This window comes from Bombina bombina, chromosome 1 (assembly GCF_027579735.1).
Source record: "Bombina bombina isolate aBomBom1 chromosome 1, aBomBom1.pri, whole genome shotgun sequence".
In the NCBI taxonomy this organism is placed as follows: domain Eukaryota; kingdom Metazoa; phylum Chordata; class Amphibia; order Anura; family Bombinatoridae; genus Bombina; species Bombina bombina.
The window spans coordinates 981202336-981346514 of NC_069499.1; the positions used below are offsets into that span (position 1 = coordinate 981202336).

General features: G+C 40.9%; 1 protein-coding gene across 1 annotated transcript; it reads left to right on the plus strand.

Moving 5' to 3' along the window:
* The first annotated feature begins 22750 nt into the window (after window positions 1-22750).
* Window positions 22751-111105, plus strand: OGFR (opioid growth factor receptor). The gene is made up of 7 exons (XM_053707841.1): window positions 22751-23007; window positions 27553-27612; window positions 49884-49956; window positions 88343-88421; window positions 88877-88943; window positions 109601-109749; window positions 109859-111105. The coding sequence occupies exons 1-7, from the start codon at window positions 22897-22899 to the stop codon at window positions 110697-110699; spliced, it is 1380 nt and encodes a 459-aa protein (XP_053563816.1). The 5' UTR covers window positions 22751-22896; the 3' UTR covers window positions 110700-111105.
* Window positions 111106-144179: the final 33074 nt, after the last annotated feature.

The following is a 144179-nucleotide window of genomic DNA, read 5'->3' on the forward strand; positions in this document are numbered from 1 at the left end:
ATGCATACCTTCATGTTCCAAACTTAAGGGAACATTTTCAGTTTCTGAAGTTTGCTTTCCTGGATCAGCACTTCCAGTTCATTGCACTTCCGTTTGGTCTAGCTACTGCTCCAAGAATCTTTACAAAGGTTCTGGGGGCACTTCTAGCCGTTGCCAGAACCCAAGGAATCACAGTAGCACCGTACTTGGATGATATTCTGGTGCAGACACCATCCTTTCATCTTTCGGAAGAACATTCAGAGTCTATTCTCATTCTTCTTCGATCACATGAATGCAAGATAAACTTGGAAAATAGTTCTCTTATCTCAAAAACCAGGGTGGAATTCCTGGGTACTATCATAGACTCCATATCCATGAGGATATTTCTAACAGACCAGAGACGTTGCAAGCTTACTTCGGCTTGCCTTGTCCTCTGTAGCTCCTTGTGTCCCTCTGTGGCTCAATGTATGGAGGCGATTGGTCTTATGGTGTCCTGCATGGACATCATTCCTCTCACCAGAATCCATCTCAGACCTCTACAGCTATGCATGTTGAGACAGTGGAACAGCGATCATTCAGAACTGTCTGAACAGATTGTTAAGACCATCCTGGGAGATTGTGATTATGGATGCAAGCCTATCCGGATGGGGAGCTGTTTGGGGTGCTAAGAAGGCCCAGGGGCTGTAGACTCAGGAAGAGTCCTCTCTTCCGATCAATATATTGGAACTACGGGCAATCTTCAACGCCTTGAAGGCGTGGCCCCTTCTGGGTTCATCCCAGTTTTACAGATTCTAATCAGACAACATAACCTCAGTTGCCTACATCAACCTTTAGGGAGGAACGAGAAGTTCCCTGGCGATGAAGGATGTATCTTGTATACTGGAGTGGGCAGAGGCCCACTGCTGTTCGCTGCTTGCAATCCAGATTCCGGGTGTGGACAACTGTGTGTGGATTTTCTCAACAGGCAATCCTTTCACCCAGGGGAATGGTCTCTCCATCCAGAAGTGTTTGCAGAGAGTGGGGGGCGCCAGAGATAGATCTCATGTCCTCCCATCTCAATGTCAAGTTGCCCAGGTACGGGTCTAGGTCAAGGGATCCTCAAGCAGATCTTATAGATGCACTAGCAGTGCCCTGGAGGTTTAAACTCTTATATCTCTTTCCTCCTTTACCGCTTCTTCCTCGTGTTTTGGCCCGCATCAATCAGGAGCAGGCATCAGTGATCCTGATTGCTCCTTCATGGCCATGAAGGACGTGTTTTGTGAATCTGGTGGGGATGTCCTCATATCTGCCATGGAAGTTACCTTGTTGCATGGAACTGCTGATACAGGGTCCATTTGTTCATCTAAATCTAGATTCTCTGAGGCTAACTGCGTGGAGATTGAACACTTAGTCTTAGCCAAGAGGGGTTTCTCTGAGAGTGTTATTGATACTCTACCATAAAGTGTGGAGGACCTACTTAGACTGGTGTGAAGAGCATGGTTTTTCCTGGCACAGGGTTAAGATTGCCAGAATACTATCTTTTCTCCAGGATGAACTGGAGAATGGTCTGTTGGCTAGTTCCCTGAGGGGACAGATTTCGGCCCTTTTGGTTTTACTGCACAAGAAACTGGCCGAGCTTCCAGATGTGCAGTCCTTTGTTAGGGCTCTGATTACGATCAGATCTGTGTTTAGATCTGGGGCTCCACCTTGGAGCCTGAATCTTGTTCTTCATGTTTTGCAACAGACTCCGTTTGAGCCTATACATTCTGTGGACATTAAATTGTTATCTTGGAAGGTTATCTTTTTGTTGGCTATAGCCTCTGTGCCCAGAGTTTCTGAGATTTCTGCTTTGCAATGTGAGCCCCCTTATCTGTTTTTTCATGCAGATAAGGCAGTTTGACACACTAAATTAGGTTTTCTACCTAAGGTTGTGTCAGACCATATCATCAATCAAGAGATTGTTGTGCCTTCCTTGTGTCCTAATCCTTCTTCTTCGAAGGAATGGTTGCTTCTCAATTTGGATATGGTTTGGGCTATGAAGTTTTATCTTCAGGCTACCAAGGAGTTTAAACAATCTTTCCCTTTATTTGTTGTCTATTCTGGGAAGTGTAAGGGGCAGTAGGCTACTACAACTTCCCTATCTTTCTGGTTGAGGAGTGTCATCCGCTTAGCTTACGAGACAGGGGGACATCAGCTTCCTGAGAGGATAATAGCTCATTCTACAAGAGCAGTGGATTCCTCCTGGGCCTTTAAGAACGAGGCTTCTATGGATCAGATTTGAAAGGCGGCAACCTGGTCCTCCTTACATACATTTTCTAAATTTTATAAGTTTTTGCTTTGGCTGAAGCAGCTTTCGGGAGAAAAGTTTTGCAGGCTGTGGTGCCCTCAGAATAGGGTCCGCCTCTTCTTTTTTTGTTCCCTCCCGTTAATCATTCAGTGTCCTCTAGAGCTTGGGTTTTCCCAACAGTAAGAAATGAAGCCGTGGACTCTCCCTATTTTAGGAAGTAAAACATAATTTATGCTTACCAGATAAATTCCTTTCCTTACGGATAGGGAGAGTCCACAGTCCCCACCTGTTTTTTCTTGTCTAAGGGGCGTCTCCCTAATATTTATCTTATTCTTCTGGCACCATTTATACCCTGATGTTTCTCCTACATTCCTTGTTCCCTTGGCAGAATGACTGGGGTAATGAGGAAGTGGGTGGGATATTGTCATATCACAGTAATTCTCAATCTTTATACTTCATGTTTTCCACGTTTCACTGTCCCTTTAAACATAATATCACATGACCGTTATGCCTTTATAAGCCCTCCTCTCTAATTCAACGATGCTTGGTAATTTGATTCGCATGAGGAGTGATCACAACTTTCAAGAAGCTCTCTCTATTTTTGTCAAGTTGGTTACTAACTTTATATCTGCAAAGTTCTTTTCAATCACAGGACAGCATACTTCATTCTGAAACGCTATCTGACATACAGCGTGTCTGCAGTAGTTCGGCGTCTGACGTCATCAGCACTCCGGGAGTCAGTGTCGCAGCTCCTCTCTGTTGTCGGATTCTACACTGCGTCTCAGGACAACTTATTGCTAGCTAGCAAAGTCTTCACAAGTACACGCTGGTCATGAAGTGTTGGGTATCGTACTAAACATAATGTTATTGCTGAAGTTATGCTAATTTCATATGTTCCAAAGACTGTATATACTAATAATTCAAGCTGATACATATACGTTTCTAATGGAAAGTTTGCATGTTTAACATCTGCGTATATCCTGGTTATTTCTGCATACAATACATTGCCATAACAATCCTGCTGCATTCATAAATAAGGTTGCATATGAACTTTACTAACCTGAACATTCAAGCATTGTACCTGAGTGATAAGCTACATTCTATTTAAAGAGATACTAACAGAGCTTCAATTACTTACTATATATCTAAAGAGATTATTTATTGTTTAGCAAATGCTATTATATTAATAAGGAGAGTATTAGCACATTCACATTGTTGTGCATATCTCCAGCAACTAAAGTTAGTTGTAATTTACTTTTGACCTAAACAGGTCACCCTCAGTCAATGAGCAGAATAAGGTTCCTAGTTTATCAAGGTACCTAGGTTTGGTGTGAGACTGAGTGGAGTAGATACAACTGGGTTCATATTAATCATACAATAAATCCTCACATATTACCAAGCCACCCTTAACCCACTTGTATCTATAATGGATGTTACTGAATTATCCAACCGTGTTGGTACCCTTTCTCAAAATATGGATATAATGATCCAGGGTCTTAGGGACCTCCAAGTTGAAAATCAGGAATTACGAAAATATATTAGGGATCATGTACCTGCTCAAACTTTACCATCACCTCTTGTTTCACCTGTGCCACAAATATGTCCACCTGAGAGATTTTCTGGAGACAGAACTCAATTTAGAGACTTCAAAAATTCATGTACTTTATTATTTTCATTGAAACCAAGAACCTATCCTACCGAAAGGGTTAAAGTTCTAACGGTAATTTCTTATCTCACTGGAGAAGCCAAGGCATGGGCTAATGCATACTATGAGAAAGAAGATCCTATCTTAAACTCATTAGAATCATTTTTTAATGCCATGTCCTTACTATATGAAGATCATGACAAACAAGCTTCAGCAGAAAATTCTATCAGACATTTGCGACAAGGTAAACGCCCTGTAGAAGAATATATAACTGATTTCAAAAGATGGGCACCTGACACACAGTGGAATAACCCAGCTTTGACAAATCAATTCCGTATTGGATTAGCGGATGCTCTAAAAGATGAATTGGCACGTGTGGTTATTCCTAAGGACTTAGAAAACCTTATGACCTTGTCTATATCTATTGATCGTCGTTTGAGGGAAAGGAAGATTGAAAGAGGGTCATCAGAATTATCTACCAAGAAAGTCTATAGCTCTCATTCAGTTTCCACTGTCCGTTCAACAGATGAGCCTATGGAGATAGGTTTTGTTAAAGGTCCTCTTAAACCTGAAGAAAAGGCTAGACGAAGACAACATAATCTTTGTTTATATTGTGCTGCTAAGGACCACGGAGTAAAGGAGTGTCCAATTCTGTTAAAATCAAAAAAGGGTAAGCAAGAGATAGCTCATTTAAATGAGACTGTTATAAAAAACTCATCTCACTTTACTCTTTCTGTTTGTCTACAGTGGGATCAACATCAACTTAAAGCCCAGGTGGTAATCGATTCAGGAGCAACTAATAATTTCATTCATTCATCTTTTGTTGAAAATCACAAGATTCCTATAATTAAAAAATTAATTGCATTACCTATTCGAGTCGTTGATGGTTCTTTTATCAATTCAGGTCCTGTTACCCATCATACAGATCCATTATCATTAACATTTTCATCAGGTCACTCTGAATTGTGTACCTTCGAGGTTATTCATTCTCCTTTGTACCCCATAATTCTAGGACTCTCATGGCTAAAGAAACATCAACCAACCATCTCATGGAATAGTGGTACTATTTCCTTTGACTCACCATATTGTAAAACACACTGTACACAATCACAAACTATATTACAGGTTGATATGACAAATATACCAACAGAGTACTCGGATTTTTATGATGTTTTTGATAAGGTTGAGGCTCAATCTCTACCTCCCCACAGACCTTACGACTGTCCTATTGATTTAAAACCAAACAGTAAAAATCCTTATGGTCGTATATATCCACTCTCTGAACCAGAACTGCTTCATCTCAAAGGATATCTTGAGGAAAATCTAAAGAAAGGTTTTATTCGGCCTTCTACATCTTCAGCTGGTGCCGGGATCTTTTTCGTGAAGAATAAAGATGACAGTCTCAGGCCTATAATTGACTACAGACAACTGAACAACTGTACAATAAAAAATAGATATCCTTTACCTCTTATTCCAGAACTCATAGAGAGGTTACAGGGTGCTACCATTTTCACCAAACTGGATTTAAGAGGTGCATATAATTTAATTAGAATTCGCAAAGGTGATGAATGGTTAACTGCCTTTCGTACTAGGTATGGTCTCTATGAGTATTGTGTCATGCCTTTTGGTTTGTGCAATGCACCTGCAACTTTTCAGTTTTTCATTAATGATGTTTTCAAAGATTTACTTGACACATACATTGTCATATATTTGGACGATATTCTCATTTATTCAAATTCCAAAGAGGATCACATACAACATGTCAGAACAGTTCTTTCAAGATTAAGACAGAACAACTTATATGTTAAGGCAGAAAAATGTATATTCAATTCTGATACTATTTCTTTCCTGGGGTATCATATTTCACCAAAAGGAATATCCATGGAGGACAACAAAGTACAAGCTATCACTAACTGGCCTATTCCAAAAAAATAAGAAAGAGCTCCAGAGATTCTTAGGATTCTCAAATTTTTATAGAAAATTTATTAAAGGTTTCTCTACTATCGCAAAACCTCTCACATTACTCACCCGAAAGAACCACAAGTACCACTGGAACCAACAGGCAGATGATTCTTTTAATGCTCTCAAACATAGTTTCATTACCGCTCCAATCCTACAATTCCCAGATCCATCGAAACAATATACATTAGAAGCAGATGCATCCAAATTTGCAATAGGAGCCATTCTGTCTCAAAGAGATTCTTCTACCAACATGCTTCATCCTGTCGCATATTATTCTCGGGTTATGAATTCGGCCGAAATTAATTACCCAATTGGGGAAAAAGAACTTCTAGCCATCAAGGCTGCATTCGAATTTTGGAGACATCTATTAGAAGGGGCAAGATTTCCAATCATCATATTTACAGATCATCGTAATCTACAATATCTAAAAACTAACAAAAGTCTTTCTTCCAGACAAGTCAGATGGAGTTTATTCTTTACTAGATTTGATTTTATAATCACTTATCGTCCAGGAGTAAGAAATACAAAGGCAGATGCTCTATCTAGATATTCAACTCCATTAACTGAGAGTTCTGAACTAAACTCAATAATACCACCAGAAAAATTCATTGGCCTCTTAATGGGGAAAACATCTATTCTCAAAGAACAACAACAGAATGATCCATTGATTAATGATTCTAGGATTCATAAAGGTAATGATGGATTCTTCTACCATGGTCATGCACTGTATGTTCCAGAATCTCTTAGGAATGACATTTTAGCTATGGCACATGATATTCCACTTTCAGGACATCCTGGTTTCAAGAAAACTCTTCATTTAATTCAAAGGGATTTCTGGTGGCCACATATGATTCAGTCTGTAAAACAGTACATACAAGGGTGTGCTGTATGTACCAAATGTAAATCTCAAAGAATTCACCCTTATGGTTTACTTTTATCACTTCCAGTCGCTGACAGACCTTGGCAAGATATTGCCCTAGACTTCATTGTCGATCTACCTCCCTCTTCTAACAACACAGTCATCCTGGTTGTTGTGGATCTATAAAATGGCACATTTTATACCTATTCACACTTTGCCAACAGCTTCAGAAACAGCAGATTTGTTCATCAAACATATTGTCAGATTGCATGGGTTACCTAAGTCTATTACGACTGACAGGGGTACACAATTTACCTCTCGATTTTGGACACAACTCTGTTCTAGTTTGCATATTGATCGCCGTTTGAGTTCAGCTTACCATCCTCAAACAAACGGTCAGACCGAAAGGACTAATCAGAGTTTAGAGCAATACCTAAGATGCTACTGTACATTTCAGCAAGACAACTGGTCTTCTCTTCTACCTACTGCTGAATTCTCTTATAATAACACCATTAATTCATCCACCAATACAACTCCATTTTTCATTAACTATGGGTTTCATCCCTCTTATCATCTTCTTCAAAGATCAGAAAGTTCTTGTCCCTTGGTAAATGACACTGTGAATACAATTGCTGAAGGATTCATTCAACTAAAACAGATTTTACTACAATCTCAAGAAAAGCAAAAACGTTATTATGACTTAAGGAGAACGAAACCTCCTGATTATAAGGTGGGAGATCTAGTTTGGTTGTCTTCTAAACACTTGAAGCTTCACATTCCCAGTAAAAAGCTTGGTACTCTGTTTATTGGTCCTTACAAAATTATTAGGATTGTTAATGCTAATGCTGTCACTTTACAACTACCAAATTCTTTTAAGATACATCCAACATTTCATGTATCCCTTTTGAAACCTTATGTTCCAGTCAGAGATCACGTCTTGACAACTCAAGTTCCGACACTCATTGAGGATGAAGTATCATATGAAGTTGATTCCATTTTGGATTCTAGATTCTATAAGAATTCTCTACAGTATTTAGTTCGGTGGAAAAATTATTCATCAGAAGAGGATTCTTGGGAACCATCCACTAACTTATCAGCCCCTAGATTGGTATCTCTGTTTCATCGCAGACATCCAGACCGTCCCAAACCCTGATCTGCAGAGCAGATCGTTAAGGGGGGTGTCCTGTCATATCACAGTAATTCTCAATCTTTATACTTCATGTTTTCCACGTTTCACTGTCCCTTTAAACATAATATCACATGACCGTTATGCCTTTATAAGCCCTCCTCTCTAATTCAACGATGCTTGGTAATTTGATTCGCATGAGGAGTGATCACAACTTTCAAGAAGCTCTCTCTATTTTTGTCAAGTTGGTTACTAACTTTATATCTGCAAAGTTCTTTTCAATCACAGGACAGCATACTTCATTCTGAAACGCTATCTGACATACAGCGTGTCTGCAGTAGTTCGGCGTCTGACGTCATCAGCACTCCGGGAGTCAGTGTCGCAGCTCCTCTCTGTTGCCGGATTCTACACTGCGTCTCAGGACAACTTATTGCTAGCTAGCAAAGTCTTCACAAGTACACGCTGGTCATGAAGTGTTGGGTATCGTACTAAACATAATGTTATTGCTGAAGTTATGCTAATTTCATATGTTCCAAAGACTGTATATACTAACAATTCAAGCTGATACATATACGTTTCTAATGGAAAGTTTGCATGTTTAACATCTTCTGCGTATATCCTGGTTATTTCTGCATACAATACATTGCCATAACAATCCTGCTGCATTCATAAATAAGGTTGCATATGAACTTTACTAACCTGAACATTCAAGCATTGTACCTGAGTGATAAGCTACATTCTATTTAAAGAGATACTAACAGAGCTTCAATTACTTACTATATATCTAAAGAGATTATTTATTGTTTAGCAAATGCTATTATATTAATAAGGAGAGTATTAGCACATTCACATTGTTGTGCATATCTCCAGCAACTAAAGTTAGTTGTAATTTACTTTTGACCTAAACAGGTCACCCTCAGTCAATGAGCAGAATAAGGTTCCTAGTTTATCAAGGTACCTAGGTTTGGTGTGAGACTGAGTGGAGTAGATACAACTGGGTTCATATTAATCATACAATAAATCCTCACAGATATTTAAGCCTTTGGCTGGGGTGTCTTTGCCTCCTCCTGGTGGGTATTTCCTAACAGTAAGGAATGAAGCAGTGGACTCTCCCTATCTGGAAGGAAAGGAATTTATCTGGTAAGCATAAATTATGTTTTTTATGTATGTAAAGCTCAGTTCCTTATGTATAATTTCATATTGATATGCATGGATGCTGTGGTTCCATGTTTTGTGTCACATTTTAATTGTTCAGTTCCATATTTAGCATTTCCCTTTGAAATGCATGGATGTTAGGGTGCCAGGTTTGGTGACATTTATTTTATAATTAATATGATTTAGCTCAGACAAGATTCAACTTTTTTATATAGAAGACAACCCAAATTTGGATAAGCCAAGTTGTTTTTTATAGAGAAAATGCTTGGTTTCTTCTTCAGAACTTCCCATTGAAATGCATGGATACTACAGTACAACGTATTATGTCAAATTTCATGATCAATATCATTTGGCTCAGTCTAGATTCAACTTTTTCCCATAGTGGGATGCTCAATTAGTAGAACAGAAGCAAATATGGAGGAGCCAAAAAGGTTTTCATAGAAGGAATGCTCCATTCCTTATTCAGAATTTCCTTTAAAATGAATATATTAGGGTACCTAGAATGGTGCCATATTTTATGATTAATATAATTTGGCTTAGGCTATATTTAACTTTTTTATATAGAGGAATGTTTAGTATAAAACAAGCCGAATGTGGGTAGGCCAAGAAGGTTCCCTTTTCGGATTTTCCAATTGAAATGCATGGATGCTAGGGTGCCATACTTTTTCGTATAGAGGTATATCCAATTAATGGAAAACAAACTAAATCTGGGGGGAGCCAATATTGTTTTAATAAAGGAAATGCTTGCTTCCTTATTCAGAATTGTTTCCATTGAAATGCATGGATGAAAGGATACCAAGTATGATGCCATATTACATGATCAATATCATTTGGCTCAGGCTAGATTGATTCTTTTTATATAGAGGAATGCCCAATTAGTATAAAACAAGTAAAATGTGAGTGAGCCAAGATGGTTTTAATAAAGTAAATACTTGGTTACTTATTCACAATTTCCGATTGAAATGCATGGATGCTAGGGTGCCAGCTTTGATGCCATATTATATGATCAATATGATTTGGCTCAGGCTACATTGCATTTTTTTACATAGAAGGATGCCCAATTAGCATAAAACAAGCCAAATGTGAGTGAGCCAAGATGGTTTTCATCGATTAAAAGCTTAGTTACTTATTCAGAATTGACCATTGAAATGCATTTGAATTAGGGTACCAGGTTTGGTGCCTTATTACATGATCAATATCATTTGGCTCAGGCTAGATTAATTCTTCTTATATAGAGGGATGCCCAATTAGTATAAAACAAGTAAAATGTGAGTGAGCCAAGATGGTTTTCATAGAGTAAATGCTTGGTTACTTATTCAAAATCTCCCTTTGAAATGCATTGAAATTAGGGTACCATGTTTATATAGAGGGATGTACAATTAGTACAAAACAAGTAAAATGTGGGTGAGCCAAGATGTTTTTAATAGATTAAAAGCTTAGTTACTTATTCAGAATCTCTCATTGAAATGCATTGAAATGAGGGTACCAGGTTTGGTGCCATATTACATGATCAATATCTTTGGCTCAGGCTAGATTGATTCTTTTTATATAGAGGGATGCCCAATTAGTATAAAACAAGTAAAATGTTAGTGAGCCAGGATAGTTTTAATAGAGTAAATGCTTGGTTACTTATTCACAATTTCCCATTGAAATGCATGGATGCTAGGGTGCCAGCTTTGATGCCATATTATATGATCAATATCATTTGGCTCAGGCTACATTGAATTTTTTTATAGAGAGGGATGCCCAATTAGCATAAAACAAGCCAAGTGTGAGTGAGCCAAGATGGTTTTCATAGATTAAAAGCTTGGTTACTTATTCAAAATCTCCCATTGAAATGCATTGAAATGAGCGTACCAGGTTTGGTGCCTTATTACATGATCAATATCATTTGGCTCAGGCTAGATTGATTCTTTTTATATAGAGGGATGTACAATTAGTATAAAACAAGTAAAATGTGGGTGAGCCAAGATGGTTTTCATAGATTAAAAGTTTAGTTACTTATTCATAATCTCCCATTGAAATGCATTGGAATCAGGGTACCAGGTTTGGTGCCATATTACATGATCAATATCATTTGGCTCAGGCTAGATTGATTATTTTTATATAAAGGGATGCCCAATTAGTATAAAACAAGTAAAATGTGAGTGAGCCAAGATGGTTTTCATAGAGTAAAAGCTTAGTTACTTATTCAATATCTCCCATTGAAATGCATTGAAATGAGGGTACCAGGTATGGTGCCGTATTACATAATCAATATCATTTGGCTCAGGCTAGATTGATTCTTTTTATATAGAGGGATGCCCAATTAGTATAAAACAAGTAAAATATGAGTGAGCCAAGATGGTTTTAATAGAGCAAATGCTTGGTTACTTATTCACAATATCCCATTGAAATACATGGATGCTAGGGTGCCAGCTTTGATGCCATATTATATGATCAATATCATTTGGCTCAGGCTACATTGAATTTTTTTATATAGAGGGATGCAAAATTGGCATAAAAGAAGCCAAATGTAAGTGAGCCAAGATGGTTTTCATAGATTAAAAGCTTGGTTACTTATTCAAAATCTCCCATTGAAATGCATTGAAATGAGGGTACCAGTTTTGGTGCCTTATTACATGATCAATATCATTTGGCTCAGGCTAGATTGATTCTTTTTAGATAGAGGGATGCCCAATTAGTATAAAACAAGCCAAATGTGAGTGAGCCAAGGTGGTTTTCATAGATTAAAACCTTGGTTACTTATTAAAAATCTACCATTGAAATGCATTGAAATGAGGGTACCAGGTTTGGTGCCATATTACATGATTAATATCATTTGGCTCAGGCTAGATTGATTCTATTTATATAGAGGGACACCCAATTAGTATAAAACAAGCCAAATGTGAGTGAGCCAAGATGGTTTTCATAGATTAAAAGCTTGGTTACTTTTACATTGAAATGCATTGAAATGAGGGTACTAAGTTTGGTGCCATATTAAATGATCAATATCATTTGGCTCAGGCTAGATTGATTCTTTTTAGATAGAGAGATGCCCAATTAGCATAAAACAAGCCAAATGTGAGTAAGCCAAGGTGGTTTTCATAGAGTAAATGCTTGGTTACTGATTCAAAATCTCCAATTGAAATGCATTGAAATTAGGGACCAGGTTTGGTGCCATATTACATGATCAATATAATGTGGCTCAGGCTAGATTGATTCTTTTTAGATAGAGGGATGCCAATTAGTATGAAACAAGCCAAATGTGAGTGAGCCAAGATGGTTTTCATAGATTAAAAGCTTGGTTACTTATTCAAAATCTCCCATTGAAATGAGGGTATCAGGTTTGGTGCCATATTACATGATCAATATCATTTGGCTCAGGCTAGATTGATTCTTTTTATATAGAGGGATGCCAAATTAGTATAAAACAAACCAAATGTGAGTGAGCCAAGATGGTTTTCATAGATTAAAAGCTTGGTTACTTATTCTAAATCTCCCATTGAAATGCATTGGAATTAGGGTACCAGGTTTGGTGCCATATTACATGATCAATATAATTTGGCTCAGGCTAGATTGATTCTTTTTATATAGAGGGTTGCCCAATAAGTATAAAACAGGCCAAATGTGAGTGAGCCAAGATGGTTTTCATAGATTAAAAGCTTGGTTACTTATTCAGAATTGCTCATTGAAATGCATTGGAATTAGGGTACCAGGTTTGGTGCCATATTACATGATCAATATCATTTGGCTCAGGCTAGATTCAATCTTTTTATATAGAGGAATGCCCAATTATTATAAAACAAGCCAAATCTGAGTGAGCCAAGATGGTTTTCATAGAGTAAATGCTTGGTTACTGATTCAAAATCTCCCATTGAAATGCATTGAGATTAGGGTACAAGGTTTGGTGCCATATTACCTAATCAATATAATGTTGCTCAGGCTACATTGATTCTTTTTATATAGAGGGATGCCCAATTAGTATAAAACAGGCCAAATGTGAGTGAGCCAAGATGGTTTTCATAGATTAAAAGCTTGGTTACTTATTCAAAATCACCCTTTGAAATGCATTGAAATGAGGGTATCAGGTTTGGTGCCATATTACATGATCAATATCACTTGGCTCAGGCTAGATTGATTCTAGCTGCCCTGGGCCCAGTCTCTGTTGAGGGGCCCAAATACCAGACTGCTGATGTGACATGGGGAACACACACATTTAGTCCTAATACTGTCACAGTCAAAAGTACTCTGCTTATATTTTTTTTAAAAACTGTGCCAGACCGTGCCGGTGTCATGTGACATGCCAAGCTAGTGCCATGTGCTGTTTTAGATGTGCACTGTGCAGCACTGAATGCAAAGCCCTAACTCGGCATCCAGCCATTTCCCACTGCATCAGAAAAGGTCCTACTGGGGTTACCACTGTTACCAGGTAACTGCTCTGGTGGTGGGGATTGTTTCTGGGTAGGGCTGACTGTAGGCGCATGCAGCTGGAGCGGCAGGCACGTGAGGATTTGAGCATCTGTGCAGCTGCATACACTGCTCTCTTCAGTCTTGAGGCTGTGTGACTCATCTCACACTGTATCCATGCAGCCTTGGACAGACAGCATCCAGTCTACTGGTCCCCTTAGCCCTGCTCTTTCTGCTGTGGCCCTAAGATCAACTAACTGAAGTTTGTTAGGGGAATAATGCTTTGTAGGAAGGTGTCAGTGGGAAGAATAAGTGAGTGCACACATGCCCCTCCCCATGCAGCATTGTCTAGTTCAGGGTGAGTGGGAACTTGTTCCTAGCAAAGAAGCGACATGTGCTGGTGTGGCTGATGTATAGCGTCATGCTGATACTTCACACATTAATTAGTTGTTTTTTATAGAGAAAATGCTTGGTTTCTTCTTCAGAACTTCCCATTGAAATGCATGGATACTACAGTACAACGTATTATGTCAAATTTCATGATCAATATCATTTGGCTCAGTCTAGATTCAACTTTTTCCCATAGTGGGATGCTCAATTAGTAGAACAGAAGCAAATATGGAGGAGCCAAAAAGGTTTTCATAGAAGGAATGCTCCATTCCTTATTCAGAATTTCCTTTAAAAATGAATATATTAGGGTACCTAGAATGGTGCCATATTTTATGATTAATATAATTTGGCTTAGGCTATATTTAACTTTTTTATATAGAGGAATGTTTAGTATAAAACAAGCCGAATGTGAGTAGGCCAAGAAGGTTCCCTTTTCGGATTTTCCAATTGAAATGCATGGATGCTAGGGTGCCATACTTTTTCGTATAGAGGTATATCCAATTAATGGAAAACAAACTAAATCTGGGGGGAGCCAATATTGTTTTAATAAAGGAAATGCTTGCTTCCTTATTCAGAATTGTTTCCATTGAAATGCATGGATGAAAGGATACCAAGTATGATGCCATATTACATGATCAATATCATTTGGCTCAGGCTAGATTGATTCTTTTTATATAGAGGAATGCCCAATTAGTATAAAACAAGTAAAATGTGAGTGAGCCAAGATGGTTTTAATAAAGTAAATACTTGGTTACTTATTCACAATTTCCGATTGAAATGCATGGATGCTAGGGTGCCAGCTTTGATGCCATATTATATGATCAATATGATTTGGCTCAGGCTACATTGCATTTTTTTACATAGAAGGATGCCCAATTAGCATAAAACAAGCCAAATGTGAGTGAGCCAAGATGGTTTTCATCGATTAAAAGCTTAGTTACTTATTCAGAATTGCCCATTGAAATGCATTTGAATTAGGGTACCAGGTTTGGTGCCTTATTACATGATCAATATCATTTGGCTCAGGCTAGATTAATTCTTCTTATATAGAGGGATGCCCAATTAGTATAAAACAAGTAAAATGTGAGTGAGCCAAGATGGTTTTCATAGAGTAAATGCTTGGTTACTTATTCAAAATCTCCCTTTGAAATGCATTGAAATTAGGGTACCATGTTTATATAGAGGGATGTACAATTAGTACAAAACAAGTAAAATGTGGGTGAGCCAAGATGTTTTTAATAGATTAAAAGCTTAGTTACTTATTCAGAATCTCTCATTGAAATGCATTGAAATGAGGGTACCAGGTTTGGTGCCATATTACATGATCAATATCTTTGGCTCAGGCTAGATTGATTCTTTTTATATAGAGGGATGCCCAATTAGTATAAAACAAGTAAAATGTTAGTGAGCCAGGATAGTTTTAATAGAGTAAATGCTTGGTTACTTATTCACAATTTCCCATTGAAATGCATGGATGCTAGGGTGCCAGCTTTGATGCCATATTATATGATCAATATCATTTGACTCAGGCTACATTGAATTTTTTTATAGAGAGGGATGCCCAATTAGCATAAAACAAGCCAAGTGTGAGTGAGCCAAGATGGTTTTCATAGATTAAAAGCTTGGTTACTTATTCAAAATCTCCCATTGAAATGCATTGAAATGAGCGTACCAGGTTTGGTGCCTTATTACATGATCAATATCATTTGGCTCAGGCTAGATTGATTCTTTTTATATAGAGGGATGTACAATTAGTATAAAACAAGTAAAATGTGGGTGAGCCAAGATGGTTTTCATAGATTAAAAGTTTAGTTACTTATTCATAATCTCCCATTGAAATGCATTGGAATCAGGGTACCAGGTTTGGTGCCATATTACATGATCAATATCATTTGGCTCAGGCTAGATTGATTATTTTTATATAAAGGGATGCCCAATTAGTATAAAACAAGTAAAATGTGAGTGAGCCAAGATGGTTTTCATAGAGTAAAAGCTTAGTTACTTATTCAATATCTCCCATTGAAATGCATTGAAATGAGGGTACCAGGTATGGTGCCGTATTACATAATCAATATCATTTGGCTCAGGCTAGATTGATTCTTTTTATATAGAGGGATGCCCAATTAGTATAAAACAAGTAAAATATGAGTGAGCCAAGATGGTTTTAATAGAGCAAATGCTTGGTTACTTATTCACAATATCCCATTGAAATACATGGATGCTAGGGTGCCAGCTTTGATGCCATATTATATGATCAATATCATTTGGCTCAGGCTACATTGAATTTTTTTATATAGAGGGATGCAAAATTGGCATAAAAGAAGCCAAATGTAAGTGAGCCAAGATGGTTTTCATAGATTAAAAGCTTGGTTACTTATTCAAAATCTCCCATTGAAATGCATTGAAATGAGGGTACCAGTTTTGGTGCCTTATTACATGATCAATATCATTTGGCTCAGGCTAGATTGATTCTTTTTAGATAGAGGGATGCCCAATTAGTATAAAACAAGCCAAATGTGAGTGAGCCAAGGTGGTTTTCATAGATTAAAACCTTGGTTACTTATTAAAAATCTACCATTGAAATGCATTGAAATGAGGGTACCAGGTTTGGTGCCATATTACATGATTAATATCATTTGGCTCAGGCTAGATTGATTCTATTTATATAGAGGGACACCCAATTAGTATAAAACAAGCCAAATGTGAGTGAGCCAAGATGGTTTTCATAGATTAAAAGCTTGGTTACTTTTACATTGAAATGCATTGAAATGAGGGTACTAAGTTTGGTGCCATATTAAATGATCAATATCATTTGGCTCAGGCTAGATTGATTCTTTTTAGATAGAGAGATGCCCAATTAGCATAAAACAAGCCAAATGTGAGTAAGCCAAGGTGGTTTTCATAGAGTAAATGCTTGGTTACTGATTCAAAATCTCCAATTGAAATGCATTGAAATTAGGGACCAGGTTTGGTGCCATATTACATGATCAATATAATGTGGCTCAGGCTAGATTGATTCTTTTTAGATAGAGGGATGCCAATTAGTATGAAACAAGCCAAATGTGAGTGAGCCAAGATGGTTTTCATAGATTAAAAGCTTGGTTACTTATTCAAAATCTCCCATTGAAATGAGGGTATCAGGTTTGGTGCCATATTACATGATCAATATCATTTGGCTCAGGCTAGATTGATTCTTTTTATATAGAGGGATGCCAAATTAGTATAAAACAAACCAAATGTGAGTGAGCCAAGATGGTTTTCATAGATTAAAAGCTTGGTTACTTATTCAAAATCTCCCATTGAAATGCATTGGAATTAGGGTACCAGTTGTGGTGCCATATTACATGATCAATATAATTTGGCTCAGGCTAGATTGATTCTTTTTATATAGAGGGTTGCCCAATAAGTATAAAACAGGCCAAATGTGAGTGAGCCAAGATGGTTTTCATAGATTAAAAGCTTGGTTACTTATTCAGAATTGCTCATTGAAATGCATTGGAATTAGGGTACCAGGTTTGGTGCCATATTACATGATCAATATCATTTGGCTCAGGCTAGATTCAATCTTTTTATATAGAGGAATGCCCAATTATTATAAAACAAGCCAAATCTGAGTGAGCCAAGATGGTTTTCATAGAGTAAATGCTTGGTTACTGATTCAAAATCTCCCATTGAAATGCATTGAGATTAGGGTACAAGGTTTGGTGCCATATTACCTAATCAATATAATGTTGCTCAGGCTACATTGATTCTTTTTATATAGAGGGATGCCCAATTAGTATAAAACAGGCCAAATGTGAGTGAGCCAAGATGGTTTTCATAGATTAAAAGCTTGGTTACTTATTCAAAATCACCCTTTGAAATGCATTGAAATGAGGGTATCAGGTTTGGTGCCATATTACATGATCAATATCACTTGGCTCAGGCTAGATTGATTCTTTTTATATAGAGGGATGCCCAATTAGTATAAAACAAACCAAATGTGAGTGAGCCAAGATGGTTTTCATAGATTAAAAGCTTGGTTACTTATTCAAAATCTCCCATTGAAATGCATTGGAATTAGGGTACCAGCTTTGGTGCCATATTACATGATCAATATAATTTGGCTCAGGCTAGATTGATTCTTTTTATATAGAGGGTTGCCCAAATAGTATAAAACAGGCCAAATGTGAGTGAGACAAGATGGTTTTCATAGATTAAAAGCTTGGTTACTTATTCAGAATTGCCCATTGAAAAGCATTGTAATTAGGGTACCAGGTTTGGTGCCATATTACATGATCAATATCATTTGGCTCAGGCTAGATTGATTTTTTTTGATAGAGGGATGCCCAATTAGTATAAAACAAGCCAAATGTGAGTGAGCCAAGATGGTTTTCATAGATTAAAAGCTTGGTTACTTCTTCAAAATCACCCATTGAAATGCATTGAACTGAGGGTACTAGGTTTGGGGCCATATTACATGATCAGTATAATTTTGGCTCAGGCTAGATTGATTCTTTTTAGATAGAGGGATGCCCAATTAGTATGAAACAAGCCAAATGTGAGTGAGCCAAGATGGTTTTCATAGATTAAAAGCTTGGTTACTTATTCAAAATCTCCCATTGAAATGCATTGAAATGAGGGTATCAGGTTTGGTGCAATATTACATGATCAATATCATTTGGCTCAGGCTAGATTGATTCTTTTTATATAGAGGGTTGCCCAAATAGTATAAAACAGGCCAAATGTGAGTGAGCCAAGATGGTTTTCATAGATTAAAAGCTTGGTTACTTATTCAGAATTGCCCTTTGAAATGCATTGGAATTAGGGTACCAGGTTTGAAGCCATATTACATGATCAATATCATTTGGCTCAGGCTAGATTCAATCTTTTTATATAGATGAATGCCCAATTAGTATAAAACAAGCCAAATCTGAGTGAGCCAAGATGGTTTTCATAGTTTAAAAGCTTGGTTACTTATTCAAAATCTCCAATTAAAATGCATTGAAATTAGGATACCAGGTTTGGTGCCATATTACATGAACAATATCATTTGGCTCAGGCTAGATTGATTCTTTTTATATAGAGGGATGCCCAATTAGTATAAAACAAGTAAAATGTGAGTGAGCCAAGATGGTTTTCATAGATTAAAAGCTTGGTTACTTATTCAGAATTGCTTATGGAAATGCATTGAAATTAGGATACCAGGTTTGGTGCCATATTACATGAACAATATAATTTGGCTCAGGCTAGATTGATTCTTTTTATATAGAGGGAGGCCTAATTAGTATAAAACAGGCCAAATGTGAGTGAGCCAAGATGGTTTTCATAGATTAAAAGCTTGGTTACTTATTCAGAATTGCCTATTGAAATGCATTGGAATTAGGGTACCAGCTTTGGTGCCATATTACATGATCAATATCATTTGGCAAAGGCTAGATTCAATCTTTTTATATAGAGGAATGCCCAATTAGTATAAAACAAGCCAAATGTGAGTGAGTCAAGATGTTTTTCATAGATTAAAAGTTTGGTTACTTATTCAAAATCTCCCATTGAAATGCATTGAAATGAGGGTACCAGGTTTAGTGCCATATTACATGATCAATATAATTAGGCTCAGGCTAGATTGATTCTTTTTAGATAGAGGGATGTCCAATTAGCATAAAACAAGCCAAATGTGAGTGAGCCAATATGTTTTTCATAGATTAAAAGCTTGGTTACTTATTCAGAATTGCCCTTTGAAATGCATTGGAATTAGGGTACCAGGTTTGATGCCATATTACATAATCAATATCATTTGGCTCAGGATAGATTGATTCTTTTTATATAGAAGGATGCCCAATTAGTATAAAACAAGTAAAATGTAAGTGAGCCAAGATGGTTTTCATAGATTAAAAGCTTGGTTACTTATTCAGAATTGCCTATTGAAATGCATTGATATTAGGATACCAGGTTTGGTGCCATATTACATGAACAATATAATTTGGCTCAGGCTAGATTGATTCTTTTTATATAGAGGGAGGCCTAATTAGTATAAAACAGGCCAAATGTGAGTGAGCCAAGATGGTTTTCATAGATTAAAAGCTTGGTTACTTATTCAGAATTGCCTATTGAAATGCATTGGAATTAGGGTACCAGGTTTGGTGCCATATTACATGATCAATATCATTTGGCTCAGGCTAGATTCAATCTTTTTATATAGAGGAATGCCCAATTAGTATAAAACAAGCCAAATGTGAGTGAGCCAGGATGTTTTTCATAGATTAAAAGCTTGGTTACTTATTCAAAATCTCCCATTGAAATGCATTGAAATTAGGTTACCAGGTTTGGTGCCATATTATATGATCAATATCATTTGGCTCATTCTAGATTGATTCTTTTTATATAGAGGGGTGCCCAATTAGTATAAAACAAGTAAAATGTAAGTGAGCCAAGATGGTTTTCATAGAGTAAATGCTTGGTTTCTTATTCAAAATCTCCCATTGAAATGCATTGAAATTAGGGTACCAGGTTTGATGCCATATTATATGATCAATATGATTTGGCTCAGGCTAGATTGATTCTTTTTAGATAGAGGGATGTCCAATTAGCATAAAACAAGCCAAATGTGAGTGAGCCAAGATGTTTTTCATAGATTAAAAGCTTGGTTACTTATTCAGAATTGCCCTTTGAAATGCATTGGAATTAGGGTACCAGGTTTGGTGCCATATTACTGATCAATATCATTTGGCTCAGGCTAGATTGATTCTTTTTATATAGAGGGATGCCCAATTAGTATAAAACAAGTAAAATGTAAGTGAGCCAAGATGGTTTTCATAGAGTAAATGCTTGGTTACTTATTCAAAATCTCCCATTGAAATGCATTGAAATTAGGGTACCAGGTTTGGTGCCATATTATATGATCAATATCATTTGGCTCAGGCTAGATTGATTCTTTTTAGATAGAGGGATGTCCAATTAGTATAAAACAAGCCAAATGTGAGTGAGCCAAGATGTTTTTCATAGATTAAAATCTTAGTTACTTATTCAGAATCTCCCATTGAAATGCATTAAAATGAGGGTACCAGGTTTGGTGCCATATTACATGATCAATATAATTTGGCTCAGGCTAGATTGATTATTTTTATATAGAGGGATGCCCAATTAGTATAAAACAAGTAAAATGTGAGTGAGCCAAGATGGTTTTAATAGAGGAAATGCTTGGTTACTTATTCACAATTTCCCATTGAAATGCATTGATGCTAGGGTGCCAGCTTTGATGCCATATTATTTGTTCAATATCATTTGGCTCAGGCTACATAGATTTTTTTTTATATAGAGGGATGCCAAATTAACATAAAACAAGCCAAATGTAAGTGAGCCAAGATGGTTTTCATAGATTAAAAGCTTGGTTACCTATTCAAAATCTCCCATTGAAATGCATTGAAATGAGGGTACCAGGTTTGGTGACATATTACAGGATCAATATCATTTGGCTCAGGCTAGATTGATTGTTTTTAGATAGAGGGATGTCTATCTATAAAATTGCATGCTCTATCCGAATCATGAAAGGAAAGAAAATGTGGGTTTAGTATCCCTTTACCACTGAGTTCCTGTAAATGCGGCAATTATATACTGATGTATGTGATTTGCACTGTTCCTGTCTATTGGACGAGTGGGCCCTTGTGTGCCTAGGACTGGGTATGCTTATAAGTAAGATGTTATAGTCAGGACCGTCTTTAACACAGGGCAAAAGGGGCAGCTGCCCTGGGCCCAGTCTCTGTTGAGGGGCCCAAATACCAGACTGCTGATGTGACATGGGGAACACACACATTTAGTCCTAATACTGTCACAGTCAAAAGTACTCTGCTTATATTTTTTTTAAAAACTGTGCCAGACCGTGCCGGTGTCATGTGACATGCCAAGCTAGTGCCATGTGCTGTTTTAGATGTGCACTGTGCAGCACTGAATGCAAAGCCCTAACTCGGCATCCAGCCATTTCCCACTGCATCAGAAAAGGTCCTACTGGGGTTACCACTGTTACCAGGTAACTGCTCTGGTGGTGGGGATTGTTTCTGGGTAGGGCTGACTGTAGGCGCATGCAGCTGGAGCGGCAGGCACGTGAGGATTTGAGCATCTGTGCAGCTGCATACACTGCTCTCTTCAGTCTTGAGGCTGTGTGACTCATCTCACACTGTATCCATGCAGCCTTGGACAGACAGCATCCAGTCTACTGGTCCCCTTAGCCCTGCTCTTTCTGCTGTGGCCCTAAGATCAACTAACTGAAGTTTGTTAGGGGAATAATGCTTTGTAGGAAGGTGTCAGTGGGAAGAATAAGTGAGTGCACACATGCCCCTCCCCATGCAGCATTGTCTAGTTCAGGGTGAGTGGGAACTTGTTCCTAGCAAAGAAGCGACATGTGCTGGTGTGGCTGATGTATAGCGTCATGCTGATACTTCACACATTAATGTAAGGTTTATTTTTATAGTTTTTATTTTCTCTCTGTCTCAGATTTTACAGCTTCCCATAGTAGTTCTGCTGTTCCAGTCAGTAAACTTATACTGCACCTCCATGCTTCCTCCTTTACCTTGCTTTGCTCCTGTTGGCTGCCCTAAATCTCTTTAACCAGCTAACCTCACACCAGAATCACATTCAAAAGAATATTAAATGAATCCACAGTGGAGGAATTTATATATGTATTTACTTATTAGTACTGCTTAGGTCCAGTTTCACATATTGCATTTTTTTTTTAAATGATTAGTTCAGCAGTGGATGATCCACCGGGATGTTGGGGTGGAGAGCAAAATTGCATGGGGTGGGGGGCCCAAGAAAATTTTTGCCCAGGGTCCAATCAATATTAAAGACGGCCCTGGTTATAGTGCGATGGCTGAGCTTGCACATACACACACACAGCACTTTGGAACGCTCTCTGTGTTGAGCAAGAACAACATGAACACAGCCAGTCCTTGCTATTCCGGTGTCAGGAGCTCCGCCTAGTGATGTCACGGCCTTCTTCCGCCAACTTTCGCTTTCGTTTCCCCTATGTGACCGTCCTTTATTTTAACAAAACGCCTGTTCCCTCTTACGGACACTGACACCCACAGTCCGACACCGTGCTCCCTTGCTTGGTGTTCCCCGGCCCTTGGCCCCGTGCTCCCACTTGCAGGATGTACTGGAAAACAAGTGAGCCGGAATGGGATCCGGAGTATGATTCAACATGGGAGGATCAAGATGAGAAGAAAGACAGGACGCAGAAAGCCAACCAACCGAGCTACAGGGTGTGAGCCGCTCTCTTTGTGACATTGCGGGATATTGTGCGAATGTGTAACGTTGTGCTAGCGTGTTTGACACAGCTTGATACACTGATAATGTGACGGTGTGTGACATAAATATTGTGTGTGAGAGACAATGTATATGAGAGACGTGATGCGGTGTGTGACGCTATGGTGTCTTTATGTGTGCTAGAAATATGGGTTTGTGAGAAAGTGCTGTCTCAGTCTGACCCATTTTATAAATTCACCTGAATCAAAGTATTTTTCATGCAAATAAAACCATAGCCTGTCACCAGATCATATATATTTTTTTTATAGAATAACACCTGGATCCATGTGTAGTTTAGTCAGACACCTCACTGGTCTTTCCCACGTACAGATGTTTTTATGCAAAACAGCATTGAATGCAGCAGTGTCTAGATGTGTTTGCATGGAAAGACATAGAGTGTATATGTCTGTCTAAAGATACAAACCCAAAAGGATCAGGCTGTACTCTGAAAAAAGGGTAGGTTCTGGCAGGTTTCTGAATTCTTGTATAAAACCTAAATTTGATACAGCAGTGCCAACAGTACTTTAATTGTTGTGTATTTGTTGAAGGGGTCTAGTCAAAATTACATTTTTATGATTCAAATAGAACATGCAATTTTAAGCAGCTTTCTTATCTAACTTCTATTATCAATTTTTCTTTATTCTCTTGGTATCGTTATTTGAAAAAGCAAGAATGTAAGCTTAGGAGCCGGCCCATTTTTGGTTAAGCACCTGGGTAGCCTTGCTGATTGGTGTCTAAATGAAGCCACCAATTAGCAAGCGCTACCCAGGTGCTGAACAATAATGGTCCGGTTCCTAAGCTTACATTCTTGCTTTTTTATATAAAAATACCAAGAGAACAAAGAAAAATTGATAATGGGAGTAAATTAGAAAGTTGCATGTTCTATCTGAATCATGAAAGTTTTAATTTTGAATAGACTATCCCTTTAAATTAGACATGAGTTAAGATACAGGGGTGTTTGCATTACCAGGTTAGATTTAGTACTATCCATTTTTTTTTTTTAATGAAAAAAAGCATAAGGATCTGTCTTCTAGCCACACCCATCATTGTGTTTGGTGACATTATGGGCTGTTATAATGCTGGTGGCATAATTATATGTTGTGTACAACCAAAGCAAATTATTGTGTGGTATACTGATATAATATTATTATGATACATTATTGTGTGGTATACTAATATACTACAGGATATTTCTCCTTTGTGAGTGTGTATGTGTGCACATAAGGTGGGAGAGGGTCATATGTGTGCGCGTGTGCATGCATATAAGGTGGGAGAGGGTGGTTTTATGTGTGTGTATGTATGAGCGTAGGCTGGGAGAGAGCCTGTATATATGTGTGCATGTAAGGTGGTTGAAAGCGTCTTGGTAGGGTAAGGACGAGTGTCTGTAGAGTGGGCGAGAGCCTGTGTGTGTAAGGTGCCAGCGAGTGTAGTGCTTTACATTTGTTAGACATTACTCTCCAATGTCTACTACACAACCCTCTATTTCCCTTATGACAACAGAAGTAAGAAGGGGGTGGAGCCAGCTAGCTTGAAGGAAGCCTGACAAGAAGCATGCTGGGAGTATGAAATGTAACCTGTGTGTCTGTAGAGATTAACTATAAGGTAACGCATATCAGCAGCAGTTATTAACTGACAGATTAAATATGCTGTTTCTCAGATTTTTATATATGGACATATTGAGATTAGTGTTTCCTGATGTCACACATATGGGGTATTATGGGTAATGCAATCCAAGTTACCTGAAAATAAATACGTTTCTTTCATTCCTCATTTGGTGTGATCTAAATCAATTAAATATATAGTATACACCTTCTAACTACAAGACATTTCTATTGTCTCGTTATAGAATAACATATCAATCACTTCTAAACAGGTTTGTTTGTGTGTGGGGTGTGAGAAAGCATGTGTTTGTGTGTAGGCTTCAAGAGAAGCCTCTGTGTGTGAGGGGTGCAAGTGAGCTGGAGTTTGTGTGTGAAGGGTGTGAGAGAGAGCCTGGTTGTGTGTGTTGGATGCTAGAGAGTCAAAGTGTTTGACAGAGCCTAAATGGGTGTGAGTTTTTGAGTGTATGGTGTGAGAGAGAGCATGAGCCTGGTTGTGTGTTGGATGCGAGAGAGCACGAGCCTGGTTTTGTGTGTGTGTTGGATGCTAGAGAGCCTGGTTTTGTGTGTGTGTGTTGGATGCTAGTGAGCCTGGTTTTGTGTGTGTGTGTGTGTGTTGGATTCTAGTGAGCCTGGTTTTGTGTGTGTGTGTGTTGGATGCTAGTGAGCCTGGTTTTGTGTGTGTGTGTGTTGGATGCTAGTGAGCCTGGTTTTGTGTGTGTGTGTGTGTTGGATGCTAGTGAGCCTGGTTTTGTGTGTGTGTGTGTTGGATGCTAGTGAGCCTGGTTTTGTGTGTGTGTGTGTTGGATGCTAGTGAGCCTGGTTTTGTGTGTGTTGGATGCTAGTGAGCCTGTTTTTGTGTGTGTGTGTGTGTGTTGGATGCTAGTGAGCCTGGTTTTGTGTGTGTGTTGGATGCTAGTGAGCCTGGTTTTGTGTGTGTGTGTGTTGGATGCTAGTGAGCCTGGTTTTGTGTGTGTGTGTGTTGGATGCTAGTGAGCCTGGTTTTGTGTGTGTGTTGGATGCTAGTGAGCCTGGTTTTGTGTGTGTGTGTGTGTTGGATGCTAGTGAGCCTGGTTTTGTGTGTGTGTGTGTGTTGGATGCTAGTGAGCCTGGTTTTGTGTGTGTGTGTGTGTGTTGGATGCTAGTGAGCCTGGTTTTGTATGTGTGTGTGTTGGATGCTAGTGAGCCTGGTTTTGTATGTGTGTGTGTTGGATGCTAGTGAGCCTGGTTTTGTGTGTGTGTGTGTGTTGGATGCTAGTGAGCCTGGTTTTGTGTGTGTGTGTGTTGGATGCTAGTGAGCCTGGTTTTGTGTGTGTGTGTGTGTTGGATGCTAGTGAGCCTGGTTTTGTGTGTGTGTGTGTGTGTTGGATGCTAGGGAGCCTGGTTTTGTGTGTGTGTTGGATGCTAGTGAGCCTGGTTTTGTGTGTGTGTTGGATGCTAGTGAGCCTGGTTTTGTGTGTGTGTGTGTTGGATGCTAGTGAGCCTGGTTTTGTGTGTGTGTGTGTTGGATGCTAGTGAGCCTGGTTTTGTGTGTGTGTGTGTGTTGGATGCTAGTGAGCCTGGTTTTGTGTGTGTGTGTGTGTGTGTTGGATGCTAGTGAGCCTGGTTTTGTGTGTGTGTGTGTGTTGGATGCTAGTGAGCCTGGTTTTGTGTGTGTGTGTGTGTTGGATGCTAGTGAGCCTGGTTTTGTGTGTGTGTGTTGGATGCTAGTGAGCCTGGTTTTGTGTGTGTGTGTTGGATGCTAGTGAGCCTGGTTTTGTGTGTGTGTGTTGGATGCTAGTGAGCCTGGTTTTGTGTGTGTGTGTTGGATGCTAGTGAGCCTGGTTTTGTGTGTGTGTGTTGGATGCTAGTGAGCCTGGTTTTGTGTGTGTGTGTTGGATGCTAGTGAGCCTGGTTTTGTGTGTGTGTGTTGGATGCTAGTGAGCCTGGTTTTGTGTGTGTGTTGGATGCTAGAGAGCCTGGTTTTGTGTGTGTGTGTGTTGGATGCTAGAGAGCCTGGTTTTGTGTGTGTGTGTGTTGGATGCTAGAGAGCCTGGTTTTGTGTGTGTGTGTTGGATGCTAGAGAGCCTGGTTTTGTGTGCGTGTGTGTGTTGGATGCTAGAGAGCCTGGTTTTGTTTGTGTGTGTGTGTGTTGGATGCTAGAGAGCCTGGTTTTGTGTGTGTGTGTGTTGGATGCTAGAGAGCCTGGTTTTGTGTGTGTGTGTGTTGGATGCTAGAGAGCCTGGTTTTGTGTGTGTGTGTGTGTTGGATGCTAGAGAGCCTGGTTTTGTGTGTGTGTTGGATGCTAGAGAGCCTGGCTTTGTGTGTGTGTGTGTGTGTGTTGGATGCTAGAGAGCCTGGTTTTGTGTGTGTGTGTGTGTGTTGGATGCTAGAGAGCCTGGTTTTGTGTGTGTGTGTGTGTGTTGGATGCTAGAGAGCCTGGTTTTGTGTGTGTGTTTGATGCTATAGAGCCTGGTTGTGTGTGTGGGATGCGGGAGAGTGTGTGTGTGTGTGGGATGCGGGAGAGTGTGTGTGTGTGTGGGATGCGGGAGAGTGTGTGTGTGTGTGTGTGTGTGTGTGTGGGATGCGGGAGAGTGCGTGTGTGTGTGGGATGCAGGAGAGCCTTTGCAGGAGAATGCTATCACAACATTCCTAAGTAATTGCAGCACTTGCTTTTTTTCAGTGCACATTATATGAATAACGTATACAGTAAAAATTGAAACATTTTAATATGAACTAATTTTAGCTTAATATTGGCTAAATTTTTAGCCGAGTTGTTGGTAAAATCAGCCAGGTGGTGCATCTGCCAAAAAGGTCCTGGGGAGAACACTGACCTGCTGCTGTATGTAACTCTTCATGCTGCTCCATCTTGTACTGCCAACATAAATTTCTTTTTTTTTTTTTTTCTTTTTTTTTTTCTTTTAGTTTTACTCAAGAAGTTCACGAGCAGCCAGAGATCTACAGAATTACAGGCATGAGTATCCGGTACTACCTGTTTATGTTTGTACATCAAAACTTATCTGATCCTACATTTTGATATTTCATGAATAGTGTATCACAATCACAAATATTGTTTTCATAAAAAAAATGCAGCCTTATGCTGTTTAGATATTGCATAGCCTCATATTACAATTAATTGTATCATGCGATTAACTGCATGTGTGTGTGATGCGGGAGAGTGTGTGGGATGTGTGCAGGCTGGGAGGTAGTGTGTGTGTGCAGGCTGGGAGGGAGCCTGTGTGTGTGTGCAGGCTGGGAGGGAGCCTGTGTGTGTGTGCAGGCTGGGAGGGAGCCTGTGTGTGTGTGTGCAGGCTGGGAGGGAGCCTGTGTGTGTGTGTGTGCAGGCTGGGAGGGAGCCTGTGTGTGTGTGTGTGCAGGCTGGGAGGGAGCCTGTGTGTGTGTGTGTGCAGGCTGGGAGGGAGCCTGTGTGTGTGTGTGTGCAGGCTGGGAGGGAGCCTGTGTGTGTGTGTGTGCAGGCTGGGAGGGAGCCTGTGTGTGTGTGTGTGCAGGCTGGGAGGGAGCCTGTGTGTGTGTGTGTGCAGGCTGGGAGGGAGCCTGTGTGTGCAGGCTGGGAGGGAGCCTGTGTGTGCAGGCTGGGAGGGAGCCTGTGTGTGTGTGTGCAGGCTGGGAGGGAGCCTGTGTGTGTGCAGGCTGGGAGGGAGCCTGTGTGTGTGTGTGCAGGCTGAAAGGGAGCCTGTGTGTGTGTGTGTGCAGGCTGGGAGGGAGCCTGTGTGTGTGTGTGTGCAGGCTGGGAGGGAGCCTGTGTGTGTGTGTGTGTGTAGGCTGGGAGGGAGCCTGTGTGTGTGTGTGTGCAGGCTGGGAGGGAGCCTGTGTGTGTGTGTGTGTGCAGGCTGGGAGGGAGCCTGTGTGTGTGTGTGTGTGCAGGCTGGGAGGGAGCCTGTGTGTGTGTGTGTGTGCAGGCTGGGAGGGAGCCTGTGTGTGTGTGTGTGTGTGTGCAGGCTGGGAGGGAGCCTGTGTGTGTGTGTGTGTGTGCAGGCTGGGAGGGAGCCTGTGTGTGTGTGTGTGTGCAGGCTGGGAGGGAGCCTGTGTGTGTGTGTGTGTGCAGGCTGGGAGGGAGCCTGTGTGTGTGTGTGTGTGTGTGCAGGCTGGGAGGGAGCCTGTGTGTGTGTGTGTGTGCAGGCTGGGAGGGAGCCTGTGTGTGTGTGTGTGTGTGCAGGCTGGGAGGGAGCCTGTGTGTGTGTGTGTGTGCAGGCTGGGAGGGAGCCTGTGTGTGTGCAGGCTGGGAGGGAGCCTGTGTGTGTGTGTGTGTGCAGGCTGGGAGGGAGCCTGTGTGTGTGTGTGTGCAGGCTGGGAGGGAGCCTGTGTGTGTGTGTGTGCAGGCTGGGAGGGAGCCTGTGTGTGTGTGTGTGCAGGCTGGGAGGGAGCCTGTGTGTGTGTGTGTGCAGGCTGGGAGGGAGCCTGTGTGTGTGCAGGCTGGGAGGGAGCCTGTGTGTGTGCAGGCTGGGAGGGAGCCTGTGTGTGTGCAGGCTGGGAGGGAGCCTGTGTGTGTGCAGGCTGGGAGGGAGCCTGTGTGTGCAGGCTGGGAGGGAGCCTGTGTGTGTGCAGGCTGGGAGGGAGCCTGTGTGTGCAGGCTGGGAGGGAGCCTGTGTGTGCAGGCTGGGAGGGAGCCTGTGTGTGCAGGCTGGGAGGGAGCCTGTGTGTGCAGGCTGGGAGGGAGCCTGTGTGTGCAGGCTGGGAGGGAGCCTGTGTGTGTGTGTGTGCAGGCTGGGAGGGAGCCTGTGTGTGTGCAGGCTGGGAGGGAGCCTGTGTGTGTGCAGGCTGGGAGGGAGCCTGTGTGTGTGCAGGCTGGGAGGGAGCCTGTGTGTGTGCAGGCTGGGAGGGAGCCTGTGTGTGTGCAGGCTGGGAGGGAGCCTGTGTGTGTGCAGGCTGGGAGGGAGCCTGTGTGTGTGTGTGTGTGCAGGCTGGGAGGGAGCCTGTGTGTGCAGGCTGGGAGGGAGCCTGTGTGTGCAGGCTGGGAGGGAGCCTGTGTGTGCAGGCTGGGAGGGAGCCTGTGTGTGTGTGTGCAGGCTGGGAGGGAGCCTGTGTGTGTGTGTGCAGGCTGGGAGGGAGCCTGTGTGTGTGTGTGCAGGCTGGGAGGGAGCCTGTGTGTGTGTGTGTGCAGGCTGAAAGGGAGCCTGTGTGTGTGTGTGCAGGCTGGGAGGGAGCCTATGTGTGTGTGCAGGCTGGGAGGGAGCCTATGTGTGTGTGCAGGCTGGGAGGGAGCCTATGTGTGTGTGCAGGCTGGGAGGGAGCCTATGTGTGTGTGCAGGCTGGGAGGGAGCGCGTGTGTGTGTGCAGGCTGGGAGGGAGCCTGTGTGTGTGTGTGTGTGCAGGCTGGGAGGGAGCCTGTGTGTGTGTAGGCTGGGAGGGAGCCTGTGTGTGTGTGTAGGCTGGGAGGGAGCCTGTGTGTGTGTGCAGGCTGGGAGGGAGCCTGTGTGTGTGTGCAGGCTGGGAGGGAGCCTGTGTGTGTGTGTGTGCAGGCTGGGAGGGAGCCTGTGTGTGTGTGTGTGCAGGCTGGGAGGGAGCCTGTGTGTGTGCAGGCTGGGAGGGAGCCTGTGTGTGTGTGTGCAGGCTGAAAGGGAGCCTGTGTGTGTGTGTGCAGGCTGGGAGGGAGCCTATGTGTGTGTGCAGGCTGGGAGGGAGCGCGTGTGTGTGTGTGCAGGCTGGGAGGGAGCCTGTGTGTGTGTGTGTGCAGGCTGGGAGGGAGCCTGTGTGTGTGTGTGTGTGCAGGCTGGGAGGGAGCCTGTGTGTGTGTGTGTGTGTGTGCAGGCTGGGAGGGAGCCTGTGTGTGTGTGTGTGTGCAGGCTGGGAGGGAGCCTGTGTGTGTGTGTGTGTGCAGGCTGGGAGGGAGCCTGTGTGTGTGTGTGTGCAGGCTGGGAGGGAGCCTGTGTGTGTGTGTGTGTGCAGGCTGGGAGGGAGCCTGTGTGTGTGTGCAGGCTGGGAGGGAGCCTGTGTGTGTGTGCAGGCTGGGAGGGAGCCTGTGTGTGTGTGTGTGTGCAGGCTGGGAGGGAGCCTGTGTGTGTGTGTGTGCAGGCTGGGAGGGAGCCTGTGTGTGTGTGCAGGCTGGGAGGGAGCCTGTGTGTGTGTGTGTGTGCAGGCTGGGAGGGAGCCTGTGTGTGTGTGTGTGTGTGCAGGCTGGGAGGGAGCCTGTGTGTGTGCAGGCTGGGAGGGAGCCTGTGTGTGTGCAGGCTGGGAGGGAGCCTGTGTGTGTGCAGGCTGGGAGGGAGCCTGTGTGTGTGCAGGCTGGGAGGGAGCCTGTGTGTGTGCAGGCTGGGAGGGAGCCTGTGTGTGTGCAGGCTGGGAGGGAGCCTGTGTGTGTGTGTGTGTGCAGGCTGGGAGGGAGCCTGTGTGTGCAGGCTGGGAGGGAGCCTGTGTGTGCAGGCTGGGAGGGAGCCTGTGTGTGTGTGTGCAGGCTGGGAGGGAGCCTGTGTGTGCAGGCTGGGAGGGAGCCTGTGTGTGTGTGTGCAGGCTGGGAGGGAGCCTGTGTGTGTGTGTGTGCAGGCTGAAAGGGAGCCTGTGTGTGTGTGTGCAGGCTGGGAGGGAGCCTATGTGTGTGTGCAGGCTGGGAGGGAGCCTATGTGTGTGTGCAGGCTGGGAGGGAGCCTATGTGTGTGTGCAGGCTGGGAGGGAGCGCGTGTGTGTGTGCAGGCTGGGAGGGAGCCTGTGTGTGTGTAGGCTGGGAGGGAGCCTGTGTGTGTGTAGGCTGGGAGGGAGCCTGTGTGTGTGTGCAGGCTGGGAGGGAGCCTGTGTGTGTGTGTGTGTGCAGGCTGGGAGGGAGCCTGTGTGTGTGTGTGTGTGTGTGTGCAGGCTGGGAGGGAGCCTGTGTGTGTGTGTGTGCAGGCTGGGAGGGAGCCTGTGTGTGTGTGTGTGTGTGCAGGCTGGGAGGGAGCCTGTGTGTGTGTGTGTTTGCAGGCTGGGAGGGAGCCTGTGTGTGCGTGTGTGTGCAGGCTGGGAGGGAGCCTGTGTGTGTGTGTGTGTGTGTGCAGGCTGGGAGGGAGCCTGTGTGTGTGTGTGTGTGCAGGCTGGGAGGGAGCCTGTGTGTGTGTGTGTGCAGGCTGGGAGGGAGCCTGTGTGTGTGTGTGTGCAGGCTGGGAGGGAGCCTGTGTGTGCAGGCTGGGAGGGAGCCTGTGTGTGCAGGCTGGGAGGGAGCCTGTGTGTGTGTGTGCAGGCTGGGAGGGAGCCTGTGTGTGTGTGTGCAGGCTGAAAGGGAGCCTGTGTGTGTGTGTGCAGGCTGGGAGGGAGCGCGTGTGTGTGTGCAGGCTGGGAGGGAGCCTGTGTGTGTGTGTGTGCAGGCTGGGAGGGAGCCTGTGTGTGTGTAGGCTGGGAGGGAGCCTGTGTGTGTGTAGGCTGGGAGGGAGCCTGTGTGTGTGTGTGTGTAGGCTGGGAGGGAGCCTGTGTGTGTGTGTGTGCAGGCTGGGAGGGAGCCTGTGTGTGTGTGTGTGCAGGCTGGGAGGGAGCCTGTGTGTGTGTGTGTGCAGGCTGGGAGGGAGCCTGTGTGTGTGTGTGTGTGCAGGCTGGGAGGGAGCCTGTGTGTGTGTGTGTGTGTGTGTGCAGGCTGGGAGGGAGCCTGTGTGTGTGTGTGTGTGTGCAGGCTGGGAGGGAGCCTGTGTGTGTGTGTGTGTGTGTGTGTGCAGGCTGGGAGGGAGCCTGTGTGTGTGTGTGTGTGTGTGTGTGTGTGCAGGCTGGGAGGGAGCCTGTGTGTGTGTGTGTGTGTGCAGGCTGGGAGGGAGCCTGTGTGTGCGTGTGTGTGTGTTTGCAGGCTGGGAGGGAGCCTGTGTGTGCGTGTGTGTGCAGGCTGGGAGGGAGCCTATGTGTGTGCAGGCTGGGAGGGAGCCTGTGTGTGTGTGTGTGTGTTTGTGTGTGTGTGTGCAGGCTGGGAGGGAGCCTGTGTGTGTGTGTGCAGGCTGGGAGGGAGCCTATGTGTGTGCAGGCTGGGAGGGAGCCTATGTGTGTGCAGGCTGGGAGGGAGCCTATGTGTGTGCAGGCTGGGAGGGAGCCTATGTGTGTGTGTGTTTGTGTGTGTGTGTGCAGGCTGGGAGGGAGCCTGTGTGTGTGCAGGCTGGGAGGGAGCCTGTGTGTGTGTGTGTGTGTGCAGGCTGGGAGGGAGCCTGTGTGTGTGTGTGTGTGTGTGCAGGCTGGGAGGGAGCCTGTGTGTGCAGGCTGGGAGGGAGCCTGTGTGTGTGTGTGCAGGCTGGGAGGGAGCCTGTGTGTGTGTGTGCAGGCTGGGAGGGAGCCTGTGTGTGTGTGTGCAGGCTGGGAGGGAGCCTGTGTGTGTGTGTGTGCAGGCTGGGAGGGAGCCTGTGTGTGTGTGTGTGTGTGTGCAGGCTGGGAGGGAGCCTGTGTGTGTGTGTGCAGGCTGGGAGGGAGCGTGTGTGTGCAGGCTGGGAGGGAGCCTGTGTGTGTGTGTGTGTGTGCGCAGGCTGGGAGGGAGCCTGTGTGTGTGTGTGTGTGCGCAGGCTGGGAGGGAGCCTGTGTGTGTGTGTGTGTGTGCGCAGGCTGGGAGGGAGCCTGTGTGTGTGTGTGTGCGCAGGCTGGGAGGGAGCCTGTGTGCGCAGGCTGGGAGGGAGCCTGTGTGTGTGTGTGTGCGCAGGCTGGGAGGGAGCCTGTGTGTGTGTGTGTGCGCAGGCTGGGAGGGAGCCTGTGTGTGTGTGTGTGCGCAGGCTGGGAGGGAGCCTGTGTGTGTGTGTGTGCGCAGGCTGGGAGGGAGCCTGTGTGTGTGTGTGTGCGCAGGCTGGGAGGGAGCCTGTGTGTGTGTGTGTGCGCAGGCTGGGAGGGAGCCTGTGTGTGTGTGTGTGCGCAGGCTGGGAGGGAGCCTGTGTGTGTGTGTGTGCGCAGGCTGGGAGGGAGCCTGTGTGTGTGTGTGTGCGCAGGCTGGGAGGGAGCCTGTGTGTGTGTGTGTGCGCAGGCTGGGAGGGAGCGTGTGTGTGTGTGTGTGCGCAGGCTGGGAGGGAGCCTGTGTGTGTGTGTGTGCGCAGGCTGGGAGGGAGCGTGTGTGTGTGTGTGTGCGCAGGCTGGGAGGGAGCCTGTGTGTGTGTGTGCGCAGGCTGGGAGGGAGCCTGTGTGTGTGTGTGTGCGCAGGCTGGGAGGGAGCCTGTGTGTGTGTGTGTGCGCAGGCTGGGAGGGAGCCTGTGTGTGTGTGTGCGCAGGCTGGGAGGGAGCCTGTGTGTGTGTTTGCGCAGGCTGGGAGGGAGCCTGTGTGTGTGTGTGCGCAGGCTGGGAGGGAGCCTGTGTGTGTGTGTGCGCAGGCTGGGAGGGAGCCTGTGTGTGTGTGTGCGCAGGCTGGGAGGGAGCCTGTGTGTGTGTGTGCGCAGGCTGGGAGGGAGCCTGTGTGTGTGTGTGCGCAGGCTGGGAGGGAGCCTGTGTGTGTGTGTGTGCGCAGGCTGGGAGGGAGCCTGTGTGTGTGTGTGCGCAGGCTGGGAGGGAGCCTGTGTGTGTGTGTGCGCAGGCTGGGAGGGAGCCTGTGTGTGTGTGTGCGCAGGCTGGGAGGGAGCCTGTGTGTGTGTGTGCGCAGGCTGGGAGGGAGCCTGTGTGTGTGTGTGCGCAGGCTGGGAGGGAGCCTGTGTGTGTGTGTGCGCAGGCTGGGAGGGAGCCTGTGTGTGTGTGTGCGCAGGCTGGGAGGGAGCCTGTGTGTGTGTGTGTGTGCAGGCTGGGAGGGAGCCTGTGTGTGTGTGTGTGTGCAGGCTGGGAGGGAGCCTGTGTGTGTGTGTGTGCGCAGGCTGGGAGGGAGCGTGTGTGTGTGTGTGCGCAGGCTGGGAGGGAGCCTGTGTGTGTGTGTGCGCTGGCTGGGAGGGAGCCTGTGTGTGTGTGTGCGCAGGCTGGGAGGGAGCCTGTGTGTGTGTGTGTGCGCAGGCTGGGAGGGAGCCTGTGTGTGTGTGTGCGCAGGCTGGGAGGGAGCCTGTGTGTGTGTGTGCGCAGGCTGGGAGGGAGCCTGTGTGTGTGTGTGCGCAGGCTGGGAGGGAGCCTGTGTGTGTGTGTGCGCAGGCTGGGAGGGAGCCTGTGTGTGTGTGTGCGCAGGCTGGGAGGGAGCCTGTGTGTGTGTGTGCGCAGGCTGGGAGGGAGCCTGTGTGTGTGTGTGCGCAGGCTGGGAGGGAGCCTGTGTGTGTGTGTGCGCAGGCTGGGAGGGAGCCTGTGTGTGTGTGTGCGCAGGCTGGGAGGGAGCCTGTGTGTGTGTGTGTGCGCAGGCTGGGAGGGAGCCTGTGTGTGTGTGTGTGCGCAGGCTGGGTGGGAGCCTGTGTGTGTGTGTGCGCAGGCTGGGAGGGAGCCTGTGTGTGTGTGTGCGCAGGCTGGGAGGGAGCCTGTGTGTGTGTGTGCGCAGGCTGGGAGGGAGCCTGTGTGTGTGTGTGCGCAGGCTGGGAGGGAGCCTGTGTGTGTGTGTGCGCAGGCTGGGAGGGAGCCTGTGTGTGTGTGTGCGCAGGCTGGGAGGGAGCCTGTGTGTGTGTGTGCGCAGGCTGGGAGGGAGCCTGTGTGTGTGTGTGCGCAGGCTGGGAGGGAGCCTGTGTGTGTGTGTGCGCAGGCTGGGAGGGAGCCTGTGTGTGTGTGTGCGCAGGCTGGGAGGGAGCCTGTGTGTGTGTGTGCGCAGGCTGGGAGGGAGCCTGTGTGTGTGTGTGCGCAGGCTGGGAGGGAGCCTGTGTGTGTGTGTGCGCAGGCTGGGAGGGAGCCTGTGTGTGTGTGTGCGCAGGCTGGGAGGGAGCCTGTGTGTGTGTGTGCGCAGGCTGGGAGGGAGCCTGTGTGTGTGTGTGCGCAGGCTGGGAGGGAGCCTGTGTGTGTGTGTGCGCAGGCTGGGAGGGAGCCTGTGTGTGTGTGTGCGCAGGCTGGGAGGGAGCCTGTGTGTGTGTGTGCGCAGGCTGGGAGGGAGCCTGTGTCTGTGTGTGTGTGCGCAGGCTGGGAGGGAGCCTGTGTCTGTGTGTGTGTGTGCAGGCTGAAAGGGAGCCTGTGTGTGTGTGTGCAGGCTGAAAGGGAGCCTGTGTGTGTGTGTGCAGGCTGAAAGGGAGCGTGTGTGTGTTATGTTCTCTGTGTAGTCAGGATTAGAACATTCAGTTGTGTGCTGTTACCTTGTGTCTGATGTCTCTTGCACATATCATGGAGACACTGCAGCATGTACTTTAGATAAACTTTTATTCAGCTACAACCACATGGCTTCTTTACCAACAGGTTCCTCAGTAAAAACTAAGATGGCTTCTAATGATGTCACAGAGACCCAGACACACCCAGAGGGTGTGGTGAGATGAGCTTAAAGGGACAGTCAAGTCCAAAAAAATCTTTCATTTTTCAAATAGGGCATGTAATTTTAAACAACTTTCCAATTTACTTTAATCAACAATTTTGCTTTGTTCTGTTGGTATTCTAGTTGAAAACAAACCTAGGAAGGTACATATGTTAATTTCTAAGCCCTTGAAGGCCGCCTCTATTTTATTTACTTTTCTCTTGTTAAGTGTGTTCAGTCCACGGGTCATCCATTACTTATGGGATATATTCTCCTTCCCAACAGGAAGTTGCAAGAGGATCACCCAAGCAGAGCTGCTATATAGCTCCTCCCCTCACATGTCATACCCAGTCATTCTCTTGCAACCCCCAACAAAGAAGGAGGTCGCGGGAAGAGTTGGAGTTTTTACTTAATTATTCTTCAATCAAAAGTTTGTTATTTTAAATGGCACCGGAATGTGCTGTTTTTCTATCTCAGGCAGTATTTGGAAGAAGAAACTGCCTGCGTTTTTCTATGATCTTAGCAGGCGTAACTAAGATCCACTGGCTGTTCTCGACATTCTGAGGAGTGGGGTAACTTCAGAACATGGGAATAGCATGCGGGGTCCCCCGCAAACGAGGTATGTGCAGTACAATATTTTCTGGGAATGGAATTGACTAAGAAAACACTGCTGTTACCCGTATGATGTAAGTACAGCCTTAAATGCAGTAGTAGTGACTGGTATCAGGCTGATAAATGTATGTACAGTAGAGTTATTTTCTAGGGACTAGAATTTGACTGAGAAAATACTGTTAATACTGAAATAATGCTTAAGCCTTATCTGCAGTGGAAGCGACTGGTAGCAGGCTTAGTGACAACTTTGCATGACATTAAAAGAAGTTTGTTTTTAAAAAACGTTTACTGGCATGTTATTCGTTTTTGTGAGGTACTTTGGTGATAAATCCTTTTGGGCATGAAGTGGCAATCCCAGAGAAACTATGTAGGCTGGATAAATACTACGCGGTACCGGTGTGTACTGACGTTTTTCCTATACCAAAAAGGCTTACAGAGATTATTAGTAAGGAGTGGGATAGACCCGGTGTGCCTTTTTCCCCTCCTCCGATATTTAGAAAAATGTTCCCTATAGACGCCACCACACGAGACTTATGGCAGACGGTCTCTAAGGTGGAGGGAGCAGTTTCTACTTTAGCCAAGTGTACCACTATCCCGGTGGAGGATAGCTGTGCTTTCTCAGATCCAATGGATAAAAAATTAGAGGGTTACCTTAAGAAAATGTTTGTTCAACAAGGTTTTATATTACAGCCTCTTGCATGCATTGCGCCTGTCACTGCTGCAGCGGCATTCTGGTTTGAGTCTCTGGAAGAGGCGATTCGCACAGCACCATTGGATGAGTCTTTGAGCAAGATTAGAACCCTTAAGCTGGCTAATGCGTTTGTTTCGGATGCCGTAGTGCATTTAACCAAACTTACGGCTAAGAATTCCGGATTCGCCATACAGGCGCGCAGAGCGCTATGGCTTAAATCCTGGTCAGCAGATGTAACTTCTAAGTCTAAACTACTAAACATTCCTTTCAAAGGGCAGACCTTATTCGGGCCCGGCTTGAAGGAAATTATTGCTGACATTACTGGAGGTAAGGGCCACACTCTTCCTCAGGACAGGGCCAAAGCAAAGGACAAACAGTCTAATTTTCGTGCCTTTCGTAATTTCAAGGCAGGAGCAGCATCAACTTCCTCCGCTCCAAAACAGGAAGGAACTACTGCTCATTACAGACAGGGTTGGAAAGGCAACCAGTCATGGAACAAGGGCAAGCAGGCCAGAAAGCCTACTTCCGCCCCTAAGACAGCATGAAGACAGGGCCCCCTTTCCGGAGACGGATCTAGTGGGGGCAGACTTTCTCTCTTCGCCCAGGCTTGTACAGGATCCCTGGACGTTGGAGATTATATCTCGGGGATACCTTCTGGATTTCAAAACTTCTCCTCCACAAGGGAGGTTTCATCTGTCAAGGTTATCAACAAACCTAGTAAAGAAAGAGGCATTTCTACAATGTGTACAAGACCTCTTAGTGATGGGAGTGATCCACCCAGTTCCGCGGACGGAACAGGGGCAAGGGTTTTATTCAAATCTGTTTGTGGTTCCCAAGAAAGAGGAAACCTTCAGACCAATCTTAGATTTAAAGATCTTAAACAAATTCCTAAGGGTTCCGTCGTTCAAGATGGAAACCATTCGGACCATCCTACCCATGATCCAAGAGGGTCAATATATGACCACAGTGGATTTAAAGGATGCCTACCTTCACATACCGATTCACAAAGATCATTATCGGTACCTAAGGTTTGCCTTTCTAGACAGGCATTACCAGTTTGTAGCTCTTCCCTTCGGGTTAGCTACGGCCCCGAGAATTTTTACAAAGGTTCTGGGCTCTCTTCTGGCGGTACTAAGACCACGAGGCATAGCGGTGGCTCCGTACCTAGACGACATTCTGATACAAGCGTCAAGTTTTCAAAATGCAAAGTCTAATACAGAGATAGTTCTAGCATTTCTGAGGTCGCATGGGTGGAAAGTGAACGTGGAAAAGAGTTCTCTGTTACCACTCACAAGGGTCCCTTTTCTAGGGACTCTTATAGATTCGGTAGAGATGAAAATTTACCTGACGGAGTCCAGGTTATCAAAGATTCTCAATGCTTGCCGTGTCCTTCACTCCATTCCAAGCCCATCAGTAGCTCAGTGCATGGAAGTAATCGGCTTAATGGTCACGGCAATGGACATAGTGCCATTTGCGCGCCTACATCTCAGACCGCTGCAACTGTGCATGCTAAGTCAATGGAACGGGGATTACTCAGATCTGTCCCCTTTGCTAAATCTGGACCAGGAGACCAGAGATTCTCTTCTCTGGTGGTTGTCACGGGTTCATCTGTCCAAAGGAATGACTTTTCGCAGACCAGATTGGACGATTGTAACAACAGACGCCAGCCTACTAGGCTGGGGAGCAGTCTGGAACTCCCTGAAGGCTCAGGGATCGTGGACTCAGGAGGAGAAACTCCTCCCAATAAACATTCTAGAATTAAGAGCAATATTCAATGCTCTTCTAGCTTGGCCTCAGTTAGCAACACTGAGGTTCATCAGATTTCAGTCGGACAACATCACGACTGTGGCTTACATCAATCATCAAGGGGGAACCAGGAGTTCCCTAGCGATGTTGGAAGTCTCGAAGATAATTCGCTGGGCAGAGTCTCACTCTTGCCACCTGTCAGCGATCTACATCCCAGGCGTGGAGAACTGGGAGGCGGATTTTCTAAGTCGCCAGACTTTTCATCCGGGGGAGTGGGAACTTCACCCGGAGGTATTTGCTCAACTGATTCATCGTTGGGGCAAACCGGATCTGGATCTCATGGCATCTCGCCAGAACGCCAAGCTTCCTTGTTACGGATCCAGGTCCAGGGACCCGGGTGCAGTGCTGGTAGATGCACTAGCAGCCCCTTGGGTTTTCAACATAGCTTATGTGTTTCCACCTTTTCCGTTGCTACCTCGACTGATTGCCAGGATCAAACAGTAGAGAGCATCAGTGATTCTGATAGCGCCTGCGTGGCCACGCAGGACCTGGTATGCAGACCTAGTGGACATGTCGTCCTGTCCACCATGGTCTCTACCCCTGAGGCAGGACCTTCTAATTCAGGGTCCTTTCAACCATCCAAACCTAAGGCTGACTGCTTGGAAATTGAACGCTTGATTCTATCAAAGCGTGGGTTTTCGGATTCGGTTATTGATACATTAATACAGGCTCGGAAACCTGTTACCAGAAACAATTACCACAAGATATGGCGTAAATATTTATATTGGTGTGAATCCAAGAGTTACTCATGGAGTAAGGTTAGGATTCCTAGGATATTGTCTTTTCTACAAGAGGGTTTAGAAAAGGGCTTATCCGCTAGTTCACTAAAGGGACAGATTTCTGTTCTGTCCTTTTACACAAGCGTCTGGCAGAGAATCCAGACGTCCAGGCTTTTTGTCAGGCTTTGGCTAGGATTAAGCCTGTGTTTAAAGCTAATGGAAAGCACAAGAGGATTGCAATGGCACTGCCTTATTGATTCTTGTGACTACACCCTATCTTAGTTGCTGGTTTCTATTTAGTATAACCATAGGGTAGATGGTGCTGTGTATTATTTATATTACAGAAAAAACATGGGCCCAAAGACCATGAAAGAATACACAAATAGCACTCTTGTAGTCCTCTGTCACATACTATGTATGTATGTTAAATAGAAAGATGGAGTACCAAATGGTAAGGGGAGTACGCTTGAATAATTAAAACATAACTTTTATTAATTACGCAACATATATGTTATAGTTGCCACAAAGTTTCATTACTTAAACAAAAGCTTGTGTCTGCTTCTGTTCGCTGAGTATGCTGTCTGCGTGATTATAACACTGACTCTAGCTGTTTGTTTTTGCTGTTATAACGTTAATAGTTAAATTCAATCATGGATGTGTATATCTAAGGTTATTATTTATACTTATCCTCAGATTTTAACAGTGTATGTTACAGCTAAATAAGTATACCGTGTATACAGTTTTATCTTGCTGTTGTGAACCCTAAGGTTATAACCGTTATAAGAGTTCAGTTAACTGAATCTACAGCATGAGTAATTGTATTGCTAACTCACAGCTGTGTTGCTTGTATCTGTGTGGTTAGTGCAGCAGTTGAGAAGTTTCTATGCAGATTATCTGCAGCGATATTTGTCTAATAACTTTGCTTACCCACCAGAATTGAGCATTGCTCTGTTAATAAGTATTCAGTTATTTTAAAAGTACAGCCTGTGTGTATAGCTGCGCTGCTGATATTTAGCTGTTAGCATGATGACTTCAACAAATTATTCTATTTGAAACATAGTGTGTCTACAAACACCTAAGTCAAGGTCTCTAGTAATATAGACAAGCGTATTTGTCTGTACAAATGTAATCTATGTTGTGCTCCTCATTTATATAAGTCTGTACAATTATTATTAACAAGGTATTGTACTATCATAGTTCTGTAGTACCTAAACAGCGTCTCATAACAATTCTAGATAATGGTTGTTCATATATATTCGAGAACGTTAAGGTCTAACAAAAGAAAAGAATAAACAACACCTATTGCCCCAGGTTTTAAGCTAGCCCTAACAAACACAGGAGCTCCCTGACTCCTCACCAGTTCCCTAACATGTTTTGCCGTGTTAACGGCTTTCTCAAAGGGGGTTGTGCGCGCGTCGCGCTGAAGGTGCCTTCTTATTGCGTGGCAGAAGCTGAGTGTCCGCCCCCTTCATGATGTCATCACTTGTCAAAACATTACACCTAAATGCAAATAACTCTTAGGCAATATTATCAACAAAATGCCATCAGATGGATTATCAATTTGTGTATGTATTTGGCATCGGATGCATTATTAGTCTATGTCTGTATCTAGTGAACATTACTTTCGCAAGTAACGGCGGACAGCAGTTCTTAATGTGATTCCACTATATATGAATAAGTATTCCTTGAATTAATGATTAGATATATGAGGATAAACAGTTTTACTAAATCTTGTGACACGGTTCTAGTATGTCAGCAATGTAGATCTTAGGTATCCATATTGATGAAGAACAACTTTCTTACTGTGTGCTTAACCCCTTAATGACCACAATGTACCCTGTATGTCACTGGTCATTAAGGGTTTTTTCAGGACATAATAGCACAAGTCTAGCAAGAACACGCTATTAATGCACTCTCTCCAGCAGGCTTTGTGGAATAGAGCAGTCTCAACGCTGGTGGCAAGACCGCGCTATAAAACAATCAAGTCACAAAAAAAGGCCAGTGACATACAGGGTACGTCGCTGGTCCTTAAGGGGTTAATGTGTGAGTGTGAGGTGGCAATAATATAAGTCTAATCTATATTATGTCGTTGATTACCACTATTATTTACTTAAGTGAGTATAAAAATAATAAAAATAGTGTAACACAGTGATAAAGAAAAATAAGGTGGAGAGAGGGAATTTTATTAGATAATTCTCAAGCAAGTTTTGTGTTTCAATTGTGACTTATCCTTTGTTGAAAAAGTTTTTTTGTTGTCAATCTGACAAAGTTGTGAACCTTTGGATTTACCACTTTGCATGTTGATCCAAAGGTTCACAACTTTGTCAGACTTGTCAGAAGTCACAATTGAAACACAAAACTTGCTTGAGAATTATTTAATAAAATTCCCTCTCTCCACCTTATTTTTCTTTATCACTGTGTTACACTATTTTTATTATTTTTATACTCACTTAAGTAAATAATAGTGGTAATCAACGACATAATATAGATTAGACTTATATTATTGCCACCTCACACTCACACATTAAGCACACAGTAAGAAAGTTGTTCTTCATCAATATGGATACCTAAGATCTACATTGCTGACATACTAGAACCGTGTCACAAGATTTAGTAAAACTGTTTATCCTCATATATCTAATCATTAATTCAAGGAATACTTATTCATATATAGTGGAATCACATTAAGAACTGCTGTCCGCCGTTACTTGCGAAAGTAATGTTCACTAGATACAGACATAGACTAATAATGCATCCGATGCCAAATACATACACAAATTGATAATCCATCTGATGGCATTTTGTTGATAATATTGCCTAAGAGTTATTTGCATTTAGGTGTAATGTTTTGACAAGTGATGACATCATGAAGGGGGCGGACACTCAGCTTCTGCCACGCAATAAGAAGGCACCTTCAGCGCGACGCGCGCACAACCCCCTTTGAGAAAGCCGTTAACACGGCGAAACATGTTAGGGAACTGGTGAGGAGTCAGGGAGCTCCTGTGTTTGTTTGGGCTAGCTTAAAACCTGGGGCAATAGGTGTTGTTTATTCTTTTCTTTTGTTAGACCTTAACGTTCTCGAATATATATGAACAACCATTATCTAGAATTGTTATGAGACGCTGTTTAGGTACTACAGAACTATGATAGTACAATACCTTGTTAATAATAATTGTACAGACTTATATAAATGAGGAGCACAACATAGATTACATTTGTACAGACAAATACGCTAGTCTATATTACTAGAGACCTTGACTTAGGTGTTTGTAGACACACTATGTTTCAAATAGCATGATGACTTCAACAAATTATTCTAACAGCTAAATATCAGCAGCGCAGCTATACACACAGGCTGTACTTTTAAAATAACTGAATACTTATTAACAGAGCAATGCTCAATTCTGGTGGGTAAGCAAAGTTATTAGACAAATATCGCTGCAGATAATCTGCATAGAAACTTCTCAACTGCTGCACTAACCACACAGATACAAGCAACACAGCTGTGAGTTAGCAATACAATTACTCCTGCTGTAGATTCAGTTAACTGAACTCTTATAACGGTTATAACCTTAGGGTTCACAACAGCAAGATAAAACTGTATACACGGTATACTTATTTAGCTGTAACATACACTGTTAAAATCTGAGGATAAGTATAAATAATAACCTTAGATATATACATCCATGATTGAATTTAACTATTAACGTTATAACAGCAAAAACTAACAGCTAGAGTCAGTGTTATAATCACGCAGACAGCATACTCAGCGAACAGAAGCAGACACAAGCTTTTGTTTAAGTAATGAAACTTTGTGGCAACTATAACCTATATGTAACAAATTTAAGCTGTCTGTAAGACTCTTGCTAGCAAGTGCTCTGGGTGGTATATATACGAATCTATCTTGCCAGTAGTTTCAGTAGAGTTATCAATACTTACCTTACTAAACAAAGTATTATAAATGGTGAATTATTAACTCTATCTGATAATCACTACATATGAAGAAAAAGTGATTTGAACCAATCGCCTAATAAACATAGGATCAGTTATATATACTATCCTTGGTCAAGGTATTACATTGCAGTCTGAGTAATAATATACAGATAAAAATGAATACTCAAGTATGCATCAAGCACACTGACTGTTGAATCAACAACTCATTTCATGCCCTCAAGTATATGCTCTATATTATTAAAAATTCCAATACTTACAAGGTATCTTGGGGTAACAAACTAATTACTGGGATTATTCTTACTCTGCAACAAACCTGTGATTAACACAAATAAAATAATCTACTCTAATGTGCATACAATAAGCACGGAGTAAAGGTGTTATCCTTGGAATTGCAGAGGGTCAGTATACTTTATATTTAATTGTATATACCCCATTTACACTACAACCGCGAACTGTCACATTTTGACATTATAGTGATAAAAGATATATGATTTATCACTCCCCAGGTAGCTACTGTTTTTAATTGCACATCCCTTTATCTCCTGTTTTTTTTTTTTTTTTTTTGCTTAATTAATAAAAGTTATGTTTTAATTATTCAAGCGTACTCCCCTTACCATTTGGTACTCCATCTTTCTATTTCTTCGGAGGCTGTTTTTGGGAGAAAGGTTCTACAGGCAGTGGTTCCTTCTGTTTAATGTTCCTGCCTTGTCCCTCCCATCATCCGTGTACTTTAGCTTTGGTATTGGTATCCCATAAGTAATGGATGACCCGTGGACTGAACACACTTAACAAGAGAAAACATAATTTATGCTTACCTGATAAATTTATTTCTCTTGTAGTGTGTTCAGTCCACGGCCCGCCCTGTCTATTTGAGGCAGGTTCTAAATTTTAAATTATAACTCCAGTCACCACTGCACCCTATAGTTTCTCCTTTTTCGTCTTGTTTCGGTCGAATGACTGGATATAACATGTGAGGGGAGGAGCTATATAGCAGCTCTGCTTGGGTGATCCTCTTGCAACTTCCTGTTGGGAAGGAGAATATATCTCATAAGTAATGGATGACCCGTGGACTGAACACACTACAAGAGAAATAAATTTATCAGGTAAGCATAAATTATGTTTTTACAGCAGGGGAGAGCAAGCTCATGTAGGCCATATAGATAGCATTGTGATCACGCTAGTGGCAGACACTGCACTAATTGGCTAAAATGCAAGTCAATAGATAATAACTAAAAGTCATGTGATTAGGGGCGGTCAGAAGATGCTTAGATACAAGTTAATCACAGCAGTAAAAAGTGTATTAATATAAGTGTTGGTTTTTCAAAACTGTGGAATGGGTAATAAAGGGATTATCTATCTTTTTAAACAACAAAAATTCTGGTGTTGACTGTCCCTTTAAAGCTGCAGCACTTCTAACATATAATGATGAGACAAGGTTAGTGCAAAGATGCAGTAATCTTACCATCCCCTTTTTAAAAAAAAAAATTCTAATAAAAATAAAAAGAACAGACAGTGGATAATATTGTAACATACAAGTAATAGACATACATGTTTATCACTAAACCATACACTTGAACTTAGAACAGTTTATCTATATAGTCTATGTGCAAACGACCTAGGTCACAGCCTAGATTTTAGTTAGTTATGTTTTCTGCGATAAGTCCGCCTTCGGATTAGGTCATTCCTTGCTGAATAATCTTTCACTGAATCCTCACATTGCCATCTAGAAGGTGGCCTTCTGTGTGTAGAGGGCCGTAGAGTATTTGGTTCTTGAGAAATTGTCTGTGGAGGAGTACCCAACGGTTGTTGATCACTTGTGATATTTTGTTGTTGGACAGAATCATTCTGAGGTGGATTTGTTTCAGTTGTGTTCATTGTATTTTCATCCTCCGAAGACTCAGGTGGGCACCACACTCCATGCAAGATACTGAATTTTTGTGAGAAACTTTAAAACGCCACTTAGCTGTCTCTCACAAATCAAAATTTAATCCAAACTCCCTTTCTAACTTTTTGTTTAACTATCGAAACACTCCCCATGCCACTACAATGTTAATGTTTGGAAGATGCCTGAGAACTCCACTGGATAAAGTTAGACCAGAACATTCCAAACAAGAGTTGAACACTTCTAGTGTTTCAGAATTTGTTCTTCATGACAGAGTATGGGTTAGAAACTACCGTGGCCAGAAAAATGGATTCCAGCTGTCATAATACAAGGCATGGGCAACAGAATGTTTAAAGTTCAACTACAAGCTGGTGGTACAGTTTCCCGCCATGTAGAACAAATGAGACATAGATCTCAACCAGCTACACAAATATCCAATGATTCAGATGGTGAATTTTTGTAAATTTTTCACCCCTGCCAGAGAACTAAACAATTCTTCAATCCATGGTAAAGGATACTGATCCACAAGTAATTGAGGGTTAAGGCCCACTCTGAAATCTCCACAGATGCGAATGTCCCCATTTTTTATTTTTTTTTCTGTCAAGAACTATTGGGGAAGCCCATTCACTGCTAGAAACTGGAACAATAATCCCCTGATTTCATAGTCTTTCTAGTTCTGCTTCAATTTTAGGTTTAAGTGCAAATGGTACAACTCTTGGTTTACAAAATTTTGAAATAGCATGTTCTTTTAGGTGAAGCTGAATCTGCTTGCCTTTCACTAAACCTAGGGTCCCATCAAATACAGTCTTATATTTGTTCTTTAGTAAATTAATCCAAGAAGAATTTGAATTGCCACTTTGGTCCAGTAGTTTAAGCGGTAACTGTTGTGGTAACTTTGGCATGCCCAATGCTTGGATCCAGGATCTACCAAACAAAGGTGGTCCTCCTTTAGGTAAAATGTAGAGGCGTAGCTTTTTAGTTATACCATTAAATGTCACTGTAGGTGATACACACCCAATAGGCTTTATTATTTCATTTGAATATGTTTGCATGGTAACAGCTGTTGGAACAAGTGGTTGCCTTAGTCCCAGGCGGTTCCAATCAGCAGCTGTGATAACAGAGACTGCTGCTCCTGTATCAACTTCCATAATGAGAGGTTTACCATCTACAGTATATTCACCTTTTGCTTGCATTTCTGGAATGTTATTTTCAAGGCTGTAGATCTGTAATGTGTATAATGGTATGTCTTCCTCTGAATCAGTGTGTGGTGTATCTAGATTAATAAAAGAGAATATAAGGGAGGAGCTAAAAAAGCTAAAGGTATCAACACTTACAGGTAGAATAAATATACATTTATTAAAACATACATACAACACATAAAAGGGACGTCTCCCCAAATAATTAATCCAAAAAGCTCTATATAAAATTGATATTAAAAATAATACACTGGTATGACTCTAAAATGGTTATCCTATAACATGCACGGATAAAAGAATTTATTGTGGAGACCGCTAAGTGCAAAATAAATCTATTGCACACTATGTATAAAAGTTTATGGGTCTCTAAAAAGACATATAAAAACTGTATTAATAGATAAAGTCCAAAGTAGATAAATAGAATACCACCAAGCTGCCAATCAAAAAATGAGGTAGAGCTGCCGATAAAACTTTAAATGTTCCACACTTCCTTAGGAGAAATTGATACCCAGCATATTGTCAAAGGTAATACAGTTAAAGTTCTTTGCAATGTACTTTACCCACGATCTCCTGATCGCATGAGGTTCATCTTCCCTGTCCGGTATCCTCCTCGAGTGGATCCGACTGGGATTTTTCGGCGTCTGACGTCACTGGATAAAGTTACGGTAAAGGAAAGAGGCCAAAACTTTGCGCTTATTTCTAAACTTCACAGGCCCGGTCCTCTCACATCCACCCTGCACTTAGTGCTTGATGCACGCAAGGGTATAAACAGGTGTTGTAGATAGGTGGGCACTGTGGTGAATATTCAGAATTCATTCAAACCACAAACCATAACAGAGATTCTCCAAATAAGAAAAGAGTTCCAATACTTATAACCCGGGTTATGTTTAAGGAATCCAATATGTGTAGATGATAGCATATAATAAATGCCAAGGGGTAGTCCTGCCAACACGACGACGCGTTTCGCCCTCTTATGGGCTTTATCATCTTGCTTGCTAATGTCCTCATGCTGCAATTGCTTGCGTGTGTAAAATTTAAAGCGTTCTGCTATCTCCAGAGGCTTTGGTAGGTAGTGGTCAGATAACGGGCAGATCAGGTCAGACATGGGTTTAGCATTAGGATTATCTGGTGAGAGAATGTCCCTTAATGTAGTGTAAGCTGCTGAGCCTATAGTTGTCAGAAACACACACTTGCTTATCAGCTCCTATGTTATTTGCTGTACAATATAGCTCAAACTGTTCAACCCATGTGTCACATCTGTCTGTGTCTGCTGCAAACACAGGTAAGGTGCCAATAAGAGCCATTATAGGGTCAGACCTCAGATCCTCGTCTCCAGCTGTTATGTTCTCTGTGTAGGACATTCAGTTGTGTGCTGTTACCTTGTGTCTGATGTCTCTTGCACATATCATGGAGACGCTGCAGCAGGTACTTTAGACAAACTTTATTCAGCTACAACCACATGGCTTCTTTACTATCAGGTTCCTCAGTAAAAACTAACATGGCTTCTGATGATGTCACAGAGACCCAGACACACCCAGAGGGTGTGCTGAGCTTAAAGGGAGCCTGTGTGTGCGCAGCATGGGAGTGAGCCTGTGTGTGTGTGTGTGTGTGCGCGCAGGCTGGGAGGGAGCCTGTGTGTGTGTGCGCGCAGGCTGGGAGGGAGCCTGTGTGTGTGTGTGCGCAGGCTGGGAGGGAGCCTGTGTGTGCGCAGGCTGGGAGGGAGCCTGTGTGTGCGCAGGCTGGGAGGGAGCCTGTGTGTGCGCAGGCTGGGAGGGAGCCTGTGTGTGCGCAGGCTGGGAGGGAGCCTGTGTGTGCGCAGGCTGGGAGGGAGCCTGTGTGTGCGCAGGCTGGGAGGGAGCCTGTGTGTGCGCAGGCTGGGAGGGAGCCTGTGTGTGCGCAGGCTGGGAGGGAGCCTGTGTGTGCGCAGGCTGGGAGGGAGCCTGTGTGTGCGCAGGCTGGGAGGGAGCCTGTGTGTGCGCAGGCTGGGAGGGAGCCTGTGTGTGTGTGCGCGCAGGCTGGAAATGAGCCTGTGTGTGTGTGCGCGCAGGCTGGGAGGGAGCCTGTGTGTGTGTGCGCGCAGGCTGGAAATGAGCCTATGTGTGTGTGCGCGCAGGCTGGAAAGGAGCCTGTGTGTGTGTGCGCGCAGGCTGGAAAGGAGCCTGTGTGTGTGTGCGCGCAGGCTGGAAAGGAGCCTCTGTGTGTGTGCGCGCAGGCTGGAAAGGAGCCTCTGTGTGTGTGCGCGCAGGCTGGAAAGGAGCCTCTGTGTGTGTGTGCGCAGGCTGGAAAGGAGCCTCTGTGTGTGTGTGTGCGCAGGCTGGAAAGGAGCCTGTGTGTGTGTGTGTGCGCAGGCTGGAAAGGAGCCTGTGTGTGTGTGTGCGCAGGCTGGAAAGGAGCCTGTGTATGTGTGTGTGCGCAGGCTGGAAAGGAGCCTGTGTGTGTGTGTGTGTGTGTGCGCAGGCTGGGAGGGAGCCTGTGTGTGTGTGTGGGCGCAGGCTGGGAGGGAGCCTGTGTGTGTGTGTGGGCGCAGGCTGGGAGGGAGCCTGTGTGTGCGCAGGCTGGGAGGGAGCCTGTGTGTGTGTGCGCAGGCTGGGAGGGAGCCTGTGTGTGTGTGCGCAGGCTGGGAGGGAGCCTGTGTGTGTGTGCGCAGGTTGGGAGGGAGCCTGTGTGTGTGTGCGCAGGTTGGGAGGGAGCCTGTGTGTGTGTGCGCAGGTTGGGAGGGAGCCTGTGTGTGTGTGCGCAGGCTGGGAGGGAGCCTGTGTGTGTGTGCGCAGGCTGGGAGGGAGCCTGTGTGTGTGTGTGTGTGCGCGCAGGCTGGGAGGGAGCCTGTGTGTGTGTGCGCAGGCTGGGAGGGAGCCTGTGTGTGTGTGCGCAGGCTGGGAGGGAGCCTGTGTGTGTGTGCAGGCTGGGGGGGAGCCTGTGTGTGTGCGCAGGCTGGGAGGGAGTCTGTGTGTGTGTGCGCGCGCAGACGGGGAGAGAGCCTGTGTGTGTGTGTGTGTATGTGCGCGCAGACGGGGAGGGAGCGTGTGTGTGTGGGGAGCCTGTGCGTATGCAGGCTTGGAGGGAGTCTGTATGTGTGTAGGCGGGAAAGGAGTCTAAGCTTTTTATTTTACAAAACAATCATGAGAAATTGGCTTGCATTGATTATATCCTCCAGCTGTCTCATTCGTTCTCATATAATTTTTCTTTTCTGCAGGATTTGCGAGATTGTGGTTCTGAGATGCCAAATTTGCAGTTTTACCTCAACAAAAAGCGATTTGAGCCCAATGGTAAGTGTTTGGTTTTAATATGTAAATATTAATATGTGGATCTGAATGTTCTAATTATATCTTTTTATGCATGCATTTACATAAACATTAAATAAATGACTAAAATAACAATTGGCAAACCTTTTCTTCATGGTTTTTAAACCTTATATATTATTAATTAAACCTTTTAATCTTTTATATTAAGTTATCATTTCTATTTATATATGTCTATTCAATTTTAACCTGTCATATTTTTGACAGTCAAAGTTTAATAATAATGCATAGCAATTTGTTTCAAGTGATAACGCAGTCAGGGTTTATCTTTGATTATGTAACTGATGTTTGCTGTAACTTTTCTGATTTCCTAATAACATGTATAACATAATCAAAATGTGACTTCATTGCACACTGCCTAGAAGAATTAACAATTATGAAATAGTTTATTTAGCCCACCCATCCTGAAAGTTTTTGGCCTCCAGGCCAAGCTGTGTTAACACAGCCAGTAGAAGAAATTACACTCACAGTGGGTTATAGAAGAGATAAGGTAATAAAATGTTAATTTCTTTCATGTAATTAGCAAGAGTCCATGAGCTAGTGACGTATGGGATATACATTCCTACCAGGAGGGGCAAAGTTTCCCAAACCTTAAAAGGCCTATAAATACACCCCTCACCACACCCACAATTCAGTTTTACAAACTTTGCCTCCGATGGAGGTGGTGAAGTAAGTTTGTGCTAGATTCTACGTTGATATGCGCTCCGCAGCAAGTTGGAGCCCGGTTTTCCTCTCAGCGTGCAGTGAATGTCAGAGGGATGTGAGGAGAGTATTGCCTATTTGAATGCAGTGATCTCCTTCTAAGGGGTCTATTTCATAGGTTCTCTGTTATCGGTCGTAGAGATTCATCTCTTACCTCCCTTTTCAGATCGACGATATACTCTTATATATACCATTACCTCTGCTGATTCTCGTTTCAGTACTGGTTTGGCTATCTGCTATATGTAGATGAGTGTCCTGGGGTAAGTAAGTCTTATTTTCTGTGACACTCCTAGCTATGGTTGGGCACTTTGTTTTTAAAAGTTCTAAATATATGTATTCAAACATTTATTTGCCTTGACTCAGAATGTTCAACTTTCCTTATTTTTCAGACAGTCAGTTTCATATTTGGGATAATGCATTTTAATTTAACATTTTTTACCTTAAAATTTGACTTTTTCCCTGTGGGCTGTTAGGCTCGCGGGGGCTGAAAATGCTTCATTTTATTGCGTCATTCTTGGCGCGGACTTTTTTGGCGCAAAAATTCTATTTCCGTTTCCGGCGTCATACGTGTCGCCGGAAGTTGCGTCATTCTTTGACGTTATTTTGCGCCAAAAATGTCGGCGTTCCGGATGTGGCGTCATTTTTGGCGCCAAAAAGCATTTAGGCGCCAAATAATGTGGGCGTCTTATTTGGCGCGAAAAAATATGGGCGTCACTTTTGTCTCCACATTATTTAAGTCTCATTTTTTATTGCTTCTGGTTGCTAGAAGCTTGTTCTTTGGCATTTTTTCCCATTCCTGAAACTGTCATTTAAGGAATTTGATCAATTTTGCTTTATATGTTGTTTTTTTCTTTTACATATTGCAAGATGTTCCACGTTGCAACTGAGTCAGAAGTTACTTCAGGAAAGTCACTGCACAGTGCTGGAGCTACCAAGCTAAGTGTATCTGCTATAAACTTTTGGTATCTGTTTCTCCAGCTGTTATTTGTATTGCATGTCATGTCAAACTTATTAATGCAGATAAAATTTCCTTTAGTACTGTTACATTACCTGTTGCTGTTCCGTCAACATCTAATTTTCAGAGTGTTCCTGATAACATAAGAGATTTTATTTTTTAAATCCATTAAGAAGGCTATGTCTGTTATTTCTCCTTCTAGTATACATAAAAGTCTTTTAAAACTTCTCTTTTTTCAGATGAATTTTTAAATGAACATCATCATTCTGATACTGATAATGGTTCTTCTGGTTCAGAGGTTTCTGTCTCAGAGGTTGATGCTGATAAATCTTTGTATTTGTTCTAGATGGAATTTATTCGTTCTTTACTTAAAGAAGTGTTATTTGCATTAGAAATAGAGGATTCTGGTCCTCTTGATTCTAAATGTAAACGTTTAAATAAGGTTTTTAAATCTCCTGTAGTTATTCCAGAAGTGTTTTATCTCCCTGATGCTATTTCTGAAGTAATTTCCAGGGAATGGAATAATTTGGGTAATTTATTTACTCCTTCTAGACGTTTAAGCAAATTATATCCTATGCCATCTGACAGATTAGAGTTTTTTGAGACAAAAATCCCTAAGGTTATGGGGCTATCTCTACTCCTGCTAATGTACTACTATTCCTACGGCAGATAGTACTTCATTTAAGGATCCTTTAGATAGGAAAATTGAATCCTTTCTAAGAAAAGCTTACTTATGTTCAGGTAATCTTCTTAGACCTGCTATATTTTTAGCGGATGTTGCTGCAGCTTCAACTTTTTGATTAGAAGCTTTAGAGCAACAAGTAACAGATCATAATTGTATAGCATTATTATTATTCTATAACATGCTAATAATTTTATTGATGATACCATCTTTTGATATCATTAGAGTTGATGTCAGGTATATGTCTCTAGCTATTTTAGCTAGAGAAACTTTATGGATTAAACTTGGAATGCTGACATGTCTTCTAAGTCATCTTTGCTTTCCCTTTCTTTCCAGGGTAAATAATCATTTTAGTTCCTTTCCTTACAAGGAACAAAAGCCTGATCCTTCATCCTCAGGAGCGGTATCAGTTTGGAAACTATTTCCAGTTTGGAATATATCCAAGCCTTATAGAAACCTATAGCCAGCTCCTAAGTACCTATGAAGGTGCGGCCCTTATTCCAGCTCAGCTGGTATGGGGCAGATTACGTTTTCTTCAAAGAAATTTGGATCAATTCCGTTCTTAATCTCTGGTTTCAGAAACATTGTTTCAGAAAGGTACAGAATTGGCTTCAAGTTAAGGCCTCCTGCTAAGAGATTCTTTTCTTTCCCGTGTCCCAGTTAACACAGCAAAGGCTCAGCATTTCTGTAATGTGTTTCAGATCTAGAGTTGGCTGGAGTATTTATGCCAGTTCCAGTTCTGGAACAGGGGCTGGGGTTTTATTTTATCTCTTCATTTGTACCAAAGAAGGTCAATTCCTTCAGACCAGTTCCGGATCTGTCATTATTGAATCGTTATGTTAGGATACCAACATTCAAGATGGTTACTGTAGGACTATCCTGCCTTTTGTTTAGCAAGGGCATTATATGTCTACAATAGATTTACAGGATGTGTATCTGCATATTCCGATTCATCCAGATCACTTTTAGTGTCTGAGATTCTCTTTTTAGACAAGCATTACCAGTTTTGTGGCTCTACCGTTTGGCCTAGCCTCAGTTCCAAGAATTTTTTTCAAAGGTTCTCGGTGCCCCTTTTTTCTGTAATCAGAGAATAGGGTTTTGGTATTTCCTTATTTGGACGATATCTTGGTACTTGCTCAGTCTTCTCATTTTCGAAGAATCTCATACGAATCGACTTGTGTTGTTTCTTCAATTTCATGGTTGGAGGATCAATTTACCATTCAGTTCATTGATTCCTCAGACAAGGGTAACCTTTTTAGGTTTCTAGATGAATTCAGTGTCTATGACTCTGTCCTTGTCAGACAAGAGAAGTTTAACATTGATATCAGCTTGTCAAAACCTTCAGTCACAATCATTCCCTTTGGTAGCCTTATGCATGGAAATGTTGGGTCTTAGGACTGCCGCATCAGATGCGATCTCCTTTGCTCGTTTTCACATACGACCTCTTCAGCTCTGTATGCTGACCCAATGGTGCAGGGATTACTCAAAGATATCTCAATTAATATCTTTAAACCGATTTTACAACACTCTCTGACATGGTGGACAGATCACCATCGTTTAGTTCAGGGGGCTTCTTTGTTCTTCCGACCTGGACTATAATCTCAACAGATGCAAGCCTTACAGGTTGGGGAGCTGTGTGGGGGTATCTGACGGCACAAGGGGTTTGGGAATCTCAGGAGGTGAGATTTCCGATCAATATTTTGGAACTCCGTGCAATTTTCAGAGCTCTTCAGTCTTGGCCTCTTCTCAAGAGAGAGTTGTTCATTTGTTTTCAGATAGACAATGTCACAACTGTGGCATACATCAATCATCAAGGAGGGACTCACAGTCCTCTGGCTATGAAAGAAGTATCTCGAATTTTGGTTTGGGCGGAATCCAGCTCCTGTCTAATCTCTGCGGTTCATATCCCAGGTATGGACAATTGGAAAGCGGATTATCTCAGTCGCCAAACGTTGCATCCGGGCGAATGGTCTCTTCACCCAGAGGTATTTCTTCAGATTGTTCAAATGTGGGAACTTCCAGAAATAGATCTGATGGCTTCTCATCTAAACAAGAAACTTCCCAGGTATCTGTCCAGATCCCGGGATCCTCAGGCGGAGGCAGTGGATGCATTATCACTTCCTTGGAAGTATCATCCTGCCTATATCTTTCCGCCTCTAGTTCTTCTTCCAAGAGTAATCTCCAAGATTCTGAAGGAATGCTCGTCTGTTCTGCTGGTAGCTCCGGCATGGCCTCACAGGTTTTGGTATGCAGATCTTGTCCGGATGGCCTCTTGCCAACCGTGGACTCTTCCGTTAAGACCAGACCTTTTGTCTCAAGGTCCTTTTTTCCATCAGGATCTGAAATCCTTAAATTTAAAGGTATGGAGATTGAACACTTGATTCTTGGTCAAAGAGGTTTCTCTGACTCTGTGATTAATACTATGTTACAGGCTCGTAAATCTGTATCCAGAGAGATATATTATAGAGTCTGGAAGACTTATATTTCTTGGTGTCTTTCTCATCATTTTTCTTGGCATTCTTTTAGAATACCGAGAATATTACAGTTTCTTCAGGATGGTTTAGATAAGGGTTTGTCCGCAAGTTCCTTGAAAGGTCAAATCTCTGCTCTTTCTGTTCTTTTTCACAGACAGATTGCTATTCTTCCTGATATTCATTGTTTTGTACAAGCTTTGGTTCGTATAAAGCCTGTCATTAAGTCAATTTCTCCTCCTTGGAGTTTGAATTTGGTTCTGGGGGCTCTTCAAGCTCCTCCATTTGAACCTATGCATTCATTGGATATTAAATTACTTTCTTGGAAAGTTTTGTTCCTTTTGGCCATCTCTTCTGCCAGAAGAGTTTCTGAATTATCTGCTCTTTCTTGTGAGTCTCCTTTTCTGATTTTTCATCAGGATAAGGCGGTGTTGCGAACTTCTTTTGAATTTTTACCTAAGTTGTGAATTCCAACAACATTAGTAGAGACATTGTGGTTCCTTCATTATGTCTTAATCCTAAGAATTCTAAGGAGAAATCGTTGCATTCTTTGGATGTTATTAGAGCTTTGAAATATTATGTTGAAGCTACTAAGTCTTTCCGAAAGACTTCAAGTTTATTTGTTATCTTTTCCGGTTTTAGAAAGGCCAGAAAACTTCTGCCATTTCTTTGGCATCTTGGTTGAAATCTTTAATTCATCTTGCCTATGTTGAGTCGGGTAAGACTCCGCCTCATAGGATTACAGCTCATTCTACTACGTCAGTTTCTACTTCCTGGGCGTTTAGGAATGAAGCTTCGGTTGATCAGATTTGCAAAGCGGCAACTTGGTCCTCTTTGCATACTTTTACCAAATTCTACCATTTTGTTGTATTTTCTTCTTCTGAAGCAGTTTTTGGTAGAAAAGTACTTCAGGCAGCGTTTTCAGTTTGAATCTTCTGCTTATGTTTTTTCATTAAACTTTATTTTGGGTGTGGATTATTTTCAGCAGGAATTGGCTGTCTTTATTTTATCCCTCCCTCTCTAGTGACTCTTGTGTGGAAAGATCCACATCTTGGGTAGTCATTATCCCATACGTCACTAGCTCATGGACTCTTGCTAATTACATGAAAGAAAACATAATTTATGTAAGAACTTACCTGATAAATTCATTTCTTTCATATTAGCAAGAGTCCATGAGGCCCGCCCTTTTTTTGTGGTGGTTATGATTTTTTTGTATAAAGCACAATTATTCCAATTCCTTATTTTATATGCTTTCGCACTTTTTTCTTATCACCCCACTTCTTGGCTATTCGTTAAACTGAATTGTGGGTGTGGTGAGGGGTGTATTTATAGGCATTTTAAGGTTTGGGAAACTTTGCCCCTCCTGGTAGGAATGTATATCCCATACGTCACTAGCTCATGGACTCTTGCTAATATGAAAGAAATGAATTTATCAGGTAAGTTCTTACATAAATTATGTTTTCCTTCTTAATATAAGGAGAGTCCACGGCATCATTCCTTACTGTTGGGAAATACTGAACCTGGCCACCAGGAGGAGGTAAAGACACCCAGCAAAAGGCTTAAATACCTCTCCCACTTCCCCCATCCCCGAGTCATTCTTTGCCTTTCATCACAGGAGGATGGCAGAGAAGTGTCAGAAGATTTTGGAGTAGTTCCTTCGGAGGAATATCTGCCCTTCGACTGGGACTGGAGTTTTTAGTAGTCTTGTCAGCCTTTCAGTGAGAGCTTTGGCAAAAGTTAGTCTGGAGATGCAGGGAGAGTCTTTCTGCAAACCCATCCAGACTACCTGCTAACAGCTCCTAAGCAATTAGTGTTGACGAGTTTCACTGCCTGCTTGTTCTCTCACTCGAGTCCGGAGCGATGCTTCAAGACTGTCATACTTGAGAGGCTGTGTTTCTGTTCCACAGCGTGGATTCTTGTAAGATTATTTAAATTTTTAATTATGTTGAAAACGCTAGAAGACAGGCTCACAGTGTGTCCTTTTTTCTTAATAGAATCATGGGTTAATATCTCCTGAGGGGGATTATTGAACAGTTTGTTTGTTTGTTATTTGGCTGGAACACACCGGTTTTATTTTCACTTTGAGCGTTGCGTAGCTTGGTCTTGCTTTCATTTCCTCTTTCCTGACCGAGCTGGCTGTCGGAGAAGACGTTATTTCCCCTGCATTGTCTGTGTCTAGGTGGAGAGTGCCCCAGCCATTGGGAGTATAAAGGTGTCTTCTCTTTTTTGTGTTTTTTGAGAAATAGAATGTTTATTTTTTGTGTCATACTGTCAATAGCTTAAAGGGACACTGAACACAAATTTTTTTCTTTAATGATTCAGATAGAGCATGCAATTTTCTAATTTACTCCTATTAGCAATTTTTCTTAATTCTCTTGCTATCTTTATTTGAAATGCAGTAAGTTTAGAAGCCGGCCCATTTTTGGTTCACAACCTGTGTTGTCCTTGCTGATTGGACAGTACCAATAAACAAGTGCTGTCCAGGGTCCGAACCAAAAATTGTCTGGCTCCTTAGCTTAGATACCTTCTTTTTCAAATAAAAATAGCAAGAGAACTTGGGTTTAGTGTCCCTTTAAGCTATGGAGAATTCTGAGATATTAGAGGGTACTCCCTCTATTCCAAATAGTAATACCTGTTTCCCGTAGCACTCTTAATCCTCTATCTGGAGGGGGCCTTTTACCACTAGATTTTACTGCGCAGTTAAAAACGGCGGTGTCTGAGGACCTCAGTGTTTTACCTCGCCCTGCTAAGCGCAAGCGAAAGGTTAAACATAGCTCTCCTGCCCCGGGTTCATCATGTTATTTATTGGATTTAAGTGCTCTGTCTCTGTTTTCAGAGGTTGAGGTTTCAGAGGGTGAACTTTCTGGGATGGAGTCTGCTGCCTCTAAGCCTCCTGCTGCGGAGGAACCAGCCTTTAGATTTAAGATTGAACACTCTTTCTACACTAGAGGTTCCAGAGGCCAAGCTGCCTGATGAACCTTTGATTCCCAAGTTAGACAGAGTTTACGAGGACAGGTTAGTGCCTTTAACTTTTTTCCTGTGCCTGTAAAGATGACAAACATTATTAAGAACGAATGGGACAGAATTGGATCTTCCTTCTCCCCTTTGTCTTCCTTTAAAAAATTATTCCCGGTCCCGGACTCTCAATTTGAGCTGTGGGGTTCCGTCCCTAAGGTGGATGGCGCTATCTCCATGCTTGCCAAACGTACTACTATTCTGCTTGAGGATAGGTCGTCGTCAAGAGAACCGATGGATAAGAAGATGGAAACTCTTCTAAGAAAGATGTTTCAACATACGGGATATTTATTTCAACCGGCAGCGGCGGCTGTTGCCGCGGTTGCTGGAGCAGCTACCTACTGTTGCGAGTCCTTGTCGGAATTGATCGAGGTGGAGGGTCCCCTCAATGTTATCTAGGAAAGGATTAAAGCCTTGAGATTTGCTAATTCTTTTATCTGTGATGCTAACATGCAGATTATTCGCCTAAATGCTAAGGTTTATGGCTTTTCGGTTCAGACCCGTTGGGCGCTCTGGTTGAAGTCCTGGTCTGCGGATATGACTTCTAAGTCCAAACTTCTTTCCTTCCCATTTAAGGGAAAGATTTTTTTTTGCTCCAGACCTGGACTCCATTATCTCTACGGTTACAGGGGGCAAAGGGGCCTTCCTACCGCAAGATAAAAAGAACCTGTCTAAAGGACAGGTTTAACATTTTTGTTCCTTTTGTTCTGATAAATCCCAACGATAGCAGTCCTCCACTAAGCCCGAGCAAAACAAGAGTACTTGGAAGCCGGCTCAGTCCTGGAATTAAGTCCAAGCAGAGCAAGGAGCCCACTGAGACAAAATCGTCATGAAGGGGCGGCCCCCAATCCGGCTCAGGATCGTGTAGGTGGCAGACTGACGCTTTTTTAGACGCTTGGTTCAGGGACGTGCAGGATCCATGGGTCCTGGAGGTCATAGCTCAGGGATACAAGATAGGTTTCAAATCTCATCCACCCAAGGGCAGATTTCTCCTCTCAAGCCTGTCTTCCAGACCAGAATAAAGGGAAGCCTTTCTTGGGTGCGTACGGGATCTGTCCTCCTTAGGAGTCATTGTCCCGGTGCCTATCGCAGAAAGAGGTTTGGCAACCTTTTTGTGGTCCCAAAGGAGGGAACTTTCCGCCCGATTCTGGACCTAAAGTGCTTAAACAAATTTCTTAATGTCCCCTCGTTCAAGATGGAGATGATAAGGTCCATCCTTCCCTTAGTTCAGGAAGGACAGTTCATGACCACTATAGATCTGAAGGATGCTTACCTTCACGTTCCAATCCACAAGAACCACTTCCAGTTCCTAAGGTTTGCATTCCTGGACCAGCTCTTCCAATTCATTGCACTTACATTTAGTCTAGCTACTGCTCCAAGAATTTTTACGAAGGTTCTAGGGGCTCTTCTAGCCATTGCCAGAACCCGGGATATATCAGTAGATCCCTACTTGGACAAAATTCTGGTACAAGCACAGTCTTTTTGTCTGGCAAAATACCATTCGGAATCTCTCTTCTTCGATCACAAGAATGGAAGATAAACATAGAAATTAGTTCTTATACCAAGCACCAGGGTGGAATTCCTGGGTAGGATAATAGACTCCATATCCATGAGGATATTTCTAACGGACCAGAGATTTTGCAAGCTAGCTTCGGCATGTCTTGCCCTCCGAACCTCCTTAAGGCCCTCTGTGGCTCAGTGTATGGAGGTGACTGGTCTCATTGTGTCCAGCATGGACATCATTCCCTTTGCCAGGTTCCATCTCAGACCGTTGCAACTGTGCATGCTGAGGCAGTGGAACAGCGATCATTCGGATCTGTCTCAACAGATTTCTCTGGACAACCGGCCGAGAGAACCGCTCTCTTGGTGGCTCTGTCCAGATATGTCCCGAGGGACAGCCTTCTTAAGACCATCCTGGGAGATTGTGACTACGGACGCAAGTCTATCAGGATGGGAAGCTGTTTGGGGTGCCAAGAAGGCACAGGGCCGGTGGACTCAGGAGGAACGCTCCCTCCCGATCAACATTCTGGAACTTCAGGCAATCTTCAATTCTCCTGAACGCTTGGCCCCTTCTGGGTTCGTCCCATTCAATCAGACAATATAACCTCGGTGGCTTACATCAACCATCAGGGTGGAACGAGAAGCTCCCTAGCAATGAGGGAAGTATCTTGGATTCTAGTGTGGGCGAAGGCCCACAGCTGTTCGCTGTCAGCGATCCACATTCCGGGTGTAGACAACTGGGAAGCGGATTTTCTCAGCAGACATTCCTTTCATCCGGGGGAATGCTCTCTCCATCCTGAAGTGTTTTTGGAGATATGCAACAGGTGGGGGAAGCTGGAGATAGAACTCATGGCGTCCCGTCTCAATACCAAGCTACCCAGATATGGGTCGAGGTCCAGGGATCCTCAGACGGAGCTAATAGATGGATTAGCAGTGCCTTGGAGGTTCAGTCTAATTTACCTTTTCCCGCCATTACCACTCCTTCCTCGTGTAGTGGCTCGCATCAAGCAGGAACAGGCATCAGTGATACTGATTGCTCCATCGTGGCCCCGAAGGATGTGGTTCGCGGATCTGGTGAGGATGTTGTCATTTCCTCTGTGGAAGTTACCTTGTCGCAGGGATCTGCTGGATCTTTGTTCATCAAAATCTAGATTCTGACGCTGAGTGCGTGGAGATTGAACACTTAGTCCTAGCCAAGAGATGTTTTTCTGAGAGAGTGATTGAGACTCTCATTTAAGCTTGTAAGCCGGTTACTCCTCGGATCTATACTAAGGTGTGGAGAACCTACTTATTCTGGTGTGAAGAGTGTGGATTTTCCTGGCATAAAGTTAAGGTTGCCAGGATCCTATCGTTTCTCCAGGATGGACTGGAGAAGGGCCTTTCTGCCAGTTCCCTGAGGGGACAGATTTCGTCCCTATCTGTTTTACTGCACAAGAGGCTCTCCGAGCTTCCCAATGTGCAGTCCTTTAAGGCTCTGATTAGGATCAGACCTGTGTTTAGATCTATGGCTCCTCCTTGGAGTCTAAATCTTGTTCTTAAGGTTTTGCAACGGGCTCCACTTGAGCCTATACATGAGATTGACATTAAGTTGTTGTCCTGAAAGGTTCTTTTTCTACTAGCTATTGCTTCTGCGCGCAGAGTATGTGAGATTGCCACTTTGCAATGTGAGTTTCCTTATCTGGTGTTCCATTTGGATAAGGCTATCCTACGTACTAAGTTAGGTTTTCTTCCTAAGTTCGTCTCAGAACGCAACATCAATCATGAGATTGTGGTTCCTTCCTTGTGTCCAAATCCTCCTCCTGTGAAGGAACGTTTGCTTCATAATCTGAACATGGTTCAAGCCTTGAAGTTCTACCTACAGGCTACTAATGATTTTAGACAAACTTTGTCCTTGTTTGTTGTATATTCCGGGAAGCGTAAGGGACAGAAGGTCTTTTCGACTTCTTAATCTTTTTGGTTAAGGAGTGTTATCCGCTTTGCTAATGAGACAGCGGGACATAAACCTCCTCAGCGGATTAAGGCTCATTCTACTAGAACAGTGGCTTCCTCTTGGGCCTTTAAGAACGAGGCCTCTATGGATCAGATTTGTAAGGCGGCTACCTGGTGGTCCTCATACTTTTTCTAAATTTTACAAGTTTGATGTTTTTGCTTCGGCTGAAGCAGCTTTCGGGAGAAGGGTTTTGCAGGCTGTGGTGCCCGCATCTTTTTGTCCCTCCCGTTATCATTGTGTCTTTTAGAGCTTGGGTATACATTTCCCAACAGTAAGGAATGATGCCGTGTTCTCCGATGGGCGGCCCTCTAAATTATATTTTTCTTCTGTAACCATTTATGCCCTGATATTTCTCTTACTGTTCCTTGTTCCCTCGGCAGTATGACTGGGGGAAGTGGGAGAGGTATTTAAGCCTTTGCTGGGGTGTCTCTGCCTCCTCCTGGTGGCCAGGTTCAGTACTTTCCCAACAGTAAGGAATGATACTGTGGACTCTCCTTATAAAGAAGGAAATGAAATTACCTGGTAAGCATAATTTTTTTATCCATTGTTCTCTCTAAGTATTGGTGATTGGTTTATGGACAGATATAAGGTAAATAAGCATTTATATGTACACAATGTGATAAAGTAATGAGATCTGATTATACCTACAAGCTTAACCAATTTTATTAGGTTTTGGCTTCAAAACACAAAATCAGCTAATTTAATATACACAAATAAACCTTAAAAAGCAAATTCTTATACATTTTATACTCTGCAGCTAGTAAAAAAGTAATTGGAAACATATTAAGGGAAAAACAATTTTATAGTATGCTGTCCCTTTAAGTTCTGTTGTGCCTTCCTGTAGCAATGTGAGAGCTGTCAGCTAGTGCTATGAGACAATATGACACAGTATGAATTTACAAAATGAATGTGCAGAAATTTCCCTGTGTGAATAGGGTTGTCGCCTTTCTTGTAAAAAAAAAAATAAAAAAAAAAATAATTAGCATAGATTTGTGTAAAAAAAAATATTCAGCATAATTTAGAAAGTAAAGCTACTAGAAATTAGTTAAAGGGACAGTCAAGTTCAAAATAAACTTTCATGATTTAAATAGGGAATGTATTTTTAAACAACTTTCCAATTTACTTTTATCACCAATTTTTCTTTGTTCTATTGGTATTCTTAGTTGAAAGCTAAACCTAGGAGGTTCATATGCTAATTTCTTAGACCATGAAGGCCGCCTCTAATCTGAAAGCATTTTGACAGTTTTTCACCACTAGAGGGCATGCATTCATGTGTTTCATATAGATAACATTGAGTTCACGCACGGGAAGTTACCTAGGAGTAAGCACTAATTGGCTAAAATGCAAGTCAAAAGAACTGATATAAGTGGGCAGTTTGCAGAGGCTTAGATACAAGGTAGTCACAGCGGTAAAAAGTATATTAATATAACTGTTGGTTATGCAAAACTGAGGAATGGGTAATAAATGGATTATCTTTTTAAACAATAATTATTCTGGTGTAGACTGGATCTTTAAAACAATCATTTGTTGATAATTATACTCCAATAAAACTTAAAAATCAGATTATTAAAGGACCACTAAATACAGTAGAATTGAATAACAGGCAAATACACAACTAAAAGACAATGCAATGGCACTTATTTTGAATTTGAAATGAGCAGTAGAATATTTCTTCCAAATTTCAAAGTAAATCAGTTTTTTATCATGTGACAGCCCTCAGCCAATCACAAAATCCATATATACTGTGCACTTTTGCTTCAAAGCGTGCATATAAAAAGAGCGTGTACATTTTGAAAGTTTTTTTTTTTTTTTTTTAAATATTGCATGCAATATTATTATAATTAAACTTTAAATTTGAACTTGTGTCCCTTTTAATAGAAAGGTCAAGAAATAATTGTCATCTATTATAGTATCTAATGGAATCTCAAAATAAAAGGAGTAAAAATATCGAACAAATAATTTTGAAATTAAAAATCTCAATCTAATGGCTCAATGACCTAAAGCTCTCCACTTAGATGAGACGATCTAGGAAGTCTGTTTAGAACTCAATGAGTGTTTAGAAAATCATATGTCGGCTTTAGAGCTATTTATCTAACTATCCGTGGTTCTGGATATGAAGGAGAGACACCAACATTATAACATAATGTTTAAAAAAATAAAAATCCACAAAAGACTCAAATGTAAATAAGAAAGGAATGCATTTGTACAACTTTAGTTTTGATGATTTCATCATGTATATGTGTATAAACAAGAAAAGAAAAATCTTATCCCAAATTAGGTTATAAAACCCTGATATGCGTTGTAAGCCTTATAAAAGGTAGTGGTGCAGACCCTTTAAATTGGAATACCATTAGCATAAAATAGAGAGAGGCTATTCAGCACTCTTTTAAATTTCAACACAAAATTATTTTTTATTAATCTTCTAAATAAGAATTTCCTTGTGACATACCAATAAAAGAAACAAAAAAAAAAATATCCCTGTACATGATTTTCCTTAATACATTGTAACTAAACAGCCTGAACTAGCTGAAATCTTAGCAACAAAGTTAAAGGGACAGTCAACCCAAAAAATTTCCTTACTGCTACAGATAATGTTTACTAGGATAAATATTTCAAAATGTAGCGCAATTTTGCTAAAATTACTTACTACATGTCCCTCTGGAGTTTTGAAATGGCCGCCAGCCCCCTCCTCTATTTCGTCATAACCCTTTTTCCTTCATTCCTCTTCTGCAAGAAACTTCTCGTGCCTCCGCGTTCCCGTTGTTTGCGCATGCGCAATGCGCCGATTTTAGTGACCTTTTCCTAGCGGTTTCTATATATGGCGGACCAGTTGTCTTCTCTTCATCTACCGCCGCAAATAGAAACCGCTAGGATACTGAGCGGTACTGATGATCCTGAATTCTGCTAATATGTATCAGAATATTTGTATCAGAACAAAGGGCTCAGTGATGAGTAATGTCTATACAAAACCCATACATACATTTCTGTGAGGTTTCCAAGATATGAATTACACAACTTCTCTGTGATACGGCTCTCGCTGTAGTTGCCAAGGGCTGTTTAACTTATTACTTGTCAGTGCCTTGTTAAATAATTTCCCAGTCTTGCTGCTCTTGCCAATAATTTGCCAGTCTTACTACTCTGGCCAGATCTGTTATTCATCGCATCCCATTGGATTTCCAATACATGTTAATAGGACATAACAGTTAATGTGCCGGGGCTACACTATAACGCAGCAACTAAGAACACTACACATTAACCAAAAATGTTTTTACCCAACAACTGCCATCAGCACTACGTGCCCATGCCACTGCTGATCTCTGAGTTTTCATGGAGGCTTATTGTTATGTATGCCCCATGCACATTTTTTTTATTATTTTTTTCACTAAGCAAAATATGTTGCATTTGCATAAGTAAAACAATTCAATATAGATATTCCGAAACCAGGCTTTTATATTTCTTAAAGTAGTTTCATGGTTTTGGATACACATGTAAGCTCTCTAATCATGTTTATGTCTACCACACAAAGTTCAAAGCGTTGTAATGACAAAGTTGTGCTCATCAACCTATCCTACAGATGTTTGATGAGAACGCAATCTGTGATTACAGATATTTTTTTATTTTTTTTTATTTTCCCCATGCACATTAATTGATACTACATAGTGTGTACCTACCAATAGGAGCCCAGGCTAATTTATAGATTGGCACTAGGTACGTGCACATGGTGCTGATTGAGAGCTATAGCAGCCTTTATAAACATACTACATTACAATAGCTCTACACCCCCAATATACTGATTACTTTCATATCCTTTTATATTGACAAAGAAAATATTGAACATATTTATAACCAGAATCAATTCAAGTTTTGTATAAAACCCCGGTATTCATCTTCTAATGGGCAACTCTATATACACAAGCAGAACAACAGTATACATAGATATGCCTAGCGCGTAGGGATCTTTACATTTATGAATATTTTAATATATTTTACAATAAAAGATCTTTTAATGCAGTAATTTACTGGTTATTTTTCCCTTGTGGGAGCATTTTTTAGGAGTGTTTTCTACAGAAATGTATTTGAGCTCGGCTCTTTGGGGATAGAAATAAAGAGACTTTTTTATTTCTCCTTATTTGTACATTGTGTCTCTATTAAATAGTTTATTTTTATGTCCTGATTTGAGAATAAAATAAAGGGTTAAATGCTTTTAACATAAATTGTTTTTTTTTTAATAGTATTAGGTTACAATCTCAGCAAGACTGGTCATTGGACTCAGGTTAAAAGGGATATTGCAGCAAAATTTGGAATGCAGTGATAAGGTTTCTTGTGTAACCGGCATTGTTATATTAATTTCCTCTTCTCTGAAATGTGATTTTTAATTATTATTATTATAACATTCAAAAGTATTTTCGGATATTCTCAGAAACCTGCATGTAAAATAAAAGACACAATTTACTGAAACGAATGTTTTAGACAGATCTCAGCAAACATTCCTTTCTGCTTCAGTGATATACAGCACCAAAATATTCCTGGAAGTTGCAAAACATTCTAAAACATTTATTTCAGTAAATTGTGTGTCTTGTATTTTACATGCAGGTTTCTGAGAATATCCGAAAATACTTTTGAATGTTATAATAATAATAATAATTAAAAATCACATTGTTCTGCTTGTGTATATAGAGTTGCCCATTAGAAGATGAATACCGGGGTTTTATACAAAACTTGAATTAATTCTGGTTATAAATATGTTTAAATTTTCTTTGTCAATATAAAAGGATATGAAAGTAATCAGTATATTGGGGGTGTAGAGCTATTGTAATGTAGTATGTTTATAAAGGCTGCTATAGCTCTCAATCAGCACCATGTGCACGTACCTAGTGCCAATCTATAAATTAGCCTGGGCTCCTATTGGTAGGTACACACTATGTAGCATCAATTAATGTGCATGGGGAAAATAAAAAAAAATAAAAAAATATCTGTAATCACAGATTGCGTTCTCATCAAACATCTGTAGGATAGGGTGATAAGCACAACTTTGTCATTACAACGCTTTGAACTTTGTGTGGTAGACATAAACATGCATAAAAGCCTGGTTTCGGAATATCTATATTGAATTGTTTTACTTATGCAAATGCAACACATTTTGCTTAGTGAAAAAAATACTAAAAAAAATGTGCATGGGGCACACATAACAATAAGCCTCCATGTAAACTCAGAGATCAGCAGTGGCATGGGCACGTAGTGCTGATGGCAGTTGTTGGGTAAAAACATTTTTGGTTAATGTGTAGTGTTCTTAGTTGCTGCGTTATAGTGTAGCCCCGGCACATTAACTGTTATGTCCTATTAACATGTATTGGAAATCCAATGGGATGCGATGAATAACAGATCTGGCCAGAGTAGTAAGACTGGCAAATTATTGGCAAGATCAGCAAGACTGGGAAATTATTTAACAAGGCACTGACAAGTAATAAGTTAAACAGCCCTTGGCAACTACAGCGAGAGCCGTATCACAGAGAAGTTGTGTAATTCATATCTTGGAAACCTCACAGAAATGTATGTATGGGTTTTGTATAGACATTTCTCATCACTGAGCCCTTTGTTCTGATACAAATATTCTGATACATATTAGCAGAATTCAGGATCATCAGTACCGCTCAGTATCCTAGCGGTTTCTATATGCGGCGGTAGATGAAGAGAAGCCAACTGGTCCGCCGCATATAGAAACCGCTAGGATACTGAGCGGTTATTTTAAGTTCCTGCTTCAAAAGGTCACTAAAATCGGCGCATTGCGCATGCGCAAACAACGGGAACGCGGAGGCACGAGAAGTTTCTTGCAGAAGAGGAATGAAGGAAAAAGGGTTATGACGAAATAGAGGAGGGGGCTGGCGGCCATTTCAAAACTCCAGAGGGACATGTAAGTAATTTTTCTCGAAAACAATATATTTAGCAAAATTGCGCTACATTTTGAAATATTTATCTTAGTAAACATTATCTGTAGCAGTAAGGAAATTTTTTGGGTTGACTGTCCCTTTAAAGGAACATGACAATAATGGATGGGTCAGCAGGTAACATGCTGCTTTAACATTTAGAAGCTAGTCGGCCCCATTTGGTTTAACTGGTAACATGAGATTCGGCTATGCACAAAGGTGTATTCTGTAAGACTAATGTCCAGAATGATCGTTCCGGTAAAAGACTGCGGCTTTCACCACCGCACTCAAAGTCTGACCGGGCTGGATGTTAGTCTTTATTGAATGGCAGATACAGTGGATATAAAAAGTCTAATCACCCCTGTTAAAATGTCAGGTTTCTGTGATGTAAAAAAATGAGACAAAGATAAATCACTTCAGAACTTTTTCCACCTTTAATGTGACCTATAAACTGTACAACTCAATTGAAAAACAAACTGAAATCTTTTAGGTGGAGGGAAGAAAACAAAAAAAACTAAAATAATGTGGTGGCATATAACTGGGGATGTAGCCGTGTTCAGAATTAAGCAATCACATTCAAAATCATGTTAAATAGGAGTCAGCATACACCTGCCATCATTTAAAGTGCCTCTGATTAACCCCAAATAAAGTTCAGCTGCTCTAGTTGGTCTTTCCTGAAATTTTCTTAGTCGCATCCAGGGCCGCCATCAGGGGGTGACAGGGGTGACTCCTGTCAGGGGCCCAATGAGCCAGGGGGACCCCATGAGGCAAGAACTTTAAAAAAAAAAATATATTTTTTTTTAATTTTGGCAGCCACCAGTGGCTACTACAGCAGAGTGCTAATTGAGCATGGGAAATGTTATTACAAGGAGTAAAGTATTAGCATTTGAGAGGATTTCTGAGTGTGCACTAAACCACTATGCACAGTGTGAGACAGACTTGGCACTTTGTTTGTACAGTGTGTGCCTGAGTCAGACGGCAGATCACTTTCATTTGCAGAGGTAGGACTTACTTAGCAAATGCTTTTTATTTCTTTGTGCAATTTCGGATTGTAACTTCAGTGTGGTAGTAGTTATATGGTGGGGCCAGTGGTCCATAAAAACAAAAAGATTTTAGCAGCAGTGTATTTATGATTATTTGACAATGCTGTAGAAATTCTATATATAAAACCATGCAGAAATGTTTCCTCCTCAATACACAAATGGTAGGTGCCCTTCCCTTTTGGCAGATATGCATTTTTTAAATGTGTGTGTGTGTGTGTATGTATGTATGTATGTGTATATATATATATATATATATATATATATATATATATATATATATATATATATATATATATATATATATATATATATATATATATATATATATATATATATACACAACATTCCAGTTTACTGCCCCTTTATGCAAGGACTTTCCAGATGCAAGGAGGCATTTTATCTAAGATGTTTACATCTGCATAACATGTTATACTCTCAGACTAAGATTGCTCAGTGTTTGAAATGAGACAGGTTAACTTAAAACTGTTCAGTTTACAATACAGCTGACTTAATTTTGAAATACATACCAACAAGCCTAAATCCTGCATTTAACCAGATATAATGGTATGAGTACCACAGCTTATGGTTCCACCAAGACCATATAGAGTACAGAATTTTCAAAATCCATAAGTACAACTGACAGATGGGAACATTTGTATACTATATTTGAAGTGGTGCTCTTGGTTGGGTAAAATGGGGAAAAAAATCAAACAAACATATGTCAACCTTTTAAAAGTACTTTTCTTCATCTAGCCATCTACCCAGATCATTAATGTACAATTTTGAATTCACAGAATTATTTTTGTTTGCACATTTACAAATATGATTCTTTAAAAAGTGATCTCGTAATTTCTGCAATTTTTTTTATCATGCATGTCACACACTGTTGATTTAGGGGATGCAAGGTCCATATATGTTTCCTCCTGTGAGTGTTTCTGTGGGTGTCTGTGTTTATTTCTTTATGCTTTGGTTTGTGTCTCTATGAGTATGTATGTATTTTTTTTTCTGTGGGTCTCTCTGTGAGGGTGGGTGTGTTTGTCTTTGTGCATTATCTGTGGGTGTCTGTGAGGGTGTGTGCATATGTCTTTGAACTTTTTCTATGGGTGTCTCTGTGAGGGTGTGTGTATGTTTGTCTTTGTGTATTTTCTCTGGATGCCTCTGTGAGGGTGGGTGTGTATGTCTGTGTTTTATGTGGATGTCTCTGTGAGGGGGTGTGTGTGTATGTATGTCTCTGTGAGGGTGTGTGTTTTCTGTGGGTGTCTCTGTGAGGGTGTTTGTAGGTCTGTGTGTTTTCTGTGGATGTCTGAGTGAGGGTGTGTGTATGTATGTCTTTCTGTGTTTTATGTGGTAGTCTCTGTGTGTGTGTGTGTATGTCTTTGTGTGTTTTCTGTGGGTGTCTCTGTGTGTGTGTGTGTGGGTGTCTTTGTGTGTTTTCTGAGGCTGTCTCTGTCGGTGTTTCCTTGGGTGTATGTGCAAGTTTGAGTTTGTGTGTGTGTCCATTGTCTGTTCCTTTTTAGGACATTTACTACTGATTATTCACATCTTTCTACAGACTTTGAGACTAATGAGACCTTTCCGGAAGTCGCCAATCTACCATTTAACCTTTAAATTATTGTTTAGGCAGTTCAGGGCCCTTCCTTTCAGCCACTGCATGCTGTTGTCATCATTTAGTTGGCATCTTCCTTTGCAAAAAGATAATCAGAACTCTATATTTCTTTCATGTAATTAACAAGAGTCCATGAGCTAGTGACGTATGGGATATACATTCCTACCAGGAGGGGCAAAGTTTCCCAAACCTTAAAATGCCTATAAATACACCCCTCACCACACCCACAAATCAGTTTTACAAACTTTGCCTCCAAGGGAGGTGGTGAAGTAAGTTTGTGCTAGATTCTACGTTGATATGCGCTCCGCAGCAAGTTGGAGCCCGGTTTTCCTCTCAGCGTGCAGTGAATGTCAGAGGGATGTGAAGAGAGTATTGCCTATTGAATGCAGTGATCTCCTTCTACGGGATCTATTTCATAAGGTTCTCTGTTATCGGTCGTAGAGATTCATCTCTTACCTCCCTTTTCAGATCGACGATATACTCTTATATTTACCATTTCCTCTACTGATTCTCGTTTCAGTACTGGTTTGGCTTTCTACAAACATGTAGATGAGTGTCCTGGGGTAAGTAAGTCTTATTTTCTGTGACACTCTAAGCTATGGTTGGGCACTTTATTTATAAAGTTCTAAATATATGTATTCAAACATTTATTTGCCTTGACTCAGAATGTTCAACTTTCCTTATTTCCAGACAGTCAGTTTCATATTTGGGATTATGCTTTAAATTATCATATTTTTTCTTACCTCAAAAATTTGACTTTTTTCCCTGTGGGCTGTTAGGCTCGCGGGGGCTGAAAATGCTTCATTTTATTGCGTCATTCTTGGCGCGGACTTTTTTGGCGCAAAAATTCTTTTCCGTTTCCGGCGTCATACGTGTCGCCGGAAGTTGCGTCATTTTTGACGTTATTTTGCGCCAAAAATGTCGGCGTTCCGGATGTGGCGTCATTTTTGGCGCCAAAAGCATTTAGGCGCCAAATAATGTGGGCGTCTTATTTGGCGCCAAAAAATATGGGCGTCGCTTTTGTCTCCACATTATTTCAGTCTCATTTTTCATTTGCTTCTGGTTGCTAGAAGCTTGATGTTTGGCATTTTTTTCCCATTCCTGAAACTGTCTTATAAGGAATTTGATCTATTTTGCTTTATATGTTGTTTTTTCTCTTACATATTGCAAGATGTCTCACGTTGCATCTGAGCCAGAAGATACTACAGGAAAACCACTGCCTGCTGGATCTACCAAAGCTAAGTGTATCTGCTGTAAACTTTTGGTAGCTATTCCTCCAGCTGTTGTTTGTAATAATTGTCATGACAAACTTGTTAAAGCAGATAATATTTCCTTTAGTGATGTACCATTGCCTGTTGCAGTTCCCTCAACATCTAAGGTGCAGGATGTTCCTGATAACATAAGAGATTTTGTTTCTGAATCCATAAAGAAGGCTTTGTCTGTTATTTCTCCTTCTAGTAAACGTAAAAAGTCTTTTAAATCTTCTCTCTCTACAGATGAATTTTTAAATGAACACCATCATTCTGATTCTTTGGACTCTTCTGGTTCAGAGGATTCTATCTCAGAGATTGATGCTGATAAATCTTCATATTTATTTAAGATGGAATTTATTCGCTCTTTACTTAAAGAAGTACTAATTGCTTTAGAAATAGAGGATTCTAGTCCTCTTGATACTAATTCTATACGTTTGGATAAGGTTTTTAAAGCTCCTGCGGTTATTCCAGAAGTCTTTCCTGTTCCTAATGCTATTTCTGCAGTAATTTCTAAGGAATGGGATAAATTGGGTAATTCATTTACTCCTTCTAAACGTTTTAAGCAATTATATCCTGTTCCGCCTGACAGGTTAGAATTTTGGGACAAAAATCCCTAAAGTTGATGGGGCTATTTCTACCCTTGCTAAACGTACTACCATTCCTACGTCAGATGGTACCTCGTTTAAGGATCCTTTAGATAGAAAAATTGAATCTTTTCTAAGAAAAGCTTATCTATGTTCAGGTAATCTTCTTCTTAGACCTGCTATATCATTGGCTGATGTTGCTGCAGCTTCAACTTTTTGGTTGGAAACTCTAGCGCAACAAGTAACAAATCGTGATTCTCATGATATTATTATTCTTCTCCAGCATGCTAATAATTTCATCTGTGATGCCATTTTTGATATTATTAGAGTTGATGTTAGGTTTATGTCTCTGGCTATCTTAGCCAGAAGAGCTTTATGGCTTAAGACCTGGAATGCTGATATGGCTTCTAAATCAACTCTACTTTCCATTTCTTTCCAGGGAAACAAATTATTTGGTTCTCAGTTGGTTTCTATTATTTCAACTGTTACTGGTGGGAAAGGAACTTTTTTACCACAGGATAAAAAGTCTAAAGGTAAAAACAGGGCTAACAATCGTTTTCGTTCCTTTCGTTTCAACAAAGAACAAAAGCCTGATCCTTCGTCCTCAGGAGCAGTTTCAGTTTGGAAACCATCTCCAGTCTGGAATAAATCCAAGCCTGCTAGAAAGGCAAAGCCTGCTTCTAAGTTCACATGAAGGTACGGCCCTCATTCCAGTTCAGCTGGTAGGGGGCAGGTTACGTTTTTTCAAAGAAATTTGGATCAATTCTGTTCACAATCTTTGGATTCAGAACATTGTTTCAGAAGGGTACAGAATTGGTTTCAAGATGAGACCTCCTGCAAAGAGATTTTTTCTTTCCCATGTCCCAGTAAATCCAGTGAAAGCTCAAGCATTTCTGAATTGTGTTTCAGATCTAGAGTTGGCTGGAGTAATTATGCCAGTTCCAGTTCCGGAACAGGGGATGGGGTTTTATTCAAATCTCTTCATTGTACCAAAGAAGGAGAATTCCTTCAGACCAGTTCTGGATCTAAAATTATTGAATCGTTATGTAAGGATACCAACGTTCAAGATGGTAACTGTAAGGACTATATTGCCTTTTGTTCAGCAAGGGAATTATATGTCCACAATAGATTTACAGGATGCATATCTGCATATTCCGATTCATCCAGATCATTATCAGTTCCTGAGATTCTCTTTTCTAGACAAGCATTACCAATTTGTGGCTCTACCGTTTGGCCTTGCTACAGCTCCAAGAATTTTCACAAAGATTCTCGGTGCCCTTCTGTCTGTAATCAGAGAACAGGGTATTGTGGTATTTCCTTATTTGGACGATATCTTGGTACTTGCTCAGTCTTTACATTTAGCAGAGTCTCATACGAATCGACTTGTGTTGTTTCTTCAAGATCATGGTTGGAGGATCAATTTACCAAAAAGTTCTTTGATTCCTCAAACAAGGGTAACCTTTCTGGGTTTCCAGATAGATTCAGTGTCCATGACTCTGTCTTTAACAGACAAGAGACGTCTAAAATTGATTACAGCCTGTCGAAACCTTCAGTCTCAATCATTCCCTTCGGTAGCCTTATGCATGGAAATTCTAGGTCTTATGACTGCTGCATCGGACGCGATCCCCTTTGCTCGTTTTCACATGCGACCTCTTCAGCTCTGTATGCTGAACCAATGGTGCAGGGATTACACGAAGATATATCAATTAATATCTTTAAAACCGATTGTTCGGCACTCTCTAACGTGGTGGACAGATCACCTTCGTTTAATTCAGGGGGCTTCTTTTGTTCTTCCGACCTGGACTGTAATTTCAACAGATGCAAGTCTCACAGGTTGGGGAGCTGTGTGGGGATCTCTGACGGCACAAGGAGTTTGGGAATCTCAGGAGGTGAGATTACCGATCAATATCTTGGAACTCCGTGCAGTTTTCAGAGCTCTTCAGTTTTGGCCTCTTCTGAAGAGAGAATCGTTCATTTGTTTTCAGACAGACAATGTCACAACTGTGGCATACATCAATCATCAAGGAGGGACTCACAGTCCTCTGGCTATGAAAGAAGTATCTCGAATTTTGGTTTGGGCAGAATCCAGCTCCTGTCTAATCTCTGCGGTTCATATCCCAGGTGTAGACAATTGGGAAGCGGATTATCTCAGTCGCCAAACGTTGCATCCGGGCGAATGGTCTCTTCACCCAGAGGTATTTCTTCAGATTGTTCAAATGTGGGGGCTCCCAGAGATAGATCTGATGGCCTCTCATCTAAACAAGAAACTTCCCAGGTATCTGTCCAGATCCCGGGATCCTCAGGCGGAGGCAGTGGATGCATTATCACTTCCTTGGAAGTATCATCCTGCCTATATCTTTCCGCCTCTAGTTCTTCTTCCAAGAGTAATCTCCAAGATTCTGAGGGAATGCTCGTTTGTTCTGCTAATAGCTCCGGCATGGCCTCACAGGTTTTGGTATGCGGATCTTGTCCGGATGGCATCTTGCCAACCATGGACTCTTCCGTTAAGACCAGACCTTCTGTCACAAGGTCCTTTTTTCCATCCGGATCTGAAATCCTTAAATTTAAAGGTATGGAGATTGAACGCTTGATTCTTGGTCATAGAGGTTTCTCTGACTCCGTGATTAATACTATGTTACAGGCTCGTAAATCTGTATCTCGAGAGATATATTATAGAGTCTGGAAGACTTATATTTCTTGGTGTCTTTCTCATCATTTTTCTTGGCATTCTTTTAGAATACCGAGAATTTTACAGTTTCTTCAGGATGGTTTAGATAAGGGTTTGTCCGCAAGTTCTTTGAAAGGACAAATCTCCGCTCTTTCTGTTCTTTTTCACAGAAAGATTGCTATTCTTCCTGATATTCATTGTTTTGTACAAGCTTTGGTTCGTATAAAACCTGTCATTAAGTCAATTTCTCCTCCTTGGAGTTTGAATTTGGTTCTGGGAGCTCTTCAAGCTCCTCCGTTTGAACCTATGCATTCATTAGACATTAAATTACTTTCTTGGAAAGTTTTGTTCCTTTTGGCCATCTCTTCTGCTAGAAGAGTTTCTGAATTATCTGCTCTTTCGTGTGAGTCTCCTTTTCTGATTTTTCATCAGGATAAGGCGGTGTTGCGAACTTCTTTTGAATTTTTACCTAAAGTTGTGAATTCCAACAACATTAGTAGAGAAATTGTGGTTCCTTCATTATGTCCTAATCCTAAGAATTCTAAGGAGAAATCATTGCATTCTTTGGATGTTGTTAGAGCTTTGAAATATTATGTTGAAGCTACGAAATCTTTCCGTAAGACTTCTAGTCTATTTGTTATCTTTTCCGGTTCTAGGAAAGGCCAGAAAGCTTCTGCCATTTCTTTGGCATCTTGGTTGAAATCTTTAATTCATCTTGCCTATGTTGAGTCGGGTAAAATTCCGCCTCAGAGAATTACAGCTCATTCTACTAGGTCAGTATCTACTTCCTGGGCGTTTAGGAATGAAGCTTCGGTTGACCAGATCTGCAAAGCAGCAACTTGGTCCTCTTTGCATACTTTTACTAAATTCTACCATTTTGATGTGTTTTCTTCTTCTGAAGCAGTTTTTGGTAGAAAAGTTCTTCAGGCAGCGGTTTCAGTTTGAATCTTCTGCTTATGTTTTTTGTTAAACTTTATTTTGGGTGTGGATTATTTTCAGCAGGAATTGGCTGTCTTTATTTTATCCCTCCCTCTCTAGTGACTCTTGTGTGGAAAGATCCACATCTTGGGTAGTCATTATCCCATACGTCACTAGCTCATGGACTCTTGTTAATTACATGAAAGAAAACATAATTTATGTAAGAACTTACCTGATAAATTCATTTCTTTCATATTAACAAGAGTCCATGAGGCCCACCCTTTTTTTGTGGTGGTTATGATTTTTTTGTATAAAGCACAATTATTCCAATTCCTTATTTTATATGCTTCGCACTTTTTTTCTTATCACCCCACTTCTTGGCTATTCGTTAAACTGATTTGTGGGTGTGGTGAGGGGTGTATTTATAGGCATTTTAAGGTTTGGGAAACTTTGCCCCTCCTGGTAGGAATGTATATCCCATACGTCACTAGCTCATGGACTCTTGTTAATATGAAAGAAATGAATTTATCAGGTAAGTTCTTACATAAATTATGTTTTTGTTTTCTAAATCTCCTCCTTTTACAAAACTGTAGTTTACCTCATTACTTGTCAGGTCAATGTAAACAAGTGCTGAGTGTCTGTTTGGGTGTCTGAGTGTGTTTCTTTGTGTGTCTGCTAGATTGTCTAGAGTGTGTCTTCGTGTTTTGTATGTTACTACCTTTTACAACATTTCCAAGTTTAAATAGACACTTAAGAATAAAGTGTATATACGTTTTAGTCACTTGGTCAAAAATTGCACATGTCAAAGGAGGGGGGGGCGGGCCTGATCAATGGTTAAGTCAGGGGCCCCAAAATTTCTAGTGGCGGCCCTGGTCGCATCCCACAGCAAATGCCATGGTCCACCAAGAGCTTCCAAAGCATCAGAGGGATCTCATTGTTAAAAGGTATCAGTCAGGAGATAGGTACAAAAGAATTTCCAAGGCATTAGATATACCATGGAACACAGTGAAGACAGTCATCATCAAGTGGAGAAAATATGGCACAACAGTGACATTACCAAGAACTGGACGTCCCTCCAAAATTGATGAAAAGACGAGAAGAAAACTGGTCTGGGAGGCTACCAAGAGGCCTACAGCAACATTAAAGGAGCTGCAGGAATATCTGGCAAGTACTGGCTGTGTGGTACATGTGACAACAATCTTACGTATTCTTCATATGTCTGGGCTATGGGGTAGAGTGGCAAGACGAAAGCCTTTGATGAAACCAAGGTTGAACTTTTTGGCCATAATTTCTAAAGATATGTTTGGCGCAAAAACACTGCATATCACCAAAAGAACACCATACCCACAGTGAAGCATGGTGGTGGCAGCATCATGCTTTGGGGCTGTTTTTATTCAGCTGGAACTGGGTCCTTAGTTAAGCTAGAGGGAATTATGTTCCAAATACCAGTCAACATTGACACAAAACCTTCAGGCTTCTGCTAGAAAGCTGAACATGAAGAGGAACTTCATCTTTCAGCATGACAACGACCCAAAGCATACATCCAAATCAACAAAGGAATGCCTTCACCAGAAGAAGATTAAAGTTTTGGAATGGCCCAGCCAGAGCCCAGACCTGAATCTGAAAATCTGTGCGGTGATCTGAAGAGGGCTGTGCCCAGGAGATGCCCTCACAATCTGACAGATTTAAAGTGTTTTTGCAAAGAAGAGTGGGCAAATCTTGCCAAGTCAAAATGTGCCATGCTGATAGACTCATACCCAAAAAGACTGAGCACTGTAATAAAATCAAAAGGTGCTTCAACAAAGTATTAGTTTAGGGTGTGCACACTTATGCAACCATATTATTTTATTTTTATATTTTTTCTTCCCTCTACCTAAAAGATTTCAGTTTGTTTTTCAATTCAGTTGTACAGTTTATTGGTCACATTAAAGGTGGAAAAAGTTCTGAAATGATATATCTTTGTCTCATTTTTTTTACATCACAGAAACCTGTCCTTTTAACAGGGGTGTGTAGACTTTTTATATCCACTGTATGTAAAATGCTTACATGGAGCAGCTTACAATTCCCTCTTGGGACTCCCTTTATCGAGAACTTGTGTACAACGAGTAGCTTCACAGCGTTCAGTAAGCCCTCCTCCTACGTCACTGCATGTCCCTCTCCAGCGAGAGGTTTCAAAGATCATAGACGGCTTTTCTCGTAGCACATTCGGGTTGTAGCATCCGACTGTAGAAATGATCATTTAGGCATTATATCCATCTTATAGAGCAACAAACTTTCCACCTTTTGAGCCACAACCTGTTGTATATCCGCTTTCACATGGATAACTTGTCCGGATTTCAAGTCTACAGTAAAAACAATAAACCAGCAAATGCCTTAGCCGACAACATATGTGTTTCACCCTCCAGGCAACCTCTTGCTGGGACTTTGTCAGGGCTATGATTACTTTGACTCCAAACAGCCTTTTTAACCTAATGTAGCCCAACTTACTTTTTGAAAATACCTGTGGTTCTTAAAGGGACATTACCATCATTATTTGGTTACTTAACAAAATATACACATTATTTAAATCATTATTGTGTGCATCTATTTACACAGACTTCCTTTATTGGAAAGGCATACACTACTTCAGAAACATTTATATTCAAATGGCTTTATTAGCTTTAAATCCCAGATCTACTTCAATAATTTTTCACATAACATAAACATTCAGAGAAAACAAGCATAATCCGATTTTTCATTTAAGCCTAGTGGAAATTTTGTCTTTAACACAAAAATCCACTTGGCTTCTTTTTGCAGGAGATATTTATCTATATCGCCCCCTCTATTGTTAGGTTCCCCCTTATCTATGGCTATAAACTTCAAGGAACCAAGATCACCTGCATGATATTTAGAAAAGTGTCTTGCAACATTAGTATCTCTTTTATAGTAGATACCATCTCTATGTTCTTGGATCCTGTCCTTAAGAACACGCTTAGTTTTTGCCACATAGAAACGGGGGAATCCACAGTGTAATAGGTATATTACTCCTAATGAGTCACAATGAAAGAAAAATTTTATATCAAATTTTTTTGCACAGTTTCCTGACAACCTGTGGCTCCTTTCTATGTAGGGACAGTAAACACACTTCCCATTCTAAGCTTGACAAAGGGATCATTCCCGAAACGTTGCTCTGCTATTCTCTGTGTGTGTTTTAAATAAACTCCTTTTTGCAGCCACCGCTGACCTTTTTTCAATAAGGACTAACATCCAGTCCGGTCAGACCTGGGGCCCCATCCGATATAAATCCACTTTTAGACTAACTTGCTGGTTCTTTTTAGGGCGAGCATTTATAGGCGCAAACACGCTTACACCATGCCCCATCCGATATGCAGCGTCGCCCGCAAAAGCCGGCGAAACCTGTTTTCTTTCATGTAATTAACAAGAGTCCATGAGCTAGTGACGTATGGGATATACATTCCTACCAGGAGGGGCAAAGTTTCCCAAACCTTAAAATGCCTATAAATACACCCCTCACCACACCCACAAATCAGTTTTACAAACTTTGCCTCCAAGGGAGGTGGTGAAGTAAGTTTGTGCTAGATTCTACGTTGATATGCGCTCCGCAGCAAGTTGGAGCCCGGTTTTCCTCTCAGCGTGCAGTGAATGTCAGAGGGATGTGAAGAGAGTATTGCCTATTGAATGCAGTGATCTCCTTCTACGGGGTCTATTTCATAAGGTTCTCTGTTATCGGTCGTAGAGATTCATCTCTTACCTCCCTTTTCAGATCGACGATATACTCTTATATTTACCATTACCTCTACTGATTCTCGTTTCAGTACTGGTTTGGCTTTCTACAAACATGTAGATGAGTGTCCTGGGGTAAGTAAGTCTTATTTTCTGTGACACTCTAAGCTATGGTTGGGCACTTTATTTATAAAGTTCTAAATATATGTATTCAAACATTTATTTGCCTTGACTCAGAATGTTCAACTTTCCTTATTTTCAGACAGTCAGTTTCATATTTGGGATTATGCATTGAATTATCATATTTTTCTTACCTCAAAAATTTGACTTTTTTCCCTGTGGGCTGTTAGGCTCGCGGGGGCTGAAAATGCTTCATTTTATTGCGTCATTCTTGGCGCGGACTTTTTTGGCGCAAAAATTCTTTTCCGTTTCCGGCGTCATACGTGTCGCCGGAAGTTGCGTCATTTTTTGACGTTATTTTGCGCCAAAAATGTCGGCGTTCCGGATGTGGCGTCATTTTTGGCGCCAAAAGCATTTAGGCGCCAAATAATGTGGGCGTCTTATTTGGCGCTAAAAAATATGGGCGTCGCTTTTGTCTCCACATTATTTCAGTCTCATTTTTCATTTGCTTCTGGTTGCTAGAAGCTTGATATTTGGCATTCTTTCCCATTCCTGAAACTGTCTTATAAGGAATTTGATCTATTTTGCTTTATATGTTGTTTTTTCTCTTACATATTGCAAGATGTCTCACGTTGCATCTGAGCCAGAAGATACTACAGGAAAATCACTGCCTGCTGGATCTACCAAAGCTAAGTGTATCTGCTGTAAACTTTTGGTAGCTATTCCTCCAGCTGTTGTTTGTAATAATTGTCATGACAAACTTGTTAAAGCAGATAATATTTCCTTTAGTAATGTACCATTGCCTGTTGCAGTTCCCTCAACATCTAAGGTGCAGAATGTTCCTGATAACATAAGAGATTTTGTTTCTGAATCCATAAAGAAGGCTTTGTCTGTTATTTCTCCTTCTAGTAAACATAAAAAGTCTTTTAAATCTTCTCTCTCTACAGATGAATTTTTAAATGAACACCATCATTCTGATTCTTTGGACTCTTCTGGTTCAGAGGATTCTATCTCAGAGATTGATGCTGATAAATCTTCATATTTATTTAAGATGGAATTTATTCGCTCTTTACTTAAAGAAGTACTAATTGCTTTAGAAATAGAGGATTCTAGTCCTCTTGATACTAATTCTATACGTTTGGATAAGGTTTTTAAAGCTCCTGCGGTTATTCCAGAAGTTTTTCCTGTTCCTAATGCTATTTCTGCAGTAATTTCCAAAGAATGGGATAAATTGGGTAATTCATTTACTCCTTCTAAACGTTTTAAGCAATTATATCCTGTTCCGCCTGACAGGTTAGAATTTTGGGACAAAATCCCTAAAGTTGATGGGGCTATTTCTACCCTTGCTAAACGTACTACCATTCCTACGTCAGATGGTACCTCGTTTAAGGATCCTTTAGATAGAAAAATTGAATCTTTTCTAAGAAAAGCTTATCTGTGTTCAGGTAATCTTCTTAGACCTGCTATATCATTGGCTGATGTTGCTGCAGCTTCAACTTTTTGGTTGGAAACTCTAGCGCAACAAGTAACAAATCGTGATTCTCATGATATTATTATTCTTCTCCAGCATGCTAATAATTTTATCTGTGATGCCATTTTTGATATTATTAGAGTTGATGTTAGGTTTATGTCTCTGGCTATCTTAGCCAGAAGAGCTTTATGGCTTAAGACTTGGAATGCTGATATGGCTTCTAAATCAACTCTACTTTCCATTTCTTTCCAGGGAAACAAATTATTTGGTTCTCAGTTGGATTCTATTATTTCAACTGTTACTGGTGGGAAAGGAACTTTTTTACCACAGGATAAAAAATCTAAAGGTAAATACAGGGCTAACAATCGTTTTCGTTCCTTTCGTTTCAACAAAGAACAAAAGCCTGATCCTTCGTCCTCAGGAGCAGTTTCAGTTTGGAAACCATCTCCAGTCTGGAATAAATCCAAGCCTGCTAGAAAGGCAAAGCCTGCTTCTAAGTTCACATGAAGGTACGGCCCTCATTCCAGTTCAGCTGGTAGGGGGCAGGTTACGTTTTTTCAAAGAAATTTGGATCAATTCTGTTCACAATCTTTGGATTCAGAACATTGTTTCAGAAGGGTACAGAATTGGTTTCAAGATGAGACCTCCTGCAAAGAGATTTTTTCTTTCCCGTGTCCCAGTAAATCCAGTGAAAGCTCAAGCATTTCTGAATTGTGTTTCAGATCTAGAGTTGGCTGGAGTAATTATGCCAGTTCCAGTTCCGGAACAGGGGATGGGGTTTTATTCAAATCTCTTCATTGTACCAAAGAAGGAGAATTCCTTCAGACCAGTTCTGGATCTAAAATTATTGAATCGTTATGTAAGGATACCAACGTTCAAGATGGTAACTGTAAGGACTATATTGCCTTTTGTTCAGCAAGGGAATTATATGTCCACAATAGATTTACAGGATGCATATCTGCATATTCCGATTCATCCAGATCATTATCAGTTCCTGAGATTCTCTTTTCTAGACAAGCATTACCAATTTGTGGCTCTACCGTTTGGCCTTGCTACAGCTCCAAGAATTTTCACAAAGATTCTCGGTGCCCTTCTGTCTGTAATCAGAGAACAGGGTATTGTGGTATTTCCTTATTTGGACGATATCTTGGTACTTGCTCAGTCTTTACATTTAGCAGAGTCTCATACGAATCGACTTGTGTTGTTTCTTCAAGATCATGGTTGGAGGATCAATTTACCAAAAAGTTCTTTGATTCCTCAAACAAGGGTAACCTTTCTGGGTTTCCAGATAGATTCAGTGTCCATGACTCTGTCTTTAACAGACAAGAGACGTCTAAAATTGATTACAGCTTGTCGAAACCTTCAGTCTCAATCATTCCCTTCGGTAGCCTTATGCATGGAAATTCTAGGTCTTATGACTGCTGCATCGGACGCGATCCCCTTTGCTCGTTTTCACATGCGACCTCTTCAGCTCTGTATGCTGAACCAATGGTGCAGGGATTACACGAAGATATATCAATTATTATCTTTAAAACCGATTGTTCGACACTCTCTAACGTGGTGGACAGATCACCATCGTTTAATTCAGGGGGCTTCTTTTGTTCTTCCGACCTGGACTGTAATTTCAACAGATGCAAGTCTCACAGGTTGGGGAGCTGTGTGGGGATCTCTGACGGCACAAGGAGTTTGGGAATCTCAGGAGGTGAGATTACCGATCAATATTTTGGAACTCCGTGCAATTTTCAGAGCTCTTCAGTTTTGGCCTCTTCTGAAGAGAGAATCGTTCATTTGTTTTCAGACAGACAATGTCACAACTGTGGCATACATCAATCATCAAGGAGGGACTCACAGTCCTCTGGCTATGAAAGAAGTATCTCGAATTTTGGTTTGGGCGGAATCCAGCTCCTGTCTAATCTCTGCGGTTCATATCCCAGGTGTAGACAATTGGGAAGCGGATTATCTCAGTCGCCAAACGTTGCATCCGGGCGAATGGTCTCTTCACCCAGAGGTATTTCTTCAGATTGTTCAAATGTGGGGGCTCCCAGAGATAGATCTGATGGCCTCTCATCTAAACAAGAAACTTCCCAGGTATCTGTCCAGATCCCGGGATCCTCAGGCGGAGGCAGTGGATGCATTATCACTTCCTTGGAAGTATCATCCTGCCTATATCTTTCCGCCTCTAGTTCTTCTTCCAAGAGTAATCTCCAAGATTCTGAGGGAATGCTCGTTTGTTCTGCTAATAGCTCCGGCATGGCCTCACAGGTTTTGGTATGCGGATCTTGTCCGGATGGCATCTTGCCAACCATGGACTCTTCCGTTAAGACCAGACCTTCTGTCGCAAGGTCCTTTTTTCCATCCGGATCTGAAATCCTTAAATTTAAAGGTATGGAGATTGAACGCTTGATTCTTGGTCAAAGAGGTTTCTCTGACTCCGTGATTAATACTATGTTACAGGCTCGTAAATCTGTATCTCGAGAGATATATTATAGAGTCTGGAAGACTTATATTTCTTGGTGTCTTTCTCATCATTTTTCTTGGCATTCTTTTAGAATACCGAGAATTTTACAGTTTCTTCAGGATGGTTTAGATAAGGGTTTGTCCGCAAGTTCTTTGAAAGGACAAATCTCCGCTCTTTCTGTTCTTTTTCACAGAAAGATTGCTATTCTTCCTGATATTCATTGTTTTGTACAAGCTTTGGTTCGTATAAAACCTGTCATTAAGTCAATTTCTCCTCCTTGGAGTTTGAATTTGGTTCTGGGAGCTCTTCAAGCTCCTCCGTTTGAACCTATGCATTCATTGGACATTAAATTACTTTCTTGGAAAGTTTTGTTCCTTTTGGCCATCTCTTCTGCTAGAAGAGTTTCTGAATTATCTGCTCTTTCTTGTGAGTCTCCTTTTCTGATTTTTCATCAGGATAAGGCGGTGTTGCGAACTTCTTTTGAATTTTTACCTAAGGTTGTGAATTCCAACAACATTAGTAGAGAAATTGTGGTTCCTTCATTATGTCCTAATCCTAAGAATTCTAAGGAGAAATCGTTGCATTCTTTGGATGTTGTTAGAGCTTTGAAATATTATGTTGAAGCTACGAAATCTTTCCGTAAGACTTCTAGTCTATTTGTTATCTTTTCCGGTTCTAGGAAAGGCCAGAAAGCTTCTGCCATTTCTTTGGCATCTTGGTTGAAATCTTTAATTCATCTTGCCTATGTTGAGTCGGGTAAAATTCCGCCTCAGAGAATTACAGCTCATTCTACTAGGTCAGTATCTACTTCCTGGGCGTTTAGGAATGAAGCTTCGGTTGACCAGATCTGCAAAGCAGCAACTTGGTCCTCTTTGCATACTTTTACTAAATTCTACCATTTTGATGTATTTTCTTCTTCTGAAGCAGTTTTTGGTAGAAAAGTTCTTCAGGCAGCGATTTCAGTTTGAATCTTCTGCTTATGTTTTTCGTTAAACTTTATTTTGGGTGTGGATTATTTTCAGCAGGAATTGGCTGTCTTTATTTTATCCCTCCCTCTCTAGTGACTCTTGTGTGGAAAGATCCACATCTTGGGTAGTCATTATCCCATACGTCACTAGCTCATGGACTCTTGTTAATTACATGAAAGAAAACATAATTTATGTAAGAACTTACCTGATAAATTCATTTCTTTCATATTAACAAGAGTCCATGAGGCCCACCCTTTTTTGTGGTGGTTATGATTTTTTTGTATAAAGCACAATTATTCCAATTCCTTATTTTATATGCTTCGCACTTTTTTTCTTATCACCCCACTTCTTGGCTATTCGTTAAACTGATTTGTGGGTGTGGTGAGGGGTGTATTTATAGGCATTTTAAGGTTTGGGAAACTTTGCCCCTCCTGGTAGGAATGTATATCCCATACGTCACTAGCTCATGGACTCTTGTTAATATGAAAGAAATGAATTTATCAGGTAAGTTCTTACATAAATTATGTTTTTGCGCAGGTTTGGTATTTTATATACAGCGCCGCATATAAATGTGGCACGTATATTTCACCCGTCGGACGTAGTTTTTTTACCCATAGACTAACATAGAAAAGCCGCGCAATTTGGTATCCAATATCCAGCGCAAGGCCTTACGTGGCGAAAATGGAGAAAACTTACTCCATTTTCACCTCGCCATAAAATGCAGCCGTAGCAGGCCTTGCGCTGAGTATGGGAGCACCGTAACTCCCTAAAATGCCTGCAAAAAAAAAACAACTAACACCTAACGCATGCGCAATGTCTATCTACCCGTCAACCGCAATCCCCCACCGCAATACCTAATAAAGTGTAATAACCCCTAAACCGCCACTGCCGGACCCCGCCGCCACCTACATTAAATTTATTACCCCCTATTCTGACCCCCCTACACCGCCGCCACCTACATTAAATATATTAACCTCTAATCTGACCTCCCTACACCGCCGCCACCTACATTAAATATATTATCCTCTAATCTGACCCCCCTACACCGCAGCCACCTACATTAAATGTATTACCCCCTAAACCTAAGTCTAACCCTAACACCCCCCTAACTTAATTATTTTTTAAATAAATCTAAATAATATTAATATTATTAACTAAATTATTCCTATTTAAAACTAAATACTTACCTATAAAATAAACCCTAAGATAACTACAATATAATTAATAATTACATTGTAGCTATTTTAGGATTTATTTTTATTTTACAGGTAAGTTTGTATTTATTTTAACTAGGTACAATAGCTATTAAATAGTTAATAACTATTTAATAGCTACCTAGTTAAAATAATTACAAAATTACCTGTAAAATAAATCCTAACCTAAGTTACAAACTTACCTAAAACTACACTATCAATAAATTAATTAAATAAATTAACTACAATTATCTAAAATAAAATACAATTAAATAAACTAAACTATAGTACAAAAAAAACAAACTGTAAATTACAAAAAATAAAAAAATATTACAAGAAGTTTAAGATAATTAAGCCCCCTAATAAAATAAAAAAGCCCCCCAAAATAATAAAATGCCCTACCCTAAACTAAATTACAAATAGCCCTTAAAAGGGCCTTTTATGGGGCGTTGCCCCAAAGTAATCAGCTCTTTTACCTGTAAAAAAAAAGAACACCCCCCCCCCAACATTACAACCCACCACCCACACACCCCTACTCTAAAACCCACCCGATTTTCCCCCCCCCCCCCCCCCGTAAAAAAACCTAACACTACCCCATTGAAGATCACCCTAACTTGAGCCATTTTCACCCAGCCGGGCCGAAGTCTTCATCCGATGGGGCAGAAGAGGACATCCAGACCGGCAGAAGTCTTCATCCTATCCGGCATCTTCTATCTTCATCTATCCAACGAGGAACGGCTCCATCTTGAAGACCTCCGGCGCGGAACATCCTTCTAGTCCGACGACTAACGAAGAATGAATATTCCTTTAAATGACGTCATCCAAGATGGCGTACCTCAACTTCTGATTGGCTGATAGGATTCTATCAGCCAATTGGAATTAAGGTAGGAAAAATCAGAGTGGTTGATTTAATCAGCCAATAGAATGCGAGGTTAATTCTATTGGCTGATCCAATCAGCCAATCGGTTGAACTTTAATCCTTTTTTAATCCATTTTTCCTACCTTAATTCCGATTGGCTGATAGGATTCTATCAGCTAATCGGAATTCGAGGGACGCCATCTTGGATGACGTCATTTAAAGGACCAGCCATACGTTGGGTAGTCGTCGTGCGGGAAGGATGCTCCGCGCCTGAGGTCTTCAAGATGGAGCCGCTCATCGCCGGAAGGATAAAAATAGAAGATGCCGCTTGGATGAATACTTCTGCCGGCTGGAGGACCACTTGTGCCCGGATCGGATGAAGACTTCGGCCCGGCTGGGTGAAGACGACTCAAGGTAGGGTGATCTTCAATGGGGTAGTGTTTGGTTTTTTTAAGGGGGGGATCGGGTGGGTTTTAGAGTAGGGGTGTGTGGGTGGTGGGTTGTAATGTTGGGGGGGGTTGTTCTTTTTTTTTTTTTTTTTTTTTTTTTTTTACAAGTAAAAAGAGATGATTACTTTGGGGCAATGCCCCGCAAAAGGCCCTTTTAAGGGCTATTTGTAATTTAGTTTAGGATAGGGAATTTTATTATTTTGGGGGGCTTTTTTATTTTATTAGGGGGCTTAGATTAGGTGTAATTATTTTAAACTTCTTGTAATATTTTTTTTTTTTTGTAATTTAGTGTTTGTTTTTGTACTATAGTTTAGTTTTTTTTTGTTTTTTTTTTTGTATTTTATTTTAGATAATTGTAGTTAATTAATTTATTGATAGTGTAGTGTTAGGTGTATTTGTAACTTAGGTTAGGATTTATTTTACAGCTAATTTTGTAATTATTTTAAATAGGTAGCTATTAAATAGTTAATAACTAATTAATAGCTATTGTACCTAGTTAAAATAAATACAAAGTTGCCTGTGAAATAAATATAAATCCTAAAATAGCTACAATGTAATTATTAATTATATTGTAGCTATCTTAGGGTTTATTTTATAGGTAAGTATTTAGTTTTAAATAGGAATAATTTAGTTAATAATAGTATTATTATTTATATTTATTTAAATAATAATTAAGTTAGGGGGGGTGTTAGGGTTAGACTTAGGTTTAGGGGGTAATACATTTAATGTAGGTGGTGGCGGTGTAGGGGGGTCAGATTAGAGGTTAATATATTTAATGTAGGTGGCGGCGGTGTAGGGGGGGTCAGATTAGAGGTTAATAAATTTAATGTAGGTGGCGACGGGGTCCGGGAGCGGCAGTTTAGGGGTTAAACACTTTATTTAGGTGGGGTCCGGGAGCAGCGGTTTAGGGGTTAATACTAGGATAGGTTTATTGCGGTGTGGGCTATGGCGGTTTAGGGGTTAATAATTAGGCTTATTACGTTGTGGGGGGTTGTCGGTCTAGGGGCTAATACATTTATTATTAGGAGTGAGAGGGGGGATTGCGGATATAGGGGTATACGTATTGGGCTGATTTTTGGGAGGCGTGTTAGACAGTAACGGGAGATTTAATATTTTAGTTAGTTTTTTTTTTTTAGGCGCAGGCAGTTTCTAAAGTGCCGTAAGTCACTGACGACACCAGAAATTTGTAGTTACGCTCATTTCTGGACATCGCTAGTTTATCCGACTTACGGCACTTTAGCAACTGCCGGCAGGGTATATGTAATACCCCGATGTGCGAGGTGAAACTACGGGCTGCGCGGGTTCCCTCGCTTGCGTCGAAAACTACGCCGTATATCGGATCGCGCCCCTGGAGTGCGGTGAAAGCCGCAGTCTTTTACCAGAACAATTTTTCTGGACATTTAGTCTTACAGAGTACACCTTTGTGCTAGCACAGCTGAATCTCATGTTACCAGTTAAACCAAATGGGGCCGACTAGCTTCTAAATGTTAACGCAGCATGTTGACCCACCCATTATTGTCATGTTCCTTTAACTTTGTTGCTAAGATTTCAGCTAGTTCAGGCTGTTTAGTTACTCTTTTATGAGAGAGAGATATCTCTATCCTTATCTCTATCTCTCTGTTTATTTTCCAACTTTTAACTGTAAATTGTGCATTTTCCGGTTCTGAAAACCGAAGGTGCTCATGGCAGGCTTCACAAGCCTAACGTCAGTTAACTTATCAATTCTGCCAAAAAAGACTTCTTTGTAATGTGTCTCCCTGTAAGATGTGCAGAGTCTAATCATCTGATCTGTTGCATATAGGTATATTGATAGAAGATCTTCTTGAAGAATGGAAGGATGATTATGAAATGCTGGAGGACAACCATAGCTATATCCAGTGGTAAGAGGGGACATTGATGGAGCACTGCCGGACTACCAATAAATAGTGCTAATACCTGAGAGTCTGATACTACCCGTAGATAGATGGGGCAATCTGTAATTGTACTGGGAAATTATTTTTCACTGCATAGTCCTGATGCAGCATTGGGAGTAGTTGTTGTTGTTGTTGTTATGGAGAGTGGGACAATTTATTTCACATTTATGTGATGTTACTATCGTAATTAGCTTCACACTAATGCCATTTGCTTTATCACTCTATGCAGGGGTTGTCTCTTGTTTACTGCACACATGGAGAGCGTTTTCCCTCAGCATATGGATGTAACGCTTCTACCACTGTAGTGTTATCTGTGACTGTATGGGGAGGGGGCAATATCATTTTACTGTAGGGACTCTTTCATTGCTGAGGGATGGTCTGTTGTCTTAACTTTCTTTTCTTTTTTTCTTTTTTTTTATTAGGCTATTTCCACTGAGAGAGAGTGGAATGAACTGGCGGGCTAAACCATTGACAAAAAACGAGATTACGGTATTTAAATTTATGCTACTTTCAACAGCCAAAGTGAAATGAAAGTGACTATAATTTGAAATAGTTTTGATTTTCTACTTTTGATGCACTTATGAAAAAGAAAAAAAAACTCATTTAATAGGGTTCCTGTATTTGTATTTTTTTTTCTTTCTACTTTTAAATCTATCTAATTGAAATGATCCAAAATTCTACACTGGCCTAGATATTAGTGCCCAGGTCTGCATTTCCATTTAGCATGAATTAAAATGTTGTCATCTTTGAATTACACACAAAACATACTATTATTTGATTTAATATCTGCTCTTTCATATGTATGATAGAAAATGAGGATCTTGGTTTTAGAGAATTTAGCCTTGTTATAAGTTGACTACTGTGCTGTTTAAGTTATAATGCTGCATAAATAGGACCCAGCACACGTTTAAAAAAACAAAACAAAAACCCTCTGCATTATAAATGGTGTAATAAAAACACTGCCTTACCTACTTTTTAATCTGTTGATCGGTGCATCTGTTTGTTGTCCATCAAATATTTTTCACTTTTATGCTCCTTAAGTTGACTGGAGTAACATGTTGAGGACACTTGTGTCTCTCTCTTTTGTTCTTTCTAGTGATTTGTTAATTTTGAAGCACCATTAAATATAGCAGAATTGCACAATCAACAAATGCATGATAAAGACAATAGAAACAAAATGAGGGCGCCTCCTAGTGGAGCCAGTACATAAGTATGAACAAAATCATATAAGTAGATGGTGGGTACTCACAATATAAAAAGGCAAAGGTAATGCCTAGCAGAGCGGCCTGAGAACTCTGTGTCTCCGCAAACTGTGCACCAATATGGGCTGCTACTTCTGGAACTGACAGAACACTCAATGATCTAGATAAGAGGAAAGAAGGGCGACTCCTGGTGCAGATCAATGATGCTTTTTCAACCCAATATTAACCCAGGTATAAAAGGGTACTCAAACTTATCAAAGCACCCAATAGTGCATATGACACCTACTGGACTATTTTGGTGGCCCAGTGCACATAAACATCAGTATCCTTGGTGTACTATTCTAAAGCGCCTCCAGTTTGGAACATGGTGTATATAGTGAGTCAGTCCACGGAATCATCAATTACTAGTGGGAATATCACTCCTGGCCAGCAGGAAGAGGCAAAGAGCACCACAGCAAAGCTGCTATATATGTCACTTCCATTACCCATAATCCCTAGTCATTCTCTTTGCCTGCAGTATAAGGAGGAGGTGAAGTTTTAGGTGTCTGCTTTAAAATAATAAAATCTTGATTGTAGATCAGAGTAGGTTTGCTCTGATCTTTGCTGGGGTTTAGCCTTAGTCCATGTTAGTCTCTTCAGTAGGGCAGTGGTGGCTTTTAAGCAATTGGGAACTTGTAGGGTACAATCCCTTCTGCGTTTTCCCAAACATTTTTGCTGCCCTATTCAGATATCCTGAAGCTTACTCAGTTTTTTTTTTCATCCACAGGTTCATGTGAGGGATAGCTACTCTCAAACCAGTTGAATTCTAAGCTAAGTGCCAATTTTATTTTTCTTATGAAGGGAAGAATCTGGCACTTATTCAGCTTAAAGGCTGCTGGGACGTCTATTTTCTGTAAACTTTCTAGGAAGTTATTTTGTGGCAGCTAGCAGGCTCTGTTTATTGGGAGAGATTTAATTTTATTGGTGGCTCAGTTTTAAAATAATTTGTTTATGGGGGTACATGTTTTTTACTGCACTTATGGCCGTATGTTTGTTACTGACTTCTATTTTTCAGTTGCGTCTGCTGGGACTGCCCCTGATCTAGGCGGTTCCGTTTTCTGAAGCTGTGTGTTTTTGTACTGTTTTCAACTTCCTGTCAGCGCTGCAGCGTGTGTCTCTAGAGTTGCTGTGCTTGTGCTTGCTGTGCTGTGCTGAAGTTGTTTCCTTCAGGTTTAACCTGGAACACCTCCGTCTGTTACTTAAGGAGGTATTGGCTACTTTGGACGACTGATACGACTATCGTAGCTAACCCTAAGAAGGCTAGTAAGCTGAATAAATATTTTGATGTTTCCTCTGTGGAGGTATTTCCTGTACCTGACCGTGCTTCTGAGATTATTGCATGGGAATGGGAGAGACTTGGAATTCCTTTTTCTTCATCTCCAATTTTCAAGAAAATGTTTCCTATTGCTGACTCTATTAAGGAGTCGTGGCAAACGGTTCCTAAGGTGGAAGGAGTAATTTCCACTTTGGCTAAGAGAACTACTATTCCTATTGAGGATAGTTTGTTATTTTAAGGATCCAATGGATAAGCAGTTTGAGGCTTTATTAAAGAAGATGTATGTACACCAGGCTCTCCAATGGCAGCCTGTGGTGTGTATTGCCACTGTTACCAGTGCAGCAGCTTACTGGTTTGATGCTTTATCGGATTCAATTCAGACAGATTCTCCTCTTGAGGATATCCAGGATATGATTAAGGCTCTTAAGTTGGCCAACTCCTTTTATCATGGATGCTTCTTTACAAGTTATTAAGCTGGGAGCTAAAATGTCTGGTTTTGCGGTTTTAGCTCGCAGAGCCGTATGGCTTAAGTCTTGGTCTGCGGATGTTTCATCTAAATCCAAGCTCTTAGCAATTCCTTACAAGGGTAAGACCTTGTTTGGTCCTGGTTTGGCTGAAATAATTTCTGATATCACAGGTGGAAAAGGTTCTTTTCTTCCTCAGGATAAAAGGAATAAACAAAAAGGACGTCAGAGTAATTTTCGTTCCTTTTGCAACTTCCTCTTCTTGCTCTAAGCAAGAACAATCCAATTCTTCTTGGAAGTCTAGTCAGTCTTGGAGTCAGACGCAGATTTCTTACACTGTTTCCCCTTGTTCCAAGTCAGCCCCCAATCCGGTCTCGGATCCAGTAGGGGGGAGACTTTCTCTTTTTGTTCAAGCCTGGATAAGAGGTGTTCCAGTCCCCTGATCAGTGGACATCGTATCTCAGGGGTAAAAGATAGAATTCAAGACCTCCCCACCCAGAGGCAGGTTTCTTCTCTCAAGATTATCTGTAGACCAGATAAAAAGAGAGACGTTCTTAAATTGTGTCAAGGATCTTTCTGCCCTGGGGGTAATAGTTCCTGTTCCTCAGCAGGAACAGGGTCTGGGTTTTTACGCAAATCTATTTGTGGTTCCATCCTTCAAGATGGAAAGTATTCGTTCCATCCTTCCCTTGGTTCAGGAGGGTAAATTCATGACAACCATAGACTTAAAGGATGCTCACCTTCATGTTCCTATTCACAAGAATCATCACAAGTTTGAGGTTTGCTTTCTTAGACAATCACTTCCAGTTTGTTGCTCTTCCATTTAGTCTTGCCACGGCTCCCAGAATTTCTTTCAAAGGTTCTGGGGGCTCTTTTGGCAGTGACTCGGTCTTTGGGCATTGCAGTGGCGCCTTATCTGGACGACATTCTGGTTCAGACGCCATCTTTTCAACAAGCAAACTCTCATACGGAGATCTTGTTGTCTTTTCTTTGCTCCCACGGATGGAAGGTGAATCTGGGAATGAGTTCTCTGGTTCCAGCTACAAGGGTAGTTTTCTTGGGGACCATAATAGACTCCCTAATAATGAAGATTTTTCTGAAAGAAGTCAGAAAGTCAAAGATCTTCCATTCTTGTCTTGCCCCTCAGTCCTCTCCTCGGCCGTCGGTGGCTCAATGTATGGAGGTAATTTGGTCTGATGGTAGCTTCCATGGACATCATTCCATTTGCTCGGTTCCATCTCAGACCTCTGCAGTTGTGCATGTTAAGACAATGGAACAGGGACTATGCGGATCTGTCTCCACGAATAGCTCTGGATCAGGCAACAAGGGACTCTCTTCCGTGGTGGTTTTCTCAGGAACACCTCTCCCAGGGAACTTGCTTCCGCAGACCTTCCTTGGTGATTGTGACTACTGATACCAGCCTTCTAGGTTAAGGAGCAGTCTGGGGATCATTGAAGACTCAGGGTCTATACACTTGGGGTGTCAGATCTCCCCATAAACATCCTAGAACTAAGAGCGATTTTCAATGCTCTACTAGCCTGGCCTCAGTTAGCTTTAGCCCGGTTTATCAGGTTCCAGTCGTACAACATATCGGTGGCGTACATCAACCACCAGGGGGGAACCTGGAGTTTCTTGGTCATGACAGAGGTGGCCCAAATTATTCTGTGTGCGGAGACCCACAATTGCTGTCTATCCGTGATCCACATTCCAGGAGTAGACAATTGGGAAGCAGATTTTCTGAGCCGACAGACTTTTCATCCGGGGGAGTGGGAACTCCATCCTGAGGTGTTTTCCTGTTTTAATCCTCAAATGGGGGCAGCCAGAACAGATCTCATGGCTTCTCGGCAGAATGCCAAGCTCCTGAAGTTCAGCTCGAGGTCAAGGGATCTTCAGGTTTTCTTGATGCCTTGGCGGTCCCTTGGAATTTCAGTCTAGTATACCCGTTTCCTCCGTTCGCTCTCCTGCCAAGAGTCATTGCCCGGATCAAGCAGGAGAGGACGTCAGTGATTCTCATAGCACCAGCGTGGCCTTGCAGGATCTGGTATGCAGACCTAGTGAAAATGTCATCTCGTCCCCCTTAGAGACTATCTCTGAAGAAGGATCTTCTACTTCGGTCATTGAGACTTTTATCCAGGCTCGTAAGCCTGTGACTAGAAAGATTTACCATAAGATATGGCGTAAATTTCTGTATTGTTGTGAATCCAGAGGCTACTCTTGGAGTAGAGTTAGGATTCCTTGGATTTTGTTTTTTTCTCCAGGAGGGTCTGGAGAAGGGTTTCTCAGCTAGTACTCTGAAGGGTCAGATTTCTGCGTGGTCTATTTTGTTGCACAAGCGTTTGGCAGATGCGCCAGACGTGCAATCTTTTTGTCAGGATCAGGCCTGTGTTTAAACCTGTTTCGCCTCCCTGGAATCTTAACCTTGTTCTTAGCGTTTTACGGCGGGCTCCGTTTAAGCCTATGCATTCCTTGGATATTAAGATGTGATGTGGGAAGGTTTTGTTTTTTGTTGCCATTTCTTCTGCTCTGAGAGTTTCGGAACTCTCGGCTCTGCAGTTTGTTTCTACTTAGCTTATTTTTCATTCCGATAAGGTGGTTCTAAGTACTAAGTTAGGTTTCCTACCTAAGGTTGTTTCGAACAGGAATATTAATCAGGAGATCGTGGTTCCTTCTTTGTGTCCTAATCCTCCTTCTCCTAAGGAGCGTTTTGTTGCACAACCTAGATGTCGTGCGTGCATTAAAGTTCTATCTTCAGGCGACTAAGGACTTTCATCAGTCTTCTGCTTTGTTTGTTTGTTTGTTTTTCTGGGAAGCGCAAGGGTTGGAAAGCTACGGCTACTTCTTTTTCTCTTTGGCTTAAGAGTATTATTCGTTTGGCCTATGAGACTGCTGGACAGCAACCTCCTGAGAGAATTACTGCTCATTCCACGAGGTCTGTTTCTTCTTCCTGGGCATTTAAAAAAGCTTCTGTGGAACAGATTTGAAAGGCTGCAACTTGGTCTTCTTTGCATACTTTTTCAAAGTTTTATAGATTTGATACTTTTGCCTCAGCTGAGGCTTCTTTTGGGAGAAAGTTCTTCAAGCGGTGGTGCCTTCTGTTTAGGTTACCTGTCTTGTCCCTCCCTAATAATCTGTGTCCTCTAGCTCGGCTATTGATTCTTACTAGTAATTGATGATTCCGTGGACTCACCATATCTTAGGAAAGAAAACCATAATTTATGCTTACGTAATAAATGTATTTCCGGATAAGGTGAGTCCATGGCTCACCTTTTATTTAAGACAGTTATTTTTACTATTCCTCAGGCACCTCTACACCGTTATCTTATTTTTCCATTTTCCTTCGGCCGAATGACTGGGAATTATGGGTAAGGGAAGTGACATATATAGCAGCTGTGGTGCTCTTTGCCTCCTCCTGCTGGCCAGGAGTGATATTCCCTCTAGTAATTGATGATTCCGTGGACTCACCATATCCGGAAATAAATAAATGTATCATGTAAGCATAAATTATGTTTTTCATATACAGTAACTGCATGTAGACATGCATGTCTGTAGACATCAGTATACATCTGGGGCTTGGTTAGGAGTCTGAAAATCAGCATAATGTTATTAAAAAATAAATAACAAAACTATACATTTTTACAAAAACACTCCCAGATGGGATATATAAATGGATTTGCAAAACACTTATGCAAAGAAAGATCTAGTGTACAATGTCCCTTTTTAAGATGGTGACTGAGCAAGTGTAATTTAGAAGTTCATTGTCAGCACATTATTTAATATAGCTTGGAGTCAGAGAAATTGGTCCTTTTGCTGGCTTCTGGAAACTTTGTGCTCCCAAAAAGCATTCTAGGTAAAAAAAATAAAGCATTCTCTAAGCCAGTGTTTTTCAACCGCGGTCCTCGAGTACCCCCAACAGGCCAAGTTTTCATTATAGCTGAACCAGTGCACAGGTGAAGTAATTAGCTGATGAGTAACACCATGGTTACTAACCTGCTCTCACCCATCAGCTGATTATTTCACCTGTGCACTGGTTCAGCTATAATGAAAACTTGGCCTGTTGGGGGTACTCGAGGACCGCGGTTGAAAAACACTGGCTTAGAGAATGATTTATTTTTTTACATAGAGAAACAATGGTCTAAGACGATGACAAAATTATGTGAGTAAAAAGGAAGTAAAATTCTAAAGATTTATTGAACAATTATTCAAATTTCTTAGACAGTCTAGTCCAAAATAAAGTTTCATGATTTAGATAGGGGCATGTCATTTTAAATAACTTTCCAATTTACTTTTATCACCAATTTTATTTTGTTCTTTTGATATTCTTAGTTGAAAGCAAAACCTAAGTAGGCTCATATGCTAATTTCGTAGACCTTGAAGGCAGCCTCTAATCTGAATGCATTTTGACAGTTTTTTTACCACTAGAGGGCATTAGTTCATTTGTGTCATATATAGATAACATTAAGCTCACACACATGAAGTTACCTAGGAGTCAGCACTGATTGGCTAAAATGCATGTCTGTCAAAAGAACTGAGTTAATGGGGCAATCTGCAGAGGTTTAGATACAAGATAATTAGAGGTAAAAGGTGTTTTTATTATAACTGTGTTGGTTATGCAAAACTGGGGAATGGGTAATAAAGGGATTATCTATATTTTTAAACAACACAAATTCTGCTGTTCACTGTCCCTTTTTAAAGCAGAGTAAATTGTTTTTTATTAACATTATTTATTTTCCAAATGCCAAAAAAACGATACTGCATGACTAACCTGCAGGACAAATAATCTAACAAATTGTCTGACTGCTGTTTCTTACAATGCCTAATGCTGCAAGCTTGCCCTACAAGGGCTCAGAAGCAGCATACACTGCTTGGTACATTGAGCCCATAATCAGCAACTGATCAGTAATCGCTACTATTAAATGGACACTAATGTCCTACTTTTTCTGCTTCAATACTACACACATTGTTAAAGGTAATGATCTGTACCAGTCCAGCACCTCCGCTCTCCTATTATTGTTATATATTCTCGTTACCAAGGTCAGGAGTGAGCTGAACAGCACAGAGCAGCCTTAAAGGGACATAAAACCCACCATTTTTATTTCCTGATAGACGTAAATTGGAAAGTTGTGTGCTCTATTTAATTTTCTTGTTATCCTTTGTTGAAAAGCAGGGATGGAAGCTCAGGAGTGTGCACTTGTTTGCAGCACTATATCGCATCAGTTTTGCAACAGTTATACATTAGCACGAGCACTAGATGGCAGCACTATATCCTGTCATGTAATTCTTCAGGTATGTGCACGCTACCTAGGTATCTCTTCAACAGAGAATAACAAGAGAATGAAAAAAAATTATAATAGAAGTAAATTAGAAAACTTTTTTTTTAAAATTGGTATTCTGTATCTGAATAATGAAAGAAAAATCTTGGGTTTCATGTCCCTTTAACAAATGCACTATATTAATAATAACCTTATCAAAATAGGGCTGCAGACTATGTTGTGGCCTAATGTGCAAGTCTTGTGCAAAATGCAGCTGTTATGAGTTGTCGGTATAGCTGTACCGCAAGCATTTTAGCCTGTAACGCAACGTCAATCCCGCACACAAAAAAAATGTTTTTGATTGGGATTTCCATAGCGCCGGTATTACCAGTTGTGCAGTGAGGCTACAATGCTTGCGTTCCAGCCTATACTGACATGATCCATTCCGCTATCTGAGAGCAGTAGTTATGAGTTTTGCACCACAGAAATGTTCCACAAAACTCCTAACTAAAGTGTTACAAAGTACACTAACACCCATAAACTACCTATTAACCCCTATTCCTCCGCCCTCCCGCATCGCAAACAATATTTAAAACTTATTAAAGGGATAGTAAACCCCCACATTTTCTTTTATGATTCAGATAGAACATACATTTTTAAACAACATTCCAATTTAATTCTATTATCAAATTTTCTTCATTCTCTTTTTATCCATTGCTGAAGGGACATCATTGCACTACTGACAAGAAGCTAAAAATATCTATTTAGCCAATCACAAGAGACAAGTGTGCAGGCATCAATTAGCAGCAGCTCCCACTAGTGTATGATATGGGCGTATTCATTTTTTAACAACGGATACTAAGAGAACGAAGCACATTTGAAAATAGAAGTGAATTTAAAAATGTCTTAAAATGACATGCTCTATCTGAATCATGCAAGTTTTAATTTTGACTTTCCTATCTCTTTAACCCCTATTTTGCCGCTCCCCGACATCGCCACCACTATAACTTTAAATTAAAATTACAATATCCCTATCTTAAAATAAATAAACTTACATGTGAAATTAAAAAAAACAAAGTTTTTAATTTGAATAGCCAATAGAATTTCATTAGCTCTCATCATATTGGCTGATTTGAACAGCCAATAGGATTTCGGTAGCTCTCATCCTATTGGCTGATTTGAATTTAAAAAATCAAATCGGCCAATGGGAATGCAAGGGACGCATTTTGAAAAGGCTCCCTTGCATTGAAGATTCAGTGTACGGCGGTGACCGTATGAAGAGGATGCTCCGTGTCGGATGTCTTCAAGGATGGACCCGCGCCGCTTGGATGTCCGGATCTTCAGACACTGTAAGTGGATCATCGGGTGTTAGTGTTTAGTTTTTTTTTTTTGTTTGTTTGTTTGTTTGTTTTTTGGGTGGTTATTTTTTTTTTTTTGTTTAGATTAGGGTTTGTGCTTTTTTTTAAAAAAGCTAAATGCCCTTTTAAGGGCAATGCCCATATAAATGCCCTTTTCAGGGCAATGGGTAGCTTAGGTTTTTGTTAGGTTTTTTAATTTTGAGGGGTTGGTAGGGTGGTGGGTTTTACAGTTGGGGGGTCTCTGTATTTTTTTTTACTGATTTATTTAGGGCAATGCCTTACAATATGCCCTTTTAAGGGCTATTGGTAGTTTATTGTAGTCTAGGGTTTTTTTATTTTGGGAGGGGATTTTTTATTTTTATAGGGCTATTAGATTAGGTGTAATTGTTTTTATTTTGGATAATTTCGGGGGGGGGGGTTAATTTTAGTATTTTTTGTTATTTTAGACTTAATTTTTTTTAGTAGTAATAAGGTTTTTTTAACGTGTAATTTTAGTTTATTAAATTGGTAGTTATTTTAATTTTAGTATAATAGTTATGTTAGGTTAATTGTTAGTTTAAAATAAGGTTGTTTTTTTTTATTTCACAGGTAAGTTTTTATTTATTTTAAGATAGGGATATTGTAATTTTAATTTAAAGTTAGGGGTTTGTTAGGTTTAGGGGTTAATAGTTTAATTTTCGTTTTTTGCGATGTGGGGGACTGGCGGTTTAGGGGGTTGTTAGGTTTATTTAGTGGCGGTGATGTGGGAGGCCAGAGGTTTAGGGGTTAATAACTTTAGTGATGGTGATGTCAGGAGCGGCAGATTAGGGGTTAATAGCTTTATTTTGGTGTCGGGGGCAGCAGATTAGGGGTGTTTAGACTTGAGGTTTATATCAGGGTGTTTAGGTTAAAATTTAACTTTTTTTTCCCCATAGACGTCAATTGGGTTGCGTTACAGAGCTTTTCATTCCGGGCTTCAGGTGTTGGGTTTTTTTCTAACACGCTCTCCCCATTGATGTCTATGGGGAAAGCGTACACGCGCACGTATTCTCAGCCCTTGGATTTTGTGCGGTATGGAGCTTATCACCACCATATCGCATGCACAAAGCGGATTTTCAGAAACTTGTAATGGCAGCGCTATGGAGGGTGAAATAATGCAACTTTTGTTGCGTTCGTTTCGCACCCTCTATAGCGCAAAACTTGTAATCTAGATGAGAGTGCATTGTGAGTAAGAAATATTCACAGTAAGTGTATTACAGGCAAACACTGGATTAGTAAGTTAATAATAAATGTAGGATACACAGGTTTCCTCATTAAAAACAGTTTATTGCGATTAGCTTTAATGGCCACACCTCCAAAGTTATCCAACATTAAAGGGACAGTAAACACCTTGTTTTGCTATAGAATTAACATTTCTCCAACATAGGTGTGTCCGGTCCACGGCGTCATCCTTACTTGTGGGATATTCTCTTCCCCAACAGGAAATGGCAAAGAGCCCAGCAAAGCTGGTCACATGATCCCTCCTAGGCTCCGCCTTCCCCAGTCATTCTCTTTGCCGTTGTACAGGCAACATCTCCACGGAGATGGCTTAGAGTTTTTTAGTGTTTAACTGTAGTTTTTATTATTCAATCAAGAGTTTGTTATTTTAAAATAGTGCTGGTATGTACTATTTACTCTGAAACAGAAAAGAGATGAAGATTTCTGTTTGTAAGAGGAAAATGATTTTAGCAACCGTTACTAAAATCGATGGCTGTTCCACACAGGACTGTTGAGAGGAATTAACTTCAGTTGGGGGAACAGTGAGCAGACTTTTGCTGCTTGAGGTATGACACATTCTAACAAGACGATGTAATGCTTGAAGCTGTCATTTTCCCTATGGGATCCGGTAAGCCATTTTTATTACAAGTAAATAAGGGCTTCACAAGGGCTTGTTAAGACTGTAGACATTTTCTGGGCTAAATCGATTCATATATAAACATATTTAGCCTTGAGGAATCATTTTAATCTGGGTATTTTGTAAAATAATATCGGCAGGCACTGTTTTGGACACCTTATTCTCTAGGGGCTTTCCCTAATCATAGGCAGAGCCTCATTTTCGCGCCGGTATTGCGCACTTGTTTTTGAGAAGCATGACATGCAGTCGCATGTGTGAGGAGCTCTGATACATAGAAAAGACTTTCTGAAGGCGTCATTTGGTATCGTATTCCCCTTTGGGCTTGGTTGGGTCTCAGCAAAGCAGATACCAGGGACTGTAAAGGGGTTAAAGATAAAAACGGCTCCGGTTCCGTTATTTTAAGGGTTAAAGCTTCCAAATTTGGTGTGCAATACTTTTAAGGCTTTAAGACACTGTGGTGAAATTTTGGTGAATTTTGAACAATTCCTTCATACTTTTTCGCAATTGCAGTAATAAAGTGTGTTCAGTTTAAAATTTAAAGTGACAGTAACGGTTTTATTTTAAAACGTTTTTTGTACTTTGTTATCAAGTTTATGCCTGTTTAACATGTCTGAACTACCAGATAGACTGTGTTCTGAATGTGGGGAAGCCAAGGTTCCTTCTCATTTAAATAGATGTGATTTTTGTGAAAATGATGCCCAAGATGATTCCTCAAGTGAGGGGAGTAAGCATGGTACTGCATCATCCCCTCCTTCGTCTACACCAGTCTTGCCCACTCAGGAGGCCCCTAGTACATCTAGCGCGCCAATACTCCTTACTATGCAACAATTAACGGCTGTAATGGATAATTCTATCAAAAACATTTTAGCCAAAATGCCCACTTATCAGCGTAAGCGCGACTGCTCTGTTTTAGATACTGAAGAGCATGAGGACGCTGATGATAATGGTTCTGAAATGCCCCTACGCCAGTCTGAGGGGTCCAGGGAGGTTTTGTCTGAGGGAGAAATTTCAGATTCAGGGAAAATTTCTCAACAAGCTGAACCCGATGTGATTACATTTAAATTTAAGTTGGAACATCTCCGCGCTCTGCTTAAGGAGGTGTTATCCACTCTGGATGATTGTGAGAATTTGATCATCCCAGAGAAACTATGTAAAATGGACAAGTTCCTAGAGGTCCCGGGGCCCCCAGAAGCTTTTCCTATACCCAAGCGGGTGGCGGACATTGTAAATAAAGAATGGGAAAGGCCCGGTATACCTTTCGTCCCTCCCCCCATATTTAAAAAATTGTTTCCTATGGTCGACCCCAGAAAGGACTTATGGCAGACAGTCCCTAAGGTCGAGGGGGCGGTTTCTACTTTAAACAAACGCACCACTATACCCATAGAAGATAGTTGTGCTTTCAAAGATCCTATGGATAAAAAATTAGAAGGTTTGCTTAAAAAGATGTTTGTTCAGCAAGGTTACCTTCTACAACCAATTTCATGCATTGTCCCTGTCACTACAGCTGCGTGTTTCTGGTTCGATGAGCTAGAAAAGGCGATCGATAGTGATTCTCCTCCTTATGAGGAGATTATGGACAGAATCCGTGCTCTCAAATTGGCTAATTCTTTCACCCTAGACGCCACCTTGCAATTGGCTAGGTTAGCGGCGAAACATTCTGGGTTTGCTATTGTGGCGCGCAGAGCGCTTTGGTTAAAATCTTGGTCAGCGGATGCGTCTTCCAAGAACAAATTGCTTAACATTCCTTTCAAGGGGAAAACGCTGTTTGGCCCTGACTTGAAAGAGATTATTTCTGATATCACTGGGGGTAAGGGCCACACCCTTCCTCAGGATAGGTCTTTCAAGGCCAAAAATAAACCTAATTTTCGTCCCTTTCGTAGAAACGGACCAGCCCCAAGTGCTACGTCCTCTAAGCAAGAGGGTAATACTTCTCAAGCCAAGCCAGCCTGGAGACCAATGCAAGGCTGGAACAAGGGAAAGCAGGCCAAGAAACCTGCCACTGCTACCAAGACAGCATGAAATGTTGGCCCCCGATCCGGGACCGGATCTGGTGGGGGGCAGACTCTCTCTCTTCGCTCAGGCTTGGGCAAGAGATGTTCTGGATCCTTGGGCACTAGAAATAGTCTCCCAAGGTTATCTTCTGGAATTCAAGGGGCTTCCCCCAAGGGGGAGGTTCCACAGGTCTCAATTGTCTTCGGACCACATAAAGAGACAGGCATTCTTACATTGTGTAGAAGACCTGTTAAAAATGGGAGTGATTCATCCTGTTCCATTAGGAGAACAAGGGATGGGGTTCTACTCCAATCTGTTCGTAGTTCCCAAAAGAGAGGGAACGTTCAGACCGATCTTAGATCTCAAGATCCTAAACAAGTTTCTCAAGGTTCCATCGTTCAAAATGGAAACCATTCGAACAATTCTTCCTTCCATCCAGGAAGGTCAATTCATGACCACGGTGGATTTAAAGGATGCGTATCTACATATTCCTATCCACAAGGAACATCATCGGTTCCTAAGGTTCGCATTCCTGGACAAGCATTACCAGTTCGTGGCACTTCCTTTCGGATTAGCCACTGCTCCAAGGATTTTCACAAAGGTACTAGGGTCCCTTCTAGCGGTACTAAGACCAAGGGGCATTGCAGTAGTACCTTACTTGGACGACATTCTGATTCAAGCGTCGTCCCTTCCTCAAGCAAAGGCTCACACGGACATAGTCCTGGCTTTTCTCAGATCTCACGGATGGAAAGTGAACGTAGAAAAGAACAAGGACAAGGGTTCCCTTCTTGGGAACAATAATAGACTCCTTAGAAATGAGGATTTTTCTGACAGAGGCCAGAAAAACAAAACTTCTAAACTCTTGTCAAACACTTCATTCCGTTCCTCTTCCTTCCATAGCGCAGTGCATGGAAGTAATAGGTTTGATGGTAGCGGCAATGGACATAGTTCCTTTTGCGCGCATTCATCTAAGACCATTACAACTGTGCATGCTCAGTCAGTGGAATGGGGACTATACAGACTTGTCTCCGACGATACAAGTAAATCAGAGGACCAGAGACTCACTCCGTTGGTGGCTGTCCCTGGACAACCTGTCACAAGGGATGACCTTCCGCAGACCAGAGTGGGTCATTGTCACGACCGACGCCAGTCTGATGGGCTGGGGCGCGGTCTGGGGACCCCTGAAAGCTCAGGGTCTTTGGTCTCGGGAAGAATCTCTTCTACCGATAAATATTCTGGAACTGAGAGCGATATTCAATGCTCTCAAGGCTTGGCCTCAGCTAGCAAAGGCCAAGTTCATACGGTTTCAATCAGACAACATGACGACTGTTGCGTACATCAACCATCAGGGGGGAACAAGGAGTTCCCTGGCGATGGAAGAAGTGACCAAAATCATTCAATGGGCGGAGACTCACTCCTGCCACCTGTCTGCAATCCACATCCCAGGAGTGGAAAATTGGGAAGCGGATTTTCTGAGTCGTCAGACCTTACATCCGGGGGAGTGGGAACTCCATCCGGAAATCTTTGCCCAAATTACTCAACTGTGGGGCATTCCAGACATGGATCTGATGGCCTCTCGTCAGAACTTCAAGGTTCCTTGCTACGGGTCCAGATCCAGGGATCCCAAGGCGACTCTAGTAGATGCACTAGTAGCACCTTGGACCTTCAAACTAGCTTATGTATTCCCGCCGTTTCCTCTCATCCCCAGGCTGGTAGCCAGGATCAATCAGGAGAGGGCGTCGGTGATCTTGATAGCTCCTGCGTGGCCACGCAGGACTTGGTATGCAGATCTGGTGAATATGTCATCGGCTCCACCATGGAAGCTACCTTTGAGACGAGACCTTCTTGTTCAAGGTCCGTTCGAACATCCGAATCTGGTCTCACTCCAGCTGACTGCTTGGAGATTGAACGCTTGATCTTATCAAAACGAGGGTTCTCAGATTCTGTTATTGATACTCTTGTTCAGGCCAGAAAGCCTGTAACTAGAAAAATTTACCACAAAATATGGAAAAAATATATCTGTTGGTGTGAATCTAAAGGATTCCCTTGGGACAAGGTAAAAATTCCTAAGATTCTATCCTTTCTTCAAGAAGGATTGGAGAAAGGATTATCTGCAAGTTCCTTGAAGGGACAGATTTCTGCCTTGTCTGTGTTACTTCACAAAAAGCTGGCAGCTGTGCCAGATGTTCAAGCCTTTGTTCAGGCTCTGGTTAGAATCAAGCCTGTTTACAAACCTTTGACTCCTCCTTGGAGTCTCAACTTAGTTCTTTCAGTTCTTCAGGGGGTTCCGTTTGAACCCTTACATTCCGTTGATATTAAGTTATTATCTTGGAAAGTTTTGTTTTTGATTGCAATTTCTTCTGCTAGAAGAGTTTCAGAATTATCTGCTCTGCAGTGTTCTCCTCCTTATCTGGTGTTCCATGCAGATAAGGTGGTTTTACGTACTAAACCTGGTTTTCTTCCGAAAGTTGTTTCTAACAAAAACATTAACCAGGAGATAGTCGTGCCTTCTTTGTGTCCGAATCCAGTTTCAAAGAAGGAACGTTTGTTGCACAATTTGGATGTTGTTCGCGCTCTAAAATTCTATTTAGATGCTACAAAGGATTTTAGACAAACATCTTCCTTGTTTGTTGTTTATTCTGGTAAAAGGAGAGGTCAAAAAGCAACTTCTACCTCTCTCTCTTTTTGGATTAAAAGCATCATCAGATTAGCTTATGAGACTGCCGGACGGCAGCCTCCTGAAAGAATCACAGCTCATTCCACTAGGGCTGTGGCTTCCACATGGGCCTTCAAGAACGAGGCTTCTGTTGATCAGATATGTAAGGCAGCGACTTGGTCTTCACTGCACACTTTTACCAAATTTTACAAGTTTGATACTTTTGCTTCTTCTGAGGCTATTTTTGGGAGAAAGGTTTTTCAAGCCGTGGTGCCTTCCATTTAGGTGACCTGATTTGCTCCCTCCCTTCATCCGTGTCCTAAAGCTTTGGTATTGGTTCCCACAAGTAAGGATGACGCCGTGGACCGGACACACCTATGTTGGAGAAAACAGAATTTATATTTACCTGATAAATTACTTTCTCCAACGGTGTGTCTGGTCCACGGCCCGCCCTGGTTTTTTAATCAGGTCTGATAATTTATTTTCTTTAACTACAGTCACCACGGTATCATATGATTTCTCCTATGCAAATATTCCTCCTTTACGTCGGTCGAATGACTGGGGAAGGCGGAGCCTAGGAGGGATCATGTGACCAGCTTTGCTGGGCTCTTTGCCATTTCCTGTTGGGGAAGAGAATATCCCACAAGTAAGGATGACGCCGTGGACCGGACACACTGTTGGAGAAAGTAATTTATCAGGTAAACATAAATTCTGTTTTTTAAAACAAATTGACATACTTTTTACCGCCGTTATTTTTAAATAGCCAAACTCCACCCACCATTTGCTTTATTTGGAGAAGCCAATCTGTGCTTTAGTCAGCAGACAACAAGGCTAGTCACAGTCATAAAGTTAGCATAATATGCATTTATTTGAAGTTGTTATCAGTTAAGGCCAATTGGGGACGGATCCATATCTGAGAAGAATTTTGCAATGGATGAGAACTTTTCCTGACCCCCCAGAACAAAAGTACCATTGTCAATCACATAAATAGTAGCATGAAATGTTGTTTACACATGTGTAGTTAAAGAAACAGATAGGGGCAGCCCTCTCCTAGTTACTTCCCGTAAAGGGACAGTCTAACACTAAATAATTTCTTATTTGGATTTAGTGGTTAATATCCTTTTAATCTTCCTGTAGCCCACGGATAGTGCATACATCGGCCTCTTTTTAACAAGCTGTCTACTTTCCTGCATTCGTCAGCCCCAATACGCTCGCCTAACATCGCCGCCGCAGACCTGAATAAGTTCACCAAATTTATCAAGAAAGCTGTCAAAAAGCCGCGCACCAAGTACGGTGTGATGTTAACTAACAGTCATCGATCTCGCTGCTCATCGGCTTCTTCGCAGCTTTCTTGCTACCCTGTCACTAAGCACCCACACTATACTGTACTGTTATACCCCCTAAACCGCCGCTCCCGGAGCCCCCCGCAACTAAATAAACTTATTAACCCCTAAACCGCCACTCCCTGACCCCGCCGCCACCTACATTATACCTATTAACCCCTAATCTGCCGCCCCCTATACCGCCGCCACCTACATAAAGTTATTAACCCCTATCCTGCCAATCCCGGGCCCCACCGCAAATAAATTGTTTAACCCCTAAACCGCCGCACCCGGAGCCCTCTGCCACCAACATTACATTTATTAACCCCTATCCTGCCCCCCCTACACCGCCGCCACCTACATTACATTGATTAACCCCTAATCTACCCCCCCTACACCGCTGCCACTATATTATGTCTAACCCTAACACCCCCTAACTTAACTATAATTCAAATACATCTAAATAAAATTACTATTATTAACTAAATTATTCCTATTTAAAACTAAATACTTACCTATAAAATAAACCATAAGCTAGCTACAATATAACTAATAGTTACATTGTATCTATCTTACGGTTTATTTTTATTTTACAGGCAACTTTGTATTTATTTTAACTAGGTACAATAGCTATTAAATAGTTATTAACTATTTAATAGCTACCTAGCTAAAATAAATACAAAATTACATGTAAAATAAATCCTAACCTAAGTTATTTGTTACAATTACACCTAACATTACACTATCATTAAATAAATTAACTACAATTACCTAACATTAAATAAAATTAACTAAAGTACAAAAAAACCCTCTAAATTACAGAAAATAAAATTACAAAAAGTTTAAACTAATTACACCTAATCTAAGCCCCCTAATAAAATAAAAAAAGCCCCCCAAAATAATACAATTCCCTACCCTAAACTAAATTACAAATAGCCCTTAAAAGGGCCTTTTGCGGGGCATTGCCCCAAAGTAATCAGCTCTTTTACCTGTAAAAAAAAAAGAAATACAACCCCCTTGAAGATCACCCTACCTTGAGACGTCTTCACCCAAAAGTCTTCATCGAATCCGGGCAGAAGAGGTCCTCCAAGCGGCAGAAGTCTTCATCCAAGCGGCATCTTCTATCTTCGCTTGGAGGACCTCTTCTGCCCGGATTCGATGAAAACTTCTGGCCGGATCGGATGAAGACTTGTGCCCGGCTGGGTGAAGACGTCTCAAGGTAGGGTGATCTTCAAGGGGGTAGTGTTAGGTTTTTTTTAAGGGGGGTTTTAGAGTAGGGTTGGGTGTGTGGGTGGTGGGTTTTAATGTTGGGGGGGTTGTATTTCTTTTTTTACAGGTAAAAGAGCCGATTACTTTGGGGCAATTCCCAGCAAAAGGCCCTTTTAAGGACTATTTGTGATTTAGTTTAGGGTAGGGAATTTTATTATTTTGGGGGGCTTTTTTTTATTTTATTAGGGGGCTTAGATTAGGTGTAATTAGTTTAAACTTCTTGTAATTTTTTTTTATTTTCTGTAATTTTGAGGGGGTTTTTTGTACTTTAGTTAATTTTAGTTATTTTTATTTAATTGTAGGTAATTGTATTTAATTAATTTAATTTATTTAATTGCAGTATAGTGTTAAGTGTAATTGTAACTTAGGTTAGGATTTATTTTACAGGTAAATTTGTAGTTATTTTAACTAGGTAGCTATTAAATAGTTAATTACTATTTAATAACTATTGTACCTAGTTAAAATAAATACAAAGTTGCCTGTAAAATAAACCCTAAAATAGCTCCAATGTAACTATTAGTTATATTGTAGCTAGCTTAGGGTTTATTTTATAGCTAAGTATTTAGTTTTAAATAGGATTAATTTATTTAATTATAGGAATATTTATTTAGATTAATTTTAAATAATATTTAAGTTAGGGGGTTGTTAGGGTTAGGGTTAGACTTAGGTTTAGGGGTTAATAGATATAATGTAGGTGGCGGCGGTGTAGGGGGGGCAGATTAGGGGTTAATAAATGTAATGTAGGTGGCGGTGGGCTCCGGGAGTGGCGGTTTAGGGGTTAAACAATTAATTTATTTGCGGCTGGCTCCGGGATCGGCAGGATAGGGGTTAATAACTTTATGTAGGTGGCGGCGGTATAGGGGGCGGCATATTAGGGGTTAATAGGTATAATGTAGGTGGCGGTGGGGTCCGGGAGCGGCGGTTTAGGGGTTTTTAAATTTATTATAGTAGCGGCGGGGTCCGGGAGCGGCGGTTTAGGGGTTAATAAGTACAAAGTAGGTGGCGGCGCTGTAGGGGGGGGTAGATTAGGGGTGTTTAGGCTCGGGGTACATGTTAGGGTGTTAGGTGCAGACACTTCCCATAGGAATCAATGGGATATCGGGCAGCCGCGAACATGAGCTCTCGCTGCTGTTAGACAGACTCCCATTGATTCCTATGGGATCTGCCGCCTCCAGGGCGGCGGATTGAACACCAGGTACGCTGGGCCGGAATAGTGGTGAGCGTACCTGGTTGTTCTTTGATAACTTCCAAAAGTAGTCAGATAGTGCCAAACTTGCATTCGGAACATCTGGAGTGACGTAACCATCGATCTGTGTCGGACTGAGTCCAGCGGATCGTAGGTTACGTCACTATATTCTACTTTTGCCGGTCTGTAGGGCTTGATAACTATGGCGAATCGGCCTCACCACAAATATGCTGTGGAATTCCAGCGTATTTGCGGTTGACGGCTTGATAAATAGAGGCCATAGTTTTCTTTCAAAATCACTTAGTTTGCAGCCTCCGGACGATTTGAAATGGCTGCCAGACCCCTTCTCTTCGTGCTGTAATCATCACCCAAGGCTTTGGGGAAAGGAATTCTCTCTGTGTTTAGTAAGTTGTTTCATTCTCGTGCATGGCAGTTTGCGCATGCCCAGTGTCTTGAAATCGGCAAGGGGGCCTTTTAGGAACCGGTTCTTTGGTTCCGCTACAGGAAGATTAAAAGGACATTAACCACTAAATCCAAATAAGTAAATATGTAGTGTTGACTGTTCCTTTTTAAGGTGGTTTGGCACTAGTTTAACCAAGTTAAATAATAATAATTTATTAAACTGGTAGTTAAACAGACATGCATTCCTTTATAATCTCCATCTAATATCTAATATGCAATAATACTGACATCTAATTACCTATTACAGCGTTCTCCACAGAAATTTTTGCCAGTCGGATGGCATTATGAAGTAGACGGGTGCGGGCAGTGTAATATTTTCTAATATAATTTTCTGCTATCCAACACACAATTTAATTGCATAATTTAACATAAATGTATTAAATGATAATTTTGTGCAATAAAAACATTTTTATATTAGCTAATTTTAGCCTAATATTGGTTCACCTGCTCAAAACTACTGCAAAGAATGCTTTTCCTATCATGATGTTGATGCAAAACTGATAATCCACTTAAGAGATTAAATGACTTGGGAAACAAGGTCAGGGAGTGGGGAAAAAAACACCAGTTCACAGAAAAGTAGATAACCATATTAACCCAACTGGGAGAAAGTGGGGGGGGTGCACAATTTTCAAATGTATTTACAGCAAAAGTAAATAATGTATATTTTATAGCTCTTTAAAAATGATTATTTGTACTGTGCATCACTAACCTACTTAAAATGTTTTAGTCACATATATGTCAACATTCTGATTCTGTCAAAGTGTCAACTTGGTTCACTTTGTCATCATTCTATTCCAGGAGATGAGAAAGTATGATGAAGTCCTGCATCGGTTTATAAATGCATACAAACTAATGTTGGGATTTTATGGCATCACTCTTGAGAATGAAGAGACTGGTCAAGTTAAACGGGCAGATAACTGGGAGGAGAGATTTGAAAACCTCAATTGGTAAGTCATCATTATTTAGGACAGTGCTTAATGTGAAACACATCAAGTACAACAATCTCATTTGTTGCCCAATAATTCTTTGTTCTTTCTGGTTTCTTCCTTTTTGCAGCCACAGCCACAATAATTTAAGGATCACACGGATACTCAAGTGCTTAGGGGAGATGGGATTTGAACACTTTCAGGCTCCCCTGGTTCAGTTTTTCTTGGACGAAGCACTAGATTTCAAAACCCTAGATAGTGTTAAATATAGTGTTCTAGACTATTTCATTTTCACAGTGAAGAACAAAATGAAGCGCAGAGAGCTAGTGTACCATGCATGGACTCTCTTTCAACCAAGTGATAAATTTGTTTGGGGGCCCATAAACAAATTAAAAACTTACAAAAAAGGGAAAGAAGATGAGATAAAGGTATCAGACAAGAGTAAGACAGAATCTGAGCAATATACAACTAATGCCATGCCAAGTGAAGAAAACGCTAATGGTAGCCATGATCCTGACAGACAAGAGATGCAGGAAGGCGGGAATGCAAGCAGCCAGCCTGAAGAAATGTACACTAACAGTTTAACCACCACTGAAAAAAACAGCAGTTTACATCACAATAAGATAAGCAGTGACTCTGGTAACTTAGAAGCCAGTCAGAAAATGAATAATCATGTCAACATACGAACGATTGAAGAGAAGTCTGAGAATACGGATAATAAACAACAGGACTTTACTGCGATTGAACAGGTTGCACAACCAGAAGTGCCCATCGAAGATGAAGGAGAAATTAATAGTAATAGGTCTGATAAAACAGAATCTGAAAACTTGCATCCAGAGCAAATTAAGGAAGAGATTGCAAAACTAGGTGGTGATGTAGAGATGATAGATTCTCAAAATGCAAATGAAAATTCACTGAAAGCCAATGATTCCCAAAACAATAGTGGCACTGTTACCGAGACTGAGATCTGATCTGTTGCTGTGGGGGATACCATATACTTAGGGATGCATAAGGAGCTATGACAATGACCCAGATGTCACAAACTGCCATTGTTTCTGTGGCCTTCAGTCCCTCTTATTGTAGAGGACCATGAAACACATAGGGAAACGTCCTTATTTCTCAACAGGTGGCGTTGAACTTTTTCTTTATTAATTTCCCTTTGTTAATAGAACAGATCATCTGGAATATACCCTCTGCTTGGTGCTAATTGGAAATCAACCAACTTTACTAAGTTCTGGAAATGTTTGATAGCATTTTTTTCTAAGACATTGCTTTTGTTTTGCTCTTTAATGAAAATCAATCTTTGCCTTTCAGATGTTTACAGAATTTTTATGCTTTTTTTCCTGTATGTTTGCAATGGACAAAACATTTTTGTGATTTTTGTGTAGTTTTTTTTTTCTTTGTGTGTGTGTGTGATGTATTCATGATGTGTTTGTCCATATAGATGTGGGTGTGACTTTGCATGTTATGTATGCTCTGAATGAGTTGTATTAAAAATGAATGCTTACCAAAAACTGAATATCCAGTTACAAGAAAAAAGAGAAAAGCAATTTAACACAATTCTTCAGATTACATCATCTTTATGGTATCATATATTTTGTAACAATAATAAAGAACTATTTAAAGTGCTTCAAAATACAAAACAAATTTTAAATAGAATTGAAAATGTGAGAATATCAGGGAAATAAATGGTAAACTTGCAATAATATTAAACATGAAATATACAAATAATATTACTACAATAAATTATAAGGAAGCTTGAAATGTATTGCTAACACTACAGACTGAACAGAAATATGTGGATGAGTAGCATATGGAAGCTACTGTGCACAAACTGGTTGGTATGTTTTCACAAGTACAGCTCTCACTATCATAAAACAAAGCCTTAAAGGGACATTAAACACTTTGAGATGGTAATATAAAATGATACATTGTGTATATATAAAAAACTCTGCAATATACTTTCATTATTTATTTTGTCCTCTTTGCCTGTAATTTTATTCTGAAATTGTGAGCTTTTCAGTTCCTGTTAGAAATGGAAGTGCAGAACACTGTTAAATCCAGCACAACCATTGGCTGCACACTCTAGTGACCTATTTATAACTGTCCCTAATTGGCCACAGCAGAGAAGGTAACACAAGTTACAACATGGCAGCTCCCAGTGTTTTATAGACACTAAAACTTTACACTTATTTCTCCAACATAGGTGTGTCCGGTCCACGGCGTCATCCTTACTTGTGGGATATTCTCTTCCCCAACAGGAAATGGCAAAGAGCCCAGCAAAGCTGGTCACATGATCCCTCCTAGGCTCCGCCTACCCCAGTCATTCTCTTTGCCGTTGCACAGGCAACATCTCCACGGAGATGGCTAAGAGTTTTTTGGTGTTTAAATGTAGTTTTTATTCTTCAATCAAGTGTTTGTTATTTTAAAATAGTGCTGGTATGTACTATTTACTCTGAAACAGAAAAGAAAAGAAGATTTCTGTTTGTAAGAGGAAGATGATTTTAGCAAACGTTACTAAAATCGATTGCTGTTTCCACACAGGACTGTTGAGATGAAGTAACTTCAGTTGGGGGAAGCAGTTGGCAGACTTTTCTGCCTGAGGTATGACTGGCCACATTTCTAACACGACTTGGTAATGCTGGAAGGCTGTCATTTTCCCTATGGGGACCGGTAAGCCATTTTCTTAGATTAAGTAAAAGAATAAAGGCTTTATAAGGGCTTAAAAAACTGGTAGACATTTTTCTGGGCTAAAACGATTACTTTGCTATGCATATTTGACAGATTATAGCTCTTTATAGTTATTATAATCTTGGGGATTGTTGTTAAAAAACGGCAGGCACTGTATGGACACCTTTTTCAGATGGGGGCCTTCTCTAGTCATAGGCAGAGCCTCATTTTCGCGCCACTAATGCGCAGTTGTTTTTGGAAGGCAAGGCATGCAGATGCATGTGTGAGGAGCTAAGATCCACTGAAAACGCTTATAGAAGGCGTCATTTGGTATCGTATTCCCCTCTGGGCTTGGTTGGGTCTCAGCAAAGCAGATTCCTGGGACTGTATAGGGGTTAAATGTAAAAACGGCTCCGGTTCCGTTATTTTAAGGGTTAAAGCTTTCAAATTTGGTGTGCAATACTTTTAAGGCTTTAAGACACTGTGGTGAAATTTTGGTGAATTTTGAACAATTGCTTCATACTTTTTCGCATATTCAGTAATAAAGTGTGTTCTGTTTAAAATTTAAAGTGACAGTAACGGTTTTATTTTAAAACGTTTTTTGTGCTTTGTTGCCAAGTTTAAGCCTGTTTAACATGTCTGAACCATCAGATAAACGATGTTCTATATGTATGAAAGCCAATGTGTCTCCCCATTTAAATATATGTGATAATTGTGACATGGTGTCCAAACAAAGTAGGGACAATGATGCCACAGATAATAATAGTGCCCAAGATGATTCTTCAGATGAGGGGAGTAAGCATGGTACTGCATCACCCCCTTCTGTGTCTACACCAGTTTTGCCCACACAAGAGGCCCCTAGTACATCTAGTGCGCCAATACTTATTACTATGCAACAATTAACGGCTGTTATGGATAATTCTATTGCAAATATTTTATCTAAAATGCCTACTTATCAAAGAAAGCGCGATTGCTCTGTTTTAAACACTGAAGAGCAAGAGGACGCTGATGATAACGTTTCTGACATACCCTCACACCAATCTGAAGGGGCCAGGAGGGAGGTTTTGTCTGAGGGAGAAATTTCAGATTCAGGAAAAATTTCTCAACAAGCTGAACCTGATGTTGTAACATTTAAATTTAAATTAGAACATCTCCGCGCACTGCTTAAGGAGGTATTATCTACTCTGGATGATTGTGACAATTTGGTCATTCCAGAGAAATTATGTAAGATGGACAAGTTCCTAGAGGTTCCGGTGCCCCCCAATGTTTTTCCTATACCCAAGCGGGTGGCGGACATAGTAAACAAGGAATGGGAAAGGCCCGGCATACCTTTTGTTCCTCCCCCTATATTTAAGAAATTATTTCCTATAGTCGACCCCAGAAAGGACTTATGGCAGACAGTCCCTAAGGTCGAGGGGGCGGTCTCTACTCTAAACAAACGCACTACTATTCCCATAGAAGATAGTTGTGCTTTTAAAGATCCTATGGATAAAAAATTAGAGGGTTTGCTTAAAAAGATGTTTGTTCAGCAAGGTTACCTTCTTCAACCAATTTCATGCATTGTTCCTGTCACTACGGCAGCGTGTTTCTGGTTCGAAGAACTAGAAAAGTCGCTCAATTAAGAATCTTCGTATGAGGAGGTTATGGGCAGAGTTCATGCACTTAAATTGGCTAACTCTTTTATTCTAGATGCCGCTTTGCAATTAGCGAGATTAGCGGCGAAAAATTCAGGATTTGCTATCGTGGCGCGCAGAGCGCTCTGGCTAAAGTCTTGGTCAGCGGATGTGTCTTCCAAGACAAAATTGCTTAACATCCCTTTCAAGGGCAAAACACTGTTTGGTCCTGATTTGAAAGAGATTATTTCAGACATCACCGGAGGAAAGGGCCACGCCCTTCCTCAGGATAGGTCTTTTAAGGCTAGAAATAAGCCTAATTTTCGTCCCTTTCGCAGAAACGGACCAGCCTCTACTTCTACATCCTCTAAGCAAGAGGGTAATACTTCTCAACCCAAACCAGCCTGGAGACCGATGCAAGGCTGGAACAAGGGTAAGCAGGCCAAGAAGCCTGCCACTGCTACCAAAACAGCATGAAGGGATGGCCCCCGATCCGGGACCGGATCTGGTGGGGGGCAGACTTTCTCTCTTTGCTCAGGCCTGGGCAAGAGATGTTCAGGATCCTTGGGCACTAGAAATAGTTTCTCAAGGTTATCTCCTGGAATTCAAGGAACTACCCCCAAGGGGAAGGTTCCACAGGTCTCAATTATCTTCAAACCAAATAAAAAGACAGGCATTCTTACATTGTGTAGAAGACCTGTTAAAGATGGGAGTAATTCATCCAGTTCCAATAAGAGAACAAGGGATGGGGTTTTACTCCAACCTGTTCATAGTTCCCAAAAAAAGAGGGAACATTCAGACCAATTCTAGATCTCAAGATCCTAAACAAATTTCTCAGGGTTCCATCGTTCAAAATGGAAACCATTCGAACGATCCTTCCTACCATCCAGGAAGGTCAATTTATGACCACGGTGGATTTAAAGGATGCGTACCTCCATATTCCTATCCACAAGGAACATCATCAGTTCCTAAGGTTCGCTTTTCTGGACAAGCATTACCAGTTTGTGGCACTTCCATTCGGATTAGCCACTGCTCCGAGAATTTTCACAAAGGTACTAGGGTCCCTTCTAGCGGTTCTAAGACCAAGGGGCATTGCAGTAGTACCGTACTTGGACGACATCCTGATTCAAGCGTCGTCTCTGTCAAAAGCAAAGGCTCATACGGACATCGTCCTAGCCTTTCTCAGATCTCACGGATGGAAAGTGAACATAGAAAAAAGTTCTCTTTCCCCGTCAACAACAGTTCCCTTCTTGGGAACAATAATAGACTCCTTAGAAATGAGGATTTTTCTGACAGAGGTCAGAAAATCAAAACTTCTAAGCTCTTGTCAAGTTCTTCATTCTGTTCTTCGTCCTTCCATAGCGCAGTGCATGGAAGTAATAGGATTGATGGTTGCAGCAATGGACATAGTTCCTTTTGCACGAATTCATCTAAGACCATTACAACTGTGCATGCTCAGACAGTGGAATGGGGATTATACAGACTTGTCTCCGACGATTCAAGTAGATCAAAGGACCAGAGATTCACTCCGTTGGTGGCTAATCCTGGACAACCTGTCACAGGGAATGAGCTTCCGCAGACCAGAGTGGGTCATTGTCACGACCGACGCCAGTCTGGTGGGCTGGGGCGCGGTCTGGGAACCCCTGAAAGCTCAGGGTCTATGGTCTCGGGAAGAATCTCTTCTCCCGATAAACATTCTGGAACTGAGAGCGATATTCAATGCTCTCAAAGCTTGGCCTCATCTAGCAAAGGCCAAATTCATAAGGTTTCAATCAGACAACATGACGACAGTTGCATATATCAACCATCAGGGGGAACAAGGAGTTCCCTGGCGATGGAGGAAGTGACCAAGATAATTCAGTGGGCGGAGGATCACTCCTGCCACTTGTCTGCAATCCACATCCCAGGAGTGGAAAATTGGGAAGCGGATTTTTTGAGTCGTCAGACATTCCATCCGGGGGAGTGGGAACTCCACCCGGAAATCTTTGCCCAAATAACTCAATTATGGGGCATTCCAGACATGGATCTGATGGCGTCTCGTCAGAACTTCAAGGTTCCTTGTTACGGGTCCAGATCCAGGGATCCCAAGGCGACTCTAGTAGATGCACTAGTAGCACCTTGGACCTTCAACCTAGCTTATGTTTTCCCACCGTTTCCTCTCATTCCCAGGCTGGTAGCCAGGATCAACCAGGAGAGGGCTTCGGTGATCTTGATAGCTCCTGCGTGGCCACGCAGGACTTGGTATGCAGACCTGGTGAATATGTCATCGGCTCCACCATGGAAGCTACCTTTGAGACAGGACCTTCTTGTTCAAGGTCCATTCGAACATCCGAATCTGGTTTCTCTCCAACTGACTGCTTGGAGATTGAACGCTTGATTTTATCAAAGCGTGGGTTTTCAGATTCTGTAATAGATACTCTGATTCAGGCTAGAAAGCCTGTAACTAGAAAAATTTACCATAAGATATGGAAAAAATATGTCTATTGGTGTGAATCTAAAGGATTCCCATGGAACAAGATAAAAATTCCTAGGATTTTATCCTTTCTACAAGAGGGTTTGGAGAAGGGATTATCTGCAAGTTCTCTGAAGGGACAGATTTCTGCGTTATCTGTTTTACTTCACAAAAGGCTGGCAGCTGTGCCAGACGTTCAAGCGTTTGTTCAGGCTCTGGTTAGAATCAAGCCTGTTTACAGACCCTTGACTCCTCCCTGGAGTCTTAATCTAGTTCTTTCAGTTCTTCAAGGGGTTCCGTTTGAACCCTTACATTCCGTAGATATTAAGTTATTATCTTGGAAAGTTTTGTTTTTGGTTGCAATTTCTTCTGCTAGAAGAGTTTCTGAGTTATCTGCTCTGCAGTGTTCTCCGCCCTATCTGGTGTTCCATGCAGATAAGGTGGTTTTGCGTACTAAGCCTGGTTTTCTTCCGAAAGTTGTTTCCAACAAGAATATTAACCAGGAGATAGTTGTACCTTCTTTGTGCCCGAATCCAGTTTCAAAGAAGGAACGTTTGTTACACAATTTGGACGTAGTCCGTGCTCTAAAATTCTATTTAGAGGCCACTAAAGATTTCAGACAAACTTCTTCTTTGTTTGTTGTTTATTCTGGTAAAAGGAGAGGTCAAAAAGCAACTTCTACCTCTCTTTCCTTTTGGCTTAAAAGCATTATCCGTTTGGCTTATGAGACTGCCGGACGGCAGCCTCCTGAAAGAATCACAGCTCACTCCACTAGGGCTGTGGCTTCCACATGGGCCTTCAAGAACGAGGCTTCTGTTGACCAGATATGTAAGGCAGCGACTTGGTCTTCACTGCACACTTTTGCCAAATTTTACAAATTTGATATTTTTGCTTCTTCAGAGGCTATTTTTGGGGGAGAGGTTTTGTAAGCCGTGGTGCCTTCCATTTAGGTGACCTGATTTGCTCCCTCCCTTCATCCGTGTCCTAAAGCTTTGGTATTGGTTCCCACAAGTAAGGATGACGCCGTGGACCGGACACACCTATGTTGGAGAAAACAGAATTTATGCTTACCTGATAAATTACTTTCTCCAACGGTGTGTCCGGTCCACGGCCCGCCCTGGTTTTTTTAATCAGGTCTGATGAATTATTTTCTCTAACTACAGTCACCACGGTATCATATGGTTTCTCCTATGCATATTTCCTCCTGTACGTCGGTCGAATGACTGGGGTAGGCGGAGCCTAGGAGGGATCATGTGACCAGTTTTGCTGGGCTCTTTGCCATTTCCTGTTGGCGAAGAGAATATCCCACAAGTAAGGATGACGCCGTGGACCGGACACACCGTTGGAGAAAGTAATTTATCAGGTAAGCATAAATTCTGTTTTTGTCACTTTTTAAACAACTAATGAAACTTTAAAAAAATACATCTACATGTTAGTCATGGACTAATATTGTCTTTGAATGCATCATTCTATCTAGCATGTATTTAGTGTTTAATGTCCCTTTAAAGGGACATGAAACCCAATTTTTTTTTCTCTTTTATTAATCAGATCAAGAATAGAATTTTAAAAACTGTTTCCAATTTGATTCTATTATCAAATTTGCTTTGTTCTCTTGTTTTTTTGTTGAAGGGATACCTTAGTAGGTAGTGTGCACATGCCTAAAACACTACATGAGAAGAAGTAGTGGTGCCCTCTACTGCTCTTGCTAATGTATAACATTGTTGCAAAATTGCTGCCTTTATAGTGCTGCAGCCAGGTGCACGCTCCTGGTCTTGCATCCTTGCCTTTTAACAAAGGATAGCAAGAATTGAAGAAAATAATAGAATTAAATGGTAGTTTGTCACAATTGACCACAAACAGAGGATTAGTATAAGTAGTAACAATTCCAGATTACACATTAAAGAAAGCTATTGCACCTGCTTCGGGCAACAATTTTCACTGCACAGGTGTCTGGGAGCACACCTGTAATTGATAAAAAAAAAAAAAAAAATTAAATGATCTTTTTCCGTTGTTGGAATATGAAAAGAAGAGGCGCTGGTTTGTGAAAGGGCAATCTAACAAGTGGTAAGGACGAATACTTTTATAAAGAATCTGCTGCATAAAGACGCTTTGTTTTATTACCGTGTCTTATGTGTAGATCTAAGAGCAATATACTTTAAACTGGCATATTTGCATACTTTCATGATCATGAGATAAAACACAACAGCGAAACTGAACTGTACAAATGAATATGTAATAATGAGCTGTTTGTACCTCCATGTAGGTGTTTTACAAACCGTGCAACTCTTGCCAGAGCTCTCACATAAATGCTAACTGTTTATAGTGCTGCAAAAATCTGTCGGCGCTGATAACTGTTGATGAAAATGTTTTGGATTTGTAATGTATAAAGGAACTGTGGGAGTATTGACTCAAATAACTGTTTATAATTGCTAAATACTGCATATCATATAAATAACATGTTGCATATATTCCTATAAATATTACAGCCACTTCCAATAATATCATAAATTGGCAAAAATGTCATGGAAAGCTTTACATTTTCTCATTTTAAAAAACGAAATGAAACCCAGATTATTTTTCTAGATAGAGTATGCAATTTTAATCCTTTTGTGACTGGGTTAAAGTGTCTACATTGGAACAACTGTTCTGATGTAGACAAATTTGAAATCACACACAATCGTGCAAATGATCGCGAGATTTCAATTATGGGATCGGGTTTGGGGGGAGTTGGCTATGACATTGTATTCCGTCATAACGGCTTTAAAGCCCAGCGCCGTTTTGACGGAATACAATGGCGGGAAAGGGTTAAACACGTGTCCACTTTACTTCTATTTTCAAAGTTTATTTATTCTCTTGGTATCTTTTGTTGAAAGATCACTACTGGGATACAAGCTGATGAGCCAATGACAAGAGACATATATGTGCAGCCACCAGTCAACATCTAGCATCCAATAGGGCATTGCTGTTCCTGAGTCTATTTAGATATGCTTTTCATCAAGCGAATTAAATAATAGAAATAAATCAGAATGTTGTATCTAAATCCAAAAAATGGGATTTTGACTTTGCTATCCCTTTTAAATAAAAATTAAATCTTAGGTCTAGTTTTCCAACTTGTTGTTCTACAGCACAAGTACATGGTTATAGTATTTGCAGATAAGGAATACATTCACAAGTAGTACTCTAACCTTCTCTAAAGATCACAATAGAAAATTAGTCTAATTTCCACATGTTGCCTTTGGCTGGACAACGTGAAAATTAAAATATTTCTAACCCTGAGGGGGGAATATATATATATATTTATATACAGGTTATATATATTGTGGCCGGAGTGATAGCCGACGGACATTTGGAAGACGAATAATAGTCCTAGAGACAAGTGGCTTTCAGATAACAGTCTGGCCATGAGATAGATTCGATAGATAATTTCCCAGACAGAGAATTACAAGACGTGCGGACTGGGACCCATGTTTAGGTTTCCAGAGGCGGTTGCGGGGGCCCGGGGCTCTGATTAGAACAGAGCACTCTGGAGCGTACCTGCCCTCGACCGAACTTGGAACGTGCTTCAGTATTCTGTCCATCGGCCAGAATGTGGTCGGCCAAATGTCCGTCTGTATTTTTCAGAGCATATTTCTCTTGCAATTGGATCCGTGTTTTGAAAGTTAGATCAGGTTACTACCTTTTTTAATATTTTTGTGAAAACCCATGGGAGAGATAATATGCTAGTGTGTCTTTTCATTAAAAAAAATTCCTGTGATCCTTGCTGATTGGAACAGCCAGGAATCTATGAGATCTAAACTCAGAAGCCGGCATTGATTTATAAGGTAATCTCTCAAAATATGGATGTCCTCCATATTGAAATGCTTATAAGAAATGTAAGAATTTATGGATCTTAAAGGGACACTAAACCCAAATTTCTCTTGTTAAGTGTATCCAGTCCACGGATCATCCATTACTTGTGGGATATTCTCCTTCACAACAGCAAGTTGCAAGAGGATCACCCACAGCAGAGCTGCTATATAGCTCCTCCCCTCACTGCCATATTCAGTCATTCTCTTGCAACTCTCAACAAAGATGGAGGTCGTGAGAGGAGTGTGGTGTTTTATACTTAGTTTATTTCTACAATCAAAAGTTTGTTATTTTTAAATGGTACCGGAGTGTACTGTTTATCTCAGGCAGTATTTAGAAGAAAAATCTGCCTGCGTTTTCTATGATCTTAGCAGAAGTAACTAAGATCCATGGCTGTTCTCACATATTCTGAGGAGTGAGGTGACTTCAGAGGGAGAATAGCGTGCAGGTTTTCCTGCAATAAGGTATGTGCAGTTATATTTTTCTAGGGATGGAATTTGCTAGAAAATACTGCTGATACCGGATTAATGTAAGTAAAGCCTTAAATGCAGTGATAGCGACTGGTATCAGGCTTATTAATAGAGATACATACTCTTAGAAAAATGTAATATAAAACGTTTGCTGGCTTGTTTAATCGTTTTTATATGTGTTTGGTGATAAAACTTATTGGGGCCTAGTTTTTTTCCACATGGCTGGCTTGAATTTTGCCTAGTAACAGTTTCCTTAGGCTTTCCACTGTTGTAATATGAGTGGGAGGGGCCTTTTTTAGTGCTTTTCTGTGCATCTAAAAATACTGACAGAGACATTCAGCTTCCCTCTGCATGATCCAGGACATCTCTGGAGGGCTCAAAAAGGCTTCAAAGTCGTATTTGAGGGAGGTAAAAAGCCACAGTAGATCTGTGGCAGTTGTTGTGACTGTTTAAAAAACGTTTTTTGTCATTTATTATTCCGTTTTTGGTATTAAGGGGTTAATCATCCATTTGCAAGTGGGTGCAATGCTCTGCTAGATTGATACATACACTGTAAAAATTTTGTTAGTGTAACTGCCTTTTTTCACTGTTATTTCAAATTTTGCCAAAATTTGTGTTTCTTAAAGGCGCAGTAGCGTTTTTTATATTGCTTGTAAACTTGTTTAAAGTGTTTTCCAAGCTTGCTAGTCTCATTGCTAGTCTGTTTAAACATGTCTGACACAGAGGAAACTACTTGTTCATTATGTTTGAAAGCCATGGTGGAGCCCCATAGGAGAATGTGTACTAAATGTATTGATTTCACCTTAAACAGTAAAGATCAGTCTTTATCTATAAAAGAATTGTCACCAGAGGGTTCTGTCGAGGGGGAAGTTATGCCGACTAACTCCCCCCACGTATCAGACCTTTTGCCTCCCGCTCAGGGGACGCACGCTAGTATGGCGCCAATTACATCAACGCCCATAGCGATTACTTTGCAGGACATGGCTGCAATCATGAATAATACCCTGTCAGAGGTATTATCCAGATTGCCTGAATTAAGAGGCAAGCGCGATAGCTCTGCGGTTAGAAGAGATACAGAGCGCGCAAATGCTGTAAGAGCCATGTCTGATACTGCGTCACAATATGCAGAACATGAGGACGGAGAGCTTCAGTCTGTGGGTGACATCTCTGATTCGGGGAAACCTGATTCAGAGATTTCTAATCTTAAATGTATGCTTGAGAATCTCCGTGTATTGCTTGGGGAGGTATTAGCTGCTCTGAATGACTGTAACACAGTTGCAGTACCAGAGAAATTGTGTAGGCTGGATAAATACTATGCGGTGCCGGTGTGTACTGATGGTTTTTCCTATACCTAAAAGGCTTACAGAAATTATTAGCAAGGAGTGGGATAGACCCGGTGTGCCCTTTTCCCCACCTCCTATATTTAGAAAAAATGTTTCCAATAGACGCCACTACACGGGACTTATGGCAGACGGTCCCTAAGATGGAGGGAGCAGTTTCTACTTTAGCAAAGCGTACCACTATCCCGGTTGAGGACAGTTGTGCTTTTTCAGATCCAATGGATAAAAAATTGGAGGGTTACCTTAAGAAAATGTTTATTCAACAAGGTTTTATTTTACAGCCCCTTGCATGCATTGCGCCTGTCACTGCTGCGGCGGCATTCTGGTTTGAGGCCCTGGAAGAGGCCATCCATACAGCTCCATTGACTGAAATTATTGACAAGCTTAGAACACTTAAGCTAGCTAACTCATTTGTTTCTGATGCCATTGTTCATTTGACTAAACTAACGGCTAAGAAATCCGGATTCGCCATCCAGGCGCGTAGGGCGCGATGGCTTAAATCCTGGTCAGCTGACGTGACTTCAAAGTCTAAGTTACTCAACATTCCTTTCAAGGGACAGACCTTATTCGGGCCTGGCTTGAAGGAAATTATTGCTGACATTACTGGAGGTAAGGGTCATACCCTTCCTCAGGACAGGGCCAAATCAAAGGCCAAACAGTCTAATTTTCGTGCCTTTCGAAATTTCAAGGCAGGAGCAGCATCAACTTCCTCCGCTTCAAAACAAGAGGGAACTGTTGCTCATTCCAGACAGGCCTGGAAACCTAACCAGTCCTGGAACAAGGGCAAGCAGGCCAGAAAGCCTGCTGCTGCCCCCAAGACAGCATGAAGGAACGGCCCCCTATCCGGAAACGGATCTAGTAGGGGGCAGACTTTCTCTCTTCGCCCAGGCGTGGGCAAGAGATGTTCAGGATCCCTGGGCGTTGGAGATCATATCTCAGGGATATCTTCTGGACTTCAAAGCTTCTCCTCCACAGGGGAGATTTCATCTTTCAAGGTTATCAGCAAACCAGATAAAGAAAGAGGCATTCCTAAGCTGTGTGCAAGACCTCCTAGTAATGGGAGTGATCCATCCAGTTCCGCGGACGGAACAAGGACAGGGTTTTTATTCAAATCTGTTTGTGGTTCCCAAGAAAGAGGGAACCTTCAAACCAATTTTGGATCTAAAGATCTTAAACAAATTCCTCAAAATGGAAACTATTCGGACCATCCTACCCATGATCCAAGAGGGTCAGTACATGACCACAGTGGACTTAAAGGATGCCTACCTTCACATACCGATTCACAAAGATAATCATTGGTTCCTAAGGTTTGCCTTTCTAGACAGGCATTACCAATTTGTAGCTCTTCCCTTCGGGTTGGCTACAGCCCCGAGAATTTTTACAAAGGTTCTGGGCTCACTTCTGGCGGTTCTAAGACCGCGAGGCATAGCGGTGGCTCCTTATCTAGACGACATCCTAATACAGGCGTCAAGCTTTCAAATTGCCAAGTCTCATACAGAGATAGTTCTGGCATTTCTGAGGTCGCATGGGTGGAAAGTGAACGAGGAAAAGAGTTCTCTATCCCCACTCACAAGAGTCTCCTTCCTAGGGACTCTTATAGATTCTGTAGAGATGAAAATTTACCTGACGGAGGCCAGGTTATCAAAACTTCTAAATGCTTGCCGTGTCCTTCATTCCATTCCACGCCCGTCAGTGGCTCAGTGCATGGAAGTAATCGGCTTAATGGTAAAGGCAATGGACATAGTGCCATTTGCGCGCCTGCATCTCAGACCGCTGCAATTATGCATGCTAAGCCAGTGGAATGGGGATTACTCAGATTTGTCCCCTCTACTAAATCTGGATCAAGAGACCAGAGATTCTCTTCTCTGGTGGCTATCTCGGGTCCATCTGTCCAAGGGAATGTCCTTTCGCAGGCCAGATTGGACGATTGTAACAACAGATGCCAGCCTTCTAGGTTGGGGTGCAGTCTGGAACTCCCTGAAGGCTCAGGGATTGTGGGCTCGGGAGGAGAAACTCCTCCCAATAAATATTCTGGAGTTAAGAGCAATATTCAATGCTCTTCTGGCTTGGCCTCAGTTAGCAACACTGAGGTTCATCAGATTTCAGTCGGACAACATCACGACTGTGGCTTACATCAACCATCAAGGGGGAACCAGGAGTTCCCTAGCGATGTTAGAAGTCTCAAAGATAATTCGCTGGGCAGAGACTCACTCTTGCCACCTGTCAGCGATCCATATCCCAGGCGTAGAGAACTGGGAGGCGAATTTTCTAAGTCGACAGACTTTTCATCCGGGGGAGTGGGAACTCCATCCGGAGGTGTTTGCTTAATTGATTCATCGTTGGGGCAAACCAGAGTTGGATCTCATGGCGTCCCGCCAGAACGCCAAGCTTCCTTGTTACGGATCCAGGTCCAGGGACCCAGAAGCGACGCTGATAGATGCTCTAGCAGCGCCTTGGTTCTTCAACCTGGCTTATGTGTTTCCACCGTTTCCTCTGCTCCCTCGACTGATTGCCAAGATCAAACAGGAGAGAGCATCAGTGATTCTGATGGCGCCTGCGTGGCCACGCAGGACCTGGTATGCAGACCTAGTGGACATGTCATCCTTTCCACCATGAACTCTGCCTCTGAGACAAGACCTTCTAATACAAGGTCCTTTCAATCATCCGAATCTATCATAATCTGACTGCATGGAGATTGAACGCTTGATTCTATCAAAGCGTGGCTTCTCCGAGTCAGTCATTGATACCTTAATACAGGCACGAAAGCCTGTAACCAGGAAAATCTACCATAAGATATGGCGCAAATATCTTCATTGGTGTGAATCCAAGAATTACTCATGGAGTAAGGTTAGGATTCCTAGGATATTGTCCTTTCTCCAAGAGGGTTTGGACAAAGGATTATCAGCTAGTTCCTTAAAGGGACAGATTTCTGCTCTGTCTATTCTTTTGCACAAGCGTCTGGCAGAGGTTCCAGACGTCCAGGCATTTTGTCAGGCTTTGGTTAGAATTAAGCCTGTGTTTAAACCTGTTGCTCCCCCGTGGAGCTTAAACTTGGTTCTTAAAGTTCTTCAGGGAGTTCCGTTTGAACCCCTTCATTCCATTGATATTAAACTTTTATCCTGGAAAGTTTTGTTTTTGATGGCTGTTTCCTCGGCTCGGAGAGTCTCTGAGTTATCTGCCTTACAATGTGATTCGCCTTATCTGATTTTTCATGCAGATAAGGTAGTTCCGCGGACCAAACCTGGGTTTTTACCTAAGGTGGTTTCTAACAAGAATATCAATCAAGAGATTGTTGTTCCATCATTGTGTCCTAATCCTTCTTCAAAGAAGGAACGTCTTTTACATAATCTGGACGTAGTCCGTGCCTTGAAGTTTTACTTGCAAGCTACTAAAGATTTTCGTCAAACATCTACACTGTTTGTCGTTTATTCTGGACAGAGGAGAGGTCAAAAAGCTTCAGCAACCTCTCTTTCCTTTTGGCTTCGGAGCATAATACGCCTAGCCTATGAGACTGCTGGACAGCAGCCCCCTGAAAGGATTACAGCTCATTCTACTAGAGCTGTGGCTTCCACCTGGGCCTTTAAAAATGAGGCCTCTGTTGAACAGATTTGCAAGGCCGCGACTTGGTCTTCGCTTCACACCTTTTCCAAATTTTCCAAATTTGATACTTTTGCTTCTTCGGAGGCTGTTTTTGGGAGAAAGGTTCTTCAGGCAGTGGTTCCTTCCGCTTAATCCCTGCCTTGTCCCTCCCATCATCCGTGTACTTTAGCTTTGGTATTGGTATCCCACAAGTAATGGATGATCCGTGGACTGGATACACTTAACAAGAGAAAACATAATTTATGCTTACCTGATAAATTTATTTCTCTTGTAGTGTATCCAGTCCACGGCCCGCCCTGTCATTTTAAGGCAGGTCTAAATTTTAATTAAACTACAGTCACCACTGCACCCTATGGTTTCTCCTTTCTCTGTTTGTTTCGGTCGAATGACTGGATATGTCAGTGAGGGGAGGAGCTATATAGCAGCTTTGCTGTGGGTGATCCTCTTGCAACTTCCTGTTGGGAAGGAGAATATCCCACAAGTAATGGATGATCCGTGGGCTGGATACACTACAAGAGAAATAAATTTATCAGGTAAGCTTAAATTATGTTTTTTTCTTTCATGATTCAGATAGAGCATGCAATTTTAAGCATAGGAGCCTACCCATTTTTGGTTGAGAACCTGGGTTATGCTTGCTTATTGGTGGGTAAATGTAAGCCTCCAATAAGCAAGCGTTATCCATGGTGCTAAGCCTAAAATGGGCTGGCTGCTAAGATTTACATTGCTGCTTTTAAAATAAAGATAGCAAGACAAAGAAACATTGATAATAGGAGTAAATTAGAAAGTTGCTTAAAAATGTCATGCTCTATCTGAATTATGAAAGAAAAAAATTGTGTTCTGTGTCCCTTTAAATTAATAACATGCTGAAATAGTTTTTTCTTTATTTATTTAGAAATTACTTCTCTAATTGTCTATGTGAAATCTGTGTCTGATCTTTTCAGTAAAAAATATCTGTGATCTGACAATATGAATGAGAAGGGAGAGAAAATTTCTTCTTTTAGGCCTAAAATGATTCATAGGGCTGATATTCTCAACATGAAATTTTAATAAAAAAAAAAAAAAAAAACGTGCATAACCAATTTGTTTTTGAGAAAAAAAAAAGTCTAAAAACAGATGTAGGCAGTCTTGACTGGGATCTACTCATGACAAGAATGATTTTGTGGATGACAAGTGTTTTTGAAACTGGAAACAGCCATTACATTTCATGGTGCTGTCAAAAAAGACTTTTAAATTGCATCTGAAATTTTGGCTTTATTTAAAGGGACAGTCTACTAAAAAATTTCATTAAAGGGACAGTCAACACCAGAATTTGTGTTGTTTTAAAAGATAGATAATCCCTTAATTACCATGTTCCCAGTTTTGCATAACCAACAATTATCACGTTTTACCTCTGTAATTACCTTGTATCTAAGCCTCAGCAGACTACCCCCTTATTTCAGTTCTTTTGACAGACTTGCATTTTAGCCAATCGGAGCTGACTCCATGGTAAATTTACGTGCATGAGCTCAATGTTATCTATATGAAACACATGAACTAATGCCCTCTAGTGGTGAAATTTAGATTAGAGGCGGCCTTCAAGGTCTAAAAAATTAGTTGAAAGCTAAACCTAGGAGGTTCATATGCTAAGAATACCAAGAGAACAAAGCAAAATTAGTGATAAAAGTAAATAGGAAAGTTTTCTTAAAATTACATGCCCTATTTGAATCATGAAAGTTTTTTTTTTACTTGACTGTCCCTTTAATCTGATTTTTTTTTTTTTAATATATCTTTTTATTGATTTCCAACATATTTATTTTTACAGTAGAAAGGCAAAAAGAAAAAGAAGAAAAAATAACACAAAAACAATAATAAAGAGAAAAAAATTAACATTTACAATTTGTATGATATCAGTACATGAACCGTTAACATAAAAAAAAGGATTGATTCTTCCTCAACTAATACTTTCTCTCTTTATTTTCCTATTGAGCCCTAAAGGAAAATATTTTCCTCTCTCTCCTCCTCTTCCCTCTCTCTGTCTTCGTTCCTCCTCCTTCTGCGCTCCCTTCCTCTCCCCCTCACTCTCTCCTATCTTCTCTCTCCCCTAATATTTCCACTTTCCTTTTTTAAACAAAACAAATTTATAAACAAGTGTGAAAAAGTACAATAACCATAGATGGGAAAAAAAAAAAAAAAAAAAAGAAGGGAATTAATTTGTCCCCTCTCTTCCCTCTTCTCCTCCCTCCTCCCCTCCTCTCTCTTTCCGTCACGTTACCATATCCCTAGTAACACTAACTCTGTGTTCCTGAACGGATAGATTAAGTATTCAATTTCACTCGGAGAGAAGGATTTAATAAAGATTGACCATTTTCTAAAGAATCTTATTACGCTATTTTCATTATTTAAATCCGTATCTATCTGCTCAAGTATGCACTGCTTTTTGAGACAATTTTTAACCTCTTGGATACTGGGGGGTGTCCTATTTTTCCATTTTTTAAGGATTAAATATCTTACTGCCAAAATAGCTAAGTTTACAATCTTAGTGTTCATGAGCCTCTCCTGCGGGTCTTTCCAAAGAAATACTATGTGTAATGGTGATAGTGTTGGAGGAGAGGCTCCTATTGCCGCAAGCCAGTATTGTATTTTTAGCCAAAATTGCTGAATGATAGGGCATTCCCACATCATATGTATAGTATTTGCTAAAGGGAGGGAGCATCTCGGACATCTAGTAAAATCAGGGCTCCCACATTTAAAACCTTTCTTAGGGGTAAAAAAGGTTTCTAATAACAATTTTACATGGGTCTCTCTCCATGTAGATGAAAGAGTAATTCTTGAGATCTCTGATATAGAAAATCAAATTACTCCAATGTCTCTGTAGTTTTGTGGAAGTGTCGGTGCCCATTTGATAAGTATATTTTCCAGATTTATATCTCCCTTTAAGGAAACTAAATCCAGATAACTAGTCGATATAGACAAGATGCCGTTTTTGGCTAAAATTAACCATTTTTCTATCGGTCCAAGTGACCAGTTCCATCCTATTTTGTGTGCTAGGCTTAAGGCAAAGTGTCTTGCCTGCAAATATGCAAAGAACTCCTTATGTGGAATATTAAACTCCTCTCTTAAAGAGCCAAAAGTTTTTATACATTTCCTATCAGAGTCAAGTAATTGAGAGATTTTACTAAGACCCAGTGCCTCCCATCTCTGAAAAAGAGGTGATTGAATTCCAGCTTGGAATTGTGGATTCCCTGTTATTGGGGTAATTCTAGACCCAGTATATTCTATGTTTAATAGTTTACAGACTTTCCACCAGATCTTAAGTGGATTAAACAAGGAGCTCATTTTTTTCACCTCTTTAGGTACGGTACATGGGGTACAGTGGATAATTGCCACCGGGTTGTATGGAAATATTGCATTTTTTTAGAGTTCATAGTCAGTAACATAGTTTCTCTCTGCAATCCAGTCTAATATCAAACGAATCTGGCATGCATAATTGTACACTTTGATATCAGGAAGGGCTAGTCCCGCGTATTCTCTGGGAAGGGATAGTTTAGTTAGGGAAATCCTGGGTTTTTTATCTTGCCAGATGAATTTTCTTAATGCTATGTTAAACGTCAAAATATATTTTCCTTTAATAATCAAAGGAGTATTTTGTAAAATATATAATATTTTAGGGAGGCTGATCATTTTAAACAAGGCTATTCGACCCGACAGGGAGAGCGGAAGATTCTGCCAATTATTTAAGTTATCTTTAATTCTATTCAAAACTGGTAATATATTGAGATTGTACCATTTATTAGGATTTGAGGAAACTGAGATACCCAAATATTTGAATGAGTTAGTCACTATTTTAAATGGGATATTCACCAATGAATCTTTAGTTTGTTTGATCCATAGTAATTCAGTTTTAGAAGTGTTTACTCTATAACCCGAGAAGGAGCCGAATTTTTTAATAATAGAGACTAGTTTAGGAATATTCATAGAAGTGTTTGAAATGTATATTAGAATGTCATCAGCGTATAATGCTATTCTCATTTCTTTCTTACCCACTTTAATGCCATTAAGATGTTGCCTAATAAATATAGCTAATGGTTCGATAGAAATATTAAAGAGCAGAGGGGAGAGAGGACACCCCTGACGGGTTCCTCTTTTGAGAAAGATATTTGAAGAAATTAGTCCATTGACTAAGAGTTTAGTGGAAGCTTTTTTATATAAATTATGGATAATGTTAAGAAAGTTTCCATGAAAACCAAATTGCTGAAGAGAGTATAACAAGTGGTCAAAATGGACTGAATCGAAAGCTTTCTCTGCATCGATTGATATAATTGCAGAGTCAGGGGTGTCTCCCTCTCTATCCCTCTCCACCTCTTCTTTGGCCCAGTGATAATCTATGGTTAGAAAGAGTTCTATCTTCGCTGATGAATTTCGTTTAGACATAAACCCTGCCTGATCTTTATGAATAATTTTAGGAAGCAGTATTTGTAACCTAGAAGCTAGGATTGATGACATTATTTTATAGTCTACGTTTAACAATGCGATTGGCCTGTAGGATTCTTTCTTATCTGGTTCCTTCCCGGGTTTGAGTATTAGAGTGGTATATGATGCCGTAAAACTCGATGGTGGGGTATTGTTCTTTATGTAAATGTCATTGTATAATAAGGATAGGTATGGTAGCAGATTTGGTGAAAGTATTTTATAAAATTCATTCGGGAGCCCATCCGGTCCTGGAGATTTATTAAGGGAAAGATTTTGTATTGCCTTAGATATTTCAATTTCCAGTATGGGAGAGTTAAGGGAGTCAATTAAGTCTGGGGGTATGACTTCAGTTGTAATTTTTCTCCAGAAACTTTCCTGTTCCTTGGAATTAGAACTTTTTAAGGAATATAAATCTTGATAGTATTCGGAAAAATATTGTAAGAGTTCATCTGGTGCTGTTATAGTTCTATCGTCTTTCTTTAATGAGTCAATATTTGGGGATTGTTTCTCCCTTTTTACTAAGTTGGCAAGAAGTTTTCCCGTTTTACTCCCGTATCTATAAAGTCGGGATTGGAATTTTAAGTCTCTCTGCGTGGTCTTATATAACAAAGAGGAATCCCTTACTTTTAGTGCTTGTACATATCGTGACCAATTTCTTGCTGTTTTTTCTAGGAGATAAGAGTTATATGTATTAGATATGGATTTCAACATTTCCCTTTCCTGAGTCTTAAATTTCTTTGTTCTATTTATACTATAGGCTAGGATTTCTCCTCTTAACACTGCTTTTGCAGTTTCCCATAGGATGATGGGTCGGTTTATATATTCTTTATTGAAAGAAATAAATTCTTGGAATTTGTTATTAAGCCAATTCTTAAATTTAAGGTCTGCCGCTAAATAATTGGGGAAAAAAAATCTTGAGTACTTTGGAATATTATTAGTAGTATAGAATTCTAAAGAAATTGGAGCATGATCCGAGATACAGATGGAAAGGATTTCTGCAGTAGGTCTAAATTTACAAAGTCTTTCATCTATAAGAAATAGGTCAATCCTTGAGAGTGACTTATGTGCTTTGGACAAACACGTAAAGTTTCTGGCGTCTGGGTTTTGTGATCTCCAAATATCCCTGACCCTGAGATTTCGAAAGAGTTTTAAGAACATTTTGGTTTCTAGGTTATCCCTTTTGGTTCTAAGGGAGGGGCTTTTATGTCTTAACCTGTCTAAAGGATATTGAGGCGACATGTTAAAGTCCCCTCCTAAAATTAAAAATCCCTCTGTATAGGCCATTATATTGGCTTGAAGAGTGTCCCAGAAGGAGGAACTAAAGACATTAGGAGCATATATGTTGCATAACGTATATAATGTTGTATCTATTTTAATTTTTGCCATTAGAAACCTCCCCTCCAGGTCTGCTTTTATGTGGTTGATTTGATATTTTAATTTTTTCCCTAGTAATATTGCCACTCCCCCCTTACGTTGAGTGCTGGGTGAAGCCAAAACTTCTTTAACCCAGGAGCTTTTTAATTTAGAGACTTCTTCTACTTTTAAATGAGTTTCCTGTATGAAAGCAATGTCTATATTTTTCTTTTTTAAGTGAGTGATTATAGTTTTATGTTTAATAGGTGATGTTAAGCCCCCAATATTCCAAGAAGCCATCTTAATGCCGTGTGCCATGTTAGTCATCCTCTATAACAGGAAGGGAGGAAGGGAGCAAGAAGAAAGGAAAAAAATAATAAAAAAAAAACCCTTTTAATTTCCCCCTCTCTATGGGATTATTAATATGCTTCAAAGTTTTTATCCCAGCTAGGGCCATTAAATTAATTTTTGTGATTCTAGCCATAATCTGAACCTTGTTCCAATGTTGTATATTGAGATAGGCAGTTAAGTTTAAGTCCTGTCCTGTTCTATTGTTAACTGCTGGGTGACATATTTCTCCGCTTCTCTCGCAGAGTCAAAAAAGTGTGTCTCATTATTCATTGTTATTCTCAATCTTGCTGGGTATACAATAGTGGCGCGATGCCCCTGATTTATCAGTTTAGTGCATAAAGGGGCCAATTCCCTTCTTTTAGCAGAGGTCTCTGCTGAGAAGTCCTGAAAAATCATAATTTTTGTCTCCCCCAGCATTATAGGCTGGTTCTTTTTAAAGTGTTGTAATATTAGCAAATTGTCTTGATAATTTAATACTTTGGCTATTATTGGCCGGGGTCTGGCATCCTCTCTGTCTGGTTCATCCTATTCTATGAGCTCTCTCGAGCACTATCCTTGGATGTGTTTGTGGGATTTGTAGCAGTTGTGGCAGTGTTATAGTTAACAGTTTATCTAGATCTTCGTATTGCTTCAGTTCGGGCACTCCTATTACTCTGAAATTGCTACGTCTAGCACGATTCTCTAAATCTTCTAGCTTTGTCTGTATTTTTGTAAGTTTATCATTCATTATATCTATTTTGGTATTATGGATTGTTGTGTTATCTTCTAGATCTGAAATCCTTTGTTCTGCTTCTGTTAATCTGTTAGAGAACTGATGGATTTCTGCTGTGACTGTGAGTGTGTTTATGTCCTGTTTGATTTCATTTCTTAAGAGATCAAATTTTGGAGTCAGGGCCTCCGATATACTTGTGACTAATGCTTGTAGATTTAATGATTCATTGATCTGTGGAGCGTTTGAGCTAGCAGTGGGGGTGTCTACTGTGATCTCTGCTGTGGTTTTATTTCTGTTATCTCTCTGCCTCCCAGCCATATTGGTGGGGGGGGTTTTAGTGTTTGTGGAAAAAAAATTATCCATATGTTAAAATTGTGCATAAATTGTAAAAGGGGAAAGAAGGGAGTGCGTGTTGTGTGGGAAAAAGGTGTGCCAAAAATAATAAAAAATAATGTGAAAAAGTGAATATGTTGAATGCTCCTTATCTTGCTTTCCTTTTCTTTTCTTCTTTCTTACCTTCCTCTCTATAAGTATGTATTAAATTAATTAGTTTCTCTCTGATCTAGTTGTTGAGGCCTTCCTTATCCCAATTTAGGATCTGTTGAGTATTAAATTTCTATACCAGGTGTGAAAAATATATTCCCGTAATGCAGATTATGTTATTTCTCTGAGTGAGGTCTAGAAAAAATAGAAACCTCTTTATGTAGATTAACCCATGCCAGGTAGATTTTGCTTATAATTAGCTGAGAAAAGACAGTTAGATAGGGGATATCAATTGTAAAAGATTATGTTAATTCTCTTAGTGCATATTATGTTATATCTCTGTGAATGGTCAGATGGCAAACTCAGTATATATATATATATACAGATGGTTTTGCTTGAGATTGATTACAGTTCTGAACATTAATTTATTATCTTATCCCTTCTGTTTCTTTCAGCTAGCCACAAATCTTACTACCAGAACGCTTTTCTAAATGGAATATTTTTCACAGGCTGATAATATAGCGTCTCTGTACCAAATCAAAAAGTTATATGTTTAGCTGAGAGAATTTGTGGCGTAATCTAAAAGATATTTAGTTAGTATTTTCTTTTTGTGAAAACTCTTATGACATTGACAACTTAATAAGCAATCATTTATATAATAGGCAGACTATGCTTGCTTGTAATTAGTTAAGTTATATTTGTTAAACACAAGATACTAGTTAAATAACCATTTGTCTGATCTCATGATATTGAGTATATCTTCTATATGTATTAAAAGAAACAGGCAAAAACAAAGCAAAACAGCAGTCGAATTTATGTAGCAAAGTCCATGTATCCGAGAGATAGCTATTACTTAGATTTAACTAAAGTCTCCAGTCTTGCTATCTCTATTTTTCCTTTCCTTTCACCCTTCTTCCCTTCTTTCACTATATTAGTAAAAAAGAAAGTACCTGACCCCTGTCCGTGGGGAACTTTATGGTGAGAAGTTCTTTGCTTCAAGAAGGGGGAAGCAGGATTCCAGGTAGGTTAAACAGCCGGGTCCCCCTCTCGCAGCATCGGTGGGGGGGGGGGGAACACCGGAGACAAAAGTAAGCAAAGTCCCTGTTTTTCGATCTCAGGGTTGGAAAGTTAAAGTGTATCCGCCCTTTCACCAGGTAAATCCTGCTGATGTGTGAAGAGAGCTTTGGGTTCGGTCAGGAGTCTGAGAGGCGTTTGTAGATATAGATGCTTTAGAATCCGCAGTTGCTACTTTCTTCTCCTTCCAAACGTGTACATCCGCCAGGGTACTTGTTTGCAGCCGCCTGTGTTTCCGACTCTTACGCGGTCGTCACCGCCACTCTCTCTCGTCTGATGAATCCAGGCCACCAGGGAGAGGAAAAACGGTTGGCGTCTGCAGGCTTGGGGACTACCGGCTGTCCTGTCTCTCCGCCTCCGCTAACAGCAGCCAGCTCCGGCACACTCCCAGCCAGTCTCTCAGCCTCCGCTAGCAACAGTCAGCTCTGGTCCGCTCCCAGCCACTCTCAGCGCTTAGACCTGGTTACCTGACCGCTTCCAGACAGGGTTCAGGTTGATCAAGCCAGGTGTAGCTTAAGGGCGGGGTCCTGGCGGCGGCGTCTTCCTCTGTGTTTGTTTTTAGCTGATGCCGGTATGAGAATGGAAAAGAATAGGGCTAATTAGTGTAGCCGTTTTTATTCAGTTTTGTCCTGTTTCGTTTATCCCATGCAGTCTTACTTTTAGACTTTTAAATCTCAGGGGGTATTTCTCTGTGCCCTGGGATGTTATGAAAAACAAAGCCTGATGTTTAAATCTCTTTCTCCACTTTGTCAAGGTTGTGGCTTAATCTTCAACCAAATGGCCCTTGTACTTGGTGTGGATTCAGTGTGTTGTTTTAACACTGTTAGGAGGACCGGTAACTTGCTTTGACAAGCTGCCCAAGGTCTAGGGTGTTCGGCACAAATTCCCTCTGCCAATAGCTTGTTTAGGAAATGTGGAGCAGGTGTCTGCCTGACCTTACACCTGTGCTCCTCCCACCGGATCTCCCTTTAATCTGATTTTAAATAACTTTCCAATTTACTTTTATTATCAAATTTGCTTTGTTCTCTTGGTATTTTTTGTATTATTTGTTGAAAGCTGAACCTAGATAAGCTCATGTCTAAGCACTTGAAGGCCGCCTCCTATCCCAGTGGATTTTGACAGTTATTTTTTACAGCTAGACAGCACCAGTTCATGTGTGCCATATAGATAAACATTGTGCTCACTCCCATAGAGTTACTTAGGAGTTATCACTGATTGGCTAATATGCATGTCTGTCAAAAGAACTGAAATAAGGGGGCAGTTTGCAGAGGCTTAGATTCAAAGAAATCACAGAGGTAAAAAGTATATTAAAGGGCCACTGTAAGTAAATATTTTCTATGCCTGTTACTAACTAACTACCCCAAATACGCTTTTTATCAATAGCATTTCATTAACATATCTCTACCGTATATCAGAAATCTTGTCTGCAAATTTAATTGTTTTCCAAACCCACTCCGTGGGTATCCTTTGCTCTGTACCAATCCGTTTACAATACCTAGGTTTCAAAATGGCGCTTTAAACACAAAGTTATTGGTTTAAGTATTTTGAACACACAGTGCTGAAAATAGTGGGCAGGATAACGTGACATCATCGGCGAATAAAATATATAACTTTTAGAACGTTATGAAACTTTGTTTTGGAGAAAATATAGGTCAGTAGGTTTTAATTAATGTTTATTAACTTTAATATGTTAGTTGTTTAGCTTAAAAATTATAACAGAAAGTAATCCTTTAATATAACCGTATTAGTTATGCAAAACTGGGGAATGGATAACAAAAGTATTATATATCTTTTTAAAAAATAACAATTCTGGAGTAGACTGTTCCTTAGGTTGATATAGTGTTCACATAATTATGGATCTCCTTAATAAAGGGTTCACCAAGCAAAATGTATTTGTTTTGTGATCAATCTTGGTCCCTTCTGCACTCTATCTGAATCAATGTTTTTACATTTCTAGTTTATTGTATCCATTCAAAGAAGAATTAAGGGTCCACCATAGTCTGCAGATAGAACTTTCTGTAATTTTTTTTTTTTTTTACTGTATCCAAGGTGTCAAATAATTTGTCTTGATAAGACTTTAAATACTTGTTTGAGCACTTTTAATTTCTGGTGGCCAAACAAACTTAAACACTTTTAATTCTCTTTCTGGTATGAAGGCTGTATTATCTGGTATAATATCTAGACACAAAGGCTTAAGTACCCAAACAATAGAAAAACGTAATTTGTATCTTACTTAATAAATTCCTTTCTTTTATGACGATAAGATTCCGCGATCCATAAATCCTGGGAATTAGCTTTCCTGTCCCTAGGAGGAGGCAGAGTCCCAATCCTCACAGCTCTTTATAAATCCTACCTCCTCTATAGTAATTAGTTTGACGTATAACCAAGCTGACAAAGGTGAGAATGAAAAAGAGCAAAATAAATAAGGGAAAAAGGATGTGCCAAACAAAGAACAAAAAAATCAGGTTGGGGTCTGGTGGACTCTTATCACCATGAAAGAAAGGAATTTATCAGGTAAGAGTCCACAATCTATTACTCCTGTGAACTAATACCCACGCCTAGGCCAAGAGTAATGGATGAAAAAAGGGAGGGATTAAACATCAATTAACCATAAGAAAAAGTACCCAAAACCAGACAAATATTTTTTATTTCTTTTTATAAATGCAATTAAAGTCCTAGAAAGAGACAACTACATGAAGCACTTTCTTAACAAAAGCAGCTTCAGATAAAACAAAAACATAAAAAGAGTAGAACTTAGTAAAAATATGCACGGATGGCCAAGTATCTGCTATGCAAATTTGTTCCACAGCAGCCTCAATCTTGAATGCCCAGGAAGTGGCTACAGTGCGAGTAGAATGAGCTTTGACCTGCTTCTACATAAACCATATTAATTAGTTGCTTAATTCAAGAAGCCAGAGCAACAGAAGACATTTACTGTCCCTGGCACTTACCTGAAAAATTAATACACAAATCAGAAGTTTGTCTGAAATATTTAGTAACCTCAAGATATTTCCGACCCCAGACAACATCAAAGTTATGAAGAAGTCTCTCAGAAGAATTATTTGGTTCAGGACAAAGGGAAGGAACTACAATTTCCCTACTGATATTGTCAGAAGAAACAACTTTAGGCAAAAAAACAAACAAACAGCTTTAGTCTTATGAAAAAATGTAGATAAGTTGGATCAAAAGAAAGTGCAGACAACTCAGACACTTTTCTAGCAGATGAAATAGCCAAAATAAATAAAGCTCTTTAGGAAATAAGCTTTATATCTACCTTATGCATAGGTACAAAAAGAAGGAAACTGCAAAACTTTCATAACCAAATTAAGATTCCAAGGAAGAGATCGGTTTGATTACAGGCTTTATTCTAGATAACCCCTGAACAAAACTGAAAAAGAACAGAGAGGGCAGAAATGATTCTTAACCTCCGATTGCACCTAAAAAGAATAAAAGGGTTGCAAATGCAGAAAGAAACAGGACTCCATGACAGACACACCTTCTGATATATTCTGCATGACTCCACCAACAATAAACACATTAGATAGAATCTTAAAGGGACAGTCTACACCAGAATTGTTATTGTTTTAAAAGATAGATAATCCCTTTATTACCCATTCCCCAGTTTTGCATAACCAACACAGTTATAATAATATACTTTTAACCTCTGTGATTATCTTGTATCTAAGCCTCTGCAAACTGCCCCTTTTTTCAGTTCTTTAGACAGACTTGCAGTCTAGCCAATCAGAGCCTGCTCCCAGATAACTTCACATGCACGAGCACAGTGTTATCTATATGAAATACGTGAACTAACACCCTCTAGTGGTGAAAAACTGTTAAAATGCAATCTGAAAAGAGGTGGGCTTCAAGGTCTAAGAAATTAGCATATGAACCTCCTAGGTTAAGTTTTCAACTAAGAATACCAAGAGAACAAAGCAAAATTGGTGATAAAAGTAAATTGGAAAATTGTTTAAAATTACATGCTCTATCTGAATCATGAAAGTTTATTTTGGCCTAGACTGTCCCTTTAATGTCTTCTAAAAAAGACCCTCTAAGCTGAATGTCAGCACGGTTAAAAGTCTATAAATAAAAAAGCCTGCACAGAGATTACCTGATAAGGGACCATTAAGATCCCTTAAACACTGAACAATACTCCTAGAACCTTATCAAGAAAAGGAACTGCATCCAAATGAAAAAGATAGACAGCAACAAACATTGAACATCTAAGAATGCCAACCAGAGCAAGCATAGGAAATCCTAGTGGCTAAGGATGTGCAGGTATAGATCCTAATACAAATTGCTTCCAAACTGAGACCAAGTACACTTATAATACAGTTCTTAAGCCTAAAATAATAAAGAAAATACCCTTATTTCTTGGCATAAAGATCAAGTTTAGAACTTAGACAAAACTGGGACAACCAAATAAATGTCTTTCAGCTCTAGACACAAAAGATAAAAGCAGCCACCTTAAAAGGAGTCTCCTTTTAAAACACGCAGCCATAGCTGGATATAAAACTTAAAACCTTCAGCTTCCACGCTTACTTTGATAATTCCTGCATCATGGGACTCTTCTAAAATAGGTTCAGGTTAGCTGATCAATTAAAGGAATCTGCTACTTACGAAAAGAAAAACTCCCAATCTCCTGAAAGACAAAGGAAGGAATCTTGAAGTCTGGTTTTACTTCATACTGAAATATATAAATTTATGCAAAAAAAAATATCAAGTTTTATAAAACAAGAATCAGTATACACAAAACACCAGCATATACTATACAATATGTACAAATTCAGTATGAAATTTGGCCTGACTCTTAAGACAAGCATTATATAATTAGATAGACTGCAGATACTTATAAAAACCTGATCAGAAATGTGAGATTGTTGAGCAGTTTCTTTTCTGGATTAGAACGTGTCTTTCCTGGTCCATAGTTCAGTATGCTACCTACTGAGCTATTCAGGACCTTATACACACTGAATTATATACAGGGAAAAACAACATTTTAAGCTCCCTGATTATCATACACAGAACAAAATTTCTTATAGGAAGCAAAAGATTATGGCTGATTGCAAAAAATAGAGAAACACAGCTTTATCTGTATAGTATAAACAACAGTGGGGACAGTTTTTGTTCCATAATACAGAGTAAAAACCGTATACAGATAATAAAAAAACAAACAAAGAGCCTTGTATAAATGCACTGACTCCATTTAAGCTTATTGTTAAATACACTAAAAAAAACACTGCAGACTAAAAATGCTAAATTATCCCCACTGGCAGCACTTTGTATGAGAACGCACCCCTTTCAACCAAATTCATGATTAGATGCATCAAATTGGATGAATTACAGACCTATAACACCAGGAAGTTGAGGGGGAGAGAGGGCAAAAAAGAAAATGTCAAAATAACTAAACATTTTCTGTACTGAGCAAAATAAGCATTTAAACCCCATAAAAAACACATCCCCAACAAACTAGAGAGTGCACAACAAAAATATTGATTGCACAAAAACGCCAGCAGATATCTTAAAGGGCCAAACACCTTTTACAGAAAGGTGCTAAAAAAGAGCTACCAGAGAGTTAATATAATAAAGCCTTTCAGTATAGTCTGTAATGTTTGAAAACAGTGTAAGGAATGCAGGAACTGCAAAATAGGCAGAAGAAGGGTGTCAAGAGTTAGTCCCCTGGCTATGTTAAACCTGACTGAGTACCTTCAAAAAGCTTCTGAGCAGTGTATGTGCTAAAGGTAAAGCACTTACTTGCAAAAACACCCCTCCACCAGCTATGCAGATGCAGCAGTATCCAGAGGAGAGTTCATCTAGTGCAGTTACAGGTATCACAGAGGAAATCTTGTAGGAAATACCAGAATTGCACAGTAGAAGGCTGCAGAAGTCCCTGTGACATCCAAGGACAGAAATTCCATAGGTAATATCTTTACTGCTTGAAAGTGAGAAAACAGGAAAATGCTTCAAAAACTGCAGTCTTGAAGAAAAAAATCATGGCAGAAAGCACCACAACAGCACTATTCAATAGACAATCACAAACAAGCTGCAAAACAGCCAAACCATTACTGAACCATATCAGCAGAGATTATGGAAAAAAGGAATATATTATAGATCCATAAAGGGAGGCAGAAGACATGTCCCTGCAACCGATTACAGAGGGTTTATGAAATATTTCCATGAGGTGAAACTATAGAATTATAAACCATACCCCAAATACAACCCTCTGGCAAGCACTGTACTCTGAGGTAAACTGGACCTAGGTGCCCAAGGGCATTCATAATGGCTAAAACATAAACTTACCTAAAAAAACTTAAACCTAGTTCTTATAATGTTATCAGTAGAAGGTTTAAGCATGTCCTGGAGTAAGAATAAAAGACAAATATGTGCAAAGGAAGTTTCCTGCGCTAAATGTCAGAAAGGAATATCCTTATCCCGTTAAAGGATAAAGATAAGCTATAATGCCTAATACTCCAAATATGTCCCTCATGATTTAGTCCGTACTGAAGAGGGGAAATCCAGGGTCCTAATAGGAAAGCCTGAAATAAAATAACAAACAATGTTGCACATATTCATTCTTCAACTACCGCCAGCGGAGGCAAAGAGAAGACTGATTACTATAGTGGCGGAATGGTTTCTATAGAGCTCTGAGGTTTTGGAATCTTTGCCTCCTCCTAGTGGGAGGAAAGGTAATTCCCAGGAGTAATAGATCATGGACTCTTATCACCTATATAAAAGAAATTGTTGTGAGGGATACCACTTGGATGATCAAGTAGAGTGGTGCATGTCAGCTGTATTAAAACATGGTTTACCTGTGTGTGTGTGTGTGTGTGTGTGTATGTATGTATGTATGTGTGTGTGTGTATATATATATATATATATATATATATATATATATATATTGTATATTATACACCCCTACTTATCCTGGTATGAGTATCAGGGTGAATTATCAATTGCTGCTACATTGCAAAATGTGTTAATGAGCTTCTTCAAACTAACTAACTAACACCTTTCTATGCTTTGGACTATTTTCTCTAGTGGTTGGGTATCAGTTCCCTTTAAAGGGACAGTCAAGTCAGAATTAAACTTTCATTATTTAAATAGGGCATGTAATTTTAAACAATTTTCCAATTTACTTTTATCATTAGATTTGCTTTGTTCTCTTGTTATTCTTAGTTCAAAGCTAAAACTAGGTTCATATGCTAATTCCTAAGCCCTTTAAGGCCACTTCTTATATGAATGCATTTTGACAGTTTTTCGCAGCTATAGAACGTTAGTTCACATGTGCAATATAGATAACATTGTGCTCATGCCCTTGGTGTTACCTAGGAGTCTGCAATGATTGGCTAAAATGCAAGTCTGTCAAAAGAACTGAGATAAGGGGCAATCTGCAGATGCTTATATACAAAGTCATCACAGAGGTAAAAAGTATATTAATATAACAGTGTTGTTTATGCAAAACTCGGGAATGGGTAATAAAGGGATTATCTATCTTTTTAAACAATAACAATTCAGGAACATTATACACTCATTTTTCTTTGCATAAATGTTTTGTAGATGATCTATTTATAAAGCCCATAAAAAAATTTTTTAATAAAATTATAATTTTGCTTATTTTTAAATAACATTGCTCTGATTTTCAGACTCCTAACCAAGCCCCAAAGTTTTATTTGAATACCGTCAGCTACCTTCTCCAGCTTGCTCCTGTTTGTGTAAAGGGTATTTTCATATGCAAAAGAAGGGGAGGGGGGAGTGTCTTATTTACCACTTGCAGTGGGCTTTCCAACTGCCTTTTCAACAGAGCTAAACTGAAAGCTTCTAAGTAAGTTTTTAAACCATTTTATACTGGATTTTTATATCAGTATCTGTGCATCTTATTCTTTATAGCAGTGTCTATTACATGCAGTTATATGAAAATGAGTGTATACTGCCCCTTTAACTCTGTAAAAATATTTTTCAGAATGTTACTATTCTGAAGCATAGCAGTGCACAACTTCGCCTTCACATTGCTAGGAAGCTATGCACGCTATAGAAGGCGCAGGTCCTATAAAGTTCACTCTGGATATGTGGATATCTCTGATGACAAAGGAAAATCGCTTGATATATATATATATATATATATATATATATATATATATGCCAAATAATAGGAGTGCAGTATACTCACTCCATAAGATCTGTAATGTCAGCCAAAAAAACCCGCCAAAAACACATAAGTCTCGATTAAAAATGTGTACATTTTTAATCGATACTTGTGTTTTTAGCTGTGACATCGCTGGAATCCGGACTTTATTGGAATAAGTTACTACTTGTTTACATACAGAGTGTCTGACTATTTCATCAATGGAGTATTCCTTTCTCTCAGCTTGGCTGTACTACACACATCAAAGGGCTCCTCTCCAGACTGGCTGACATTACAGACCTTATGGAGTGAGCATACTGCGCTCTTATTATTTGGCATATATAAATATATATATATATATATATATAGGGGAAATGACGGAGGGGACGCAACTGCTAGGAGCTAATAAGTAGTGACCCACCAGTTCATGGACAAATACCGGTATGGCCTTAATATGACTTAAATGTGGTGCAGACCCTTAGGATAAATTATATGGGTTTCAAGACAGAGAAAAAAACCTGAACCAAGTATATCAGGATAAAAGACAGGGAATTCAGCACTCTTTTTAAAAAGTTTTTTATTTTAGCTCATCAAAATAAAATAAGGGGTATCCCAAAAAAAGGATAAACTTGTGTGGCCACAAGAGAGGACAATCTCTAGCATTTATTTAGCGAAACATATTGTTTCAAGAATACAGATACAATATGTCTATATACAATAGACCAAAAAAAGTACATACAACAGAAAAAATGAACACAAAATAATAATGCAAACCTGACCGGTCAGGGGTTAGCGTGAATACTTGAACTTAGTACATATACTGACATGGGATTTCAACAGGTATACCTATATTGCAGAAAATAGCCAAGTTTGCTGTCAATTATCATGTCAGACGGAGATATCTCATTGTGTGAGCAGTGAAGTAACTATATTTCACATGGAGCCTTTGTCATACTACTACACCCTGCTGCGAACGGCACCTTTAAGTATAGGGTTAATTGCCGGGCAGGTATAAGAATGGGATCTAAGTAGATGCTGACATTGCGCCCAAAGAAATATGGTGTAACTATGGGCAGTGCATATAAGGCATATTGTTATAGTGTGCATACAAATAAATAGAGAGATATATTAGTGAGACACACTTATCAAGCTACTACACCCTGCTGCGTGCGGCACCTTAGTATATAAGGCTTAATGCCGTGCAGGTGTATTGATGGGATCTAAGTAGTTAATAGTGTATCTCATAATATGTACATTCGTCTGTTAGTAAGTAGGAAGCAAACAGTATAGGCGTAGGCATAGAACGTAGCTCAGCAGGAATAAGTAACAGGCAGATAGTAGCATATATTTCTGTTAGTTGCTAAACAGTCCCGTGCAAGCAGTCTTAGATGCATGAGGATGAAAAGTTCATGATAGAGATGGTAAGCATAGGTGCAGAGTAGGAGACTGCATGGTAGTTTTGCATAGTAATGATGTTATTTCGAGACTTGTAGTCTCGAAATAACATCATTACTATGCACCTATGCTTACCATCTCTATCATGAACTTTTCATCAATACACCTGCACGGCATTAAGCCTTATATACTAAGGTGCCGCACGCAGCAGGGTGTAGTAGCTTGATAAGTGTGTCTCACTAATATATCTCTCTATTTATTTGTATGCACACTATAACAATATGCCTTATATGCACTGCCCATAGTTACACCATATTTCTTTGGGCGCAATGTCAGCATCTACTTAGATCCCATTCTTATACCTGCCCGGCAATTAACCCTATACTTAAAGGTGCCGTTCGCAGCAGGGTGTAGTAGTATGACAAAGGCTCCATGTGAAATATAGTTACTTCACTGCTCACACAATGAGATATCTCCGTCTGACATGATAATTGACAGCAAACTTAGCTATTTTCTGCAATATA

Excerpts from the sequence above, each read along its gene's own strand:
- OGFR (XM_053707841.1), top strand. The coding sequence starts at position 22,897 with ATGTACTGGAAAACAAGTGAGCCGGAATGGGATCCGGAGTATGATTCA. Across the intron at positions 23,008-27,552 it reads CCAACCAACCGAGCTACAGG|TTTTACTCAAGAAGTTCACG; the intron begins GTGTGAGCCGCT and ends TTTTTCTTTTAG. Across the intron at positions 27,613-49,883 it reads ATTACAGGCATGAGTATCCG|GATTTGCGAGATTGTGGTTC; the intron begins GTACTACCTGTT and ends TCTTTTCTGCAG.